The sequence below is a fragment of the Bos mutus genome, chromosome 27 (genome assembly GCF_027580195.1).
Source record: "Bos mutus isolate GX-2022 chromosome 27, NWIPB_WYAK_1.1, whole genome shotgun sequence".
NCBI lineage: Eukaryota > Metazoa > Chordata > Mammalia > Artiodactyla > Bovidae > Bos > Bos mutus.
In genome coordinates, this window is record NC_091643.1 from 19,339,882 (window position 1) to 19,484,060 (window position 144,179).

Consider the following 144,179-nt stretch of genomic DNA (forward strand, 5'->3'; position numbering starts at 1 on the left):
GTAAAAGGAGAATGACAGTTATCATCTCAAAGCCTTTTGGAGAATAAACAAGATAATTTATGTACTTATTATAGTGCCTCACAGATAGTAAGCACTTGGTGAGTATTAGTTGCCTTTATCTCTCTCCCTCTTCTTTATCTTCTCTTTGGGCAGATAGGGATAAGGACAGAAAACTAGGACATTCCATTAAAGAGTTCATCCCTTGGTGCCGCAGAACCATCAGCTCCAACTCTTAATTTTCACACCACGTGACTCTTGTTTATTTCTGTCTTACACATTATCCCAACTTCGCAGAGAACTCACGTAACCAAGGCTCGAATTCCTGACCCACAGAAAAATAGATGTGTGTTGTTTCAAGCTGCTGAGTTTATTGAACTTCACAAAATTGTTCACTGCTGTACCCCCAGTACCTATAATAGAGAGGCTTTTCTTAGTTGAGAGGCTTTGATTATTCATTCTGTCTCCTTACTTGTTATGGGTTTGTTTAGACTTTGTTTCTTCATGATTCAGTCTTGGTAGGCTGTATGTTTCTACACGGATTCCTTTTCAGTACAGGAATAATAAATAGAATATGCCCATTTCCTCTAGATTGTCCAATTTATTGGTGTGTAATTGCTCATGTGGTCTCTCCTGATTCTTTGTATTTCTTCAATATCTGTTGCAGTTCCTCCTCTTACATTTGTATTTCATTTTTTCTTGCTTAGTTCTGCTAAAGGTTTGTCAATTTGTTTATTCTTCAAAGAACGAACTCTTAGTTTTATTTTTCTTATTTATTTCTGTTCTGATCTTTATTATGTAATTTCTTATGCTACCTTTGGGCTTAGTCTATTCTTCTTTTTCTGGTTCCTTGAGATGCACGTTAGGCTGTTTATGTGGATCTTTCTTACTCTATGCATTTATAGCTATTAACTTTCCTCTTAGAATTGCTTTTGCTGCATCTCATAAGTTTTAGTATGTTGTATTTCCATTTTCATTTATCTCATTCAGCTCAGCCTGTGGGTACTGGAGAGGTTGGTTGGTAGCACCTGTTGGCAGGTGGGCTTGCTGTCAGGACCTTTAGTTGGGCGAGGTCACTGCCTGAGCTCTGCGGTTTAGTGAGGAGTGTGCTGCTGGCTGGGCTCCATGGCTGGTAGCACTTTGGCTGAGCTTCTTGTTCAAGCAGAGACCCTGAGGTGGGCTCCCTAGTTGGGTGGGGCTGCTATCTGTTTTGCATTCAGGTGGGGCCACTGCTGGGCTCTGCAGTCACTTTTGATCAGGTAGGGTGGGAGTCTCTATGCAATATCAGGGTGGTGCCGCTAGCTGGACTCCGCAGAAGGGCAGGGCCCTGGGCTGTGCTCCACCACTGCTCCTGGACCGGTGGGGTCTAGAGGGTCTGGCTTCATGTGGGGTCACAGGCTGTATCCAGAAGTTGGGCAGGGCCCCTACTGGGCTTTGCACTCGGGTCGCTGTCCCTCAGGTGGATGGGGCAGGAGAGTGTGCTTCAGGGGTGGGCGTGGTCTCTGTTCAGAGCTCCCTGGTTGGGTGGGGCTGCAGACTCTGCTGCATCATTGCACAGGGTCACTGGCTGGGCTCCCTGCCCGCACCAGACCACAAGGCTGTTGTTCAGCAGGAGGGCAGGGCTGTAGACTCAGCTCCGCTGGCGTGGGCTGTAGGCTCTGAGGCTGCTCAGTCTCCCTGGTTGTGCGGGGCCTTAGCCAGTGTTCACCACTTGTGCCGGGCTGCTTGCATGACTCTCTGCCTGGATGGATTGTAAGCTGTGCTCCATGCCTTCTAGGCATCAGTAGCCAGGCTTCCTGGAGGGGTGAGATTGGGGGCTGTGCTTAGCAGTTGGGCAGAGCAGGGCCATAGAATGGGGTCCACACTGGTACTGCCCATTGTCTTGATATCCAAACTGGGCAGAGCTGATGACCAAGCTTCCTGGCCAGGTGGGGCTATTGGCTCAGCTCCGCAGAGAGGCAGACCTCTGGCAGGTATGTCTATTGGGGGCTGCTGCGAGGAAGATCTTAGTCCACTACTGTCTGGATGCTGCTTGCTGTAAGCCTCACCCCCTTTTCCATCTGTGGTCAAACTCTGCACATTCCCCTAGTGAGCCCCGTGACGTGAGACCCGAGTGGGCCTTCTGGGAAGGCCTGCAATGTGAGGGTGCTGGGTGACCACCTTGGGCTCTCTTTTTCTCTGGAGGAACCGTAGGCCCATGGGGGCCCTCTCAGTGGGGCTCTGTGCTGGCCTTGGGGAAGGTTCCATGCGTTCCAAGTGAAGGCACTCCTCCTCCCCTTCTAGTGAGATCCTTCTTGGTCTCTGTGCCTCTCCACCAGGCTCTGGGATTTTCCTAGTGGAGTCTTGTCTCTGGAGAGCTGTAAGTTGGTCTTCTGGCGATGGAGACCAAAGTAGGAAATGACCTATGTCACCATCTTGATTCAGGAAGATGAAATGTCTACAGAAAGGAGACTGGTTTACCTTGTTTAACCCAGAGTTTCTCAAGCACATCTTACCAGGAAACTCTCTTTTCACAGAAGCCCTTTTAATATCCATACAATCCACTCTGAGAAATGTTGCTAAGATGATTCCCTGATGTAAGACAGAGCTAGAACCCCATAAAGCCCACTCACTTATGTTTTCCCTATAAAAATTTAATGAATAGTTATAAATGATTCATAGAAAATTTATATTAAAAGGAATAGAGCCTTTATAGAAATATTGTAATAATTTCTCATTACGTTAAGACTATTTATTTTCATTACCTTAATTTTGTATTATGTCTTTTAATAATGCATTTGAAATTGTATTTCCCTCTAAGGAGAAGTGTTTAACTGTCACTCACTTATTCAAGGTGTGAAAAGGCCCTGAGCCTTATTCACAGCTTCTGCCATCTTTTTTTTCTTTAAGCTCCTGCCTTATTCTTGCAATTACCTTCTGCTGCTGGAGTTAAATCTCTTTGCTGCAAATTCTAATGGCAAGAGCAAAAGGTTCTAATCTTATGCTCTGATAATCTTAGGTTGCCAAAGTTTCTGAATACATTTCGGATGTCTGAGCCTGAGTTTTCTGTTCACACAGCTGCTGTCTGCTTCTTTTAACTTGGCATTCTTTTGCGAGACAGAGATTATTGAGTGCACAGTGTTTAAACTGGCAGTGGGCTGGTTCCCTCATGATGGGCTCTTTCAGATAGATGATGCTTGGGCACCTGATCCCTTGTCATACCTGCAGCGATGTTACTCCTTAATTTAATTTAATACTCACATCACACAATGGGATACTTCCAGTCCACCTGTTCTCTAGTGCTAATGTCAGCTTTAGTCTTTGGTTTTTAATCTGACCAATGCTTTGTGCAAACTGCTCTTTTTTTTCTTTCAATCTTTAGACAGATTATAGACAGATCGGGGGGAAGAAAAGAATGTAGTGGTTATTTGTTTGTTTTGAATAAATTCCCAGGAATATGACACTGTGGGCATTGGTCAGTTCTCCATGGGATCTGACCTGCTTCCTGCAGATGCCTCTGGCCCGTTACTCCCATCTCTAGTCGCACCCCGGGGATCCTCTGTTGTTGTTGCAGCAGGCGGTGCCGTGCAAACCCACTGGGCGTCCACACATTAACAACTTGGAAACGTTGGGGCATTAATACTGATGGGGTGAACTTTGATCATGGACATTGGGAACATGATCAAATTGGGAACATTGGGACATTAGATAATATTTCTTCTCTCTACTCACAGTTCTAAAACATTTACAAAATGTTGTTTATTTATTCGGCTGAGTTGGGTCTTAGTTGTGGCACAGGGGATCTCCGTTGTGTCATGAGAACCTTTCGTTGCATGCACGTACTCTTTCTAGTTGTAGCACATGGGCTCCGTGGTTGCTGCGTGCATGCTTAGTTGCTCCATGGAGTGTGGGAATCTCAGTTCCCCATCCAAGAATAGAACCTGCGTCCCCTGCATTACAAGGAAGATTCTTAACCACTGGACCACCAGGGAATTGCTTCTGAAACATTTTTCATATGGTGTATCAGACCATCCTGTAGGACCGAGAAGCCAGTTGTCAATAGTGGAGACCAACTTGAGAATGAATATTTATAGTGGCTCCTCCTTCTGGCTTGCTTTGCTCACACTGTCGTTCATACCTTTTCCTTGGAATCCTGTATCTCAGTAAAGGACCCACAGGAGTCTTTCTTCCAAACTCTGCTTTCCGGGGCAATCCATGTTAAGACAAGTGACTAAGTTATAACTCTATCTGCTGTATTTCATGAAAATATGGGTTAAAAGAATCATCCTTTTATGATTCTGAATTTATTTCTAAAATGTTTAAAGAAGTATAAACGTAGGATCAAATTTAATTATACGTTTAAAGAAGTGGAACAGCCTTAAAACTGTATCCATCAATTCTTCCTTCCTTGTCTCCTTTTTATGACCATTCTGAGGAAATGTTTTTAAGACATTTGGTAAGACACACATTCAGAGAGTGACTGCAGCCTGTGGATCCTGGCATTAGAATCGTTGATACCATCACAGACATTCTGTCCCGGAACTCTTCTTTTCCTGCCCCACAGCCTATGGTGATGCCATTTACTAACCTGCATAAATTATAGACAGATATCAACTTGTGGGTTTCCCAGGTGGCTCAATGGTAAAGAATCCACCTGCCAATGCAGGAAACACGGGTTTCATCTCTGGGTCAGGAAGATTCCCTGGAGAAGGAAATGGTGATCCACTCCAGTATTCTTGCCTGGAGCATCCCATGGACAGAGGAGCGTGGAGAGCTACAGTCCATGGGGTTGCAAAGAGTCAGACACAACTGAGTGACTAAACAACAACATATAATGTGTGTCTGGGAATTTACTTTTTATATCCTACAGCAATAAGAACATAAAAAAAAATAAACAAAAAAATAAGGGTGAAGGAAAAAATGAGGGAAAAAATAATAATGCCACAGAGCTTATGTAATAACCACAAAGGCACGTCAGTTGTATGTGTGCATTATAACTGTATGTGTGCTTCCTAGTTGCCAAAGAAAAAAGATATATATGTGTATATGTGTATATATATATATATATATATATATGGAATGAGCAATGATAGTTATTATGCCTATAAAATAAAAATTTACCTTCTTTCCAGGAGATGCAGAACCTGTATTGTATCAAGATCTAAGGAAAATTTCTCTAGTGTCTCCACAGAAGAGGTGAGTTTTATACGGCTGATTAATATGTTCCATGACATCCCTGCCACACAGGTAAGAAGGACTTCATAGGACTATTTCTTTTAGCCTCCTTTGGTGTTGTCTAGGCGGCACTCTGACAGCCTCATTGACTGAGCAGGCCAAGAGCAACTCATCCCTGGGACCAGCTTCAATAAATAGGATTTCTCCCACGTGAACGTTTGATGAGAACTGAGTCAGCCTGGAGTTTGCTGGGAGTACAGTTGAAGTCTTATTGGATGCCACATCATTTAAATATGCATACCCTCATATGATAAGCACTTAAACTCTCTAGTACTGCTTCAGGTGTTTGGGTGAAAAATGGGTGATTTGGTCACTGGTGAAAGGGGACCACGTTGTCTGGACAGCAGAGAGTGCTTTGACATCTCTCACATTCCCTTTTGGGAATCTCCCCTCTACTAACATGCTGTTTAACTGGTATTTGAATTTTGTTCCATATTACGCATCTCAGTCTTTGTGATGCATCTGTGGGGGTCTGATGTCAAGCAGGTTCACCGCTTGAAGTATTTTCTGCCTTTTTTCAGGGGTATGAGCTGATTCATTGGTAGGTTCCCCCAGTGATGTGGACGTGGTCAGAGGAGGGGAGCTGTCTGCTGCAAGTCTGTGTTCTGCCAGACTTGAAGTGCAGCCTCCAGGAATGGGCGTCATACGGAGAGTATGGACACATATTTTGCACACCTGCTTTGGAAATTATTTCCATTCCATCAGGAGTGCATTTTTCACAATATCTCTTTGAAGGGAGGTGATGTCAGCACCACTTTACAGACAAGGATCTGACAGATACTCATATTGGAGAAGAATTCTGAAGTTAAAACTTCTCATTGAGTAACATACATTAAAAAAATTTTTTTTTTTCCAAGATAGTCTTTTTCTTGACTTGTGTCTGTGGTTGGAAACCTTTTAAAACTAACTCAAATCTCAAATTTTCTGTAGTTTTTCTTCACCTCTGTTTTTAAAGAATTTATTTTTTTGGCCATACTGGGTCTACGTTGCTGCTCAGGCTACTCTCTGGTTGCAGTGCTAGGACTTCTCATTGCACTGGCTTCTCTTATTTCGAAGTTCAGGTTCTAGGGTGTGTGGGCTTCAGTGCTTGCGGCTCCCGGGCTCTGGAGCACAGGCTCAGTAGTTGTGGTGCGTGGGCTTAGTTGCTCTGCAGCCTGTGGGATCTCCTGGATCAAGGATCGAACCCGTGTCTCTTGCACTGGCAGGTGGATTCTTTACCACTGAGCCACCAGGGAAGCCCTCCTGACCTCTTTTGGCTGAGTAAAAATTTTTATTCCTTCTGGCTTCAGTGGAGCTCTATATGAACATTTGTTTTGGCATGTTTTATTTTATAGTTAATTGCTGTTGTGATTCTTAAGGTTGGGGTCAGTCCTTTATCATCTCTGTAAGCCTGTTGCATTGCATGATATTTGAACAGAGACCCTAGAGAGTTCTTTACTATGACCTGCCTCTACTGATCAGTTTCTGGTGAGATATCATTATATGCACAAGATCCCATTGTAGAAACCAAGAATTATTTTTATGATAGGCAGTGGAAACCATTTTGACCTTCTTAACCTTCTAGGAAAGTAAGAAATTTCACTGCTCACATGAGAATGCTAATGAAGTCATATGTTTGCAATGGGGAAGATAGGCAATTCCATATTGCCGTTCCCTCTCCTGACTGATACCTTAAAAGCAGATGCTAATAAAATGCAAACACGGTTTTAAATAGAATTGCATTATTGTGTCGTGACCCACTTGCCTGTGTGTTGACAGAGGGAACGCATAAGGAGCTATAGTGTCTGCAAAGTAGCCCCTGCGCAGACAAGCAGTATTCCAGCTATCAGCTTGCCTTTGTCAAATGGTAAAGGTGACTTCTATTGAAGACTAAAGCCATTTATCCCATCTTTGAGGAGCTGGTCCGTCTCCTGTCTCCCCTACCTACTGAGTAGGATAATATAGGACTCTCAGTACCTGAGAGTTAATGGTAGGCTTAGTAGAGAAAAGTGGTTGTGATCTTTCAGGTTGAGAAATTTGGGTGGATTAAGTGGCTAGTCATTGTTAGAAAAGGTAAGATTGAAGGGAGAAAAGCAGTTTCAGTAAAGGAAGATGGAAAAAGGCCACTGAACCTTGACTGAACCAACTCTTAGCCTGTTAGCTTGAGGGCTGAAAACTGCTGGAAAAAATCTAAGAGATTCTCAAAAACAGGGGCATGTGTTACTCCCCTTTGTATCCCTGAGATTAAACAGAGATTATCAAGCAGATGGTAGGCACTGTGAAATGTGTAGGAAATGGCACAGTGGAAGGTCATGGGCTTTGGGATCAAACAGATTCATGTGCAGATTTTGATTCTACCACTTTTCATCTGCATGTCCTTGGGAAAGCTACTTAACCTATCTGATCTTCAGTTACTTTGTATATAGAAATGGAGATAGTACATGTTGCATAGATTTTTGTGAAGATTAAGTGAGGTCTTGTCAGAAAGTGCCAACATAGAGAAGTTGCCCAAGAAATGACAGTGTATTTGATGAGTAAATTTTTGATGACTAGAGATCAATGTCTCTTTTTCCTTATATGAAATATGTTCTTTTATAATTTTTTTGTGAAGGATAAAATGATTATAAAAATTTCTACACAGGACCTAGGATAGCTGAAGCAAAACTAAAAAAAATACTGTGGGAGGAAACACTCTATCTGATTTTAACACATATTAAATATCTATTGTAGAATCTGGAGTTAGACTCATACGAATATGCCCAACTAATTTTTAATTGTTTTTTGAATTTTTTAATTGTGGTAAAAAACACATAACATAAAATTTATCATCTTAACCATTTTTAAGTGTACAGTTCAGTAATGTTAAGTATATTCATATTGTGCAAAGATCTTCAAAACTTTTCCTCCCCAACTGATTTTTGACAAAAGTACAAAAACAATTCAATAGAGGAAAGTTAATTTCTTCAGTGAATTATATTGGAGCAGTTGGACATTCATAGGCAGAAAACTGAACTCAACCTCACACTTTATACAAATACTAATTAGCAATGGATCATAGGCTTAAATGTAAAATGTTAAATTATTAAAGTTTCAGTTAAAAAAAAAAGTAACTTTTGGGGATCTAAGACTGGGTAAGGATTTCATAGATTTGGCTCCAAAAGCATGATCCATAAAAGAAAAAATGGATAAATTGACCTCATAAGAATTAAAGACTTTGCGAAGGACCTCATGATGAGGACAAGGAGTTGCAGGCTGGGAGAAAATATCTGCAAATCACATATGTCACGTAAGACTAGTGTTGAAGATATGTAAAGACTCTTAAAGGTCAATAGTAGAAAACACAATCCAATAGAAATGGGCAAAAGACATGAACAGACATCTCACTGAAGAGTCTATACACACAGCAAATAAACATGAGGAATATGTTTGGCATCATCAGCCATTCAGTTCAGTTCAGTTCAGTTGCTCAGTCGTGTCCGACTCTTTGCAACCCCATGACTCACGGCACGCCAGGCCTCCCTGTCCATCACCAACTCCCAGAGTTCACTCAAACTCATGTCCATCGAGTCAGTGATGGCATCCAGCCATCTCATCCTCTGTCGTCCCCTTCTCCTCCTGCCCCCAACCCTTCCCAGCATCAGAGTCTTTTCCGATGAGTCAGCTCTTCACATGAGGTGGTCAAAGGACTGGAGTTTCAGCTTTAGCATCAGTCCTTCCAATGAACACCCAGGACTGATCTCCTTTAGAATGGACTGGTTGGATCTCCTTGCAGTCCAAGGGACTCTCAAGAGTCTTCTCCAACACCACAGTTCAAAAGCATCAATTCTTCGGCACTCAGCTTTCTTCACATTCCAACTCTCACATCCATACATGACCACTGGAAAAACCATAGCCTTGACTAGATGGACCTTTATTGGCAAAGTAATGTCTCTGCTTTTGAATATGCTATCTAGGTTGGTCATAACTTTCCTTCCAAGGAGTAAGCGTCTTTTAATTTCATGGCTGCAGTCACCATCTGCAGTGATTTTGGAGCCCCCAAAATAAAGTCTGACACTATTTCCACTGTTTCCCTATCTATTTGCCATGAAGTGATGGGACCAGATGCCATGATCTTAGTTTTCTGAATGTTGAGCTTTAAGCCAACTTTTTCACTCTCCTCTTTCACTTTCATCAAGAGGCTTTTTGGTTCCTCTTCACTTTCTGCCACAAGGGTGGTGTCATCTGCATATCTGAGGTTATTGATATTTCTCCCGGCAATCTTGATTCCAGCTTGTGCTTCTTCCAACCCAGCATTTCTCATGATGTACTCTGCATAGAAGTTAAATAAGCAGGGTGACAATATACAGCCTTGACGTACTGCTTTTCCTATTTGGAACTAGTCTGTTGTTCCATGTCCAGTTCTAACTGTTGCTTCCTGACTTGCATATAGGTTTCTCAAGAGGCAGGTCAGGTGGTCTGGTATTCCCATCTCTTTCAGAATTTTCCACAGTTTCTTGTGATCCACACAGTCAAAGGCTTTGGCATAGTCAACAAAGCAGAAATAGATGTTTTTCTGGAACTCTCTTGCTTTTTTGATGATCCAGCGGATGTTGGCAGTTTGATCTCTGGTTCCTCTGCCTTTTCTAAAATCAGCTTGAACATCTGGAAGTTCACGGTTCACGTATTGCTGAAGCCTGGCTTGGAGAATTTTGAGCATTACTTTACTAGCGTGTGAGATGAGTGCAATTGTGCAGTAGTTTGAGCATTCTTTGTCATTGCCTTTCTTTGGGATTGGAATGAAAACTGACCTTTTCCAGTCCTGTGGCCACTGCTGAAGGAAATGCAAATTAAAGCCACAAAGAGATATTTCTACACACTTATCAGGATGGCAAAATAAAGCAACTTAGCATGCACACATTTTGGCAGGGGCTTAAAAATAAAAAAGCAAATGGGTTTCAGAGATGCAGTGTTTAAGAAGACTAAGGAATTTGCAGTCTAGTTGGGAAGAAATCTACAGCTTCCTGGTGGGCTGCTGTCTGTGGGGTCGCAGAGAGTCGGACACGACTGAAGTGACTCAGCAGCAGCAGCAGCAGCTACAGCTTCCAGGGCAGCATTGGCCAATAGTTTTCCTTGAAGCTGAATATGTCTGTATCTGTGCTGTCCAGCCTCCTGGTCACAGTTCACCTACAGGTAGTGAACACTTGATATGCAGATCATGTGACTGAATTTTACATTTTATCTAATTTTGAGGAATTAAAAAAATGTATAAAATTTTTTTTAAATTAAAGAAGAAAAAAAAAAAAAAGAAAACAAAACAAAAAAAATCATTTGGCTGCACCCCACAGCATGTGGGATCTTAGTTTCCCAACTCAGGATCCAATTCACACCCCCTTCACTGGAAGCATGGAGTCTTAACCACTGGACCACCAGGGAAGCCGCTGAGTAATTAGAATTTAATTTACATAGTGCATGTGGCTAGTGCTGCTGTACTGGACAGTGTGGAGAAGCGGTGCGTTCAGGAAGCAGGAGGAAGCGTTTCGAGCATAGGCAGCTCAAGGAGGTTGACCCAAACCATGTTTTCTCACTGAAACATGGCAAGTTTAGATCAGATCAAACAAGTTTTTGGTTGGAATCTTGGAAGTCACTGACTTAGATGGCTTCAAAGAAAAACTTGGAATTGCTGTGGAGAGGTGGACTCAAAAGACATTACTTTCCCCACTACTTAGGGCAATGACTTTACACTGGGGTTATGCATAATGGTGACCCATGGAGGAGAAATGAAAGAGATAATATGAATATAAAATTATATGTAGCAGTATTGACCAGAATGGAATATGATGTAACTTTGCATCCCCCAGTTGGTACATCACACACACCTTGAGATCCTTTAGTCCTACAGGGGTACACAGTAGGTGCATGGAAGGATTTCTGCTCTGCTGGTAACCTGAATCTGAATGTCAAGTGGCTCTTGCCCTAACCATGGGATGCTGAACCCTTTCTGGGTCTTGATAAGAGGGTCGGACTAGTGATTTTAAGACTCTTTCTACTTCTCAGGTTTTACTTATTTTTTATTTTTATTTATTTAGCAAGCACACTTTAATCCATCAAATGTGAGAACAGTCTATGTTTTTTAGGTGCAAAGACTCTCCTCCCCAGCCCTCGTGTGTGTGCTAAGTTGCTTCAGTCGTGTCTGACTCTTTGCAACCCCATGGACTGTAGCCTTCTGTCCATGAGATTCTCCAGGCAAGAATTCTGGAGTGGGTTGCCATGCCCTCCTCCAGGGGATCTTCCCCAGCTAGGGATCGAACCTGTGTCTCTTACATCTCCTGCATTGGCAGGTGGGTTCTTTACTGCCGCCTGGGAAGCCCCCTCCCCAGCATACCCCATCTCAAAATGGTGAAAGTAGAGTGCTGAACTGTTATGCAGAAAGTCATAAGGGAAATCCCATTTTGGGTCTTATCTGAATCGTGATACCATGAATGCAATATTTGAATCTTTTTTTGGGGGGGAGGCATGAAGTATATCTTGCATGATCTCAGTTCCCTGACCCAGGGATTGAACCCAGCCCATGGCAGTGAAAGTGCTGAATCTTAACCACTAGACCACTAGGGAGCTCCCAATATTTGATATTTAAAAGAATAAGAAAAACCAGACTTTATCCAAGAATGATCTATTGCAGAAGATGAATTTTTCCTCGAGTGCCTTTGAGGGTCATGGCTTCACCAAGATGTGTTAAGCTTAATAAATAGTTTGTGTCTATGGGGGCACTTTCAGGTTTCTTCGGGTAAGAAACTCTGCTCCTGCTGGTAACCTGAATCTGAATGTCAAGTGACTCTAGCCCTAACCATGGGATGCCTTCACAGTAGCTCCAAAAGTGCCCTCAGTGTCCCTATGACTCAAAAGAACCAGGAGACATAATTTCTGCTGGCTTCTGGGGTGACACTTCAGGGATTGGGTTTGCAAAGAATACTTTCAAAAGAGATCGTGTACGTTAGGCCTCTTTTTCCCAGGGACCCAGCACTTAATTGTCTATTTCCTGTGAAGGGCACATGGGGGAACTGAGGCTTGTCTTCTCACGATGCACGGAGATCCCTAACTCTCAGACTGACTGGTGCAACCTCCCTCTGTTCTCTCTGCTAATTAGACTTCCTTCCTTGAGTTAGAGGTCTGGGCATTTAACGGATGAAATGGTGAGCAGCTGGAGAAGGCTGCACTCTTTGATGGAATTAAGTCCCAGAGATCCCCAAGGAGAGGTTTGGTGAGGGAGCCCTTGGTTGTTAGTCAGGAGGTAGGTAGGCTGCAGCTGGAAATTTTCACGGCTAAAAATCTTTACTCAATGGGAGGCTGTAAGCACAACCCGTCCTAGATAAACACAGACCAGGGAGCAGGCTGATCTCCCCTGCACCGCTTGGTCTGTGTGTTTACCTTGAGCTGGCTGGGTGAGTTTGGCTCATCCAAGAGCTGAGTGCACGGACAATTGAGGGTTTCGGAGCAGTTGACTTTGTGTGCATTTAATATCATGTATAATTTCATTTAGAATTTGGGGTTTTATTTTAGATTCTCAAGACAGTTCATAGAGTCAATATAACATGGTAGATCAAACATTTTACCCAGCTTAAATGTTCCCCTCACGAAAATGGGTACTTTCAGTAAAGGGAGTTGACTACAAAGATTGGCAAAGGACACTTGGGACTTGATTTTATGTTTCTAGCTGTTTTTTTTTTTTTTTTTTTTCTTTTTCTCTGAGTCAAAGGGAACCTAAACTGATGTCCTAGTCAGCTGAGACAGCTGCTGCTTTGTCATTTTCTGTCTTGGACTTTGACGTTCTCTTTCTTTTGGCTCTAAGTGTGTGTGTGTGTGTGTGTGAATGTTTTTGTGGGAGACAGAACCTGAGAGGAAGTCTCTCTGAGTTCTTCTCCCTTTGAGTTCACCGGTTTGTATTTTTGATCTAGTAATTTCTTCGGGCTAGTTTCTTTCTTGGCCAGTGTACTGCCCCTGTTCAGTACTTAATCATTACACCATGGAGGGACTAAAGCAATGTGATGAAGGGGTCCAGCTGATTTAATGGTGTAGAAGCCTTTTTCAGATTTGACTTGCTTCCTTGGTGGCTCAGACGATAAAGAATCTGCCTGTAGTGCAGGAGACTTGAGTTTGATCCCTGGGTCAGGAATATCCCCTGGAGAAGGGAATGGCAACCCACTCCAGTATTCTTGCCTGGAGAATCCCATGGACAGAGGAGACTGGTGGCTACAGTCCATGGGGTGGCAAAGAGTTGGACACGACTGAACAACCAAAACTTTCATGAAGCCACTTTAGAGCTTATGAACAAAGTGTAGATTATTGCTTTGAGATACCCTCTACTTGTGTCCTAACAATGAATTTTTATGCTAAAAACATCAGCAGTAAGGAACCATTATGAATTGTGGGTCTATACACGTTTTCCACTGATTATTTTTTTATGTTACCACCATGCATTCTTCATTGTGTGATTGAAATAAATCTTTGTGAATGTAGGGACCCCTTATCCAGCTCAAGTCATTAATTCTTTTGACTGTGGACCTTCTTCATTAATTACCTATTTAGGAAGTGAATTTTCTCATGTCCATTTATAATCTTACAGAGAACTGTAGAAGTTTTAGGAAAATTTGTTCAGTTGTTTGGGAGCTTTCCAAATGCAAAAGCAAAAAAGTATTTGTCAGCCATTCAAAAAATTATTCAAATCATCTGCTGTACTCAGAAACCTTGAAAATAGATCAATTTACATATGACATTTATTATAGCTATTTATAGTTTGATTTACAAAATATGCTCAGCATGCAAACTTGCTAGATGCATACTAAAAGAATGAATGCTTGAAGGAATTTTTAGCAAAAGTTTAACTGAACTCCTGCTCAGCCAGGCTTGGTGGAAATGTGTGTTCTTGACTTGCATATGTTTTGTCTCAAAAAAAGATAAATGAATATGCCTTTACTAAAAGAAAGTATTATATATTGTAGGATTTAAATGGGGGTTTTTACCTTGCATTCTATTACTTCTCTCATTAAATTCTAGAGTAAGTAATGCCATGTACTGCAGAAAATACAAAGGAAATGTAAGACATGACCTCTTCTTTTGGAATCCTGCAGTTCAGTTAGGGAGATACGGCTAGCGTGTATGAAACTATCATCACGATCAGCAAGACAGTGTATAATCAGATGGAACATTGTGAGGTATGGATTGAAATTACCAGAGAACTTCAGAGAAGGGGGGAAGAATGTGGGTTGAAATGATCAGAGAAAAAGAATTAGTGTATCAGTTGGGCCAACTTGGACAACTTAACATTCAAGCTTCCTAGATTCATCGGTCTTCAAAAAATAAAATCCATTCCATTTTCTCTTGGTTGAATGAATCCCTTCCTGGAACTCTTTCAAGGTGTGTGTTAGTCCTTCTTTATTGAATCCTCTCTTAACCTTGCCTAGTATTTTCATCTCTTTCTGTCTCTTTGAGATTTGTGTTGAGCAATTTCCTCAGATCGATCTTGGCACTAGTCCTCTTTTCCTGTGTTGACTCTGCTCTTTAATGCATTTCGTGAATTTTATAATTTCAGTCTCTCTTTCTATGTATGTACATATAAGTATATATATATATATAAAGTTCCTAGAAATATTACTTTCTTATTTTGATGCCTTCTCTCTGAGCTTTTTCTTTGCTGACTTTACTTTTTGAACAATATTCTGTTCTTACACTTTTCCCGTGCCTTCTTTTAGGTTCTTAATCATTTGAAACATAGTTATTTTTTAGCTTATTCAGATTATCTGTATTTATAGATCGAGGATCTAATCCTGCAGTTTATTGCGGTAGTGCATAGATTCGTAGTGGATTTATGAAATATTGCTCATGTGTTTATAATTATTGAGCTCCAAGTTCATCTTCACTGGTACTTTATCTGTGGGCCATGTGGCCAGGATTAGGAACATAGCCTTTCAGAGTTGGTTTGCATTAGCGTTCCAGGGGCTTAACAACCTGAGACAAAATTTTATGTTGATATCTTGGATTGAGGGTTAGCACGTCATGTACTAGTATAAACTCAAACCAAAAAATCTGGGTGTTGCCCGGACTCAGATATATGCATTCTTAGGAGAGAATATTTTTTCAAACCGAAGATTAGGCTTGAAATAGACAACTTTTTTTTTTTTTTAATCTCCATACCTCTGGTTAGTTTGTTTTTTCTTTAATCCACTTTTCATGAAAGTGAGTCTTTAAAAGGTCCCAGCTTAAATCAGAAGCCTGAATTCTAATTCCAACACAGACAAAAAAAATTAACACCCTTAGAGTACCCCCCAAACAATAATGTCCCCTTCCTTCCTCTGTACCTTGCCCTGTGATACCAATTGGAAGGTTTACCTCTCTGGTTTTTAGCTGCTTCTTATTTATGGCATTTGAGAATTTTATTTTCTTGCAAATTCACCTATACTTTTAAAGAGTGGTTGCTGTATTTTATCCAGCATCTTTAGATTTACTATAGAAGATTTAGATTTACTATAGAAGAAGAATTTTCAGGACTCTTTTCCCCGCTTTTGTCAGAACCGGAGGTCCTTTTAGTCGCTCAGTCGTGTCCAGCTCTTTGAGACCCCGTGGACTGCTGTTCGCTGGGCTTCTCTGTCTATGGACTTCTCCAGGCAAGAATAGTGGAGAGGGTAGCCATTTCCTTCTCCAGGGTATCTTCCTGACCCAGGGATCGAACCTGAGTCTCCTGCATTGCAAGCAGATTCTTTACCATCTGAGTCACATATTCCAAACCTTCTTATCCTCATGAGCTTCGTGACTGGAATTACCCTTTTGCTTGCCAAAGTTATCAATCAATCTCTCTTTTGGGGGCAGCTTCTTGTCTGCCTAAAATAAGCATAGATTTCCATTTTGAAAAGGTTTCCACTTGATGGATATTTCTGTCTTTCTATAAATCTTCTTGAGCTTTGTTCTAAGATGCAGGTAAAATACTCAGAAACAGTTTGATCCTTTCCAATATTGCTTTATTCCTCATGCCGTGGGCTTCCCTGATGGCTCAGATGGTAAAGAATCTCCCTGCAATGCAGGAGACCTGGGTTTGATCCCTGGGTTGGGAAGAGCCTCTGGAGAAGGGAAAGGCTACCCACTTTAGGATTTTTACCTGGAGAATCCCATGGACAGAGGAGCCTGGAGGGCTACAGTCCATGGGGTTGCGAAGAGTCAGAGACAACTGAGCACCTAACACTGTGACTTTTCACTTCCCGTTGTCGTACAGTATATCCTGGATTTGTAGAGTATTCATATAGATTGTAAAGTGCTGGGTCCAAAATCTCAAATCTGAGACAAAATGGTGAAAAAAAAGGACACGGCTTTGAGAATTTAATGACTCTGAAAGTCTAAATGTACTTTTTCTTAAGTTCTGAATGTTCAGAATCTCTGAGCATTTGGATAGAATTGCATTGCCTCCCTCATTGGAATGAAGTCTCTTTATTATCTGAGTTCCTATCCTGTTTATTCAGACTGATTTTCTATGAGGGAGACATGGCCACACATGTTTTTGTTATGGCTAATGTCATTGCTTCCTTAGGACAGCGGCCAGAGAAATGAAGTAACTGAGTTGACTGAGCTGGAGCAATGACATATCCATTCAACCCATGTTCTTCTGTTCATTCTGCCTGTCATTGACTCAACAAAGAGCTAATGAACCCCTGCCATGGGCCAGGAATTGTATTAGCAGTGAGAACATAAAGATTAATAAGATATGAACCATGGGACACCTGAACGGTAGGTGGGACTCTGCATACTGGAGTTCCAGAACGGGGCCACTGGCCAACCCAGCACTCAGACTCTGTTGAAGAGCGCTGCCCTGTGCTGGAATTTGGGTCAGAGAGAATCTTCACGAAGTAGACTAAGGTTCTCAGGGAAACTGTGGCAGCCAGAAGCAATTGCAGGATGTCCCTGGCGGTCCAGTAACTATGACTGTGCTTCCAGTACAAGAAGCCTGGGTTCAGTGCCTACTTGGGGAACTAGGCATGTGGGAACTAGGATCCCATATGTCACATGGTTTTGGTTTTAATCAGGGCAATATGATGCATGGATCTGCTTTGAAACTCAGAAAATGAGTGCAAGTCCTGAGTTTTTATTTAGAAACTTCATGGCCTCAGGGAAGTTACTGAACCTTTATCCCTTCATCCACAAAATGGAAGTACTAATACATGGGTAAGGATTACTATAAGAATTAAATGAGTGTTCTAATAAAGTATCTAGCATGGTGTATAATATATAGTGTAAATTCAATAGATGTTTGGTCCATTTCTCTCTACACATCCAAAAACAAAACAAAACCAAAAAAACAAGCATTGACGCATGAAAAGCAGCCATGAATCCTCCATATCATCTCACAGTATCCACACAAGTAATTATATGGATGAAATCAACTCTTCACTTGGCTAGGATTGCTGCCCAGTCAAGTGGCTATTAGCAGAAATAAGTTACCTGCCATCGTTTCCACTGTAAAAGACATCTTGATTATGGTGCCCTGTGAGTTTTCTGATTAAATAAATCCAAATTATCATGTTCGCTAAAATGCTCCTCTATTATCATGGGTAGAAGATGTAGAAAAGTAGATTTGAATCAAATATAACATAGCAGATGGAGAAGGCGATGGCACCCCACTCCAGTACTCTTGCCTGGAAAATCCCACGGACAGAGGAGCCTGGTGGGCTGCGGTCCATGGAGTCGCTAGGAGTCGGACACGACTGAGCGACTTCACTTTCACTTTTCGCTTTCATGCATTGGAGAAGGAAATGGCAACCCACTCCAGTGTCCTTGCCTGGAGAGTCCCGGGGATGGCGGAGCCGGGTGGGCTGCTGTTTCTGGGGTCGCACAGAGTCGGACACAACTGAAGTGACTTAGCAGCAACATAGCAGAGGTTTTCTAATTATGACTGTTTTCTGAAAGTACGACACAATTAACTAAGTTCAGAGTCCTGGTTGTGTTCAAGAAGTTGGGATCCCATTTGTCCAAAATGGAACAGAGAGTTCATCCAAATTATGTTCCAACTGTGATGTTTCTTAGATGGATGATTTGGCATTTATTATATCCAAAGGCGGGAAGTCTAGCTATCTTCTGAAAAGGTTTTTCTGTTAAGTGAAAAGTATTCCAGGGAGCCAATTTTCAGCCAATGGGTAATGCTTTTGGAATGCTTATGAAGACTCTAGGCTGTCGTCTTGGACATGTGTGAACTTGGTGAGAAAAAACATTTCTTCAAGTGTTTTATAAAATTTCTGATGTTTCAATAACTTAACCATGGCTAAACGTTTTTTATTTTGCCCCTGATTTATTTCACTTTTGGGTTCGCCCAGAAGGCAGGAAATGAGATGCTTTGGTTCCCCAGAAAATATCTACAGTATAAAGAATCAGGAGAGAATCGTGGAAAGAGAATTGTACTTGGAATTGGGAGCTTTAAAATTATGTCCTGGCTCAATCTTTGGCAAGTCACTTAATATGATACCTCACCTGTAAGTATCATGTTGCTGTTTAGTTGATAAGTTGTGTCTGACTCTTTTGTGATCCCATGGACTGTAGCCCACCAGGCTCCTCTGTCCATGGGATTCTCCAGACAAGAATAGTGGAGTGGGTTATCATTTCCTTCTCCAGGGATCTTCCCAACCCAGGGGTCAAAACCGAGTCTCCTGCATTGGCAGGTGGGTTCTTTACCCACTGAGCCACCAGGGAAGCCCCTATATTACCTATTTGGAAATAACTATGAAAATTGCCCTTCTATCTTACCCAACAGGATCATTGTGGGATCAGGGTTCTGAGAATCAGGGTTTCCTGCCTTCCCCCAGCAGCATTAGTATGTCCAGAAGAGTCTGGAAAATGGGTGAGACCTTGTGCTTGTACCACTGCAGCCACAGATATTCACGATGAGACATTGGCACCCCCAAGGGGACTCACTCACGTTTCCTGTCCTGCTTCCAGTATTTCTCAAGAGTAGCTGGTAAAGCCTCATGAGAAAGAACTTGTGAGGGGGCAGATTCTGCTTGTGCATGGGGTTCCCAGGGATTCCACACTGCTTCATTAACCCTCATTTGACCTTTACGAATTTGTTAAAATTTTAGCCATTTTCTTTTTATCCACTTTTAGCTGCCACTTCCTTTCAGACTCTGCCAAGAGGGAAGTAGTTCGTATCTTCCATCCCTCCTCAGAGGGGTTCAGTACTCATGAGAATTTAGTTCACGTGAATGCTTTATGCTCTCAGCTCTCTGATGGGCTCAAGAGTAGTTATAATTCTGTAGATTACTTTGCATTTTCTCATTGTTAGGGTGGCTCAGTAGTCCCTTGTAGCTTTCTATATCCTAAGTGGACATGGAAGAGTTTAGTAAACTTTAGTGAAGGAACTGTTTATGGGAATGCATATAGCATCCAGGCATACCTCAGAGATATTGTGGGTTTGGTTCCAGACCACCGCAATAAAACAAGTATCCCAATAAAATGAGTTGTGTGAATGTTTTGGTTTCCCAGTGCATATAAAAGTTACTTTTGTATTATATTGTGGTCTACTCAGTGGGCAATAGTAGCATTACATCTAAAAAAGTGTACATACCTTGATTTAAAAATACAAAACAAGGTTAACAAAAAGGATTTATTGTATAGCAGGGAAATGTATTGAGTATCTTGTAATAACAAACAATGGAAAAGAATCTAAAAAAACTATTAACTGAATCACTATGCTGTACACCTAAAATTAAACCAGTGTTGTAAATCAACTCTGTGTCCATGCTAAGTCACTTCAGTTGTGTCTGAGTCTTTGCAACCCCATGGACTGTAGCCCACCAGGCTCCTCTGTCCATGGGGTTCTCCAGGCAAAAATACTGGAGGGGGTTGCCATGACCTCCTCCAGAGGATCTTCCTGACCCAGGGATTGAACTTGAATTTCCTGTGTCTCCTGCATTACAGGTGGATTCTTTACCACTGAGCCACCAGGGAAGCCCATACTTCAATAAAAAACAAAACTATGATATTAAAAAGATCACCAACCACAGATCACCATAACAAATTTAATAATAAAGTAAATAAAGTTTGAAATATTGTGAGAATTACCAAAATGTGACAGAGACAGAATGTGAGCAAACACTGCTGGAAAATAGCAGCAGTGGACTTCTCAAGGCAGGGTTGCCACAGACTTTCAGTCTATAAAATCCACTCAGTAAAGGGAAATGCAGTACAATGAGGTCTGCCTGTACATGAAAGAAAAGTGATAATTCAGCACCTATACACGTACACACAAGTGATGATACAGCACCTATACACGAACACACAAATGGTAATACAGCACCTACACACGAACACACAAGTGATAATTCAGCACCTATACACGAACACACAAGTGATAATTCAGCACCTGTACACGAACACACAAATGATAATACAGCACCTGTACATGAAACACAAGTGATAATTCAGCACCTATACACGAAACACAAGTGATAATTCAGCACCTATACACGAACACACAAGTGATAATTCAGCACCTATACACGAACACACAAGTGATAATACAGCACCTGTACACGAACACACAAGTGATAATTCAGCACCTGTACACGAACACACAAGTGATAATTCAGCACCTGTACACGAACACACAAGTGATAATACAGCACCTGTACACAAACACACAAGTGATAATACAGCACCTGTACACAAACACACAAGTGATAATACAGCACCTGTACACGAACACACAAGTGATAATTCAGCACCTGTACACGAACACACAACTGATAATTCAGCACCTGTACACGAACACACAACTGATAATTCAGCACCTGTACACGAACACACAAGTGATAATACAGCACCTGTACACGAACACACAAGTGATAATTCAGCACCTGTACACGAACACACAAGTGATAATTCAGCACCTGTACACGAACACACAAGTGATAATTCAGCACCTGTACACGAACACACAAGTGATAATTCAGCACCTGTACACGAACACACAAGTGATAATACAGCATCTGTTCACGAACACACAAGTGATAATTCAGCACCTGTACACGAACACACAAGTGATAATTCAGCACCTGTACACGAACACACAAGTGATAATTCAGCACCTGTTCACGAACACACAAGTGATAATACAGCACCTATACATGAAAACGCAAGTGATAATTCAGCACCTGTACACGAACACACAAGTGATAATTCAGCACCTGTACACGAACACACAAGTGATAATTCAGCACCTGTTCACGAACACACAAGTGATAATATAGCACCTGTACACGAACACACAAGTGGTAATACAGCACCTGTACACGAACACACAAGTGATAATACAGCACCTATACATGAAAACGCAAGTGATAATTCAGCACCTGTACACGAACACACAAGTGATAATTCAGCACCTGTACACGAACACACAAGTGATAATTCAGCACCTGTTCACGAACACACAAGTGATAATACAGCACCTGTACACGAACACACAAGTGATAATTCAGCACCTGTACACGAACACACAAGTGATAATACAGCACCTGTACACGAACACACAAGTGATAATTCAGCACCTATACACGAACACACAAGTGATAATTCAGCACCTGTACAAGAATACACAAGTGATAATACAGCACCTGTACACGAACACACAAGTGATAATACAGCACCTATACATGAAAACACTAGTGATAATTCAGCACCTATACACGAACACACAAGTGATAATACCAGCCCCGGGGCTGGTAATTGCCAAGCACTGTTACCACCTTGTATGGGTTGAATTGTATCCCTCAAAAAGATCTGTTGAAGTTTTAATCCTCGATTCCTAGGGATGTGGTCGTATTTGGAAAGAGAATCTGTGAGTGTAAGCAAGTCAAGATGAGGTTACAAAGGCAGAACATCCTCCAATATGACTGGCATTCTTATAAGAAAGGAGAAGAAACACAGAAACACTTGGAGAACACCACGTGGTGGCAGACGGAGAGAACACAGCAATAGCTCTACAAACCGAGGCACACCAAGGGCGTCCAGTAAACCCCAGAAGCCAGGCAGGGGCCAGGAAAGGCCATTCCTTGGGCACTGAGATCATGGGCCTGCCAACACCTTCATTTCAAATGTACAGTCCCTGGACAAATGTCTGTTATTTTATACCACTCAATGTATGGTAATGATTTTAATGTTTATTTGTATTTATTTATTTTTATCTTGGCTCCACTGGGTCTTAGTTGCGGCATGCGGGATCTGTTAATAGTTCCCCGACCAGGGATTGAACCCAGGCCCCCTGCATTGGGAGCGCGGAGTCTTAGCTACGGGACCCTCAGGGAAGTCCCAGTATGGTAATTTGTTATGGCAGCCTTAGGAAATGAAAACAGACCTTCAGGCATGAAGGGGCAGGGGAATGGAGGCAGAAAGAGCCAGGGCGAGCTGTAATCTCAGAGCAGCGCCCACACAGAGGAGGGTGGACGTCTTCTGTTCCGTCCTTCTCCCCCTGGGAAGTTTTTTGCCTAAACTCAGCTGGAAGTTGAGGGCAAGGTTGCTGGTTGAGGGAGTTGGTGCCTGTTAACCTCTTGGGGCAGAGAGCAGACTGACTCCAAAACGTGGGGAGGATGAGCAGCCTGGCCAGTCCAGCCAGGCTTTGTATCACAATGTAACTTTATAAATCTGTTTCTCCTAGGTGGAAGTGGGTCACCAAAAAGACCACAGAGTTAGTAAATCTGCGGTTTTGTCCCAGCCATGTGCTGACTCACCGTGACCTCTAACACTTCGCTTAACCTTTCTGACCTGCTTCTTTCCTCATCTGTAGTCAGTGGTGAGACTGGATGACCTCCATGGTTTCTTCCTGGCCTCATGTTGTGTGTACAGGGATGAGTAATCTTACATCAGGCAAAAGAGGTCTAAAATAATTTTTCTGAGGTCTGTAACTTGAAGCTTTTATGATTTTGAGCCAGGTTCAGAGAAGACAACTATCAGTGTTGATGATCATTGTACCTTTTCTGGACTTGTCTTTTACAAGTTAAAAAATGTATTTTCATGTCTACCATCTCTCTCTATATTTCTTTCTTTCTTTTTTTACTGTTTTTATTTGATGTGCATCATTTTTAAAGTCTTAATTGAATTTTTTACAAAGTTGCTTCTGTTCTGTGATTTTTGGCTGCAAGCCACGTGGGGTCTTAGTTCCCTGACCAGGGATTGAACCAGCACCGCCTGCATCAGAAGGCGAAGTCTTATCCACTGGACTTGCCAGAGAAGTCCCTACAATCTCTTTTTAATGTAGCAGTTCTGTGAAAATTTTGTCACTTAGGGGTTAAAATTGTTTGTGTGTGTGTGTGTTTTCTTACAGTCCAAGTGGTCCATCTAAGAGAAAATTTGAGTTTCTGATTAATGCCATTTGCTTTTGTCAAGGAACTCGCCACTTTATCACTTTTTAGATCATCTTTTCAGTTACTCTTTCAGCATAGCGTGGACAAGAAAGAAAGAGTATGGGTGTTAAGGAGCCAAAGGTTATCTTATTGATTTTTTTTTTTTTGAGGAGGGTTCCTCTAAGTCAATGGTGAATATACTGTAAACTCTTTGTTCTTCCACATGGGCTGTAGAATTCTTAATGTGGTGATGCCCTTGGGGGCTCTGTTATTGTTGATCCAGATGCTAGAGTTGGCTTTGAGCAAAGGCAAAGGCTAATGATCCAGTAATGTTACACATCACAGACAAAGCCAGTGGAATCAGTTATATTTCCTGGTGTCTGCAAGGTGAGCTTTTCCCCTTTCTGTGATGCCTCACTCAATTCATAGCTCATTCCCCAAATTTTCTCATCACATGAATCCACCATTACCATTTTTCTTCTGCTTTCAAAATACTCTTGGGTAACAGTTCTTCAGAAATGACCTTCTGACGTCAACCTATTTCTCACAGCAGAAATCAGGAGGACTTACAATATGGTGACATGGGGAAGGATATACCTATTTAGGGACCAGAAAACTCAACCAAAGTTAGGATAGACGCATACTCACGAGAATATATGACTGTGTTCCTTTTCTTTTTTTTTTTTCATGTATATAACAGGACAGTAATATGTGGATGTAAATCAGGGGTCCACAACCCCCTGTTAGAAACAGGGGCGCACAGCAGGAGGTGAACAGTGGGTGAGAGAGTGAAGCTCCAGCTGTATTTACAGCCACTCCCCATCACTCAAATCCCCCTGGTCCATAGAAAAATTGGCTTCCATGAAACTGTTCCCGGTGCCAAAAAGGTTGGGGACCACTGAATAGACCTGGCAGTGGCTCATCTGATATGGAAGAGCCAATTGCAGACTAGCTAAGTGTGAGTCCGTGACTGCACAGGAGGCATTGAGGCAGAGGGAAGCTCGAGATGTAGAGACCCCAGCTGGCAGCAGGAGGGAGAGTCAGCCCATTGGACAGACTTGTGTGTCTGCCTCCATGAAGTGTGTTTGCAAAGTCAGGAGAAGGAAGGAATCCTAAGTAACCCCAGGGGTCTTCGGGTAGAACTGCATTCTCATGTATTATACTTGTTTCTTTTGTAATACTGTGTGTTTTAAGAACACTGTTCTGCCAAAGGGGGTTCCCTGGTAGCACAGATGGTGAAGAATCCGCCTGCAATGTGGGAAACCTGGGTTCGATCCCTGGGTTGGGAAGATCCCCTGGAGGAGGGCATGGCAACCCACTCCAGTATTCTCACCTGGAGAATCCCTATGGACCAAGGAGCCTGGCGGCTACAGACCAGGGGGTTGCAAAGAGTCGGATGTGACTGAGTGACTAAGCACACATTCTGCCAAAGAGGTAGAAAAGAGTTCTTGGATTAGGAAAATAAGTTAATCAAGAGATACCCAGGTGACTGATGTCAGTACATTTACCAGGTTCCCTGCCAGTAGGTAAACTGAGGCCCTAGTCAGTAAGCTGCACATGATTCAAGGTCATCATTTAGGCAAAATGAAGAGCTTGTAAGGGTTGAAATGGCCTTGGCACACTCAATATGTGGTATGTATGCAACATCAATTTTTTGTTACATGAACTAAGCATGGTTTCCTGGTAAGAGAAACTGTTCCACCTGGTGAAGTTTGATACTGACTTCCTTTCTTATACCAAAATAAATTCCAGAAGGATCGAATGTTTAAACATTAAAATATGGATCTATAAAAACACTAGACTAAAACTTTTATGAATTTTAAAAATGATCTTGGCATGGGTATGGCTCTTTTAATCATGATATAAAGCTTAGAACCATAAAGCAAAGGATAAACAGATTTGCCTATATAAAAATAAAAAAATTCTACTTGAAAAACATAGTGTAAAGAAAGTCCAAAGACAGACTGGGAAACAAAATAACAGCTAAACTTGTAACAAAAGGACTCAGGTTCCACAATATCTTAAGAACTAAAAATAGAACAGACTAAGACCAAAAACTCAGAGACAAATGAGCATAAGACATAAAGAGGGAGGTTGTATAAAAAGAATGAGAAGAGATGCATGCTCAATGATAACGGAATACAAAATAAATTGGCAGATGAGTGTTTTGCCCCCACCGAATTGGCAAAGATTAAAAAGTTTGATAATCTCCTCAGTTGGCTAAAGTATATGCCAACAGATATTCTTGTATACTGTTGTTTGTAGAAGAACAAATTGGTGCAAGTGTTTGAAGATAAATTTGGCAATATCTATGAAAACCTAAAATGCTCAATTCCTTTGACTCACCGTCTCTACTTTTATGAATTTATTTCATATATGAACTCACATAAATTTGCAAAATTATGTATACAGGATGTTCTTGGCTGCTTTCTAATAATGACATAAACAAACACATAGGCACTAAGAAATAGCCTAAGTAGCTCAGTGGCCATGGACATTCATTATGGTCCACACACACCATGGTTCATAGCTACTAAAATCAGGTAGATATGTATGTGTTAATAGGAAGCGCTCACATGTATTAAATCAAAAAAAGAAAACAAGTTGCAGAATAACATGTATAGAATGATCCTATTTGTATCTAAAAGCATTCAGAATATTCACAACACATGGAGCTCTTGGCACTGGTTACCCCAGTAGTATACAATATACAACGGTAGGTTAGGATGGAGAGTTGGGGGACTTCCCTGGTGGTCCAGTGGCTAAGACTCTGAGCTGCCAATGTGGAGGGCTCAGGTTCGATCCCTGGTCAGGAAACTAGATCCCACGTGCCACAGCTAAAAGATTCCACATGCTGCACCTAAGACCCAGTGCAGCCAAATAAATAAATATTAGAAAAAAAGATGGAGAGTGGGAGAAAGGTGAGGGATGACTGGAGAATTGCAGAATCTCCCCACCCACTCTCACATGGAGCCTTCTCTACTGTTTGATTTTTAATATTAAAGCTATATTTTGTAAAAACATTCAAAAAAGTTTTACTGGAAAGTGATTACTTACAAAATAAACACATGAGTACCTCCCTCATATATCAGATATCCCCACTCGTGTGATGCTGAGAGCTGGAGAGACACTTATTAAAGCAAGGTTCGTGGCTTTGGGTAGTGGCCCTAGACCCACCTCTCCTCTTGCATTTTTTGGAGAAAGAGTAGTGTTCCAAGACATCAGGCTCTTGACATCACTGAGGTTTTGCTTGAATCTCAGCTCTTGTGTTTATTAGCTGTGTCACCTGGAGAAGTCACTTTACCTTTCAGGCAGAAAAACAGTGGGGGCTACCTGCCTGATGCATGCAGAACAGCAAAGTAAATCTGCAGTGCTTGGGTTAATTCAGTGGAAAACTGTAAAGAATTTGTTGTATGTTTTATAATTTTCCAGGCAACTTTAGTAGCATTATCCTGTTTGATTTGCAAGCAATCAAATAGGTGAAGAAAGTATTTATCCTTCTTATTTTATAGGATAAACTATCGGTTTGGCTAAAGGTTTGTTTGGGCCATTACCAGTGTCTCCTCAGACAAATGAGCACCTTGCACAGGAAACAGGTAGACATTTTGCATCTTGTCTGGGTTTGCCACTCTGTGACTTTCTTGGATGGAGGTTCTTTCCTTCTCGAGTCAGGGTGTTTGACTTGACTGTCTGTGTTGAGTGAAAGCTGCCATGCCGGGAGCTGGCATATTGCATATTGAGTGCAGCAGTTTCCACGGCATCATCTTTCAGGATCTGGAATAGCTCAACTAGAATTCTATCACTGCTGGGAGCCAGCGTGAGGAGCTCCACCCATGACAAAGGTCATGAGGAAGGAGGCTCGGCATATGCAAAGGCGGGATCGAGCCTCAGGAGTCCCCCTGGAAATTCTCGAGCATCTACCCCCAAAACCAGACTCTGCCTACTTTCTGCTTTGTGCTTTCACCTACACCTCTGACTTTACGGGGGGCTGTCCCCCACTACCTCTCTGAAAAAAGAGTTAGCTTACAGCTCCAGTTAATAATTCCTGGGTGTGACAGTGTTTAACCTACAAACTCCTTTGGAAGTCCTCTAGCCTGCCTGAATAGGTTTTTTCCGGCCACATGTGATTGCTCAGAGCCTCCCAACTGTGAGAGGCATGAAATGTTCTAAACTGTCTAAGTACAGATTCCTTTGAGCAGTTAAAAGATTGATTAGAAATTGTATTGGTGAAGGGATTTTCACTTGTTGGGCCAATGTTTGCTGCTAAGTCTCCATATCCCTTACCTGCTGTGTCCCTGGCAGTGTATTGATTAATATAATTGGTGTAAATAGTAGCTTTAATGTTTGTAACCTGGGACCCTTGAGTTAATTCTTTTTCTTGTTATAGCCCACCACACCTTTGCTCTGTAGGAATGCAACTTTATCTAATGCTTTTGGAGGGTGGCTCCTGACCAATCACCTTTAGAGAAAAATAAGTTTTCTGAAGAAAGGGTCTTAAAATGTTAACAGGCTTCCGCGCCAGAAGATGATGCAAGTCACCTAAGCTTTTGATATGTTAAGTTTGCAGGAAGAAAGCCTGGCTTGCTGCATGACTCTACCCCTTCCCCCATTATCCTCTATGCATAACTTAAGGTATAAAAACTACTTTGGAAAATAAAGTGCGGGCCTTGTTCACCGAAACTTGGTCTCCCCATGTCGTTCTTTCTCTTACCTTCTGGCTGAATTATTCAGCCTCTTTTCTTCACTGAATTTTCATACTGAGCTATCCTTATTTCAGCCTCTTTTCTCCACTGAATTTCCTCACTGAGCTATCCTCATCCTACTACTCTTTATATCTTTGATAAAATATTTAAATAAATAGGTCGCCGACGCCATCCCCACTTCGAATACCCTGGATCAGCTGGGGCTGGTCCCCGGCACTGCCATGTTCCCCCAGCGCTAATATCTGCTCTAGACTCAGAAGCATGTTTCTCTCTGGTTTAGGCCTATAGAGCAGCTTGGGAATAAGGGCAGCACTATAGGCTACATGTTTGTGTTCCCTTTACAGTCACATGTTGAAAGCTTACTCCCAGTGCGATGGTATTAGGAGGATCCACCTTTAGGAGTGGATTCCCAGGTGGCATTAGTGGTAAAGAACCTGCCTACCAGGGCAAGAGACCTAAGCGATATGGGTTCGATCCCTGGGTTGGGAAGATCCCCTGGAGAAGAGAATGGTAACCCACTCCGGTATTCATGCCTGGAGAATCCCATGGACAGAGGAGCCTGGTGGGCTATGGTCCATAGGGTTGCAAAGAGTCGGACATGACTGAAGTGACTTAGCATGCACGCATGAGGGTGGAACCTCATGAATGGATTAGTGTCCTTATAAAACAGACCTCAGAGAGTTCCCTTGCCACTTCCACCATGTGGGGTTGTAGTTAGAAGATGACCATCTGTGAACCGGGAATCAAGTCCTCACCAGACGCTAAATCTGTTGGGCTCTTGGTCTTGGACTTCCCAAAGGTCAGAACTGTGAAAAATAAGTGTATTTTTGAAAAATAAGTTTATAGTTAAGTTTATACTTAACTATAAGATCTTTGTAAACAACTCAGTCTTTGATATCATTGTTAGAGCTGCCAGAACTAAGACAGAAAGCATAAGAAAACTTCAGAATTAATTCTCTGGAGGTAGAATTGTAGCCAAAGCAAAATGTGTTGACGTGGGAAAATATCAGTGGCTTTTATGGTGGTGGTCATATTTGCGTTACCTAGGGAAAAAAAAAAGAGTAAGAATTTGGGGGTGTATCATGCTTTAATTGGAGCCTTTGAGACAGGCCTACCTGAATTTTCCTAAGCAGAGAGAAAAAAAAAACACCCTCTGTTTTCAGAGTGAACGGAAAGGAGAAAAGGCTGAATTAGCATCTCATTCCATCTAACATCCTTTAAGTGTTTTTTTGTCGAGCATCTGCAAGTTGACATAACGTTGATCTGTTCAATCTGGTTCTAAATTGTTCTGTTAAATGCTAGACAACTTTTGTCGCAGAAGCTGTCCCCCCTCCTTCAGAGTGATTGTCTATAATTAAGGAGGAAACTGGGAAATAATGATAGGGTTCTCTTTGCCTTTCTAATGGCTTTCTTATTAAGTATGTCTGAAAAAGCTACGGAGATGTTGATTCCCCACGTAACTAGAAGAAGTCAGCCATTATATAATTACCTCTTTTTAAAGACTACAAAAAGAAATGTATGAGAAATGCTTTCAATGGGCTAAAGACACCATGGAGCACAAAGGAAAAGCATTTCTCTCCAACAATGAAAAGCAGTGAATCAATTCGTCATTAAGAAAATGTCTTTCCCAGCAACTTCGGGGTGTCAATGGCATGGCCGTGGGAGGTATGATTGGGGATGGAAGATGAGGTCAGCAAGGAGAGGGTGTGGAAGAGGGCAGTGAGGCTGGGAGTGGTGTAATAGTACTTGTGCCTTTTAATTAAGTCCTAACTTACAAAAAGAGTCCTTATGTGTCTTTTCTCTTGGAGAACACCAAGATGTTCACAGGCTGAAACTTGCTTCAGATCCCTGGTGATGTCACTGTTGTTAGTCACATGTATTGGGAAGGGGTGAGGTCCATGTTCTAAATGCACGAATTTTCAGCTACCAACTGATTACTATTCTGGGTGCCTGAAGGACTGAGATAAATACGTGGGAGGTTGGGCTTCCTTCTGCCTTCATTGCCTTTTTTCCTTTTCTCCTTCCTTCCTCCCCAGGAGAATGAAAAGAGAGACTTTGTTAGTATAATCATCCACTGAAGTTACTCAGTGCAAGACCAAAATTTGCTTGCCTCGTTGATGTTTCATTCTGCAAAATCTGAGGGGTGGAAATGCCTCCATAAACCAGAGGTTACTTGGGGCCAAGGCCACAGGCTATGAATGGCTGGAGATTGATTTCCGAATGCTGCTATTATTTCCTCTCTGGTGATCTGGGTCCCTCCTCTTCAGATCTCCTTTCCCTTGGACCCCATTATGGTCCTTTCAGGTTGGGGGTGAGTTCCTGCTGAGAAAAGGAGAGCTGACCCAGGAGAACTTTTGGGCTATTCCAGGAAAACTTTACTCCCCTCTTTGGCAGCCCCAGTTTGTTCTTAGAGTCCATCTTATGCTTTAGTTATCTAAGAGTTGCTTTTCCTTGAAGGTGGGTTGATAAGCAGGGTGCATAAAGACTTGAAGTGACCTGAAGAAGTGATGTGTGTGGCCAGTAATTGCCTCGAAACATCCCATCAGCATCTCAGATCATGCTGCAGGTCTGGAAAGAGCCTGGACTGGAAGACCTGGATGGTAGTACTGGGATGAGCCATTTAACCTCCTCAAATCTCAGTTTCTTTGTCCATAAAATTTCTTGTAGTTAAAAGTAGTTTGCATGAAAAAAGTAGCTTGCATGAATTAACTGTATTAGTCTCACAATAATGAGATACTAGAATCAAAAGCCACTATCAATTTGAACGTTCCTGGGATCAGAAGTATACTTCCTCACAAGTGAGACACTTTAGTTTTCTTTTTCTTTTTTCACAACTCCAACTGATGGCAAAATGTGCATCCTTGTAACATCTACTTGGTCTAATCCTGTTGTGATGGTTAATTTTATGTGTCAACTCAACTGGGTCACAGTACCTTGATGTTTGATCCAGCACCAGTCTAGATGTTGCTGTCAAGGCATCTTTTAGATGAAATTAACATTTAAACTGGTAGACTTCGAGTAATGTAGATTACCCTCCATCTGGGTGGGCCTCATCCAATCAGTTGAAGGCCTAAAGAAAATACAGACTGAGATCCCTGGAGGAAGAGGGAATTCTGCCTTCAGACTATCTCAAGACTGAAGTTGCAGCACTAACTCTTCCCTATGTCTCCAACCTGCTGGTCTACCCTGCAGATTCTGGACTCACCAGCCTTTACAATTGCATAAGCCAGTTCCTTAATCTCTTTCTCTCTCTCAAGTCAGGCCTTCAAATATCTGAAGAGTCTTTACATCACCCTGTGTTATTTTGGATCCCAAGAATGGGTTGATGGTTGGAGAGTTCTTTCGGGGGCAGAGACAAAACGGGATGAGATGGAAGCAAAAATAAAGAATGCCACGTACTGAAGGGCTAGCCCAGAGCTGTGCACCTACCAGATCCTGCTTAAATAAGAGTTGTTCGGATGAATAAAGAGACACCAGACCAGGAAAGACACTCATCCCCACCAGTGTCCTCCACCATTTGTAGAACTTGTTGGGCTATCACAATATTTGCTTTCACGCTTGGGAGATAATTGGCAGTTAGCTCTTGCAGCAGCAGCAGTAGGGGAATAAAAAGCCAGGAGGAAGAGGGTAGGTCTGGTTCATCTGCGAGATCCGGCGCATGCTTATGTGAATGACAAACAACAGCTCCGGGATGGCTCAGTGCCTGGACATCTGTTGTCACCCTGTCTGCTAGCTGTGCTTTCTTCCTTAAGCATGAATGAGGTGACTGAGGGGGAACTGGGAAATCTTCGCAGTGTGGGAGCCAAGGACAGCACTCCTGAAATCTGCCTGCGGTCTCATTCTTTGTCTGGGAGCTTACTGTGAATGCTTCTACCAGGGATGGGAAATGTGGCTAATTTTTGCTTGAGCTTCCCTGGTGGGCTCCCCCTGCCCCCACTGTGTGTGTGGTACCAACACTTTGAGAATATCACAGAAAAGCAATTAAATAAAAAGTCTAACGAGTCCATAGCCCAGGCACAAATGCTTTTGGTTTTTTAAGTTTTTAATCCACCTGCAGATATACTTTAGTGTAATTATAATCAGTGAATGAATAGAATTTGTATTGTATATTTTTTTCATGTAACACTTTATGATAAACATGTTCTTCTATTGTTTCTGTTCATCAGTGCTGTTTTATAGCTGTGGTATTATGGTATTTCAGAGCTGATGTGCCATGGTTAAGTTAACCATCCTTCATTGTTAAACATGTCTAATACTTGTTACAAAAACACCCTGCAGTAAATATCTTTTTGTGTATAGCTTTTTCCTTCTGAAGGAAGTTTTTAATAACTTCCTTCAGCATTTCCAGAGAAGGAATCTTAAGAGATGTGAGTATTTTTGTTTTGCTACATATTGCTGTATTATGTTGCATTAAGGTAAGGTAAGGTAAGTCACTTCAGTCGTGTCCAACTCTGTGCGACCCCATAGACGGCAGCCCACCAGGCTCCCCCGTCCCTGGGATTCTCCAGGCAAGAACACTGAAGTGGGTTGCCATTTCCTTCTCCAATGCATGAAAGTGAAAAGTGAAAGTGAAGTCGCTCAGTCGTGTCCGACTCTGTGCAACCCCATAGACGGCAGCCCACCAGGCTCCTCCGTCCATGGGATTTTCCAGGCAAGAGTACTGGAGTGGGGTGCCATTGCCTTCTCCATATGTTGCATTATACCAAGACAAATTGTATATATATTGTTTGTATTGGTATAAATAACAAAAACAATGAGCAAATGTGTGTCATATTTGCCAGAGTGTTGCCAGATAGGATGTTAATTATAATGAATATAAAGTGACATCATAGTGTTTTCATTTTATTAACAAAAGTAACCATTTTCCGTACATTACTTACCAATTACATTTCTTCTGTGTGTATTGCCTGCTTGTGTCCATGGAGGTATTGATTTTTACAAATTCACTTACAATTCATATAATCTAATTTAAATGAGCTCTTTACATATTAGTCATATTAATAGAAGTATCCCTCTAGTGTTTTCTCCTTATCTTTATTATTTCTTTTTGCATAATGATTGAAATTTTTCTTATTCTTAATAGGCTTTCCAATTCTTTATTGTCTTATGAGAAAAACCCTTTAATCAATCCGGTGTTGCCTTGTTCTTATTTTTTGTTCTCGTCTGTCATTTGAACTTGGTGAAATATTATCTAACTTGTGAGAATATTTTAATATTCAAGCTTAGTTCTGATTCAAAATGGTTCTGGTTACCCTCAACTCAATCAACCAACAGAGTTCAAAAATAAACTTTGGCTCATTTTATTATTCAGAATGTGTGATTAATAGTTCAGTTTCTGGACTCTTATTATAAAAGTATGATTCACTCTCATTTTTTTTTGTTACACAGAGTGCTTGAAGCTTTTGAATGATTTTAGTACCTTTCATGTATGCTCCACCTGTATCTTCTACCGGGATGGGGGAAGTAGCTTTTGAAGGCAGGGTCTATGCGCTCCATTTACATGATGTTAAGTCCTCCCCACCCAGCCTGGGTAATTTCCAGCTATATCACCTGGACTGCCCTTTGCTCTAGATACTGTCTGGGTCACTGTCTCTCACTAGCCACTGAGCAACTGTGCTTTAGGGTTGGTGTGTGGCCTCCCTCCCACATGGCAGCTGTGAGTTCGGACAGGAACTCAGCCCCAGTTTGGTAGGCTTATATTTGGCCCTCCTCTGCTCTCCTTGGTTAAGGCCAAGGCTCTGCTGTTCACAGCAAAGACTGTGGTTCATATGCAACCTGGGCTCCAGAATGGAAGGTTGGAAAGCATTGCCGTATAGAGTGCTTGGCTCACAGTGGCTTTTTAGTAAGTGAGGTTCACTCATTTGTCAACAATCTGGAGAGTCTTTCTTGTCTCAGCCCGCAGACCTTCTTAGAACCCAGTGCCGAGGGGACAGAGTAAGACAGCAGCTGCTGCTACGGCTGCTAAGTCACTTCAGTCGTGTCCGACTCTGTGCGACCCCAGAGACGACAGCCCACCAGGCTCCCCCGTCCCTGGGATTCTCCAGGCAAGAACACTGGAGTGGGTTGCCATTTCCTTCTCCAAGACAGCAGAGGTGGCCTCAACTGAAAGCAGGGGTTCTGTAGTTCAAGTTAAAATGTGCAGAGATGGTAGTAAGCAGTGTACAGCTGGGGCTTGAGTTAGTGCCTAACATCTGGGGGGTGAAGACAGAGCCTCAGGATTCTCGGGGGTAAAATGAGTCATGGATGGTATGTTTCTGAGTCACTGACTGAGTGGGAAACGGAAAAGAGGAAGATCTAGAAGAAGCAGGATTCTAGGCACTGCGGGGAAGAGGGCTCTACCAGCAGGCGTGGGGCTGTAAACTGGTACCCATATAAACAGTCTGTGTTCAAAAATCATCTGACCTCCAGCAGGGAGGGGTCAGGAAATTGGGAGGAGCCCAGGAACTGACAGAAGTAGAGTCAGTTGAGCTGGAAGACCCTGGAGAGGGTAGGAGAGCAAACTGGTGCTCCTGGCAGCTCCCCCAGGAATTCTGGAGAGTTGGGCCAGAATCACCTGCGTGGGGTCTTGCCTTGCTTTCTGCCAGGCTGTCTTGCTGATCTGTTCCATTGGATTTGGGGGCAAAGACTCAGATGCAGACTCCTGGGGGAGTGTTTCAGCTCTGGGCTTTATAGAGGAAACTTCAAAACCCACCCTTCTTCCCAGACCGGGTTATATGTCCCTTCCGTGTACTCTGTGTAGATTTCTAACATGGCTTTTACATTTTTAAATCATCATCATGATTCGGTTCTCAAAACAATGTTTATCTGTGTACTAATTCTAACCCCAAAAAGAAAACCCCAGAAAAGTGATACAGCAGATACCCGTGTATTTGCCTGCCGTCCAGATTTAGTAAATGTTAACATTCTTCTTACTAAGTTTTTTTTTTTATTGTTGAAGTGTAATTGCTTCACAATGTTGTACTAGTTTCTGATGTATACTTGTCAAGTCTTATAAAGAGAGAAAATTTTAGAGATGTAGCAAAAGTCCCACCTCTCTATCACATCCCCTTTCCGTGTTCTTAGGACAGAGGTAAGCACATACAGATTCACCATTTTTAGGACATGTGTCTCTGGAGTATGTGTTCTTGGAGGGTAGCACCATATCTCATTCATCTTGAATCTTTAACTTATAGACGTGCCTGACAGGTGACACAAGCTAGAGATAACTAAATATTGAAGGAATGAATGAATGGCAGAAATTGTTCATTATTATTATTAATCCTTCACCATACCTAATGTGTGTGTGCTCAAGTTGTGTCCAACTCTTTGTGACCCCACGGAATGTAGCCTGCCAGGCTGCTCTGTCCATGGGATTTCCCAGGCAAGAATACTGGAGTAGGGAACACGTGTACACCCATGGCAGATTCATGTTGATGTATGGCAAAACCAATAAATATTGTAAAGTAATTAACCTCCAGTTAAAATAAATAAATTTATATTTAAAAAATAAAACAAAAACAAAAAAAAAGAATACTGGAGTGGGTTGCCATTTCCTTCTCTAGGGGATCTTCCCGACCCAAGGATCAAACCTGTGTCTCCTGCATTGGCAGGTGACTTCTTCACTGCTGAACCATTAGATCAGATCAGATCACATCAGTCGCTCAGTCGTGTCTGACTCTTTGCGACCCCATGAATCGAAGCACACCAGGCCTCCCTGTCCAACACCAACTCCCGGAGTTGACTCAGACTCACGTCCATCGAGTCAGTGATGCCATCCAGCCATCTCATCCTCTGTCGTCCACTTCTCCTCCTGCCCCCAATCCCTCCCAGCATCAGTCTTTTCCAGTGAGTCAACTCTTCGCATGAGGTGGCCAAAGTACTGGAGTTTCAGCTTTAGCATCATTCCTTCCAAAGAAATCCCAGGGCTGATCTCCTTCAGAATGGACTGGTTGGATCTCCTTGCAGTCCAAGGGACTCTCAAGAGTCTTCTCCAACACCACAGTTCAAAAGCATCAATTCTTCTGCGCTCAGCCTTCTTCACGGTCCAACTCTCACATCCATACATGACCATAGGAAAAACCATAGCCTTGACTAGACGGACCTTTGTTGGCAAAGTAATGTCTCTGCTTTTGAATATGCTATCTAGGTTGGTCATAACTTTTCTTCCAAGGAGTAAGCGTCTTTTAATTTCATGGCTGCAGTCACCATCTGCAGTGATTTTGGAGCCCAGAAAAATAAAGTCTGACACTGTTTACACTGTTTCCCCATCTATTTCCCATGAAGTGATGGGACCAGATGCCATGATCTTCGTTTTCTGAATGTTGAGCTTTAAGCCAACTTTTTCACTCTTCACTTTCACTTTCATCAAGAGGCTTTTGAGTTCCTCTTCACTTTCTGCTATAAGAGTGGTTTCATCTGCATATCTGAGGTTATTGATATTTCTCCTGGCAATCTTGATTCCAGCTTGTGTTTCTTCCAGTCCAGCATTTCTCATGATGTACTCTGCGTATAAGTTAAATAAACAGGGTGACAATATACAGCCTTGACGTACTCCTTTTCCTATTTGGAACCAGTCTGTTGTTCCATGTCCAGTTCTAACTGTTGCTTCCTGACCTGCATACAGGTTTCTCAAGAGGCAGGTCAGGTGGTCTGGTATTCCCATCTCTTGAAGAATTTTCCACAGTTTCTTGTGATCCACACAGTCAAAGGCTTTGGCATAGTCAATAAAGCAGAAATAGATGTTTTTCTGGAACTGAACCATTGGGGCTCTGTAAATGTGTGATGAGTTGGGGAATTAAAAAAATCTTGATCTCTTACTGAGAATAGTTTTCTCAGTTTTGTTATGTTCCTTTCTCCTTTGTGTTGGCTCATGGAGCATATTTGCCTCTAACTCTTACAAAAAGATAATGTTTGGGCATCTTTAGGGTTTGTAAATAGGTGACCAGAAGCATGAGCTGCCTTGAGGAACTTAAAGTGTATATAAAGACCAACTTGATTTCCTCAGAATTAATTTCAGATGCAGAAGAGAAAAGAGGGAAAAGGAGAGTATGTGTGAAAGCATTGATGCATCAAGGAAGAAATCAACTAAATTAATGTCATTAGAAATTGCATTTAATTTGAGTGGAAAATATTCTAGGCCATCATATAATCTCTTGTCTGGAAACGCTAGTCCTGATAAATTGATACATACGGATGTGGAAACACACACACACACACTCTCTCTCTCTCTCTCTCTGTTTACTTGTGTGTTTCCTTTAGTCTGTGGCTCCATGAATTCTCCTGGGGACTTTTAATGTCCGGGATATATATAGTGTAGACAAACTAGAATTCTAGCTTTTTTTTTTTTTAAATAGGAAGTTTCTCATGGTAAGTTAATTCAACTAACCATGCAACAACACACATTTTTCTGTGGGACACTGGCAGTCTCTCCCATGCTCCCATGTCTTAACCACCTGTTTTCCTGGTTGAAGGATATTGATGTTTCCATACAGATTTGGAGCAAAAAGGCTTGGTTTTATTCATTTTCCCCTCTGAAAGAGTGATGCTTTTCAAAATGAACACACTGAAGAGCAAATTATCATCCCATTAAATGTGTAAAATTGTAGACAGCTGAGCCAAACCTGTCACGGTCCCCTTTCCTTGGATACAGTCTAACAAGCCAGTTACAAATTCCACATGATCAATTTGCTTAGCTCTGATGGTAATTTACAAAATGCAGTGTTTTGCTTCAAAGCCATTGAGAAGCAGTCTTGAACGATTGGCTATGCTTTAGGCACTCTTAGGTATGAAGCCTTCTGCTCAGGCTCTTGTGCTTTTCATGGCTTTGGTGTCCATCCCTGGCAGTTTTTGGTATCAAAAAGAAGTCCTCCACGGTTGGCTCCATTACCAATACTGTGTTCACACTTAATATTCATACAACCTCTCTCCTTGTGAAATGCAACTCTTGTCTGGTATCTTTTTGCACAATACAAGTGACTGTGAGCAGTGGGGGTGCACAGTAGTATCCATTAACTCATTTATTAATTAACTCATCCAACATTTACTGGGCACCATTCTAGGAATTCTGTGGAATTCTCGTTCCAGAGAACTAGAATGGTTCACTCTTCTAGGAACTGTGCCAAGTACTAAGGGTTAAAAGATGAATAAGAAACAACTACTGCTCTCAAGGAACTCACAGTCTAGTAGAATAGGGAGATGCAAATATATAATAAAAAAGGAAAAAGAAAGTGGTGCGTGGCCTGTAACAGAAACAGAGACCAGGTGTCACCAGTAGGTCTACAGTGATCAAATAACTTCTGAAGAACATAAGAAGCCCTTCCAATAAGCTTGTTTCCTCTATCCTCACAGTCAATAGGGTTGTGTATTTATTCTGTAAAGGTTAAATGAATGTCCATTCATGATGAAAAGAATGTCCAGGAATTCCAGGTTCCCAGTATGCCTTCCATGCTACTGTTACTGAGTCCAAGCTTGTACTGCTCACTGCACAGCAGGCCAGTAAATCAAGAGATGAGGTCATAGGGCAAGGAATAGTAACTTTATTCACAAAGTCAGTAGACTGAGAAGATAGTGGACTAGCGTCCCAAAGAACCATCTTACCCAAGTTAGCATTCAGATTTCTTTTATACTAAAAGGCGTGTCTGGGTGTTGCAAACTTCTTGGTGCAGGCACTCTTTGTTCTTGCAGCTGTCCAGGTAGGTGTGATCACAGTGTTCCTATAAACCTTTAACAAGACAATTGTTATTTTCTGTTCTGCAACTTTTTTTCTGTGTATCAGTGGAAAAGTGTTATACTTTACAGGTCAGAGCCTTGAGAGTGGACTATCATGTATATTTCGGGGCTACTGGCAACATCCTTTATATAAGGTGTGGAGCCAGCATGACTCAGCACAGGCAACAGAGCATGAAGGTTAGAGCTAAAGGAATAGATCCAATATATGAAGTCAGGCTTGTTCTTTTTTGTTACGTTACCCCGGGCATAATAACACTCCAGTAAACTGGACTTCCTCATTATTTCCAAGTACACATTACTTCTGCTCATGCACTTTCCTCTTCTTGGAATTCCTCCTCCCTGTTGCTTTGTTTAGAAATCTTACAGGTACATCAAGGCTGGCCCACTTTGTGCTAAGCTCCTGGAGCATTTGATACTATTCTTAAGAGTATGGAGCATATGACCTTTGCTTGAGTGTTTTAGGTCCATCTAAGTCTGTATAGCAGACTGTGAGCTTCCCAGGGGCTCACAGTCCCTTGAAGAGCATGAAGTGCCCTATGCAATTTTCAATAACTTCTTGGTTACTGTAGTTAGTCAAAGCCGTGGTTTTTCCAGTAGTCATGTACAGATTTGAGAGTTGGAACATAAAGAAGACTGAATGCCAAAGAACTGATGCTTTTGAGCTGTGGTGCTGGAGAAGACTCTTGAGAGTCCTTTTGACAGCAAGGGAATCTAACCAGTCAATCCTAAAGGAAATCAACCCTGAATATCATAGGAAGGACTGATACTGAAGCTGAAGCACCAATACTTTGGCCACCTGGTGTGAAGAGCCAACTCGTTGGAAAAGACCCTGATGCTGGGAAAGACTGAGGGCAGGAGGACAAGGGGTGACAAAGGATGAGATGGTTGGATGGCATCACCGACTCAATGGACACGAGTTTGAGCAAGCTCCAGGAGATAGTAAAGGACAGGGAAGCCTGATGTGCTGCAGTTCATGGGGTTGGAGTTGGACAAAGAGTTGGACATGACTTGGTGACTGAACAACAGCAACAACTTGGTTACTGCCTAGGAACATTTTGATACCAAGGAGAGAAAATTCAGTTTAGATTTTCTTGGCTGAGCTATTATCAGGAAATCCCCCAGACTCCGTTTGAATCTCATCACCCTTAAAGTGAGGAATATTTACAAACCTTATAACAAAATTTCGCTGTCTGGAGACACGACCTGAAGGGAAATCAAAAAGCTTGCTATCTCTGTGTGTGCGTTTTAGTACAGAAATATTCCAGTTAATTTTATACCAAGCCAGAAATAAAAAGCCTCTTCTGAGAAAAGGGGCCCCAGCCTCCAACCAAAGGTGTTGACTCATAGATCTGAAGTCACATGCATTGCCTTGGAATTTGCTTGTCATTAGCTTAGGTTGTGCGGCTGTGGCAGGAGGGTCATTCATCAGCCAAGGAGGGATTCTGTTCCTGCAACTTGGCCTGAGAAACTGGTTGATGGAGGCAGGATCCTTCATCATATAGATCCTGGATGTGGTCTTGATTGTGATCTTGTTGGGGGTCACAAGATCCAGGTCCCTGATACCACACAATGATTTGGTAACCTTCCTCTAAGTTGGTATTTTCATAGTTAGTGTAGTAGCGATGTTTGATAAATCAAAACAAGGAGTCAGTTGTGGAACTGAAAGGGAACACCCATCATAAACATCATTTTAGTTTCAGACTCTTACAATTTAACGAAAGACAAGGAAAGTGCATATTGCAAAGGCATGAAAATGAAGAATAGACATTCATAATTCTATATGGTGTTGATGCCTTGCACTTTGCTCCTGACTCAGCCAGAGGGTCACTTAAGTCAGTGAGGGCTGGGTGCTTGTGACATCAGCCAGGGACCATCTGCATCTGATCCTAGAATGATGTTAGAATACGTAGATAGTCCCAGATCCGAGGAAACCAAAGGAATCACAGCACAGAAATGGGTTCAAGGGCTTGCAGAAATCCTTGATTGACTTTATGGGCATTTCTAGGGCATATCTGAGAGTTGGGGTAGGTGTAGGTGAGACCAATATCTGGGTGTCAGCAGCTATAATAGGTGGTAATACTGACCATGTCAGGTTTGAATTATCTGATAATCAGATTGTAGGATGATGATCCTGGTCCTAGTTGGAGACATCTGTAGGGTTAGATCAAAAGTCCATTGACGTAAGGGCCGAAGCATGGGGTCCAGGATTCCAGGCAAGGAGGTTAAGAGATAGAGTCTAGGTCGACACCTAGAAAGAGCCTTCCAAGGTTTCACTGAAGTGGTGAAGTTTAGCATAGTTTTGAAAGAGAGAAGGAATATATCCAAGAGGGTGGGTGCATGTGAAGGAAAATGGCAGATGATTCCTACCTTCTGAGTGAGAGGACTAGCCCAGCATGTGTCCGGTGCTTCTGCAGTAAACATCTTTGGCACAACCAGTTTCCTGGCACAACTGATTTTGCCATAAAGGATAAAATAACTGGTGGACATTTACGTTACATTACAGTAGAAAACGATAGCATATCAGTTTGCAAAGCTTTCTGTGAGGTAATTTAAGTCAGGCTCTGTTAAATTTTTTTTTTTTTTTTTACCATTTTCAAAAAACTTAGGAATCATGCAATTATTTTCTCTTGGGGGGATAGGAGGAGCTTAATACTTCTTTTGCCTCCAACTTCCAATATTTTGTGAGAAATTGGGTGAAGATGGCACGAGACAACCAGCTGTCATATCTAAATTAGCTAAAGAATCAGTCATTAATGCTCTCCAAGATTGTTGTGAATTGGTAGCTGCCAATTTTTTTATCTGCGATAACTTGGTCAATTTTTAGTTTTGACGATTGGAAGAGATGACTTGTGTTCCCCAGAGGATTTGCAAAAATTGGTATGTTACTTTCTGGCACAATGTGACTATCAACTAGTTATTTTATATTTTATGGCAAGAAGGCCATATGGCCAACTAGTTGTGTGGTGAAACTGCTTGAGGCAAAGATATTTATTCAAAAATACCTAGAATTGGTCCAGGATGCTGGTCTCTCTTTCCAGGAGATCGGAGCATTAGCCCCTGACTACCTGGAAGCCAGTAGATGAGAGTGGCATTGTCATACTGATAACTGGGCATTCGTTTCCCATTTCAGGACCACTGCTGGAACTCTTTATTTGTCTTCCTTGGCAGTCAGCAAGAGTTGGCAACCCCCTTGGCAAGGTTATAAGGGAGTCTTGGAAATCTGTTGCCTTTTAAAAATTGTATTTTAAATTTTGGGATATTTTAATCAGTTTAGAACTAATCTACCTCAGAAAAAGAGGATACAAATTTGAAAACTATGCCATCATGGCTCTTTAATAGCTGATGATGCTGTAGGCAAGGAAATGGCTAGGCAGTAACTGTTAGAATGAATAATGACATTAAATGAAATTCAAAACAAATCCGAACCAGTTTTATTGAATTGGAAGGAAGAGACAGACACAGGCTGAAAATTTACCCGAATCTGATTAGGGAAATAAACCCTCAGACAGAGAAATGATGGATGATGGTGTGAGCTGATTAACTTGAGCCCCATTGGGAGGTAAATGGGAGAGAATGCCACAGAGTTTCAGAGCAGGAGAGAGTGCAGATCTTTAATCCAGGTAGACCGAGCCTGACAGGCTATAGTCCACGGGGTCACAAAGAGTTGGACACGACCGAGTGACTTTCCCTTTACTTCACTTCGTTTCAGACTCGTCTTGACAGATGAGAAAACCGAGGCTTAAAGAAATAAACAACTTGACAAAAGTCTGGCCGGTTAATAAGGGACAGAGTTTGAACTTGAATCCACACCTTCCGACTGTTGAAAAGTTTGAGACAGTTTGACTAATCATCGTACTTAGTCCATTGACCAGCCTGCATCAGTACGCATCTTCAGGCTATTTGATGTTTGAGTCCGTTTTCCTTGCCACCTAAGTTGCTTGGTCACCTTGTCATGCGCTTGGGTTACAGGTAGGAGAGTAACAGGGCTCTGCAATACGGGTGTGCCATCCTGTGCTCTGTGCTCTGAGTGCGGCAGGACCCCGAGCTGGGTCTTGGTTCCCTAGGTTCTCAGATAAGCTCTCAGCTCTGGGTTGACTCAGGTGACTCGCTTCCCTGTGTATCTGCCCCGCAGAGACCTCAGTGCCTGAACAGCTGCCAGCAGCGCATCTTCCTCCTCCCTCTCGCCTGGGCCCAGGTTGCTTCTCCGGTGGGCAGAGCCGTCACTTTCCTGCAGCCTCAAGCCAGGACCCTGGCTTGAGGGAGCCTCCAGCCCTGTCTGCCTCTTATCTGTCCTTTATATTGTATGTGGAATCAGTGTTAAACTCAGTCTTCTTAGACTAGGCAATCTCACTGCCCTTTCTTTTATTTCTTAGGCCACTGCCTTAGATCAGGAACTCACTGTTTTCTAATTAGCCTCTGTCACCCCTGACCAAAGAATTTTCTCTGCCATAGATCTGGCTATTGCATCTTTTCCATTAGGCCTGAAATTGGGTTTCTACTCCTTTTTGGATCAAGTCAAAGATTTTATCACATCCCTTCTCTTGTCACCTTTTATATTGAATTCTAATACTTTTTGGTCTTAGAAATATGAATCTATGAAAACACTTGGGACCTGCAGGAAGTAAAATGTGGGCAATTTAATATAAGAGCAGGCTCAACCCACAGTGGTTGGTGAATTTCTCTTCTAGTCCAGGAGTGTGAAATATAATCATGGGTTTTTGGGTTTTTTTAGACATTTCTTAAAAGGGACCCCTAGAAGGTAGAGAAGCAGTTAGCTTTCTATTTATGGTACTCTGTCATCTTTGTTTTGATAAAAAATGTCTTATTTTAAAAAGATTTGAAGTAGTGCTTTTCCTAATCTAAGCAGTCTGTTTTTTGTGTAGCTGAAGATACTTTTAGATTTCTGGGAGCTTTTTAGTCTCCAGACATGTATATTGGAACGTGAAGTGGCTATATTTTCCCCACGATGATGCTTTTTAAATCATAATGGTTAAAACAAAAATTCTGGGATTTGGCTTCTGGTTGAGGTTTAAATATTGCGGAAATTATCCCAACTGTTAGAATTTGGCCACATAGCAGCAGGTGGGCAGTGACCGGGGGTGAGGAAGCCCAGAACACAGGGTATTCTCAGGGAGAATATGTGATGCTCTGCAGTCCTGGCCCCAATCTTGTTTTTCCTTTCTGTATCTCCCAATGCTATCTCATGACTTCTGGCAATATTTATTAAGGATTAACTTAATTCTGTATTAGGTGCCACGGATTCAAAATCAAATAATATCCTAGTTTACACTGTGCACACAGATCAATTCCAGATGGATTGCTGATGTAATTGTGAAAGATAATATAGCTTTTAGAAAATAGGTAACTATTTCGTGACCTTGGAGGAGGTAAAGATTAAAAAAAAAAAAAAAGATCCAAAAGAAAAATAACTAGATAAAGGGAAAAAGTGGATTAGATTAAGATTGAGAATTTCTGTTCACCAAAAAACACCAAGAAGTACATTATTAAGATGAGTGAATATAGCATAGGGAACTATAGGCAATATCTTGTGTAATAAGCTATAATGGAAAATAACCTCAAAAATAATATATGTCTGTATGTATAATTGAATCACCTTGCTGTAAACCTGAAACATTGTAAATCAACTATACTTCAATTATATATAAAGAAAAGAAGAGGTGAGTGAAAAGAGTGGTAAAAGATATTTTTTACATATATATTCCACTCAGAACTCATCTACAGAATAAAAAACTCTTCTAAACCAATAAGGAAAAAGACAAATAAGAACTTTACAAATAAGGATATCTAAAAGGCCAGTAAGTGTGTGAAAATTTGTTCAGGGTCATTAGTCATCAGGGAAATGCCAATTAAAATCGTAATGAAATGCTAATACACATATACCGAAGTGGTTAAAATGAGAGACAAGAAAACATCAAAATTGGTGAGGGTATAGACAGACTGGTACTCCTATGCTGTTCTTGGGGGAATACATTGGTACTTTGGAAACCACTTTGGGCAGCAATTAAAGCTGAAAAAGTGCTGAATTCTGACCTAGAAATTTCAATCCTGGGTAGATACATACATCTAATATATACATCTAACAAATGATCCATCTTAATGTTTGCATAAGGAGTAATAAGGACAAAAGGAAATGCAGACTTTTTTGAAGGGATTGGCTGTTCTGGCTCAGATGGTAAAGAATCTGCCTACAATTCAGGAGACCCTGGGTCCAGAAGATCCCCTGAAGAACGCAATGGCAATTGCCAATACTCTTGTCTGGAGAATTCCATGGACAGAGGAGCCTGGCGGGCTACAGTCCATGGGGTCGCAAAGAGTTAGACACAACTGAGTGACTGACACTTTTCACTTTAGCTGTTCATGTGGGAGAGGTGGGAAAGTGAGAGGGGGAAATTGGTTGATGGAGGGTTTTGTTAGAAAAATACGATCAAAACATAGTGCTTAAAGTATGGGAAAGATTAAATAACTTTATAAGTTTACCTATTACAAGAGGTTTTAAGTTAACAAAACACACCCCCGCCCCTAGATTTAGGAAGCAAGATGAGAATTAATGTAGATGTAAAAGGCAATGGCACCCCACTCCAGTGCTCTTGCCTGGAGAATCCCATGGATGGAGGAGCCTGGAAGGCTGCAGTCCATGGAGTCCCTGAGGGTCAGACACCACTGAGCGACTTCACTTTCACTTTTCAGTTTGCATTGGAGAAGGAAATGGCAACCCACTCCAGTGTTCTTGCCTGGAGAATCCCAGGGACGGGGCAGCCTGGTGGGCTGCCGTCTATGGGGTCGCACAGAGTCGGACACGACTGAAGTGACTTAGTAGTAGTAGTAGGTAAGTTATATGTGGGTAGGTGTGTGTCAAAGGGGTTTTCTATGAATAGCTTCTATTTTCTTGGTGAAATAAAATACTGGTTAATTTGCAAAATCAGATAGATAAGGGTTAAGTTAGGGACTGTAAAAAGTGGTGAGGTTTTGAATAGCTGCTACAGGGGAATGGGAGACAGAGGTGATCAGGGAAGGTAATACTAGTAAGAGTCGTTCAGGACTCAGTTGCTGTCGGAGGGCTTAAGCTTGCAGTGGCATCATCTGACACTCCACACGCCTTCCTGCAGGATTCCTCAGCTGCGAGTGTCGGTCATGAAGGAGTTCAAGTGAGCTGAGCCTTTTGGCAAAAGGAATTGAAGAGGTCCTTTATGGAAACTAGGTTGGATAAGAAAGGATGAGAAATAATAAGACAGGTGATGGACGGGTGGATAAGAGAAGAGCTGAGAACTGAAGGTCATCGTAGGATATAGTAACAAGAAGGAAGACGGACCTGAGGGAATAAGGTGGCTGGAAGGAATGGTGGTCTGGGGCACACGTGGGCACGTTGGTCTTTGTTTTCCCATGCTAAGAAGACCCAAGGTGTGGCTGTGATAGCGGGTGGGAATCTCACTGTGAGATTCGATGGCGGGCGAATCTCACTGAGTTCAAGAGATGGAGTAGCTTTGCAGCCAGGCTGTTAGCTGGGGTCATTCTCTCATACACTGGGACTGTAGGATGATGACAGGACGAGAACAGGAGAGAGAGGCCAGGAGAAAGATTCTAAAGTTCTCAGGTGAATCCGGGATGGTGACCAGGTGGTCTGTGAAGAGGGTGCAAGAAAGGGTCAAAGGTGATAGAAGTGGGAAGCATGGCTTTCAGAGCGGGGAGTATTTTTATATGTGAGTAAAGGAGGGGAGTGTTGAAGAGGTCGGTGAAGGGAAAGGGATGGTTCAGAACCTACTGCTTGATCATGTGGAATGAAAATTTTCAGCAAAGAGACAAGGCTGAGCTTGAGAGATTCTCTGTCTCTGAGACTTTTCCAAGGTAATGCCATGATTGTGCCAATATTTAGCATTAGAGGAAACCAATTTGAGGGTGCAGTTTACAGAGCTGCTGCTGCTGCTGCTGCTGCTAAGTCGCTTCAGTCGTGTCTGACTCTGTGTGACCTCATAGACGGCAGCCCACCAGGCTCCCCCGTCCCTGGGATTCTCCAGGCAAGAACACTGGAGTGGGTTGCCATTGCCTTCTCCAGTTCACAGAGCAGTAGGTAAGAAAAACAATGAAGAAATGTTACACTAGATTGGAAGCTCCTTGCAGGCAGGGACTGTGCTCTGTCCTGCTGGGCTTAGCCTCCATATTTACACAGTACACCTGCAAGCGTGTATGTGTGTGTGTGTGTGTGTGTGTGTTAGTTACTCAGTAGTGTCTGACTGTTTGCGACCCCATGAACTGTAGCCCACCAGGTTCCTCTGTCCATGGAATTCTCCAGGCATGAATCCTGGAGTGGGTTGCCGTGCCCTTCTCCACTATGATCTCCTTTGAATTTCTAAACCCACATAAATAGTCTAAGTATTGTACCTCCTTGAGAGGTGTGGAAACTGAAGCTTAACTAGGTTGAGTGTCTTGTATGAGATTGGAAGTAGGACCAGGTTTCAAGCTTAGATCTTCTGACTTCTAGGGTAAAAATGCTGAGAAATGTTGAATGCATATATTCAGAAGAAATAGATTGCTTTAGTGAGTTATATTTTATATGGAATTAGAACATTGATTTTTTGATAGCATATATCAATAATTATATATATATATGATTCCATATATGCAATATATTTTAAAGCAGTCTTGAAATGAAAAAAAGAAAACCCTTAAACAAAAAACAAAACCCATCAGTCCACATTTTTTTCTCTCTTGATATCTTTGTGTGTATTTGCACTTGAGTGGGAGGAAGTGAAAGAAATCAGTTTCCCCCTGACCTTCCATAAATGTGCTGACCTGAGGATGCTATAAAGGGATATGGACACTTAAACCATTCTATGATCATTACCAATTAATAGGGCCACTTGGCCTTTTTCCGACATTCAAAAATGGTTCCATCTGAATTAATCACAGAGATATTGATAAAAGGAAAGGCTCTGCAAGGCGCCCCCTTTTGAACACACCCTGTATAACTAGTTTTAAAGGAGATGAAATCTTTTACTATGAAAACCTGGAATGCATTGTCCTTGTGTTCTGATTATTTTGTGAAATGATTTCCCTGCTGATAGAGCAGAGGTGCCTGCAGCCACGTTCACTCGCATTCCAATTCAATCCCCTTCCTGGGTCTACCGGAGTTTTTATGGCCACTTAGCAACCCTGACATTCTGCAAATTGTATGGTGAAACCTTAATGATTTCTGAAACAAGAATGAGGTAATCTTCACAGCAATTTTAAATATTCCAGAGGTCAAGGGGGCATTTATGGTTTCCTTTATCACAGACTGAATTGACTTTTTCAGTTAATCATTTAAGCCACAAATTACGTATATTATGGATATTATCACAGACGAATCTGGTTTTTGTGTTCCTTCTCCTAGGTGCTTTGGGTATTTGTCCGTAAGGCAGGAAAGTCAGACCAGATGGCCTGTATTATTATTGGAAGCAGATCATCGATTCAAGAGTGCCTTTCTTCTCTCTCCCTTCCTCCACTCTGTCTTCAGTGCTAGCAGCGAAAACAGTAATTGGCTCCCTGGAAAAAAGGGGAGATTTACTCCCTAGGAATGGCTGCCTGAGTACATGAAAAGGTGCCCCTCCTTTAGCCGACCGTGTGTGCTTTGTTCTCAGCTCAGATTGAAGATATTAGCTTTGTACCTAGTATGATGCAGGTGCTGATAACAAGAAGGATGTTGGAATGTACTCTTGTGGCTTAGAATTTTGGTATAAGCCTCTGAGAGTGGCTTACAAAGATGTTTTCCTGCCTACACCCACCCCCCCAAAAAAAAAATCTTTATGGAAAGGAAGTGTGAATTAGGTCATTTGGTTTTTGTCAGGGTTTTGAAGGCAGAGGTCAGGTACCCTGTCTGGGTGACACCTGGCTCAGTGCTCTGCACAATGATATGCTTGTGTAGAATAGTAACAATGGTGTGAGTGACAGCAGGAGTGGGTTGCACTTTCTGAGACTGATGCGATTGCGAGAAGGGCGTGGGTTTTTCAGATTATTGTTAAAACAGGGAAAGGACGTGGGGGAGGGCTCCACTTTCACTGCGCCAGTTTGTGGCTGAATTTGCAGCTCAAGGAGTTGCTTTCAGATCCCCATTTCCAAACACTTACAAAACTTGTAGCTACTGGTCACAGGGAAGGTCTGTAGAAAGCCCCACAGAATCCGGAGTTGCGGGGGGGGTGTCGGTGCTTGCGTGGGGATATCAAGGTCACTGCCTTGGGTCCTGTTTGCCGAGGTTTCTTGGTTAGGGCCAGGAAGGAGGGAGTGCGGTGGGAGGGCTTCTAAGCTATGCTCAGCATTTCCTAACTACTTCCCCTGGTTTAACCTCAACAGGCAAATGAAATGGAAAATTCTAGGGAAAACATACAGGGAAATCAAATCCCCAATTCCCTGGGGTCTGCATATAATTTGGGTAATTGAGGAAACAGGCTTGAGGTGGGGTGAGGGTGGAGGACAATAGTGGAGAAATTTTTGCACCAAAGCAATTGCCCCCCACCCCCCACCCCCCTCTCTGGTTATCCACTTTGCTTTCTTCAGAGAAAGCTGACTTGTGGGAGCCTCTTTCAGTGTCTCTCCTATGCTGATCCTCCTCTCCTGCCCTCAGATCAGTGTTCTTTCTGAACTGTGAGCCGTCTGTGTGTGTATAGGAACCATGGTGTCATCTTCAGATGGTGGTGACAAACCAAGCGTCCTCACCCTTCCATCAGAAGACACTTCGTAGCTGAACAGCTCTGCAGGGTCATATGTCATTGTTTTCCTGCCTGGTTGGTATCATTTGCTGTAAAGAAGGCGTGAAGGCAACAATTATTATGCGTTATGGCTTCTGCCTGTGGCCACTCTCAGTAGGGTCCACACACTCGAATGTTAGAATGAGTTTATCTCCCTGGGGAATCTGCCTGGGCTGGGGCAGCCATATGTGGGGTTTTGTGTGTGTGTTTGTTTGTTTTGTTTTGCATTGTCAGGGCTGTAGTCACCCATTCACATGTGTCTGATCCGAAAGCTGGCCTCTCCGAGTAGGTGGTGGCTGTGGAGGCGATATTTGCATTTCTGACCTGCGACATGCCTTTGCTGAATGAAATTGATATAATTACTATACACCATGACTGCCTCTAGAGTTGTATCCGTTCTGGTTGGCTTTTTTTTTTCTTCTACTTCATCAGCATCCAATTAATTAACAGTTGCCATGGCGACCGTTGCCATGACAGCATAAAATTCTCCCAAAGGGCTCCTCATTCATATTCTAATGAAATACATGTGCAGAGCTGGATGGCTGGAAAATGTGGTGAGGAGAATTCAGGAAGAATGGAAGTAGAACTAGGAAAGAGCTGCTTTATCTCAAAGTTCTGCTCTCTCTAGCTTCTGTACCAGATCACCTTACTTTTAAAAGAATATTTTTATTTTTATATATTATTTTTCCCAGTTTCCATTTTTCCCCCTAATATTTTTCTATTTCTATAGCCTGGCTGTTCCTGGGGTTAGGAATAATATATATATATTATTGGACAAAATGAGCTTTTCCCATTCTGTTCTCATTCCTTTTTCTAGTTCATACAGTGAGGGACACATCCATTTGATGGGATTTCTAATGAATTATTCGTTGGTCAGATAAAGACAGTGAAGTTTTGTTGCTTACAGCCATTGGTGGCTTCCATCCCTCAAAAGAAGATAATATCTTGTCACTCGCCCACATCTAACTTCCCGGGAAGCAGTGTCTCTGACAGATCTTAACAGCCTCTGCAGATCTATCTGTGGATTGTACATCCCTGTTCGATGTCTATCTGTACTCATTTGCTCTTTCAGTTTCTTCTGAAAGGCCTAAAAGTCTCCCCTTAGCTGACCACCCTTTCTTTATAGGGGTGCCTTGTATTTTGGCCCAAGGCCCTCAGTGCCTATAGTTCTGTTTTAGTCCTCTGGCCTTGCTTGCTTTCCTGTCTCCAGGCCTGTCCAGGACATTGTCCACACAGCTGTCTATTTCTAAGTCACAGTTTTTACTGTAACCTTCAGCTGCAACCTTTAGTCTTCGAAGGGTCCCGCTGTCTGTACCAGTGGTCCTCAGACTTTAGTTTGCCCAACTTGTGAAATGTGCAGATCCCCAGGCATCTCTCCCAGAAACTATGACTTGTTAAATTTGGAGTGGAGCTCAGGGACCTGCTTTTCTTGTAAACATTCTAGGTTATTCTAATGTAGACCATCTGTGGGCTCCATCTTGAGAAACACTGGCCCAAAGGCGAAGCCTGAACTCTTAGCATGGCTTCCAAAGCCCAGGACAATTTGATGCCTACCTGTTTCTGCCTTTTTAACTTCTTTTCTGGTAATGATTCATCCTTGGATCTTCCACTCACATGCCTGGGGTTCTAACCATATCAAAATTGTCATTATCCCCCACACATGCTGCACACAGTTCAAGTTCCAACCCTTTGCTTAAACTCTTCCTTTGTCTGAAATGACCTTGCTCTTGGGGGGATCAGAATATGCCACCCTACCAATAAGGGTTTCCCGGGTGGTGCTAGTGGTAAAGAACCCGTCTGCCAATGCAGCATAAGAGACACAGGTTCGATCCCTGGGTTGGGAAGATCCCCTGGAGAAGGCCATGACAACCCACTCCAGTATTCTTGCCTGGAGAATCCCATGGACAGAGGAGCCTGGTGGGCTGTAGTCCATGGGATTGCACAGAATTGAACATGACTGAAGCAACTTAGCATATATATATATATAATGTATATATTTAATATATTTATATATAATATATGTATATATTTACAGACCCAATAAGCCACTTTGGAATAAAGATTATTTTGAGCTGAAGGCATTTAAGAAACAGAAGACATAGAAGAAATTCTATGCTTTTCTTTCTGTCCCAAAGCAGGGCATATATTTCCCTTTCTGAAAGTGTGCCCCTCCTGTCTCCTGTACCAGGAAGAAAAGATTGACTCAATCACCAGAGATGATTAGACTCTTGATACTAAAGATAAGTGATATGTAAATTTCATTTGTAATATTTAAGATTTTAGTAAGATTTAGTAAGATATAATAAAATATATTCTACAGACTTGTGTCTTATAAACCTTACTAAATAATCCTTATCTTCCATCAGTTTCCGTTATATATTTACCTTCTCACAATTTACTGTCTCTAAGAAGATTAGACTCCTTTCTCTTGTCATTTCTCCACAATTTATTGCTCTTTGTTAAAAGGGTATATAAGCTCATAGGCCAAACCGCTTCTTGGAGTTTCCAGGTCTCCCACATTGTAGGCGGATTCTTTACCAGCTGAGCCACCAGGGAAGCCCAAGAATATTGGAGTGGGTAGCCTATCCCTTCTCCAGGGGATCTTCCCAACTCAGGCATCAAACTGGGGTCTCCTGCATTGCAGGTGGATTCTTTACCAGCTGAGCTACCAGGGAAGCCCAAAGTGAAAGTCACTCAGTTGTGTCCCACTCTTTGTGGCCCCATGGACTGTAGCTTGCCAGGCTCCTCTGTCCATGGAATTCTCCAGGCCAGAATACTGGAGTGGGTAGCCATTCCCTTCTCCAGGGGATCTTCCAATCCAGGGATCAAACCCAGGTCTCCCGCGTTGCAGGTGGATTCTTTACCATCTGAGACACCAGGGAAGCCTCAATATTTAAGATTTTAGTAAGATTTAGTAAAGTTTGTTCTACAGACTTGTTTCTTACTTATAAACCTTACTAAATAACCCTTATCTCCCATCAGTTTCCCTTATATATTTACCTTCCCACAATTTACTGTCCCTAGGAATGATGCTGAGGCTGAAACTCCAGTACTTTCGCCACCTCATGCAAAGAGTTGACTCATTGGAAAAGACTCTGATGCTGGGAGGGATTGGGGGCAGGAGGAAAAGGGGACGACAGAGGATGAGATGGCTGGATGGCATCACTGACTCGATGGACGTGAGTCTGAGTGAACTCCGGGAGTTGGTGATGGACAGGGAGGCCTGGCATGCTGCGATTCATGGGGTCGCAGAGTCGGACATGACTGAGCGACTGAACTGAACTGAACTGAAGATCAAACTCCTTTCTCTTGTCGTTTCTCCACAGTGTATTGCCCTTTGTTAAAAGGGTCTATAAGCTCATAGGCCAAACTGCTTTTGGAGTTTTATGCCTTTTCTGTGAGCCCCCCTCCATGTGTATATGAAATAAATCTTTCCTCTTGTTAAGCTGTCTTTTGTTACTTTAATTCACTGGCCCCAGTCACTAAACATAAGAGGGTAGAGGAAAAGTTTTTCCTCTCCTACCTACACTCTCTGTGATCCTAATCAGACTTTCTCAATCTAGTGTCACCTCTTTCTTGAAGTCTTTTACTTTTTTCCGGATAGAATCAGCCTTTCTTTGTGTCCCAAAGCACTTTATTTCCCCTATGCTTGTACTTATCACGTTTCATTTTAATTCTCTCTCAAAGAGTTGTAGTCTTTGCTTCTTGAAGGTTCTTGCCGATGGAGGAAAATAATTACTTAGCATCTGCTAAGTACTGTTTATGGTGCCAGTTAAGTATTCTCCTTACCATAAGCTGCTTTCTTATTAAAAGCAACAATAAAAAAATAACCACCTGAGTTGAGTCCTCGATTCCAGGCAGTGTGCATATTATCATTTGATACTCGTAGCAACTTTATGATACTGCTTTTATGAATGCTTTTTTTTAAACCAGTAAGGAAATGGCAGTAACTTACTCAAACTTGATAACTAGTAATGGAGCAGTTGGAATTTATACAGGCTAGTTTGACTCTGGAGCCTGCCTGGGTTACTAATTTAAGGTGGGGAAACCTCCCCGAGAGTACCCAGCTAGAGGCAGAAGAGCCAGGCCAGTGGGCCAGTCTTCGTGCTTTGAACCCTCAGCTCCTCCTGTAGTTCTTGACACGTGGTTCATTGAAAGGAAGGAGGCCTTTTGGGTGTCAACATGATTATTATTTTACGACTTAGAGAAGCGACTCATCCAGGGTATATAGTTAGAAAGAGGCTGAGCAGAAACTTAACACACTAAAGTGAGTTCAGCAAGTCACAAATAGCTCCTCAATACTGTGGGAGACCTGGATGAATATGGGATTCTGATCATCATTTACGACATTGTTTCAAGTTCCTGGGTTGGTTTTTGAGACTGATGTGAACAGTCGGAACCTGAGCTGAGTGGGGACTGTGAGGAAGGCATGCATCTCATGGAGCTGCCGTAGTGCTGTGCCTGCCACCAGTGGCATTCGAATCCATATCTTGGTATCTGCCAAGTAGCTTTGGTCTTTGGAATTAGGAGATTTCAGTCAAACATTTGGTATTTAGTCCACAAAAGGACATTTGGAAGAGGACTCAACAGCACTTGGCAGCTGATGAAGGAAGGAGATGTTTTCTCACCTAATTTTCACAAGTGGTTTCTGCAACCTCACCTTCAAACCACTTGCCAAACACAGCTCTGCCTGCGGAGGGACTGAAAAAGAAAATGCAGTTAACCCCATATGTTCTGTTTAGAAGAGCATCTGAGTGGCAGCTTAGAGTCAGAGTCTCATATCCTGGGACTTTCTGATGAGGGGGTCTGATGATTTCCTTTTCCTAGGAATTTAATAAGCCATCTATCTAGCAAGAGTCTGCAGTCAGCAGGAACTCAGATTATTGGTGCCGGTTTTGCCCGATGGCGGTGCTACTAAATCCATCTTAGGAGAGCTTGTTAGCCTGTGGCTGGAGCTTCGTTCTGCCTGAGCTTCTTGGGAGTGGGCCGTTGTTGGCTCTTCCCCAGGGTGCAGCCCGCCTTGGGATTTCACTGGATGCTGAGGACAGAGAGGGTCCCTGTGCAGGTGATGGGGCTTCACCGATTGTCACCTTGCCCAGCTGTATCCCTCCGATGCACCTGCCGCTGGCTGCCAGCATGATAATATACCCTGCTCAGGCGTGAGGGGAGGATGCTTTGAACAGTTCATCTCCTGCATGATTCATCAGGCCCCTGCTTCCTGATCCACTCCCACGCTCTCCTGCCCCCCGTCCCCCACAGTGTGATCAGCAGGACTAGCAAGGCATTTGCTTTGAAAGAGGTAGAGATCAGAGGGCGAAATTATTAACCTCCCCGTCAGTTGTAATTAATGCAGCAAGCCACCTGGATATTTAGTAACTGGAAATGAAATCAATTTGCGTTTTAAAATTTAATTTATATACAGCTGGTACGATAAATCAGTGACCATTGCTAGGTAACTCACTGCTCTGTAGTTTGGAGAAGAATTTCTGTTCTCATTGTTGTCTGGGTATTTTGCAGCTTCAGAAATGAATCCAGAGCTGTTGGCCTGTCAGGAAAGGGTAGGCTGGTATAATGGCTTTGAAAAATCTTGAGTCTCACTACAGCTTGGATAGGAAGAGGCAACGTGATTTCTGTATTTTGTTTATAGCTGTTTTCATTTAATTCACGATTCCCTCCCTCCCCACCCCACAGTGGAAAAAAAATAACTAAATGTCTAATTTGGTTTGAGTGAATGTCTGATTTGAGCATTTAAACAGAGCCTTCAAGGAACGCTCAGCCTTTCTAGGAAAAAATGCTTTGAATCTCAGATTGCCTGCATCTTCCTCCTGCTTCTCTTCCCCCCAAAAATGGCATCTGGTGTAAGGGGAGGCATTCAGTGTCTGGACGAGGGGCCGTGGCTCCTAGGACCTCCTGGGTGAGGGGAGGAGCCGGGTCCTTGGTTATCGGGGCTGTGTTCTTAGGTTGCTGACTGTTTGGGCTTCCCTGCTTCCAGTGTCACACCTTGAATGTGGCTGGTATAACCTGGGCCTGGCCAGGGGCTGGTTCCCTGGCTGACCTTTGACCCTCAGTGGCTATGGTCATCACACGCAGGCCCTTGACAGGCCCTGTCAGTCAACGTACCCTCAGGCCCTGCTGGAAGGGAAGCTGGCTTGAGAGAAACAGGAGGGCCCTCCTTGCTCCCTCCTTGCTGTGTGGCCACACTGATGTGGCCTGGCCCTAGGTTGGTGCAGGCAGCTTGAGACTGTTTTTTTTTTTTTTTTTGAAGAAATCCATGTAGGGAGCCAGGGCCATGCCTCCTACTGTGCTTGGTTTGCTTATTCTGTGCCAAAGCTCAGAGAAGGAAGTGAGACCTACATCAAACAGCTCTGCCTTCCTGCCCTCCCCTTCTCCCACCTTCCAGGCTGGAAAGGGATGGATCCTTGGTCCACTCTGCTCTGCTGTACGACAGTCTCCTCTGCTGTAGGGTAGAACGCATTGGCTTTCCTGCCTGGGTGAAAGTAAGGTGTTAGTCGCTCAGTCATGTCTGACTCTCTGCGGCCCCGTGGACTGTAGCCCTCCAGGCTCCTCTGTCCATGGAATTCTCCAGGCAAGAATACTGGAGTGGGTTGCCATTCCCTTCTCCAGGGGATCTTCCCGACCCAGGGATGGATCCCGGGTCTCCCGCATTGCAGGCAGATTCTTTACCTGGGTAGATCCCAGGGAGCCCTGGGTAGAGGGGAATAGAATCCAAGTGACAGAGGGGCTTTTATGCATTAGTGACATCCAGCCTTGGTTCTTGATGATTAAAGTGAGAGCACGGAGGGGTTAAGGGGATGGGGTAGAAAGGGGAAAATCTACTTTCAAGACAAAAGCCTGGCCTCAAGCCTACTGGTTTGCTGTGTAACCTGGTTTCTGAAAGCCATGAAATGAAAATTATTCTTGCCATTCTGTTTTTATTCTTTTGATAAAGATTCTGCCTTTTGTGTAGCTGGGAGCCTCCCAGGGCCTTGGGCAATTCTAGGGTGATGACAGCGTCTTCAGAAATCTAGAAGAAAACACATGAATGATTTTCAACAAAATTTACCTTCATTAAAACAGTAATGTGTGAGATTTGGTTACATGTCTCATCTGACTATAGTTCATAGAATGTGGATTCTCAGCAGCATTTAAGAAGCGCCAGTAGTAACTTGCGTATGTGTGTGTGTGTGTGTTAGAGAGAGAGAGAGAGAGAGGACAAGAGGCATTTATGGACTGAATAGCATGGGACAGAATATCACAGATACAGAAAATTTGGGGTTAAACTTGCAGATAGAACGCAAAAAATTAAGATGTTTAAAAGGCGACACATAAGTGAATGAGATTAATATCGTCCCAACTTAATACAGGAGTTCTGAGGGAACACGGAACAAAGAAGTGATGGGAGTTAGACATATTTAACCAGATACAGACTTCTTAAGTGATTTGGGGATGAGACTTGAAGGTAAGCTTATTCATCCGTCTACAAATAAAAAAAAGACTGAGGCATAAGGGTCAGGTGATGGGAGCTAAAGATTTTGGTGAAGGAAACTCAACCTAACTTTCTGAAGACTCACATAAAGGGGGACCTGTAACCTCCCTAGAGCAGTGGTTCTCAAACTTAGTAGCACAGTGGATTTACCTGGAGATCTTTAAAGAACACTGATGCCTGGGTCCCATTCCCAGGGACTGGGATTGTTCTAACTGGATTATAAAAACGTCCTTCAGTATGTACTGGGTTGAATTGTGTCCCCTCCCAAATTCGTGCTCTTCCCGGAACCTCAGAATGTGACAGTGTTTGTAAATAGCGTCAACTGCAGATGTCATTAGTTAAGATGAGAGTATACTGGCGTGAGGGTGAGCCCTTAAACCAGTATGACCGATGTGCTCATAAGAAGAGAAGGGGCACAAAGACACAGAGACAAAGTGATGTGATGAGTCACAGGAGCAGTGCCACATACGTAACCAAGGAAGTAGAGTTGAAGTCATGCGTCTGTAGGTGCCAAGGAATGCCATGGATTACCTCCAGCCGCCAGGAGCTAGGGGAAGGGCGTGGAACAGACTCTCATTCACAGCCCTCCAGAAAAACATTTTTTAAATAATTTTATTTATTTATTTTTGGCTGTGCTGGATCTTTGTTGCTGCATGGGCTTTTCTCTAGTTGCAGCGAGTGGGGGCTACTCCCTAGCTGCGGAGCTCAGGCTCTAGGGCATGTGGACGTCAGTAGTTGGGGCCCCTGGGCTGTAGAGCACAGGCTTGGTCATTGAGGTGCACGGGCTTAATTGCTGCGCAGCATGTGGAATCTTCCCAGACGAGGGATCGAACCTGTCTCCTGCCTTGATAGTCAGATTCTTATCCACTGTGTCACCAGAGAAGTCCCAGGTGACTTCTAGCCTCCAGAACTTGAATGATTGCCCCTACCACATTTAATGCAGCAGAGAGAAAGGAAGACAGATTGGAAGTTTGAGGGTCAGTGTACGCGGAGGGCAGAATCTTAGTCCCCGAGGACTAAGCTTTTTCTAGCCTCCAGAACTGTGAGAGAATGCATTTTCGTTTATAGCTGTCCAGTGTCATTCTTTGTTACAGCAGACCTAGGAAGCTAATACAGGGCATTACAATGTGCAGCCAACGTTGTCAACCATGGCCCTAGACTGTAGAGCACAGTAAGTGCTCCGTTGGTGTCAGCTGTTGTCATCACCCCGAAGCACATCGCCCTAGCCATATTCAGGAATCTGCTGAACCCCAGAAAAGCATCTCAGATAGTGTTTGGCGCTCTTTGAGAGGAGTCTTATGCAGCCTCTTTCTCAGAGGATAGGCTACCATAGTAAATCAAGGGGAGGCAGTAGACTGTGGTTGCCAATGGGGGAAGGAGGGAAGGAAGGCATAGTCAGGGAGTTTGGGATGGACATGTACGCACTGCTGTATTTAAATTGGAAAACCAACAAGGTCCTGCTGTAGAGCACAAGGAACTCTGCTCAATGTCGTGTGGCAGCCTGGATGGAAGGGGAGTTTGGGGGAGAATGGATACATGTCTGTGTATGGCTGAGTCCCTTTGCTGTTCATCTGAAACTATCACAACATTGTTAGTCAGTTATAGCCCAATATAAAATGTTAAAAAAAAGAGAAGAAACAGTAGATTTGACCATAGCGTGTCTGTCTTGAATAGCACACGCTCAACAGTCTGGAGAGCATGGGCTCCATGTCAGTGGGGTTGGCTCTGGAGGAGGGGTGTGGCATCTACTCTTTTCCTGCTCATGTAGATGAACAGTATCTGGGGCTTTGAGGCCATACAGCGTGTGACCTATCGCCTAAAATCTTGGCCTCCAGTTCTTAGGGTTAAAGAGCCTTCCCGAGCCAGGATGACCAACTGTCCTGGTTTGTCTGGAACTGAAGGACTTCCTAGGACGTGGGGTTTTCAGCACTAAAATTGTGACAGTTCTAGGCAAATTGGGTGGATGTGTCACCATAGAGAATCCTTTGATTGTTTTCCTCAGGGACTAAGATTCTGCCCTCTGCATAGACTGTATAGACCCCCCCCCCCCAAACTTTTCCAGTCTGTCTTGCTTCTCTGCTGCATTAAATGTGGTAGGGATAATCATTCAAGAATCGCGTGCTTGTTAAAAATCAGCACTTTGTCCCCTGGATTGATCTGACCCCACTCTCCTGATGACGGTAGGATTCACCATTTACAAGGAATCTCATGCTTCTGGAATCTCTCTGGTGAGATCCTTGGAAGCCTTTTCTTTCTCACTGCTCATTATCATCAGCTTGCTATCAGCATCTCATCTGTTTTTATTCAAATAATTATTAATTTCTACATCTGCTTATACTCATGCCTTCCAGTTATCCACCGAAAATAGGAAGAAGACAGATTTCTCTATCAGTGGATTAGTTGTCAGTACTAATGGCAGCAGTGGGGAGCTCACGAATTGTGCATGTGTGTGCATGTATGCATGTGTGTGTGAGCGTTTGCGCACTTGGATGGTGGGCAAGTGGGTGTAGGCAAGAGAGGAAGGAAGGAGGGAATGCAGTAGAGAAGACCATCTGTTCCTTGTAGCCAATTTTAACTCTTTCTCCTGTTCCTCCAGTTATTTCGTCCTTCCCTGGTTATCATTGTCTGAACACAGACATTCAGGGTTGGATGTTTCTGATGTACCGAACTGTCAAAAACAAAAACAAAAATGACTCCTGTTTCCATTTTTCCACTCTTTAAGATACCTAACCAATAGTTGGGATGGTAGACATCCTAAAAGCTGAAGGAAGTCCGTATCCTGTTTCATATTCACTCTAATTTCCCATACTTTCTTCCTATTTATTTGATCTGTAGCTTTGAGAAAATCAGTTACCTCTCTGGTTATCAATTGCTTTGTAGTAAAATGTTAGTCAAAGCACAGAGCCCCAGACATACTGAAATATTTGCAAAATGTGCTTCTGATGATGCAGGTTACAGAATCTTTTTTATATCATTCTTCTGCTCAAAGACCTAAAACAGGAGCTGAGAAAGCCCCATAGCCTATAAAATAAAATTTAAATTACTTAATATGTTATTCTCTAGCCTATAAAATCTGGATTCTGAAAGCCTGAGCTATTTATTATCATTTGCTTCTTTTGGACCTCCAACATATACTGAATTGATTTTAGTTACTTTTACTGAGTATCTGTCTTTTACATTTATTTTAAAATTCCTTGACAGATGGACTTTTACCATTAAAAGAATTCCCAACACCTGGCAGCTGTATTGCACCTAGTAAGTATTCAATAAATGTTAAGTTACATTGAAACTTTTTCTGGATATAGAAATACTTGAAAAAGTATAAATAGCTCATGAATTTTAAAATTTATCCCAAACTTATTTCCAGTCTTTAGAGAAGCATTTACTATTTCACCAGCAAGTATGATGTTAGCTGTGGGCTTTTCATAGATGCCTTTTAACAGAAAAAGAAAATTCCTTCTATTTCTAGTTTGCTAAGAGTTTTTGTTAGGAATGAATGTTCGATTTGTTAAATGCTTTTTCCGGACCAGTTGCGATGATCATATGATTTTCTCCTTTATTTTGTCAGTGTGGTGAGAAATTGATTTTTGATCATTGAATCAGTCTTGCATTTCTGCACTAAATAGTCAATTTCTACTCTTCTTCTGATGTATATCTCACAAATAGTATTGGTTTATAATCTTCTTTTCTTGTCATGTCCATTTCAGGTTTTAGGACCAGGCTTATGCTGGCTTCATAAAATGAAAAGGAGAGTTTTAGGTTAATAGAAGAGTTGCAAGGATATAACAGGTAATACCTGTATACCACCCAGTTTCTTCTGTTGCTAATAACTTACACCTCTAGGCTATGTTTGTCATAGCTAATGAACCAGTATATGTACATTATTATTAACTAATGTCCATTATTTATTCACATTTCCTTAGTTTTCACCTAATATCCATTTTCTGTTTCAGGATCCAATCCAGAATACCACTAACATTTAGTTGTCATATCTTTTTAGGCTTTTCTAGAGTCTGACAGTTTCTCAGAGGCTCTTTTTTTTATAGTTCATTTTTTGTTGTATTGACTTTTGCTCTTAATTTCCTTCTTTTTAATTTTCTTAAGTTTATTTTTAATCTTTTAAATTTTTAAAGTGAAAATAGTTGATTTTTAAACTTTTGTTTTCTAAAATAAACATTTAAAACTATAGTTTCCCTCTAAACCTTGTCTCAGTTCCATCCTACAAATTGATTTATTTTTTTATTACCACTGAGTTATAAATATTTTCTGATGTCATTTGTGATTTCTTTTTTGACCCATGGATTTTTTAGGAGTGTTCTACTTAATTTATAAGTGAAGTGGGAAGATTTTCAAGCTATGTTTCTGTCATTTTTTAACTTACAATGTGTTTAAAGCATATATTCTGTGTATTTTAAGTAGTCCAAATTGTTTTATGGTCTATCTTGATGACTGTTTTGTGTGCATTTGAAAGGATTGTGTATTCTGGATTTGTTTGGTATAATATTCTATAAATATCAGTAAGACCAAGTTGGTTTGGTATAATTGTTCCAGTCTTCTAAATCCTTGTTGAGTGTCTTTATGTCTATCAATTTACTGAGACAGGGGATGTTAAAAATTCCAGTCATTATTGTGGATTTGTTATTTCTCCATTTAATTCTGCCAATTTTATTCTTATTTTGAGTCTCTGTCATTAGGAGCATATGATTTATAGTTGTTTTGTCTTTTTGATGAAATGACTCCTTGTCACTTAGAAGTAATCAGCTTTATCTCTAATAATATTTCATGTCTTGACATCTGCTTTGCTATTAATATAACCACATCTGTTTTCACCCTTTTCCCTTCACTTCTTTGTTTCTATTACAGTGTTTCTGATTTCTAGCATTTCCTTACAACTCTTTCTCAGATCATCCACTTCTGTGCTTATATTACCCATCCATTCTTGCACTCATCCACTTTTTTCCACTGAAGCTTTTATTAGCACATTCATCATAATTGTTTTAAATTCACAATCTGCTATTTCCAAGATCCCTGTCATGTTCGCATCTGGTTCTGATGCTTGCTCTGTGTCTTCAAACTGTGTTTTGTTTTGTTTTGTTTTTTACCTCTGAGTATGTCTTATAATTTTCTTTAGGTATCTGGACATGATATACAGGGTTAAAAGAACTGAGATAAGTAGTACTTTAGTGTGAGCTTTTATGATGAGCTAGCTGGGGGTTCAGTCATGTTTATTGTTTACTGTAGTTGTGGGTGTTGGAGGATCAGATTTCCTCTGGTGTCTTTGTTTTTGTTTCCCTCATTGCTTTTTCCTCAGACTTCTTAAATAAGCTCTAAGATGTGTGGTTCTTTCAGTTGCATGGCCCCGTTGACAGCAGGAATCCTCTTGACATGGTATAAGGTGTTGGGGGGTGAGAGCATTCTACACTAGTGAGCATGTGCTCCTGGGCTGCCACCTTTACCAGTGCTTTGTAGCTTGTTCCTACCTCCAACACGTACGTAGGTGAGCAGGAAAGTTAGAGGCGGGAGGATGGAGTTGGGTATTTCCTTTCTACCAGGTGAAAGGTCAGAGGCTGTAACTGGGTGTTTCCTTTCCCATGGATGGTTAGGCTCTGGGAGAATCTCAGTTGGTTAGATTCTGAAAAGACAGTCTGTTGAAAGCCGATCTTATTATGAAGAACAGAATGCTCTAGGTGTATTTCAATGTGACTACTTTTCCCCCTTCCCTGCCAGGAGCAGGAGGGAACGTTCTTCTGATCTCCCTTGGGAGGACCTGATAGATCTCCAGGAGGTAAAACTTAAAAAAGTGTGGTGACTCCCCTAGGATGGCCCTCCCTTCCCTGGAGTTTTTCTCTCTCTGACTTGTCTACACTGAGCCTCCAGCAATTTGTCAATTACATTTCAGGATTTCCTCCCTGAATACTGGTTCCCATGGAGGTTTCTGCTCCTGGAATTCTCCAGTAAATTCCAATTCTCTGTATCCACTTGTCTATTTCTCCAATTCTGAGGGACTTGTGTTCCCTGTAACCTCAATTCTCTAATGGATGGATGAAGAGCTACTGATTTTCAGTTTGTTCAGCTTTTTTCTTGTTATGAGAGTTCCTTACCTACTAGACCAAAAGCTGGAAGTTAAAACCAGTTTTTTTTCCAATTGTATAGAATTTCTTATTATTTTCAGTAGAATTGTTAGTTGAATACAAGCTAGCACATCATTACTAGTAATCAGTAACCTCAAGTATTGTTTTTTAGTGATAAAAAATTTTTTATCATATTTCTATTCCATTGTTAATTTTAACCAGTGTCCTATTATTGGATAATCTGTTTGGCTCATTTTTTACATCATAAATACAGCTTAATGTCTTTATACCTAATGTTTAATTTTTAAAAATCATATCCTAGGATAAATGCCTTGACGTGAGATTGCTGGGGCAAAAATAAGCATATTTTAAGATTTTTGTTATGTTGCAAGTATTCTTAAAAAACTTCTACCAATCTGTGTTCTCAAAAGCAGTATATAAAAATGTCTGCTTTTCTGTATTTTACCCAGTAGTGGATATTATTATTTTTATACTTAGTAATTTAAAAAGCCATAGTATCATATATGCATTCTTTGATTACTATTGAGGATAAATGCTTTTCCACCTGTAGTTTTTCATTTTCTTTCTTTTTGGGACATTTGTTGAAATGCAGTTTTGGTTATCTCTTCATAACATATTGCTCAATTAGAATTTCTGTTGTAACGATAGGTTCAGAACATAGTTCAGTTGCTCAGTTGTGTCCGACTCTTTGCAACCTTATGGACTACAGCACGCCAGGCTTCCCTGTCTATCACCAACTCCCAGAAATTGCTCAAACACAAGTCCATCGAGTCGATGATGCCATCCAACCATCAGACCAGTCAAGTCCAATTAGTTGGGTTTTTTCTGAAGACTGCTCGTGTAGGGTAGGGAAGGAAAGGTGCATAAAAGTACAGCCTTGATGTCAACCTGGAGAGAGCCTAGCCTGACTGGTAATGAATTAATCCCATGCAGTTTGCCTTTTGAAACTCATGCCTTGAGAAAAGTAGAGATAAGAAATAGAAAATGTTGGCTGAAGTGATGATTCTCCTGAGCCAAATAATCAGTTTAAAAAGTTCCTGCAGAGGGAGGAACCAAGATGGTGGAGGAGTAGGACGGGGAGAACACTTTCTCCCCCACAAATTCATCAAAAGAGCATTTAAACGTCGAGTAATTCCACAAAACAACTTCTGAATGCCGGCAGAGGACATCAGGCACCCAGAAAAGCAATCCAACTCTTGAAAGGAGGTAGGAAAAATATAAAATACAAAAAAAAAGACAAAAAGAGGAGGGACAGAGTTCCGTCCCGGGAAGGGAGTCTTAAAAAGAGAGAAGTTTCCAAACACCAGGAAACCTTCTCACTGCCGAATCTGTGCCGAGCTTTGGAAGCACAGAGGGCAACATAACAGGAAGAAAAAATAAATAAACAATTAAAACTCAAGATTGCGAGTCCTACGGTAACTCCCCAGCGGAGAAGCAGCGCAGACACCTGCACGCGCGCCATTAGCAGCGGGGGCTGGGCAGGGAGGCGCAGCGCGGGCTGCATCGCTTAGAGTAAGAATCTGGCCTGAATACCCTGAGCACTATCTGAGCGAAATAATTTGGGCTAGCAAACCAGACTGTGGGATATCTACCACGCGAAAAGCCAGCCCCAACCTAAGACGCCGCCAGGCCCGTGCACGGAACAAAGAATTGAACAGAGATAGCCGGCTGCAGACCTTCCCCCTCCGGTGACAGGCAGCCAGAGCCGGAAGGGGGCAATTGCAGCCCCAGAGAGACATTATCTATAAAACTGTAAGCAGGCTTCTTTGCTAACTAAAACTTTTTGGGGGTCTGGACGGTTAACATCTGCCTGAGAAGGTGTGCCGGTTTTACACCCAGATAACCGAGTGGCGGGGAGGCGATAAGTCGCAGCATTGGCGCTCGGCAAACACCTCATCACTTGAGCTGCTCGGACCTGGGAAGAGCACAAAACTCAGGCCCAACTGAGTCTGCGCCTCTGAGGACTACCCGAGTGCCTGAACCTGAGCGGCTTGGACCTGGGAGGTACATGCAACCCAGGGCCAGCCTCGGATTGTTCCCGGTGGAACAACCTAGAGCCCGAGCAGTGTGGGCAGGGAGGCTACACGCGCCGTGAGCGGGGGCAGACCCAGTGTGGCTGAGGCACTGCGAGCGCATGCCAGTGTTATTTGTTTGCAGCATCCCTCCCTCCCTCCCCCACAGCGACTGAACACAAAGAGAAGAAATACAGCTCCACCCATCAGAACACCGACACAAGCTTCCCTAACCAGGAAACCTTGACAAGCCACCTGTACAAACCCACACACAGCGAGGAAAAGCCACAATAAAGAGAACTCCACAAACTGCCAGAATACAGAAAGGACTCCCCAAACTCAGCAATTTAAACAAGGTGAAGAGACAGAGGAATAGCCAGCAGATAAAGGAACAGGATAAATGCCCACCAAACCAAACAAAAGAGGAAGAGATAGGGAATCTACCTGATAAAGAATTCCGAATAATGATAGTGAAATTGATCCAAAATCTTGAAATTAAAATGGAGTCACAGATAAATAGCTTGGAGACAAGGATTGAGAAGATGCAAGAAAGGTTTAACAAGGACCTAGAAGAAATAAAAAAGAGTCAATATATAATGAATAATGCAATAAATGAAATTAAAAACACTCTGGAGGCAACAAATAGTAGAATAACAGAGGCAGAAGATAGGATTAGTAAATTAGAAGATAAAATGGTAGAAATAAATGAATCAGAGAGAATAAAAGAAAAACGAATTAAAAGAAATGAGGACAATCTCAGAGACCTCCAGGACAATATTAAACGGTACAACATTCGAATCATAGGGGTTCCAGAAGAAGAAGACAAAAAGAAAGACCATGAGAAAATACTTGAGGAGATAATAGTTGAAAACTTCCCTAAACTGGGGAAGGAAATAATCACCCAAGTCCAAGAAACCCAGAGAATCCCAAACAGGATAAACCCAAACAAAAACACCCCAAGACACATATTAATCAAATTAACAAAGATCAAACACAAAGAACAAATATTAAAAGCAGCAAGAGAAAAACAACAAATAACACACAAGGGAATTCCCATAAGGATAACAGCTGATCTTTCAATAGAAACTCTTCAAGCCAGGAGGGAATGGCAAGACATACTTAAAATGATGAAAGAAAATAACCTACAGCCCAGATTATTGTACCCAGCAAGGATTTCATTCAAGTATGAAGGAGAAATCAAAAGCTTCTCAGACAAGCAAAAGCTGAGAGAATTCTGCACCACCAAACCAGCTCTCCAACAAATACTAAAGGATATTCTCTAGACAGGAAACACAAAAATGGTGTATAAATTCGAACCCCAAACAATAAAGTAAATGGCAACGGGATCATACTTATCAGTAATTACCTTAAACGTAAATGGGTTGAATGCCCCAAACAAAAAGACAAAGACTGGCTGAATGGATACAAAAACAAGACCCTACATATGTTGTCTACAGGAGACCCACCTCAAAACAGGGGACACATACAGACTGAAAGTGAAGGGCTGGAAAAAGATTCTCCATGCAAATAGGGACCAAAAGAAAGCAGGAGTAGCAATACTCATATCAGATAAAATAGACTTTAAAACAAAGGCTGTGAAAAGAGACAAAGAAGATCACTACATAATGATCAAAGGATCAATCCAAGAAGAAGATGTAACAATTATAAATATATATGCACCCAACACGGGAGCACCGCAGTATGTAAGACAAATGCTAACAAGTATGAAAGGAGAAATTAACAATAACACAATAATAGTGGGAGACTTTAATACCCCACTCACACCCATGGATAGATCAACTAAACAGAAAATTAACAAGGAAACACAAACTTTAATTGATATCTATAGGACATTTCATCCCAAAACAATGAACTTCACCTTTTTCTCAAGTGCACATGGAACCTTCTCCAGGATAGATCACATCCTGGGCCATAAAGCTAGCCTTGGTAAATTCAAAAAAATAGAAATCATTCCAAGCATCTTTTCTGACCACAATGCAGTAGATTAGATCTCAATTACAGGAGAAAAACTATTAAAAATTCCAACATATGGAGGATGAACAACACCCTGCTGAATAACCAACAAATCACAGAAGAAATCAAAAAAGAAATCAAAATTTGCATAGAAACGAATGAAAATGAAAACACAACAACCCAAAACCTGTGGGACACAGTAAAAGCAGTCCTAAGGGGAAAGTTCATAGCAATACAGGCACACCTCAAGAAACAAGAAAAAAGTCAAATAAATAACCTAACTCTACACCTAAAGCAACTAGAAAAGGAAGAAATGAAGAACCCCAGGGTTAGTAGAAGGAAAGAAATCTTAAAAATTAGAGCAGAAATAAATGCAAAAGAAACAAAAGAGACCATAGCAAAAAAAATCAACAAAGCCAAAAGCTGGTTCTTTGAAAGGATAAATAAAATTGATAAACCATTAGCCAGACTCATCAAGAAACAAAGGGAGAAAAATCAAATCAATAAAATTAGAAACGAAAATGGAGAGATCACAACAGACAACACAGAAATACAAAGGATCATAAGAGACTATTATCAACAATTATATGCCAATAAAATGGACAACGAGGAAGAAATGGACAAATTCTTAGAAAAGTACAACTTTCCAAAACTCGACCAGGAAGAAATAGAAAACCTTAACAGACCCATCACAAGCACGGAAATTGAAACTGTAATCAAAAATCTTCCAGCTTAACAAAAGCCCAGGTCCAGACGGCTTCACAGCTGAATTCTACCAAAAATTTAGAGAAGAGCTAACACCTATCCTACTCAAACTCTTCCAGAAAATTGCAGAGGAAGGTAAACTTCCAAACTCATTCTGTGAGGCCACCATCACCCTAATACCAAAACCTGACAAAGATCCCAAAAAAAGAAAACTACAGGCCAATATCACTGATGAACATAGATGCAAAAATCCTAAACAAAATTCTAGCAATCAGAATCCAACAACACATTAAAAAGATCATACACCATGACCAAGTGGGCTTTATCCCAGGGATGCAAGGATTCTTCAATATCCACAAATCAATCAATGTAATACACCACATTAACAAATTGAAAAACAAAAACCATATGATTATCTCAATAGATGCAGAGAAAGCCTTTGACAAAATTCAACACCCATTTATGATAAAAACTCTCCAGAAAGCAGGAATAGAAGGAACATACCTCAACATAATAAAAGCTATATATGACAAACCCACAGCAAACATTATCCTCAATGGTGAAAAATTGAAAGCATTTCCTCTAAAGTCAGGAACAAGACAAGGGTGCCCACTTTCACCATTACTATTCAACATAGTTTTGGAAGGTTTGGCCACAGCAATCACAGCAGAAAAAGAAATAAAAGGAATCCAAATTAAAAAGAAGAAGTAAAACTCTCACTATTTGCAGATGACATGATCCTCTACATAGAAAACCCTAAAGACTCCACCAGGAAATTACTAGAACTAATCAATGATTATAGTAAAGTTGCAGGATATAAAATCAACACACAGAAATCCCTTGCATTCCTATACACTAATAATGAGAAAACAGAAAGAGAAATTAAGGAAACAATTCCATTCACCATTGTAACGAAAAGAATAAAATACTTAGGAATATATCTACCTAAAGAAACTAAAGACCTATATATAGAAAACTATAAAACACTGGTGAAAGAAATCAAAGAGGACACTAATAGATGGAGAAATATACCATGTTCATGGATTGGAAGAATCAATATAGTGAAAATGAGTATACTACCCAAAGCAATTTATAGATTCAACGCAATCCCTATCAAGCTACCAACAGTATTCTTCACAGAGCTAGAACAAATAATTTCACAATTTGTATGGAAATACAAAAAAACCTCGAATAGCCAAAGCGATCTTGAGAAAGAAAAATGGAACTGGAGGAATCAACCTACCTGACTTCAGGCTCTACTACAAAGCCACAGTTATCAAGACAGTATGGTACTGGCACAAAGACAGAAATATAGATCAATGGAACAAAATAGAAAGCCCAGAGATAAATCCACGCACATATGGACACTTTATCTTTGACAAAGGAGGCAAGAATATACAATGGATTAAAGACAATCTCTTTAACAAGTGGTGCTGGGAAATCTGGTCAACCACTTGTAAAAGAATGAAACTAGAACACTTTCTAACACCATATACAAAAATAAACTCAAAATGGATTAAAGATCTAAACTTAAGACCAGAAACTATAAAACTCCTAGAGGAGAACATAGGCAAAATACTCTCTGACATACATCACAGCAGGATCCTCTATGACCCACCTCCCAGAATATTGGAAATAAAAGCAAAAATAAACAAATGGGACCTAATTAAACTTAAAAGCTTCTGCACATCAAAGGAAACTATTAGCAAGGTGAAAAGACAGCCTTCAGAATGAGAGAAAATAATAGCAAATGAAGCAACCAACAAACAACTAATCTCAAAAATATACAAGCAACTCCTACAGCTCAACTCTAGAAAAATAAATGACCCAATCAAAAAATGGGCCAAAGATCTAAATAGACATTTCTCCAAAGAAGACATACAGATGGCTAACAAACACATGAAAAGATGCTCAACATCACTCATTATCAGAGAAATGCAAATCAAAACCACTATGAGATACCATTTCACACCAGTCAGAATGGCTGCGATCCAAAAGTCTACAAATAATAAATGCTGGAGAGGGTGTGGAGAAAAGGGAACCCTCTTACACTGTTGGTGGGAATGCAAACTAGTACAGCCACTATGGAGAACAGTGTGAGATTCCTTAAAAACTGGAAATAGAACTGCCTTATGATCCAGCAATCCCACTGCTGGGCATACATACTGAGGAAACCAGAAGGGAAAGAGACACGTGTACCCCAATGTTCATCGCAGCACTGTTTATAATAGCCAGGACATGGAAACAACCTAGATGTCCATCAGCAGATGAATGGATAAGAAAGCTGTGGTACATATACACAATGGAGTATTACTCAGCCATTAAAAAGAATACATTTGAATCAGTTCTAATGAGGTGGATGAAACTGGAGCCTATTATACAGAGTGAAGTAAGCCAGAAGGACAAACACCAATACAGTATACTAACGCATATATATGGAATTTAGAAAGATGGTAACGATAACCCTGTATACGAGACAGCAAAAGAGACACTGATGTATAGAACAGGCTTATGGACTCTGTGGGAGAGGGAGAGGGTGGGAAGATTTGGGAGAATGGCATTGAAACATGTGAAATGTCATGTATGAAACGAGATGCCAGTCCAGGTTCAATGCACGATGCTGGATGCTTGGGGCTGGTGCACTGGGACGACCCAGAGGGATGGTATGGGGAGGGAGGAGGGAGGAGGGTTCAGGATGGGGAACACATGTATAATTTTTTTTTAATTAAAAAAAAAAAAGTTTAGGTCAGGGGTCAATAGAGAAAGAAAAAAAAAATAAGGAAAAAAAAAAAAAAGTTCCTGCAGACCTGTTGCTAAGAAAGAATCTGGAATATTCACTTCCTAACAGCCACTTTAGTGTGGCAGCCCCAGACCCCTTACATGTCCCCCACCCCTTTTTTTTTTAATGTGAACCATTTTTAAAGTCTTTACTGAATTTGTTACAATATCACTTGTGTTTTATGCTTTTGGTTTCTTGTCTGTGAAGCATGTGGGATCTTAGCTCCCCGACCAGGGATTGAACCCATACTCTGGTTCAGTTGGAAGGTCAAGTCTTTTTTTAACCACTGGACTACCAGAGAAGTCCCTGCCTGCCCTTTTAAAATTGAGAAAATAAAGCATTTACATCTTTTAAAGTATTTAGGAACTTTCAAGAGCCAGGGCCCTTAACTTCATAATACTATGGTGAGAACAGTTTTGGGGAAGGAGACCTGGCGGATTAAGGACTGTGAGCCCTCAGATTTATTTCTGTTTTCAACGGGGAATCAGGTCACCTGGCTCAGTCAGTCTTAGATGTCAACACTGATACATGACAAGGAGAAAGGTCTCATCCTCTAAGATGAGTTTAATAGATGCTTCTTCTGGAAAATGCATGGAAGGTTGCAGCCTTGTTTGAATGATTGTGAATGAGGAAGGACTCATTACTCCCTAGAGAGCAGATGAATGGATAGTTCTGGGAAGCAAGTAAACAGGAAGAAGTCAGGGATTAAAGATTTCATGGCAGGGAAAGCTGAAAAACAGAAATTATGAATGACCCTGGCAGATGGATGTGAGAGTCAATCACTCCTCTTTTTTTAAACTGAAGTGTCGTTGATTTACAATGTTGTGTTAGTTTCAGGTGTACAGCAAAGTTATATATATATATATATATATGTTTATGTATATATATATACACACATATATGTATACACACATACATGTATGTTCTTTTTCAGATTCTTTTATAAGTTATGAGAAAATAATAACTATAGTTCCCTGTGCTATACAGTGCAACCTTGTTTATTTATTTTATATACAGTTATGACCAACCTAGATAGCATATTGAAAAGCAGAGACATAACTTGGCCAACAAAGGTTCGTCTAGTCAAGGCTATGGTTTTTCCTGTGGTCATGTATGGATGTGAGAGTTGGACTGTGAAGAAGGCTGAGCGCTGAAGAATTGATGCTTTTGAACTGTGGTGTTGGAGAAGACTCTTGAGAGTCCCTTGGACTGCAAGGAGATCCAACCAGTCCATTCTAAAAGGAGATCAGCCCTGGGATTTCTTTGGAAGGACTGATGCTAAAGCTGAAACTCCAGTACTTTGGCCACCTCATGTGAAGAGTTGACTCATTGGAAAAGACTCTGTTGCTGGGAGGGATTGGGGGCAGGAGGAGAAGGGGACAACAGAGGATGAGATGGCTGGATGGCATCACTGACTCGATGGACGTGAGTCTGAGTGAGCTCTGGGAGTTTGTGATGGATAGGGAGGCCTGGCGTGCTGCGATTCATGGGGTCGCAAAGAGTCGGACACGACTGAGCGACTGATCTGATCTGATCTGAACTTATCCCTCCCCTTCCCATTCCTCTTTGGTAATCATAAGTTTGTTGTTTATGTCTGTGAGTCTGTAAATAAGTTCATTTGTATTATTTTTTTAGGTTCCACAAATTAGTAATATCATATTTGTTTTTCTCTGTCTGACTTCACTTAATATGATAATCTCTAGTTCCATCCATGTTGCTATAAATGGCATTATTCCATTCTTTTTATGACTGGGTAATATTCCATTAGGGTTTCCCTGGTGGCTCAAATGGTAAAGAATCTGCCTGCAACACGGCAGACCTGGGTTTGATCCCTGGGTCAGGAAGATCCCCTGGAGAAGAAAATGGCAACCCACTTCAGTATTCTTGCCAGGAGAATTCCATGGACAGAGGAGCTTGGTGGGCCCCAATCCGTGAGGTTGCAAAGAGTTGGACATGACTGCAACTAACACACACGTGCTTAGAATATGTTTCTCCAGATAGGATTTGGAAATAATCTCTAGTTCCATCCACATTGCTACAAATGGCATTATTTCATTCTTTTTATGACTGGGTAATATTGCATTGCATATATGTACCATATCTTAATTTCTTTATCTGTGGTTGGACGCTTAGGTTGCTTCCATGTCTTGGCTGTTGCAAATAGTGCTGCTGTAAACATTGGGGTGCGTGTATTTTTTGGAATTAGAGCTTTTCTCTGGGACATATGGTAATCCTATTTTTAGTTTTTTAAGGACCCTCCAGGGCTTCCCAGGTGGCGCTAGTGGTAAAGAATTCTCCTGTCAATGCAGGAGATGCAAGAGGTGTGGGTTCCATCCCTGGGTCTGGAAGATCCCCTGGAGTAGGAAATGGCAACTTAACTCCAGTAGTCTTGCCTGGAAAATTCCATGAACAGAGGAGCCTGGCAGGCACAGTCCATGGGGTCGCAAAGAGTTGGACGCGACTGAGCACAGCAGATCACACAAGGAACCCCCATACTGTTCTCCATAGTGGCTGCACCAATTTATATTTCCACCAACAGCGTAGGAAGGTTCCCTTTTCTCCACACCGTCCAGCATTTATTATTTGCAGAGTTTTTGGTGGTACCTCACTGTAGTTTCAGTTTGCTTTTCTGTAATAATTAACTACATTGAGCATCTTCTCATCAATTTCCCTTCTATTTGAACTCCCCAGCTGGATGTAGCTCTCTGTCCAAGGAGCTATGATAAGTCTAGGCAGCGTTTGTACAACTGGATGCTCTTTAAGTCAATCTCCTCCCCTCCTCTGTCCTTATCCCCCAGTGATGCTGTGGTTCCCAAGGGCCTTTCTGTGGACGATCCCTGGCCAGGCCTCTATGTCAGGGAGAAGCTGAGTCTCAGACCACCTCCCAGCCCAGCAGGTTGCTGAGTATTCTTAGGATCCCACTCCCTTCTCCAGTTAATAAATGTAATCCCAGACTATGAGGAGGGCAAAGGCAGGCAGTCGAAGTGGATGGAATTAACTACCTTCTAAGGTGAACATAAATCATTTTGGCATCATGATTCATATGACATTTTAAGGCTGGATCAATTCTCTTTGGCTTTGCCCTGAAGCTACTGTGATGGAGAGGAAGGCTGCCACTTGATTACTCACTTACCTGTAATGGTGGTTCAGACGTGTGGGGCCTCTGTGATCCCCCTTTTTGAGTAGTTTGTAAAATACTGAATGATTAGGCCCCAAATAAATAATTGTTGCAAAAATAAAACCCCCAACAGTACTAGCTGACATTAATTGCATCCTTACTGTGAATCAGTCATTCTATTTACATGTCTTTTCATTTTATTATGGAGGATGCTGTGATAATTAATTATGTGCTCTCTTGACTGGGCTAAGGAATGCCCAAATAACTGGTAAGACATTTTTCTGAGTGTATCTGGGAGGGTGTTGACTCACTGGCTCCCCTGGTTTCCAGGCTTTTGGACCCACACTGAATCATTCCATAAAATTTCCTGCCTCTCCGCCTTGCGGAGAGCAGATTTTGGGACATCTTGGCTTCCATCGCTTTGTGAGTTAATTCCCATGATAAATCTCTTCTTTTAAAAAAAATTGAAGTATAATTGACCTGTAACATTATATTAATTTCAGGTATATATCAGTGGTTCAATATTTGTGTATATTGCAAAATGATCACCAACCATAAGTCTGTGTGGTAACACTTGTCATTGTACATAGTTAAAATCTTTTTCTTGTGATGGGAAATATTAAGATCTATTCTCTTAGCAAATTTCAGGTATTCAGTACAACATTATTAACGATAGTCGCCATGCTGTACGTTACATCCCCATGGCTTGTTTATTTTATAACTGGAAGTTTATGCTTCTTGACTCCCTTTACCCATTTTTCCTGCCTCCACCTCTTGTCTCTGGCAACCACCAGTCTGCTCTCAGCATCTATGAGGTTCGTCTGTTTATTTTTAGATTCTGTGTATAAGGGAAGTCATATGGTATTTGTCTTTCTCTGTCTGGCTTCTTTCACTTAGTGTAATACTTTGTAGGTCCACTTCAGGTTGTCACAAATGGCAGGATTTCATTCTTTTTTATGGATAAGTATATTCCATACGGACTTCCTTGGTGGCTCAAACGGAAAAGTGTCTGCCTGCAATGCAGGAGACCCAGGTTCAATCCCTGGGTCAGAAAGATCCCCTGGAGAAGGAAATGGCAACCCACTCCACTATTCTTGCCTGGAAGATCCCATGGATGGAGGAGCCTAGTAGGCTACAGTCCATGGGGTCACAAAGAGCTGGACACGACTGAATGACTTCGCTTTTTCATATCCCATGTATTTCATATCTGTAGACATTTTCTTTATTCATTCATCCACTGGCAGACCCTTAGATTGTCTCCATATCTTGGCTATTGTAAATAACACTACAATGAACATGGGGATGCATAGATCTTTTCCAGTTAGTATTTTCATTTTCTGTGGATAGATACCCAGAAGTGGAATTGCTAGATCAGATGGTCATTCTGGTTTTAATATTTTGAAGAACCTCTGTACTGTTTTCCATAGCGGCTACACCAGTTAGTATCCCCACTAACAGTGCACAAATGTTCCCTTTTCTCTACATCCTTGCCACTATTTGTTATTTCTTGTCTTTTTGATAATAGCCAATCTAACAGGTGTGAAGTGATATCTCATGTAGCTTTGATTTGCATTTCTCTAATAATGAGTGATGTTGAGCACCGTTTCATATGCCTATTGGTACATCTGTGTGTCTTCTTTGAAAACATGTCTATTCAGATCTCCTGCCTGTTTTTAGTTGGATTGTTCTTTTCCAGTGAGTTGGCAGTTCCCATTAGGTGGCCAAAGTATTGGGGGCTTAAAACAGTGGAAATGCATTCTCTCGCAGGCCAGAAGTCTGACCTTCGGAGGCTTTGGGGCACTCTCTCTCCTGCTTCTTCCAGCTGCAGGTGGCTGTGGCTGTTCCTTAACTTGTGGCCATGTCACTCAGGTCTCCGCCTCCTTTGTCACATGGCCCTCCCTTCTTCCTAGGTAATCTCCCTCTATCTCACTCTTATAAGAACATCGTCATGGGAATTGGGGCCCCTCAGAAAATCCGGGATAATCTCCCCTAAGACCCTTAATCTTAATTATATCTGCAAAGACCCTTTCTCCCACAAAGTGGACATTCACAGGTCCTAGGATATGGACAGATCTTTTGTGGGGGCCACCATTGAGCTCACTACAGGTCTCTTTTGCTACCATCAACTTATGTCCTTTCAACTCTTTAAGTCTCAACATTCTCACCTGTGAAATGGGTACAGAACCACTGACTTTATCTCATGGCCTTGCTGAGACCCACACCTTCCCCTAAGTGAACGACCAGGGGATGGAATGATAGGGTGGGCTTGGTGAAGGGATGGTCGCCTACCATTGGTGATGGGGGTTATGGGGGCTGGGGAAGTAGGAGGGATTGGAGGACAGGAGGAATGTGGTGTGAGCTCATCATCTGGGGAGAGGGAAGGAAAGGTTCAGAAGAGGGAATTGGAGCAGGGACTGTGGGCTGGGTGAGACAGCCACACGTGGACACACCTGGACGTGTCAGTTCCCTCCTCTTCCTCGGCTGAGAGCACCAACAACAGCTTTGAAGGAGGACAGTCAAGAGAAACGGATGAGCGGGAGGAGGATGAGAAAGGGAAAACAGAAGAAAGTACTGGTGTTTCTCTGGTTACCTGTAAGGATGCATGGGCTACCTCTGTTCTTATTTTTTGTCTGGAGGTTCTTAGTCAATCCCTGACTTGGGATGGAACCCACACCCCCTGCAGCAGAAGTGCAGAGTCTTAAGCACTGCACCTCCAGGGAAGCTCAGAAACCTGTGTTCTTCTGATTTTTTTTTTTTGTTGTTAACCACAGCAGGAGAAAGGAGAAGCAACAGTTTGAGGGCTGTGTGGTTTCTCTGAGAGGAAACTGTCCTGGGATACTTGGTGACCGTGGAGCAAGAAACATGCAAAGGGAGGTTTCTTCAAATAATGCTGCCTGCAGGTAGACATATATGCAGAGATTTCACCTATACCAAAACCCAGGAGGAGCCTGGATTCTAAGAAGAAGCCAGAGTCCATTGGAATGCCAAGAAAGCGGGGAAAATGATGCTTATTGATTATTTACTCTGGGGCAGGGTGAGGGGTGTCTGCTCATATCGCCTTGCTTCATGACAGTCTCAGAAAAGAATTTTTCACATAGATGAGGGAACTAAGGCTCAGAGCAATTCCCGAGGCGTGCCTGAGGTCGCACGACCAACCCCGCTCCGCCAGGTTCGCGCTCTGGTCCATGCGGCTTTGGGGTTCACGGTCTGTCCACTCTCCCTGGCTGCCCTTGAGGTTGTGAAGGACGGCCCCAGCACCCGGTGCGCGCATGTGGCGTTCCTTTACCTCTTGTCTCAGCTTCTGTTTGCTCTCATATTTAGCAATGTAAATTTCAATCATCAGTGTGCAGTAAAACTCTGTTATTTAACTCTAATCCTTTATTTCACGGCAGAGGACGTCTGGCAGACCCAGTATGTTCAGATTCATCTTACGATAACCCTACGGGGCTCCCCAGATTGCATGGGGTGTCACCACCTTGATGGAAAAGTGCATCTTGAAGATTCAACTGCAAATGTTCTAGCCAGGGTAACTCTGGCCCAGGTTTCTGTCTCTTCACAGTCTTGTTATTGAGGGCCAGGCCAAAAACATGACCTACAATTCTGTATCAAGGATCAACAGTAGCGCTGTAGAAACACTGCCACCAAATAAAGACTTCAGAAAGGTTCCACTCAAAAACAACTTTTCCACACTGATGACATGTTTCAAGGAAGTGAATTATCTACCTGAGTGGAGGACAAAAAAAAAGCATTCTTTTTTAAGGCCTAGGAAGTTGAGTTGGCTGAGTCACACAGACAGTCTGTCAACGTGCTGGTTCTTAAGTGATGTCGCATTTTAATCTTCTCATTGGAATTGCAAAGGTTGAGAAGGAGGTGTCTCTGTTCCTATCAGAACCTCCGGTGTGTTGCAGCCCCCTCACTCTTGAACCCACTGGCAGCCCCCTTACTCCTGAAGCTTGTATCTGACCAAAGGGAAGAGTCCTGCTCTTAGAGGGAAAGTCATAGATCAGAAATTTGAGTTGATGGATCTGGCCATGCAGACATGGTCATAATGCCAACCTCCACGAGGTTTGAAATGAGAACATAGTAAGCCTATGAGGACAGATCCCCTGGGGTCATTCTGGATCTGCCATATCAGCATATACAGAACTGAACCAGAAAACGATAATAACCACAGTGGCAGCAATGGCAGCCACGTTCCCGCTTTGTTTCTGTTCTGGGCTGTGGGGTAATGCCTCGGTCCTTTCTTCCAGCACAGCTTCCAGTCATGTGGGGTCTGAGGGGGCTAAGAGTAGAGATAGGAGGCATTATTGGAATCCAGCTCAGAAGAAGGGAGATAATAACAGTAGCAAGGGTTCTGAGGATGAAATGTTGGTATATGTGAACCACTTACTCTTAGGAAGGTGTCTGTCACTTTTAAGTCCCATACCAGTGTTGGTACTTATGAATCTTCTGTGCACAAATGAAGACATTAAGGGTCAGAGGGGTTACCTACGTACATAACCCAGGCCCGTCTACAAAGCCCTTTCTCTCTGCACCAGACTCCTCTCCTTTTCTTTTTGTCCAGGTTTCTAGAATGGGGTGTACAGTCAAAGACACCATACATACCCAACAGAAACAACTCTGCCCAGCAGAACTTACTGTTCCTGGGGCTGGCGGGGCTTTAATGAATTTCCCAGGGTGAGAGTGGGCAGGGTCCATCCCCCAGGGCCCTGACCCTCTACCCTCAGCTGAGTGGGTTTCGCCTGCCACCAGAGATTCTTAATTTTGAAGATCTGACCAGAGAAGAGGGTTTCTGAGAAAGTGATTTGGTTTGTTATTGAATGGGTCTTGGAGAAGGACGTTTCTTTTGGTTACTGAATATGATCTGATTCTGAGCTAATCTCTCCCAGGTCCTCAGGCTTTCCTGACCTGTCTGACCCCAGTGATTGTCCACCAGGCATTAGGCTGCTGCCCACCCGAGCTCAGACCCTTGCTCTGGCTCCCAGAGGCTGCATGTTCTTGACTAATTGACTGATTCTCCCTGAGTCTCTTCAGTCCCATTATAATGTCAAACTAGGTGGCCCTCAATTGCCGTCATTCTGGAATGAATTGGTATCTAGTTTGACTTCGGGAACTTGTGTCAGTCACCGGTTTTTCTCTGGGACTCTGCTGATCCCAGTGGGGAACTTTTCCGAGGTCCCTGCCTCATCGGTTGAGCACAGGTGAAGCCCACGGCTGGGGAAGGTCTCGGGAACTCCAAGTTCTGAAGAGTCCAGAGTGAAGGGTTCAGTCTTGAGTGGATGCTGTCAACAGCCACTGATGAACTGTAGCCTCACTTTCAAAAGTGCAGAGAAAGTATTACAAATAGAGAAGGAAGAGCGTGTGCATAGATGACAAAGAACCCTGTCCACTCGATTCATGAATAATTCAGGGGGTGGTGGACAATCAGTCCATTTTATATTTTAAGCCTGAATTAATTTACACTTGTGATCATTATTGAGAATTTGGGAGCAAAAAAAAAAAAAAAAGCCACAGCACTTTACAGCTGGATTATGAACTCAGATATACTGCAAACGAGTGTGGTCTTGTGTAAGAGGCCCAGAATTTGGGATTGTGTTCTGTGCAAAGGATTAGAACAGATGAACTAGTCCTGAATGTTTTTGTAGTGATGACAATAACCCAGAGGCAGATGTAGGTGTGGTCACAGACTCCGTGACAAAAGAAAACTCTAGAAGAAATGTCATCGAGACCTTTCCCTGCCCCTTGAAGGGCATAACTGTCACAATACAGGGTTAATGATAGGCCTGTTGCTTTACTGGAAGTGACTTCCAAATTCTGTGCCTGATTTCTTGATACATTTGATAGGACAAAATTTTGTTGTTGGTTATGTATAGCCAACCCTTTCCTCCTAAAAGGGCAGATCTTGGAACTGGAAACTTTGTTTTTAATTTTTTTATGTATTTACTTATTTATTTTTATTGAAGTGTAGTTGATTTACAATGAATGTCGTGTTAGTTTTGAGTGTAGAGCAAAGTGATTTAGTTATATATATCTGTACCCGCATATATGTAATACATGTATTTATATATGCTTTTTCAGATTCTTTTCCACTATAGGTTATTACAAGATATGGAATATAGTTCCCTGTGCTATATACTAGGTCCCTGTTACATACCTATTTTATATATAGTAGTGTGTATCTGTTAATCCCTAATTCCTAATTTATCCCTAACCCCCTTCCCTTTTGGTAACAATAAGTTTATTTTCTATGTCTCCGAGTCTCTTTCTGGAGCTGAGAGTTTTGGTTTGCTGATTTCTGGGCAAGGAGATTATGTGAGTTGGCAGGCAGCAGCTGAAAGCAAGGGATGAGATAGGGGATTCGGAGGAACATTTTGGAGCTAAGAGATTGGACTCCTAGGAATGAGAGCTTCAAGGGAAGAGAGAGTGAGCCCCACTGACCACAGGCTGGGGAGAAATGGACTAGTAGATAGAGATTTGAAGAGTGTGGTGTGCAGTATGTGACACAGTATCCTTCTTGAATTTCTCTACAAAATCTTCAGGAAACTCTTAAGTCACACTGCTGTTGAGATGTGAGTAGATTCTTTCTGGAAAGTGGAAAATTTGAGCCCTGTGCTAAGACAATAGAGAAAGCCAGTGTGGGGACTAGAGGTGGATTATTGTGCATCACAACTGTACCTCAAGCCAGATGATCTTGCTTAATGCACACACACACACACACACACACTCACACCCAGAGCTGTAGAGACCCTCACAATGTGTGAATGTGTGTGGGTGTGCATGTGTGTGTGTGTGTTTGTGTCTTTGGTGTGCTAACCATATCTACTTAATGCAAGCACACAACCGCATAGATCCCTACAGGCACAGGCTGGTATATTCGTTTTATTTCCTGGTTTCATCCAATAGTTTTTACCCTTTTCTTTGTTTCCTCACTTACTTGTTTAATCTCTACTTTCACCATGCAGTTTATACCCTGTTCCCCATCTCTGTGCTGGGAGCCTGTGTAACTAAGCGCCCACCATCCAGTTTCCACCATATTCTGCTCGTGCGACAAAGAGGGCCATCGTGGATGGGCCATTCCCCATTGGCGTTGTTACCCACACTGCTGAAATCACTTCCTTTCAGCTTTTTTGTATTTGGAAAAAGAGTATGATTGAAAATACACGTTGACAGAATGATGGTGACAACTACTGACTCCTGCCGTCCTGAGGCCTGGTGGACGTCCTTCTGCCGGGAGGACCGTCCCTCCCTGACGATGCTGGCTGTGGTCCCCAGAACCCCGAGCCTGGGCCTCCTGAACTGCCGTCAAGTGGAACTTGGGCACCTTGATCAGATAAGAGCTATTTTTGCTCTGGCTCCACTAAGCTAGATTCCATCTCAGATTCCATTAAAAGAACTGCCTTCTTTCTTTTTCCTTTGTTGCTAAGGAATAGCTTTCCCCCTCAGATTGATTTTTTTCCCCTTGAAGAAGCCCCAACCCACACAACACTTGGTAGTAATTTAAAATGAGCCAAAGCGCTGTGGCTCCTATTAGAAGCACAAAGCCACCTGCCAAGTGTCATCAGGGGTCAGCAGGGCCTGTCTTTTTAACCAAACACCCAAGTGCTGCGTTAGAACAAAGGCGACTTCTTCCCTTTGGCAAACGCTGAGCTCCTGCTCTGTTTTGTCCAATTATGGGTTGAGCTCACCCCTGCCCACGAGCCAGCTAATCAGACTTTTATGAGCCTTGCTCCCTCACGCCCAGGGCCCAGAGCTGAATGCAGGTTTCTGCAGAGAGAGGAGGACGTGCTTTTTGCCGGAAGACTGCTTCCCACTCTGACCTGTGAGTCAGGGATTGAGTGGGCCGCTCACCTGCTGGGGAACAAAATTCGTTAAGTGCCTACCCCTCCAGATCTGGTGTGTGTGTGTGTGTGTGTGTGTGTGTGTGTGTGTGTGTGTGTGTGATGGGCAGGTCAGCAGTAGGGAACCAGGCTGCAGAGCCAGCTGGGGGCAGCCCACCAGGGTGTGAACGTCACCCTCACTCACGCAGGCTCCCTGTGGGTTATTCCTGCCTGGCCTTTCCCGGCAACGCTGGACTCCACACCCAGGGTCATCGTCAGCCGTGCCCCTGGAGATCAGAGTGAATCTGCAAAATTCTGTTGTTGCTGAAGGAGCTTGTTATGGAGATGGAGGGCTGGGGAACCTGGCATGGGGGTAGAAATCCACCCTTTGTGGAATGGCAGACACTGCTTAGTTTTTATTCCGTGTGTGTGCTTAGTTGCCCAGTCATGTCCGACTCTTTGCAACCCCATGGAGCCCGCCAGGCTCTTCTGTCCATGGAATTCTCCAGGCAAGAGTACTGGAGTGGGTTACCGTTCCCTTCTCTGGGGGATTTTCCTGACCCAGGGACCGAACCCGGGTTTCCTGCATTGCAGGCAGATTCTTTACCGTCTGAGCCACCAGGGAAGCCACCTTTTATTTGATGCTCAGGCATTAAGGAAAGTTTGAGGATCTTTCAGACTAGGCTGACTGTCCTGCCTGTTCTTGTAGCGAACTCTGCCTACCTGATACAAAGCACCACACCCCCATCGCCCCTCTGCTGGGCTGCGTGCTCTATGGTAGCAGAGCTGGGAGCTGGTCAATGCCATGTCCTCTGGCATGCGGGAAGCAATAACTCAAGCTTTGTTTGATGAAGACGGGAGACAACCAGGATGTTCATGCCCCTGACTCAAATGTCAACGCTAATTCTCTAAGTGATTTTTGGCAACATTTTTTCAAATGTGTATGTATTCTCTGGAATTTTCTGTCTCCCATACAGATCCTAGTTCTTTCTTCTCTGCTTCTAAGCCTCTCTCTTCTTCTCCCTCTTGACCCAGAATCCTGGGAGCCCTGGAACCTCAAATCCTAGCTCTCTGAGGAGAGTCCAGCTTCTTCCATCAACATGGACCTCAGGACCCTAGTGGGAGAAAGGGCCTGGAAGATAAGCCTAGACATCTCCAACTGGAACTCGGGATGAATTCTCCCATAGACCTACCTGTGAATGGTGCCTGGCATGGTCAAGGCTGAGACAACTAAATGTGTGTTTTGTATACACCCTCTATGAATCTGTGCTGGATTGCCAAAATATGGAAACATAAGTAGAAACACCTAGAGAGTGCCTGACCTTGTGAAAAAGACCTATAATTCCAATTAATATTTTTTAAAGCCTAAGTTTGACTCCCCAAAACCTTTTCTCTACAGTATCTTGAACCATACAGCATTCGTTCTATTGACTAAATTCAGCTGTCGCAAAGCAAGAACGGAAGAAAGCAGTGGTGATGGGGTGACTCATCGGCCTTCAGTGGAGGCAATTATGTCGGGCACACAGAGTCTGTGGGAGCTGCCCTTCCACCGAGGGAGAGACAAAGTGCAGGGCGTCTCAGCACCGAGGGTCTGTGTCTGTCCACGCAGCCAGCGGCCCCGTGTAGGATGGGAGTCACGAAGCTCGGCCGGTAGAGACGTGGGTCCTTTGAAGTTTCTTTTTTACAAGTGATTTCAATTAGAGAGCAGTTTCTATTTTAATAGTGTCCTGGGTGAAATCAGGCTTTAAGATTTTGAAGTCTTGGTGGGTAGAAAGGAGGAAAAAGGTTTAAAAGCGGCTCGCCGTTTTGGTGAAAGCATCCGTTTCCTTTAGACCGAGCCCTGGTTGTTTTCTGGAAGCCCCTCAGTGGCCTTTGGGTGACACCTGTGTCAAAGCGGGTGGCCAGTGTTTGAAGGGAGCGTGGGGAGGCAATCTCGGTGCAGACGTCTTCCACCAAGACATGATAGTCTGCTTGGGGTGTGGTTGAGGTGGATCTGAGCCTCTGTAAGTGGAAGGTTTTTGGTAAGAGACAAAGGGAGTGGAAAGGTGGGATCTGCTTCTCAAAGATGAGGGGCTACAGCCAGAAGGGACCCCAAATAAGCCTGTTCTGACCCCTCTGATGGCAGATGTATTCCAACTATCGCGTTTCTCATCGGTGAGCCTCAAAACCTTCAGTGTGGTCTTGTCCACAGTTTCCATCTGGTGTCCTCCATTGCTGTGGGGGAGGGGTCCAGGGAGGGGTCTCTGTCCATTCATGGGAGACAGTGGCTTGAGGAGAGGGGAGCAGAGGTGACTCGCAGCTGGAGGCTGGCGTTTCAGGCCAGAGGGGAGGTTGCTGTATGGGGCTGAGTAGCTAGTCTTGGGGGCAAGCCTCACTGAGGTTGATTTGCAGAAGGTTTGAGCATTCTTGGTGCTGGTAGAGGAGGTCTCAGAAATTATCTGGGAAGAGAAACTGGATGAAACATTGGACTGGATGCCGTGAGATGAGATGGATCTTCAGAGCTGGTGAGGTCTGGGGTGTGTACAGGCTGAGGGGGTCTGGGACTTCTCAACTGACCTTGACTCTCCCCAAGTTTCTGATGGCCAGACCTCCTTACCTAAGATAATCAGGGCCACCCCATTCTTTCCCCGGTTTTTGAACTTGTCCTGAGCTTAAGAGCCACAGGCTTTGCCTTAGTGTTTGGTCCTGTCTGTTTTGGTGTGTTGAAGCATCCCGGTTTCAATAGATAATGGATGCAATAGAGTCTGACCACCACACAGCACAACAAGGAATGAATCTGGTGACAGATGGTGTATTCCAGGCTTCCTACCCTGAGCATCTCCACACAGACTTAGCCCAGGGAGATGGACGTTACTACTCATTCTGGGCTTGTCTACCACACACCACAGCTGTTGTTATATTATTACTGTTCTCTGTAGAAATATGCTTTAGCTTCTGTATTGTTGTTGTTCAGTCACTAAGTCATGTCCAACTCTTTGTGATCCCATGGACTGCAGCATGCCAGGCTTCTCTGTCCTTCGCTTTCTCCTGGAGTTTGCTCAAACTCATGTCCATTGAGTCAGTGATGCCATCCAACCATCTCATCCTCTGTCATCCCCTTCTCCTCCTGCCTTCAGTCTTTGCCAGCATCAGGATCTTCTCCGATGAATTGGCTCTTCCCATCAGGTGGCCAAAGTGTTGAAGCTTCAGCATCAGTCCTTCCAATGAATATTCAGGGTTGATTTCCTTTAGGATTGACTGGTTTGATCTCCTTGCAGTCCAAGGGACTCTCAAGAGTCTTCTTTTGTTCCCCTTAAATTTCTAACTCCAAGTTTTTCCATATTGGAAAGGATTGTCCACTCAGGGTAATTTGGTCCCTGAGTCAACCTGGAAAGCAAATTTTCTGACGTGGAGATGCATTTCCAGTTACTGCCTCTAGAAGAATCACCATCTTAGAGCAGGAAAGGACGATTGTTACAGATACTGCATGAACACCTAATGTAAAATCATATGTGTCAAAATAGCTCTTGTATACCAAACTCCTGCTCTATGCTGGGCATTGTGCTAAGTGACTTAAAAACAAAGCAAAACAAAACATCGTCTCACTTCATCTCCATCAAACCCCTATTTGTTTTTTTAACTTTTTATTTTGTATTGGGGTATAACTGATTAATAATGCGGTGATAGTTTCAGGAGGACAGCAAAGGGACTCAGCCATACATATACATGTATCCATTCTCCCTGAAACTTCCCTCCCATTTAGGCATCCACGTAACATTGAGCAGAGTTCCCTGTGCTATACCAGACCCCTCTTTGGTTGAGGGAATCTTATCATTTTTCAATGTTATCATTGAAATATAGTGAGATGAAGGAGCCTTGGGTGCTCTGCCTGAGATTATACAGGTGATAGTTGGCCAAGGAGGGGTACTCGGGCCTGGGACTGCTGAATGCCAGGCTTGAGAATTCTAGGGGGGCCATGTGTTTCTCCAGTACTGAATTATTTGGGGGTGGGGGTTGGGGGAGAAGGCATTGGCCCTACATCTAGGAAGTCAGCAGAGGGTGTTCAAAATCCTACGGCAGCCTTAGGGGACGGAGAGTCAGGTGATGGTGGCTGGACCACTAGAAAGGCTGCAAAGTAAGAGAAACAGAACTTACTAAAATACAGGACTGAGTCAGCCACTGTATTTGTGTCACATAAGACAAAATTACAGTCTGATCCGCACCTTGGAGGCACAGGATGTGACAAAGTAGGAAGCAGAACTCAAGCTTACCAGAGTCACTATTTTGGGCTGGTTTCTTCCTATCAACTAATCTCTCACCTTCTTTCAGTCCAACAGTCCAGGCCCCCACTCGCTGTCTTGATTCGAGGTTGTTTCTTTTCCACTCTACCTTGGCCTCTGCCTTCTTCCCCAGTAAAAGTTAACTACTTGAACCCCATCTCAAAACAAGACACACACTCAAGGGAGTCGGTGAGAGATTCAGAAATTCAAGATCACTGTCCAGTTCCTTAGAGTGAGAGGGTGTGAGGAGCTTACCAGACTAGCCATATCCTTTCCCTCTAAAGGCCGGGGTCCCCTTAGGTGCCGGCAAGTTCAGGGACCTGAGGCTGAAGTTGTCTCATGTCATTATTTATTTTCATTTTCCCAGAAGAGAGTGGAAGATGAATACTACATATTTACTACCTGAGAAGACAAAAATGACTCTGGGACAGGTTGTTAAAAAATATCAATGCTTAGCCCTGAAATACTCTCTGCAGAAGCCCCAGGGAGCAAAGTCATAGAGAAATGCTACCTGCATGTAAGCAGCGACTACATTAGCACCTGGGCATCCTGTTGGTTTATGTAATACTAGGCTTTTTAGGGTTATAGGGGCCTGGAAAAACTAACTATGGAAAAAAGACTGGAATGGAAATTATTCCTGTTGATTACACGCACACACACACACACTTACTCACTCACACACACACATCTCAGATTAACTTATGGAAAGCATACTGGTGATAAATGATACCTGTAACTGTAGCTGCAGGCTGAATACGTTTTATTGCTGTCATGGATCTTGCTGGATCCTTCTTTGGCCTCAGTAACCAGGTGGTCTCTTAAAGCCACAGTAACTGGAGATTTGAAAATTTGGTGCCTTTAGGGGCCAGGGAGATCACCAAAAAAAAAAAAAATCTGTGGTTTCAGGGACGTCCAGTTTGGTTCATTTTTACGTGATGGGGCATTGGTGACCTCTGCTACGTGAGGACTGAGTCTGCCCAGATGCAGAGAGTCCAGGAGAAACCCACCCAAGTTTGTTATTTAAAAAACAACTTACTGATACAAAGAATAAACATCAACTGAGAGCTGCTGTATCAGTGGGAAGACTCACCGTATCAGTTGGAAAATTCATATTATCAGGACACACAGACATCAAAGAGTGGTCTGATTAGATGGATCAGGTGTGAATTCTTGTTTCCTCATCAGCTCCACTGGTTTATCCTTGGCTATTACCAGCTGTATCTTGCTCTCAGCCTGTGCCTGGCCTCTGTGACTGACAGTTTTTTTTTTTTTTTTTCCTTAGCACATCCACGCTTATTTATGTATTTTTTGGTTGTGCTGTGCAACATGTAGGATCTTAGTTCTCTAACCAAGGATCTAAGCATAGAGTCTTAACCTCTGGGCCACCCGGAAAGTCCCCACATCCAATCTTAACTCAAGAAAATTGCGTTGCAAAGCTGGCCTTACCCCTCCCTCCCAAGGGAAGACTCCTTGGTCCTCCAGGCAGTCTGTCTTCCTCTTTCAGTGCTGTTGCTGGGTGTGCCCTATGGGGTGTGCTAACTGTTCAGCTGTGATTGCCTCTGCTCCCCACTTCCCCCGTGGGCGTCTCAAGGGAGGACAAGTTTTACCGTTGTATCTCTGGCACCTGGCACTCCACCCGGAACACAAGGCCCTCTGGACACGTTTGTTCGATGAATAATGAGAAATAACGAATGAACTTTCCACTTCTGTCTCTGTCAAAATTATACAACACAATGGGCTCTCCCCCCTTTTTTTTGGCTGCACCTTAAAGCCCGTGGGCTCTTAGTTCCCCAAACCCATGCCCCTTGCCTTGGGAGTGCAGAATCTTAGCCACTGGACCACCAGCGAAGTTCTTCCACATTTTTTTTCTCTAATTGGCTTTTTTGAAAGGTGTATTTCTTTTACCCTGTACCTGCTATACTCTTTATCAGTCTAAAGATGCCAAAAACATTCAGCAGATGTGTTCTGCTAGGGGGTCATTTCCAGAATTGGTGTTACGCTCTGTCCACTTAAAGTGGGTGTGACCTTCATAGTAGACAGAACAAATGGGTTTATGTCAACTGGACTGGGAGGAGGAGGAGGAAAACGAATCCACAAGTGTAAGCTAAGTCATACAAATAAAAGGTGGATTCAAACCCAGTCTTGGGGTTCCTTAGAGGACAATTCAGAGCACATTCAAGCTGCTTTCAGCATTGTCTTAAGAGGCACTTGAATCAACCTTCCCGAACTTGAGTTATCACTCCATCTATCCTCTGTCAGCCTCCACTGGAATGTCTTTTGGTTATAAATCCCTTTTTAGACTTCGGCTTAACAAACCACCTGCAACTGGTCTGACACACCTCTAGGGACCAAATTTTAGCCCCTTATACTTTATTTGGTGGAAAACAAAATCCACAATAGGTAGAGCTAAATTCTTGAGTATTTTCAGTGAGAGAACTTACAACTGGCAGAGATTACAAAAACTTCTAATCTCGTTTTTCAAATCAGACTCAGATGAAGAGTTCAGGAAATCAGTCCGACTCAGATGAAGAGTTCAGGAATAACACCTGCTTCACACGTTGCTTTTCTTAGGGTCACAGAGGAGGGACAGGAGACACAGAGGCACAGGTTTTTGTTTGCAGCTCAGGTCCTGTCTGCCCAAATCCTTCCTGAGAGGTCAGAGAGACTCGAAATGACACGTTCAGTCCCTGAGTGGGGTGTTTGCAGATCTAACTTCTTCAGGTGGGCAGAGCTGGAATTAGTGAGCAGCCCTGAAGCTTGGAGCTCTGGGATGAGCTCTGGGGACCTGCCCTAACCTCCTGTGAGAGTAGGGCTCTGATTTCTGGTGTCTCAGTCTTTTTCTTTTAATATGTAATTGTCACATAATGTTGTGTAAGTTTAAAGTGTACAAAGTGTTGATTTGATGCCTCTATCTACTGCAATATACAACACCCTGGTGGCTCAGTCGGTAAAAAATCTGCGTGCAATGCAGGAGACTCAGGTTCAATCCCTGGGTTGGGAAGATCCCCTGGAGAAGGAAGTGGCAACCCACTCCAGTCTTCTTGCCTGGAGAATTCCATGGACAAAGGAGCCTGGTGGGCCACAGTCCATGGGGTCGCAAAGAGTCAAACGCAACTTATTAGATTAGGGCTCTGGTTCCTGGTGTCTCAGTCTTTTCCGTTTTTTTTTTTTTTAAATATATAATTGGCACAGAATATTGTGTGAGTTTAAGGTGTACAAGGTGTTGATTTGATACATTTATCTATTGCAGTATGATTACCTCCATAGTGTCAGCTAACACCTTTGTCATGTCACATAATTAACATTTCTTCTTTGTGGTGAGAACATTTAAGATCTAGTCTCTGAGCAGTTTTAAAGTTTACGATATGGTATTGATGCCTGTCATTCCTGGGCTGTGCTTTAGATCTCCAGAACTTAGTCATCTTCTGATTGCAAGTTTGTCCCCTTTAACAATATCTCCCCAGTTCCCCCAACTTCCAGCTCCTGTAGCCACTATTCTACGCTTGTATGAGTTCAGATCTTCCAAGTTCCGCCTGTAAGTGATATCACGCAGTATATGTGCTTCTCTCTCTGACTTATTTCACTTAGTGAAATGCTCTCAAGATCAGGATCAAGCTCTTGGTGCGATACTTCAGAATTGTTTTTAAAGTTTATATTTGAGTGTAATCAACCATGTTGTGTTAGTTTCAGGTGTACACCAAAATGATTCAGTTATACATGTACATATATCTATTCTTTTCCAAATTCTTTTCCCATTGAGGTTGTTACATAATATTGAATGAGTTCCCTGTGCTATACAGTAGGTACTTGTTGGTTATATGTTTTATTTTTTTATTTTTGCTACTCTGGGTCTTCATTTCGGTGCACAGGTTTCTCTGGTTGTGTCATATGAGCTTGATTCCACCACCCCCAATCCCAGCATGTGGGATCTTAGTTCCCCAACCAGGTATCGAACCCACGTATGTCCTTTGCATTGGAAAGTGGATTCACCACTGGACTCCTGGGCAAGTCCCTGGTTATCCATTTTAAATACAGCAGTGTGTGCATGTCAGTCCCAAACTCCCTCACTGTCCCTTCCCCCGACCCTTCCCGCCCCCTCTCTGTAACCATACGTTCCTTCTCTAAGTCTGTGAGTCTTTTCTGTTTTATAGATAAGTTCACCTATACCATTTCTTTTTAGATTCCACATCTACGCTGTATCCTACCCTTCCCTTCTACCCCAGCCCCCATCATTTTCCTCCTGACCATGGAGAACTTGATTTTTTTTTTTTTTTTTCAGTTAACCATTTTGCTAGTTGTTGCAAAGAGGGACAAAGGAATCTGCTGTTCTGCTGCAAGTCTGCCTGGAAAATGAAATCAAAGCCAAGTTGACTGGTGTTTTCTTGGTAAATTTTTGATTCTTATGCTTTTGTCACTGCTCCAAACGAAGTTTCCGTCTGAAATAAAGGAGGGCTAGAGGATCAGGATGGGGGAGGGAAATGGGGAGAGGATATCAAGCATGTTGCCAGTACCGGACTTAATTTGCCTGGCAGGAGTGCGTTGGCTCTGGGTGACGTGGGCAGGAGGATTTTTAAAAGAAAGCTAACAAGGGGAGACACAATTTGGGAGATTGAATTTGGTTTTGTTTGTTTTGTGTGCAAAATGAGATTGTGTGGGAAACAGAGACATTATCCATGAAGAATGGTAAGGTAATTTATGTTGCTTCCTTCCATCAATTACATTCTGGGAGCTCTGAGTGGAATTGCGTTCCATTGAGTTATAGGCTTTGCACTGCCAGTCTCTATAGAAATGACTCTCCCGAGTAATTTCATAACCTGTACCGACAAAGATATAATTCATACTGCACTGCCTTTTGTGGGGGCTTTAGAAAAAAAAAAAAACACGTACCATTTCACAGTTATTATATTTTTGAAAGTTGACCAAGGAAAAAGAAAAAAACGTTTCTCATTCCCACTAAATTATAAAACCAAGAGACTTCAGGGGGAAAGGCAGAAATCAGGCTTCCTAGCCCTGCAGGAAAAAACTTGAACCCCACAGCCCGTGGCTTTCTCAAATGAAAAATGACAGTCATTTCCAAGTTCAATTTCCACTTCCAAATGTCTCAGAGTCTCTAGTTCTGGGTTTTATTTCTTTGTCCCAGAAGTGTGACTGCTGAATGGACAAGGAAAGTTCCTCCAGAGGCTTTCCTTTCGACGGTCATGCTCTGGGGCAGATGTCTGTTGTCGGGCGCAGGCGGACTGGCTTCCTCTGCGTGTCTGGGAGAGACGAGGTGGGAGATCGGAAGGAAGAGAGGTGTTTAAAGAAGCTTCGGACTTAGCAGAGGATCCCCGGGGTGCCGTGGAGGGGAGAAGATGAAGAGTAAGAGAAGAGCCCTCATGTCAGGGAGGCTGAGGACCAATGGGAGGGCACCCCAAAAGAAGATGGGGGTGACAGGAACCAGGAGCTGCCAGGAGGGAGGCCAAGGTGCCGGCAGCCTGGGGTTGACCTTGGTAAGGGCAGCTGGGTGCTGGTCTGACTCCATCCACCTGTGGCGGTGTGACCCATCTAACAGCCAACCGGCACAGGGTCTGCCCTGTGGGATGGCAGGAGAGTATTACTAAAGAGCTGACTGTGGGGGTGGGAGGAGGTGGGAGGTGGGAGGGAGGTACAAGAGGAAGGGGCATATGTACACCTATGGCTGATTCATGTTGATGAATGGCAGAAGTCAAACCAACACTGTAAAGCAATTATCCTTCAATTAAAAAGAAATAAATTAAAAAACAAAACAAACAAAATAATAATAATTATAAAAAAAGGCTGACTGTGGGGTGGCGGGGAAAGTGGATCCAGTCTCGGGGCCCACTGGTTCCATTCAAGGGCAGAACCACGACCTAGTGGTGTTTCTTCCTCTCTGACCCTCACGCCTCTCTGTCACCAAACAAACCTTGCACATCGCCTTCTCCATTGGGGTATTTACAGTCTCTACGGGCCCCAGGCACCCTAACTTTTGGGTTCTGTCAAACATAATAATTCATAATTCGCTTATATAATTGGCTACCCATTTAACTGACATTTGGCCACAATTTCTCAGTCATCAGCTGGCAGACTTGGGGATTCTTGTGCAGTGCAAAAATCTAATGTAACATGCAAATTGTTTTCAGAGGGCATAAAATTCTTTGGCTTATAAATTTAACAACGAAGGAAGTTGACATAGTGTCGTTTTGCTGAGTATTTACCAATTAGGGTTTTTGTTTTTTAAACAATGTTCTGGGCTTTGGCTCAGCTGGTAAAGAACCCGCCTGCAATGTGGGAGACCTGGGTTCAATCCCTGGGTTGTGAAGATTCCCTAGAGAAAAGAATGGCTACCTACTCCAGTATTCTGGCCTGGAGATTTCCATGGACTATATAGTCCATGGGATCTCAAACAGTCAGACCCAACTGAGCAACTTTCACTCTCACTTTACAGTGTTCTGGCACCAAATGTTCTTTAGCACATGGAGCTTGTCAATGCCCTTTAATCAAGGTCACCTGGAACACACTTGGATTGAACAAGTTAGGGTTCCTTATATGCTTCCCAGGTGGCACTAGTAGTGAAGACTCTGCCTGCCAATGCGGGAGACGCAAGAGACTTGGGTTTGAATCCTGGGTCAAGAAGATCCCCTGGAGTAGGAAGGAGCAACCCACTCCGGTATTCTTGCCTGGAAAATTCCATAGACAGAGAAGCTTGGTGGGGCACAGTCCATGGGGCTCACAAAGAGTCGGACGTGACTAAGCACACATACGTACACACAGGGTTCATTATTCATTGTAGTGATGGAGAATATACACCACGAGGAACCATCAGACATCTTCATAGTGGGTGATGGAAAGGATGGGATCTGGGCTGGTGCTCTGGGAGAGAGTTCAGGGAGGTGGGGCTTGGCTCTGGATTGTCAGGAAGTAGGGTAATTCTGATTGGGTATCTTCATAAATCTTCTCTGGAGGTGGAAGGGGATACTAATGGAGCCTTAAGTTGTGACTGGTGGAACAGCTAAGGTCACTAATTTTAGCTGGGATGGGGGGATGTTTGGTGTGTTTTGGCTTAAACAGTGTTCAGGTTTTGTCTGTGTTTTGACATGATCACGGGCTGGTCTTGTTTTGTCTTGATCCATCCTGCTTACACAATAGCCTCGTCTGATGCTGCTGCTCTGGGCAATAGTTTCTGTTCGATAGGAGAATGCCAAGGCCTAGCTGATAGCACCAGGCCAGCTCCTGGATGTCAGGGCTGCTTTTCTCTTTCTCAAACTAAATATTTTTTTAACTTGAAAAATCTCAAGCATTTTGTGGGCCTCTGATAAGCTTCTAGGCTGTAGGCACAATGCAGTGTAACTACAGTATCAAATGGGTTCGTTTCCATCACAGGGTCTTATAAGTCCCTTCCTATGAGGGCTGTGCTACCCACCCCTCCTGTGACCTCTCCACGAGGCAGGAGGATTTAGGGCGCTGCAGGGAGAACAGATGGGAGCCCGAGGGATGCCCTGCAGTGCATTCACGTGGGGGCGGAAAGAATGAGAGGTGGTTTTCTGTGTGCCAGGAATTGGTGTGGCCTTGGCTGCATCCTGGTACACCTGGTGGGAGTAGAAGGTGCTCTAATAGAAGCTAGGATACAGTTAAGCTCTTTATGACACCAGGACAAGCTTTTCCTGAGTTAGTGTCTTTTGTTTTGAAAGGGAGCAAAAGTCCCAACATGTTTCTCCATGTCATAAAGCAAGTCAGGAACATCCCTAAAAGCATGCTCCTTTGGTTTTGGGTTTTCATTAATTTTTCTTTTCCCCCATTTAGAGCTCCTAGAAATTTTATTGTTCATACCACTTTCTGTCTCGTGTCACCTCCTCTGCTTTCTAAGCCTTCAGAATACCTGAAGGAATGAATCCAGGGTACTCTTCATGGGGATTCACCAATCAGTAACATTTTGCTACATTTCATTTTTCTCTCCAAATCATTTGAAAGTAAGATTTAGACATTATGACTTTTCACCTCTGACTACTTCAGCACGTATCATCTATGAACAGAGTCCTATTTTCCTACATATGACAATGCTCCTACATATGTAGGGGTGTGTGTGTGTGTGTGTGTGTGTGTATAAAGTGTAAAGATCTTTCCTCGGAGTCATTTGAGAATAAGTTACCAGCATCATGTCCCATCACCCCTAAATGTTTCAGGGTACATTTCCCATAAACAAAACTATTCTCTATGAAACCACAGCACAGTCACCAACATCAGAAAATTAACACTGATACATTGGTACAATCTAATTCTCAGATCTTCTTCAGAGTTCTCTAGTTGTCCCCATTATGTGCTTTGAGTAAACGGATGTAGCCCAGAGTTGCTGTTCCAGGTCATTGTCAGGCCTTTTCACCTTCAGTCTGTGGCAGCTCCTCATCACCTAGACTTTCATGACCCTGACAGCCTCAGAGATTTCAGGCAGCTGATTTTACAGGACGTCTCTCCATGGGATTGTCTCTCATTTAGTGCCAGATGGCATTTAGACATCAACATCTAATGCTGTGTGTGCTAAATGCACTTGATGAGTCACTGCTTCCAGGTCTTTTCAGTGGACGGAGCTAGGGAATAAAAGAATGTGTATACAATACATATGAATATATGTAGTATTATGAATGTGTATATATACACATATGTACACATATGCACATATTTACATTTATTTCTATATATTTGTGTATGTACAGATTTTAACAAAAGCACACATTTGTACTGTTCTCTGTGCTTCGTGTTTATCCAACCAAGTGATGTGAAGTCTCAAGATTCCCCTTGGTGTCTCTAGAAACCCATCCAGAGCGACCTCTGCATTGGTGGCAGGACTCGTGAGCGGAAATGCCTTCCGTAGGGCCCTTGTTTCAACCGAATGTGAGGAGAAGAGGTGAAGTCACTCAGGGAAAGGAAGGAGTGAGGTTTCTGAATCGAGGGGGCGGTGATATCATGCGTGCTTCTCTCATGTTTCCTTGCCTCGAGCCGAATCATCCCACGGACCCGTTTCATCTCTCCAGGAAGGCTTGAGCTGATCAGAATTGCAGTGAGGTGGGCGGTTCAGAAATCTCACAGCATGCCTCAGAACGCTTTGCCGGAAGGAAGTCTCCCAGTGCCCCTGGGGAGCAGAGTGGCCCAGCTCCTCTCTGTCCTGACTCACTGGGACTGACTGGGTGGAGGGTAAGCATCTCTAATTAGGCTGGCAGCTATGGGTGCAGCTCTGCAGCGTCTTATCTACAAGAAGATCATCCCATTTGGAAATAATTTTTTTGACAATCTCTCACCAGTTCTTTTCATGTTCCTCGTCAATCAAGAATGTAAAACGTAGAATCTTATCAGTAGTATTCACAGCAAATTTAGATTGTAATTGCTCTTTGCTGTCTTCCAGTACAACCCAGTTTGGATCATTTCCTTTGGATAAAGCAAGTCTCTTATTGAGTTGAAAGCTAAACCCTTCTTTTACCTTCCTCCTCCCTCCACCTTTTTCTCTTCCCTCCTATTTGTTTCTCACCTCTCCCTATCTGAAAGGATTTATTAAGTGCTATGCCAGTCGGAGACGACTGAGCGACTTCACTTTCACTTTTCACTTTCATGCATTGGAGAAGGAAATGGAAACCCACTCCAGTGTTCTTGCCTGGAGAATCCCAGGGATGGGGGAGCCTGGTGGGCTGCCGTCTTTGGGGTCGCACAGAGTCGGACATGACTGAAGTGACTTAGCAGCAGCAGCAGCATGCCAGTCCCTGCGGGTATACTTCCAAGCTGATCTTCACTCTTGAGATGATTATCATCTCAGGTGGGGGCTGCTGCTGCTGCTAAGTCGCCTCAGTCGTGTCTGACTCTGCGACCCCATAGACGGCAGCCCACCAGGCTCCCCCGTCCCTGGGATTCTCCAGGCAAGAACACTGGAGTGGGTTGCCAGTTCCTTCTCCAATGCATGAAAATGAAAAGTGAAAGTGAAGTCGCTCAGTCGAGTCTGACTCTTAGCGACCCCGTGGACTGCAGCCCACCAGGCTCCTCCATCCATGAGATTTTCCAGGCAAGAGTACTGGAGTGGATTGCCATCGCCTTCTCAGGTCGGGGAGACAGACATAAAAACAAACCTTCATACATCCCTCTTTTTTGGATTTCTGCATACATATCGCTAATTCACTTCACTGTACAGCAGAAACTAACACAACATGGTAAATCAACTATACCTCAATGAAAAAAGACGCGAACCTCCCCAGAAAACCAAAGCTTCATATTGCATATGGTAAAAACTGTGACTCATACTGACCAGTTCTGGGGAAATCGAGGCAGGAACTTCAAGAAAGATCACTTTGTGCAGATTCTTAAGATATGAGTTGGAAATTTCTTACCTTCAGGGCTTGGAAGTACGGAGAGTGTCTCAGGGCCTAGGCTGATTAATTCCAAGGCAGTTTTTGCCCTGGGGTCGTGCTATGCGGGCTCTTCTCTAGCATCCAAGACTTACCTGGTCAAGCCAATATTTTTGTTTTCTTTTCCATATTTTCAGGTCCCAACCCCTATTTTTCCATTGCTTAACCAGCACTTGGGTTGACATCTTTGCCCTCTGAAGTGCTTTTCTGGTGTGCGGCAGCCTGTCTCCGTGGGCGTGCTGACCTTGGCCTCGTCCAGCCTTCCATCTTTTACTCCAGGCGGCTCAGGGCCATGAGTGATCCTTCAGTGAATTGCTGTGCCCCCTCGAAGAGATGCAGCCTGAGCCAGCTCACCGCCTGAGCTTCAGGTGAATATTGAGCCGTGATTCACCATTACTCAGAAACTTGTCAGCTCATAAATTTAAAGCAACTCCATTTCCTTTGCTTTTGAACAAACAAAACTGGATGGTGCATGCCGATGAGAGCCATCGAGGGGGATATTAAGCTTATCCCTGTGCAGGTTTGTTTCCTATGAGGCCACTGGGGGACAGCGGATGCTTTTGTGTACGTTTGTAAAGTAGTCATGCTGACGTCCTTTGGGAGTGGTAGGAGCGTGAACGTGTGGCTGTGCTGCCAATAATATGAGGGGAGGATGAAAATAGCAGTGGAAGTTGTGATTATGGCCAACAGAAATCGGAAACTGCTGCGAGGTCATTGGCCTGGTACCCAGCACTGGCCTATTAGCTGTCATTAGCCCTTATCCAGGAAACAATTCACATTCTTGAAATCCTTAGGAAATTGGATTTCTGCCCACAGATTCATCACCCTGCTGTTTCTCGTGGATTAAAGTGCCAGGGGCCTATGAGCGACTGCTCTGTGTGAGCAGAAAGTGCGATCCTCTGGCCTAGAAGTGGGCTGGGTTGCTCTCCTAGAAACTGTGTGGCCCGGGCTCATCTTATGACCGGATGGAAGAGACTTTATGAGGGTATCTTGTCTCATCTCCTGCCCAGCAGATTTCATTCTCCCTCAAAGCTGGGAGATTGTAAAGTTTCCACTGGAATTTGACAACGTCCCAGAGAAGTAAGTCCTTCCCAAAAGTCCTCATAATCTTCAAATGTAGGCATTCTTGATGTGTTTCCTTTGATTCTTCCAAATCTTGATGGTTCCTTAGGTGGACGGAACTGGGGATGATGGGTCCAACTTGAGGATAAGCCTTTTATCCCAGGGGACGAGCCATCTGAGGCAGTCACCATGCTGAGTGACCCTTTTCTTAAGTTTCTCTGGCTTCCTTCTGCTTCCCATCCCCTACAGTCAGTCTACATTCTCTTCCTCTGCATATAGGATTCTGAATTAATCCTCCTCAGGATCAGAATCTTTTTTTTTTTTTTTTCTGGCCATGTTATGCAGCTTGTGGGATCTTAGTTCCCCAACCAGGGATATCTACTTTTTATGCCATAAGGCAGGATTTCCACCTGTGTGTGTCTCTATGGAGAATCCTATAATTAGGCTATGTATCTGCCTACCAATGCAATGTAAGAGATGTAGCTTCAATCCCTGGGTTGGGAGGAGCCCCTAGAGAAGGGCATGGCTACCCACTCCAGTATTCCTTGCCTAGAGAACCCCATGGACAGAGCAGCCTGGCAGGCTACAGTCCATAGCGTTGCAGAGTTAGATACAACTGAAGTGTCTTAGCATAAATCATGAATTCTGTATACAAAATTGCAAATTGCCCCATCATGAAATTATGTAACCATCACAGGCTCAGTTTAGTTCAGTTCAGTTCAGATGCTTAGTAGTGTCTGACTTTTTGCGACCCCATGAATTGCAGCACACCAGGCCTCCCTGTCCATCACCAACTCCCAGAGTTCACTCAAACTCACGTTCATCGAGTTGGTGATGCCATCCAGCCATCTCATCCTCTGTCATCTCCTTTTTCTCCTGCCCCCAATCCCTCCCAGCATCAGAGTCTTTTCCAGTGAGTCAACTCTTCACATCAGGTGGCCAAAGTATTGGAGCTTCAGCTTTAGCATCATTCCTTCCAAAGAACACCCAGGGCTGATCTCCTTCAGAATGGACTGGTTGGATCTCCTTGCAGTCCAAGGGACTCTCAGGAGTCTAATCCAACACCACAGGCTACATGCTTTTAAAGTTAAAACCATTTTGAGGTGGCCAAACCAGCTGGTCAGACAAAAAGGCAGGGTGGTCTCTGGGAGGAGCCGTGGCATCGGATCCTCAGCCTGGGGACTCAGGTGAGGACACTGAACTTCTCTGTGTCTCTCTGTGTCTGCATTTCCCGTTCCTGGGGTCTCCAGTGTGGGGCCTTCTCCCGGTTGTTGCCTTGAGAAAGCTTCTTGGACCTGTGGAGCAACTAAAAACTAGAGGGGCTTGCATCTGGTACAACCTGGGCTTTGTTTTGACCAAAGAAAAAAGCTCCAAGACCTGGAAGGAACCTGATAATTCACCAATTCAAATTCTTCCTCCATTTTTTTATTCAAGCTTAGTGAAGGAACATTTTCAAGTTCACAAAGTTAAGGAAACCAAAGATTGCTGACCCCCAAGGTCATTTTCTCAGTGCTCCTAAATGCAAATAAGGACTTGTCCATGGCTTTCATAATTACCTAAGACAGGTAATTAGGGTTTATTTTTACTTTTTTTTTTGCCACACTTACTTGCTTTTTGCAGGATCTTGGTTCCCCTACTGGTGATTGAACCTGGGCCATGGCCGAGAAAGCCTGGAATCCTAACCACTAGGCCACCAGGAAACTCTTGTAGGATTTATTTTTAAAAGAAGCAAACAAATGGTCATCTGTATTGAAATGGAAACGGAAGGGTAGTATTCACTTATACCCATAAGGCGAATACTTCCCGTAAAGGATTGTGATCTCATCACTGACTGGCTCGATATAAACCTTATAGCTTTGAAGCTGAGTTGCACTGGGCTAGGGTCCTGAACAAAAGTGTACAATTCAGTGGCATTAAGTGAACACACAGTGTTGTGCAACCGTCACCAAGATCTCCTTCCAAAACTTCTTCATCATCCCAAATAGAAGAACTCTGTCCTCATTAGATAAAAACACCCCCCATTTCTTCCTCTTTCCAGCCCCTGGTGAAATGTAATCTACTTCCTGTCTCTGAGTTTGTTTATTCTAGATATTTCATGTAAGTGGGATCATATAACATTTGTCCTTTTGGCAGGTTTTATTTCACTTAGCATACTTTAAAAATATATATATTTATTCATTTTTGGCTGTGCTGGGTCTTCATTGCTGAGCAACAGGCTTTTCTCTAGTTGCGCTGAGCGGGGGCTACTCTCCAGTCGTGGCGTTTGGGCTTCTCAGTGTGGCCGTTTCCCCTGTTGCGGAGGATGGGCTTTCGGGTGTGTGGGCTTCAGTGGTTGCGGCACGTGGGCTCAGAAGTGCTTGTGGCTCCTGGCCTCCAGAGCACGGGCTCAATAGTTGTAGTGCACAGGGCTCTGTTGCTCTGTGGCATAATGTTTGATTATTTTTTTAATTTAAATTTATTTTTAATTGGAGGATAAGTGCTTTACAGTATTGCTGATTCACATTGATATATGGCAGAAAGTCAACGCAGAGCATAATGTTTTAAAGGTTCATACATAGCATGTATCAGAACTGCTTTCCTTTTCCTGAGCAGACTATTCCCTTTTTATGTGTGTATATATTACATTCTCTTTGTCCATTCATCTATTGGACGTCTGAATTGTTTCCACTTTTTGGCTATTCTGGATAATGTGCTGCAGTGATCAGTGTATACGGGGGTCTGAGTCTCTGGTTTCAGTCCTTTGGGGTATATATCTAGAAGCAGGCCTGGATCATATGGCAATTCTTTGTTTAGCTTTCTGAGGAACTGCCAAGTAGTTGCCCACAGTGGTGGCACCATTTTCCATTCCTCTCAGCAATGCATGAGGGTATGATGGGTTATTTTTATTATATATATATGTATCAGACAGGATTTGGTTAGAAAAACAGAAGCCACTTTATCTGCAGATAAAGAGGTTAGAATAGATTTTGGAAATAGATTTTGATCTTGCATGTAAGTTGGAAGATTTAGGGGAGCGGAGTTCGCTTTCACTTTTCACTTTCATGCATTGGAGAAGGAGATGGCAACCCACTCCAGTGTTCTTGCCTGGAAAATCTCAGGGATGGGGGAGCCTGGTGGGCTGCCGTCTATGGGGTCACACAGAGTCGGACACGACTGAAGCAACTTAGCAGCAGCAGCAGCAGCAGTTCAGAGAAGTTGGTGCCGCAGGTTTGGGGGACCTGTCCCAGAAGGTTAAAGTAGTTGACACTGAGGATGTCAGCCCATGGCGCCAAGCTGGCTCTCAAAGGCTTGCCTGTGATTCTTGAGACTCTCCAAGTAGCTCCACGAAGGGTCTCAGTCAGCAGGAACCCATGGGGAAATCTCTCATCTCTCCACGCATCTGGCTGTAACTCTTTCTGCAGACGGTTGCCCCCATCCCAAATCTCACGAGAGTTCCTCTCGATGGAAAACAAACCCAGGACTATCCAGAGAAGGGAGATCTGGGGGATTATCATTGCCACTCTCAGAAGGGAGAGGTGGCAGTCCTGGCTGACGACAGAACAGCTCAATTGAGTCTTCTTAATGCAGAAAGGAGTACAGATAGTTTATCAAGATGTGTGAAATTTGACCAATTGGCCACCTTCACATTTGAGCAAATGAAGACAAAAAGGCAGGCGGAAGGAGTGAAAATGGAGCCAGAAACAGGGCTAAGTGTGTCTGCTTCAGTCACCTCACACTCGCGTGGGTGAGCCTCACCCTGAGCGGTCCACCACAGAAGTTACACTCCCCACAGCTGCTCTGGGGACTGAAAAATGTCCTTATGTGTTAAGCTCAGACAAGAGCCCCTCTCAAGGGTCGAGAAGTCTTATCCTGAGAAGATGAAGTGGAGGCCACGGGGTGGCTTTAGGCTAGTAGCAACGGGCGGAACCTAGACGTGCTTGACGGGAATTGTGAGATGCTGCCAATGTGCTCCTCTTATGGGCTGAATTGTGTCCCCCTGCCCCCCAAATACGTGTGTTCAAGTCCTAACATCCAGCGTCTCAGAATGTGGGGGTTTCTGGAGACAGGATCTTTACAGAGGTAATTAAGTCAAAATGAGGTCATTAGGATGGGCCCAAATCCAAGATGACTGCTGTCCTTATAAGAAGGGGAGGGGGCTTCTCTGGTGTCCATGCTTCCAATGAAGGGGACGCAGGTTTGATCCCTGGTTGGGGAATAAAGATTCCCACGTGCTGCGTGGTGTGGCCAAAAAACAAAAACAAAAACAGAAGGGGGAATTGTGACATCGATAAATCCAAAGGAGGACCCTGTGAAGACACAGAGAAGATGGCTGTCCAGGTCAGGCCAAGGCAGCAGGCTAGCACAGGCCTTTGGGGTCCGTGTTTCCTACCCACTCCCAGCCCCTGGCTCCTGGCTGGTCCTCAGAGTCTTATCCCTGAGTCTCACCCCTCCAGGCACTGGCACCAACTCTTCCTCTGATCAGGCACCTCTCAAGAACAGACACACTTTAGAAACTAGAGAGTAGGAGGTGGCTGAAGATACGGCTGGGGTGGGTTTGGGTTGGCTGTAGTCCCTTTGGAAAAAAAAGCAAAGACAAGTTGCCCTGTATCCAGAAGCCTCTCGGTGTGCTGGTCCTCGATACATACCCTGTTGGATGAAGGAAGCCATCTGAAACATTCCAACAGAGCATCCTGAGCGCCAGGAAGGGCAGAGCTAAGGGGTGACGGACGCAGCAAGAACATAGGGTGATTTCTCACTCTCATCGCCGTTGTCCCAGAGAAGGGAGGTCAGGCTATCGTCCCACCTCCACTCCGGATGCCTGGCAGCAGGGCACATGGCTGTATCAGAGAGTGGACCTGAGACCTTCCGACAGGAAGAGCCTCTGAGTCTCCTCCCAGCCCCAGGGGATCTGAGTCTGTGAATTACACTCACTTTTCTTTTGGGCAGCCGACTCCTGGTTCACTCTGACTGGGCTCCTGAGAGATGACAGGGGTTATCCAAAACCATAAAGGCACTGTCCTTCTCTTAGGAGGAAGGGAAGGGGGTCTGAGGGTGTGTCAAGTGAGAGAGGAGAGGGGAGAGAGAGGGGAGGGGAGAAGGAGAAGGAAAGAGAGAGGAAGAAAACACGACCAGTGTCCCTGCCAGGGTATGTCTGGGTTGGGTAGTTTGATTAATGAAGCCCTGGGCTGATCAACGTGAGATGCTTTGTTCAGTCTCTGTTGGTTGATGATTTTCTCTGATCTGAGAAACTATTTGCAGATCTGAGAAGCTATTTGCAGATAGGCATATGGATCCCAGGGAGATCCCACAGACACACCCAAGGAGAGAGCTCAGATGGCTCTGTACAAGTTCATCCCCAGCACCACAGAAGCAACTCCTGGTACCTCCCTGCACAGTCCTGAGACTGTCTCGGTAGGAGTGAGCGTTTCTACTTATTGAACAGTCATGATGAGCAAGACCCTGTGTTCAGCTCTTTCACAGGCATTACCTCATTTAATCCTCACAACAACCTTATAAGACAGATACAATTATGACCCCCCTTTTAGACCTGCCTTGGGCAAGTCAACTTACCTGAAGTCCCTAAGCTAGTACCTAGTGACACCTGGATCCAGAGCCCACACTAGTATCTCCCCTACACAGCGGGCTCCCTAAACAAGAGTCATTGTCTGCCCAGGGCCACGCCCAAGTCAGACACAGCCTAAGTGCTTACTGAATGAATGAATGATGGAAGGACAGTGAAGTCAGTGACTATAGGGCTGATAAGAAAATTTATATCCTGTCCCAAGAATCAAATTTCCCTAATAGATTTCCAAGGCAAGCTCTTAAAAAGAGAGAGGGTCTGTTTTCAGCAAGACCTATGAATCAATGCAATTTTTAATTTTTATTTTTGTAACCACAGAGGGCTCTGGTTGACGAAAGGTTCCCTGGTGACTGAGCTCAGCATCCTGAAGTTTCTGTGAGGAACGAACCCTGAACCTCCCTGGACCACTGAGGTCCTCTTCCCTTCCATCCCTGAGGTGTCCTCAGATCCACTCTAAGGAAACACATGTTGGGAGGAAGGATGTGATGGAGCCCAGGGCCCAATTCTGCACTTGGCGGGGCCCCATGGACACAATCCATAGTCAGAAATATCATTTCCAGCTGACTCCACGGGATCCTGGTTTCAAAAGAGTTGTCATTCTTGTCTGTGTACCATAGATCTCTTAAATAGCCTCTTCTTTTCTGAAATTTATTATATTTTCCCCAGCATTTTGTCTTTTGCTAATTGACTAAGAAGGATAGTTCTATAACATAAATCAACCATGAAAAACAAATTACCCCTGCCCACTTCCTCCCTTGCCTTTTTTTACCTCTAATGATATTTTCTGTATGATGACTAACCCAGCCTGACGTAATTTATCAATTGATCTCCACGATGTACATTAGAGAATGCATTCCACAGGCCCCCGTATGCAGCCTTCCGTGAGTGCCAGCTTGCTTTAGAAACCCGAAAACCTCTCAGTGCGACAGCAACATCTAAAGCGTGGCCTTTTTGCTGAGGATATTAGAACTGATGCTAATTACTGTATTAATCATCAGGTGAAACAGCAGTGCTTATGTCACGGCAGCTGTAAAATAAGTGCTTTTATGGCAAATGTAGTTAAAAAGAAATGACAGGTTGGATTTATGGTACTCAGCAGTTAAAAAAAAAAAAAAAAGAGATCATGCATACCAGCAATTTTCTTTCTTTAGTTAAATGTTCATTAAATGTGTATCGCTAAGAGCCGTTTGTAACTAATTCCCTGGTGGTCCATGTCCTAGGAGAACTTATTTTAAAATACAAATTAAAGCTTAAATTTGCCTTTATTAAAAAATATATATATAGTGAGTCAATATTTTATCTCCTGAGAGAAGAGAGAGAGATGCAAAGCTGCTGGTGGGAACCCAGAGATGATGTTTGTGTGGGGAATTCCAGTGAGCCCGTTGTCACTGGCCCTTGGCGAAGGCAGCTGGGTTGGGAGGCTGTGGTCCAGCCCGAACCCCTGGCGCAGTCAATGTCTGAAGGCAGGGAAACCACAATAACCAAGGTTGTCATCTAAGGAGATGTTTGCCCATCCATTGTTAAAGTGAGTCTTTGACTTTTTTTAAAAAATTAATGTTTATTTTTAAAAAATACTTATTTATTTTTGGCTGTGCTGGGTCTTTGTTGCTGCGAGGGCTTTTCTCTAGTTGCGGTGATCATGGGGTACTGTTCATTGCCGTGTGCGGGCGTCTCAGCTGCTCCACAGCAGGTGGGATCCTCCCAGATCAGGGATAGAACCTGTGTCTCATGCATTAGCAGGTGGATTCTTTACCACTGAGCTTCCAGAGAAGTCTTTGACTTTTATGTTTGCTGTTTTGTTTCCTTAAAGTCACTTTTTTTCTATGAGGAAATAAAAATAATCTTGAGTTCCCACAAGTATGTTTGGCTTTCACATACCTAGCCGTTGGGGAAAAAAAAGAATTAGGGTTAGTTGACATTTCACTTTCTATTTCTGATTAAAGCTTTGTGTGTGTGTGTGTGTGTGTGTGTGTGATGGAAGGAAGTAAACATTTATCAGGTGCTGACTACATTCAATACACTTTATAAAATCTCTCTCCCAGTCTCCTAATTCTCAGAACAGCTCTGGATTTTAGGATAGCATCACCCTGTGTTTGCATGACAAAACCTAGGCTCTCTTTGAATGTATTCCCTCTCTGAGAGTAACACTGTGAGTGGTGGTTCTGGAATTCTGATGCAGAACTGCCAGATTCCAAAATCCACACTCTTTGCCTTATGCCAGGGTGTTTGCAATTGAAATACAAAACAAAATGATTGAGTACAGAGCGCCAGATGATTTCACAGGCAGAGCAGTGAGGTGTGTACAATTATTCCCATTTTACAAGCTAAGTTAGCCCAAGGTCACACAGCTAGTGTCTTTCTCTATTATGTTGGCTTTTTATTTGCAGTTTAATATTGCACTCCCTTGGCCATAGGCGTACTTGCTTGCAAGGTCAGTATACACTCTCCCGAGTGCCTGGCAACCCTGTTACTTGGCAGTGTGGTCTCCCAGCTTCCAGGATCCCCTTCTGTTGGCCCCTACAGTTTCATGGGAACCAATCTCCTCTTCCTTTCAGGCCCAAAGACCCAGCTCACTGAGGACTGGTGTCCTCAGAGGGACTGCAGCCTCCACTCGGGGAAGTGTTTGGTGCCTGGATCCGAGGTAGGCAAGAGGCTCACACCTGCCAGGCTGTCCACTGCCAGAATGGGGACAGATGCCACCATGCTCTGCCTTAAGACACAGCCCAGAGCCTCCTAGCACTTCTGCTGTGCCCACTCACCCCCACCTGGGAGCAGAGAGAGATGACACTGCTGTCCCCAACCTAAGTGACTTGGTTGCCAGCCTAGACAAAGGATGGTGGAGGAGGGGAGAGAGGGCAAGGAGGGGCAGAATTAGGGCACCAGGAGCTGGCGACAGCTGAGACCCAGCCCGGGGAGCAGGGGAGCCAGTCTGTGAGGCTCCAAGGCGCCCAGGTATGCTCTGCTTTCCCATCGGACTTCAATTACGAAACAAATTAAAAATGGAATTAAGAATTTAGAGACAGGGACCTTAGGGCCTTAAGCCCTGGGCCCAGGGCCCTGGACAGCTGCGCTGGTCACCCCTCATGAAGCCAGCCCTGACCTGAGACGTGGCCTCAGGCGCCCCAGCCTGGGTTTGGGAAGGTGATAGAGCAGGAAGCACAGACAACTCATAGCAGTTTGCATTTTTAATTCCGCATTTCCGGTTCTGTGTGCCGTTTGTAAGTGTTCCATGGCCTTTTAAGAATTCGGTGTGTCATCCTTGTCTAAGTTTTCTTTCTCGATTAATATTGGTTTGTCCCTAGTTACCTGGCTCTGGACAGATATTAATATCTCTGGTTCTTAGTTCCCACTTCTCTTCAGAGTTTTTTAAAACCTCCTATTGGATATCGAGACAAAGACATCACTTTGGGTAGTCCTCCCCTTCTGTCGGCTGGTCTGTCCTTCTATGTTTAAACAAAAGCAACTGCCAGTCTTGTCAAGTCCTTCACTCACCACCTGGGAAACTGCTTTTTAGATGATGTTTGGGGCAAGTGAGGCCCCTGTGCCCACTTATTGATTAATAAGGGAGGAAAATGGTGGCCCCAACCCACCTCTTGATTGGAGTCAGCATATCTTTCTGTGAGCATCAGGACACTTCAGTGGGCTGTGAGATAGTCAACACTCTGGGCACAAAGAACCCAGGTCTGAGGGATACGGAAGGGGGGTGTGTTCAGGGAGATGCATCTGCCAAATCTGCCACCCCCTGGCTGTGTGGCCACAGGCCAGTCTCTTTCCCTCTCTGGGCCCCAGTTTCCTCATCTTTAAAATTAAAAAAAAAAAAAAAAAAGATTGGAGTAGGTCGTTTCCAGGGCTCCTGCTGCCTTGAAAATGTAAGATTTTGTGTCTGTGAATCTTCCACCTCCTCTGTGGTCTCCAGTTAAGTCATTCGGGGGATCACAGGCTCCCAAAATGTGCTGAGCACCTTTCCTCAAATCAGCCAAGAGCACTTCTCCCAGCTGGTTAGAAAGAGGATCAGAACTGAGGCACACTCCAGGCTCTGCACGTCTTTCCTCTGCTGTAAGGTCTGGGCACGTGGAGAACCCAAGGGCTGTGCGCTCAGCATCTCTGCCTAAACTGACAACTGCCTGCGGCAAGAAATCATCTGTTAGGTCACATCATCGTAAAGGCGGGTGAGTGAGAAACGTCCCTGGTGACTCAGAGCCTCGCGAGGACCCCCACTGCCAGCAGCCTTCTCCGGAGACTGGCACCGCTTCTTGCCCCTGCGGGTGAGGTTGTTCTGCAGATTGTGGCTGAGTTCATTACAGGAACAATACAAAGAAGCCAGCAGTTAATTATATACTAAAGGAGCTCCTTCACATCAGCCTCTCCTCAGCTCTCTTTTTCATGCCCTCTGAAAAGACGTAATCATCCATTACAGTCATCACCAGCTTTGTTACTTTTTGTGCTTCTAATTGGCACTTTTCTTTTAGACAATGAAGTATAGTGGAAAACATGTCCGTCGAGGCGCCAGCCGCCTGATGTTCTGGGTCTATTAATACTTCCGTGTGTAAACCTGAATGAGTCCCTTTATCTCGTTGAGTCTCAGTTGTCCAGTGAAGCAAGGGAGTCCGATCAAACACAGTTAAGCCCTATTCCTGTTGGATTTCCGGTGTGGTCGCTCTCCCGTGGTGGGACCAGCAGTGTGCTGGTTGTCACGGGAGATCTGGGAAAGTAAGCGTGTGCTTTAGTCTCAGCTCTGAGAAGGCTCTCGGAGTTGGGGAGCTTGATGGAAACAGAGGTGTGCCTCATTGTTGGCACTTCCAGGCAGGCAGACAGGGGCAGGAGTAATGATGGTTGGTTGGTGGGCTGGGGCAAGGCCATCCTAATGAGACCAGAGCATCTCACACTGGGTGCAGAAGGCTGAAAGGAAGGGAGAAGTCAGACTAACAAGAATCTCAAATAAAGGCAAGGGAGTCTGGACTTCTTTAGCTATCAGGGACCAGTGGTTCCACTGGTTAGTGGAATTACTGCACAAGAGACACTCCTTTGCAGATTTAGTAGTCAGAATGCATTCGGCTACACTAACCATAGTGGTCTCAACACATCAGTGGGTTTTTTTTCTGTTTAACAAGACAGCAAGGAGGTGGCAGGTGCTGGTGTTGGTTTAGTCATTAGGTGATATCAGAGTTATTTCTGTCATTTTCTTGGCTTTTCCCTCATGGTTGCAAAATAGCTGCTTCAGATATGATGAAAAGTAAATGTATGAAGGGTTGTAGCAGTTGAGTCTTTCCCTTTATATGACAGAATATGTTTCCATATGATTCAGAGCCCACCCCTCTCCCTCAAATTAAAACTAGACCATTAAGGAGGTATTATTTGATCACAAGACTCACCAGGCTGCAAGGAGCCTTTCCAACCTCTACGGAAGCCATTCTCAGCTACACTTTCCCTTGCAACCTCCTACTATACATTCAACCTGCACTGATGTTTTGGGGAGATATTTTTTGGTAATTAACTATGAGCAACTTGAGAAACTTTTCACCATTGTATATTAAGTATTTGGCACAGTGCTGGGTTCACGGTGTTGCTTCCTTCATCACCGTGGACTGAGCTAGGATGGCTGTTCAGGTGAGCTCCCTGCCTCCATGAGCTTTCTCAACCAACCAGATGTCTGGTGATACATTGGCCAAGGTATATTATTTTGGCCCTATTCCAGGATATTTCATGGAAGTCTTTAAAAGATATATTCTTCGGTCTGTACTTATAAAACTTTATTGTCTTAATCCATTTCTTATCACCCATCTGAAGCGTAAGCCCTGAAGTGCATTCTCAGCTGCATTGCTGCGTCTGCCTGTTGTGGGCAAGCCCTGAGTGACAGATTCAATTACTCTCCCAGCCCTGCATGGCCTTGGTCACTGGTGGAGGGTGTAGTGGGTCTCGCTTTTTCCTGAACGGCTATAACAAACATCTTGGTTTGGTTGAATAACTTATTTTACTTCATCCATAAATCTGTGTTATCTTGGCCAAGCTTTATGTTATTAAAGAGCAGGAAACTCTGGATTTCTGCTTCTGGACACGTTTATTTATGAGCCTCCTCCACCCCTGCTGCGTTGTCCCCCTTTATCTTTACAAGCTTCTCTGGTATAAATCTGGTCATTGTTACTGACCATTCCTGCAGGCTGAATTCTTTCCTGTAAACCCAGAATCTTGTGACCTGAGGGCAAAATACATTGCTGATGTATTTCTTTTTTCCTTCTAGGTCTCTAAGAATAGTCTTTCTTGTGACAGAATTATGATGAGCTCTTATAGTCAACAATTTATTATTGCAGATGCTTTTTCTAGGATTTTAATGGACCACTTACAGCCTTGATGTTTTGCCTGTTTCTCAATGAATGTAATATTTTCTTCATATGTAAATTCAATCTTTACCTCTGATTTTTCCCATTGATCTAGTACTAAAATATACATTTTCTTACACCTAGAGTCTTATGGATGGTTATTACAGTATGCAGAGGTAATTCACACATTCTAATATGCATATTAATCTCACCGTGATACAGAGCTGGTCCCTGCAGAGTTGTGCCTCATTAAAGAACATTTTAACTTCATATGCTTTCTAAATTGATGGCTCAAACATGCCTACTGCCCAGCCATGGCTACTGTCTTCATGCTGGAAATGTCACCAAATATTGTACATTGTGGATTTCTGAGTGGAGGGCATGTAAACAAATAAAACCGACCCTTTGAGATTGGGCTGTTTACAGAACAGGTTTCACGGCCCAAGCCTCTGGATGCCCTGGCAGGGAGGCTGTCATGGAAGCCTCCTGTGTCACTGACTGTGCTGATTAGAGATGGCAGGCGAGGCAGGAAGAGGTCCTAGGAGAAACACACCTCCCCACGCATTTATGTATATTCTCTCTCACTGGAGGCTGGGTATATTTCTGCCTAGCAACCAAACTGTTCTGACATACAACCCCAGCACAGGATTCCAAGTTCCTTTGTGCTTAGGAATGACAATTTGGGTTAGCTGGAGTTTATCCACTGTTGCACAGTGGCAATCACAACTCTGAATCTCTCAATGAATGGAGGGAACACTTATAGTTTCATGAATGGGATTCAGTTTGCCTGATGTGCAGAGCTGCATCGTCAGGCAATGTGTGCACATGTGTGTGTGTGTGCGTGCATGTGTGTGTGTGTGTGTGTGTGTGTGTGTGTGTGTGTGTAATGTGGAAAGGCAGGCTAGAGAATCTCGGTGCCTGGCCATCTTTCATGCTTTCCTGGTGTTTGCATTCTACAGGGGCTGGACAGCGACCCCTCCCTTTCTCATCCTGCTCACCGACCACACAAGCAGAGATACACCCCTTGGTGGCTGGCCCTCCAGATGGAACCATCTTAATTTCAAAATGTCCTTATGGAAAGAACCCAGAGCCTGCATGTTTGAATCCCCAAGTGGCCGTTTTGTTTTGACAGTTGGAGCCGGATGTTCACATCTGTAAAAATAGTATCTGTTGGACTTAAGGGAATATGCCTGAAATCATTAAGATAGGTTGTAAAGGCAGATTTTGATGGCTGCCATCTAGAAGTGTTATTCTTTAACATTTTTTTAAGGGGTAGAATGAAGAGCCATGCATCTAAAACAATTCTTTGTTGGGAAATTTGTTAAGTGGGTGACTCTGGGTACAAGTATGTGTCATTTAGGGTGCACACGTCTTATTTCTCAAAGATGGTAACACTTCAGTCTCCCTGGTTGGCCCTCTGCCACACCAGCAAGGGATTCCCAGGTGATGCAGTGGTAAAGAATCCGCCTGCCAATGCAGGAGACACAGGAGATGTGGGTTTGGTCCCTGGGTTGGGAAGATCCCCTGGAGGAGGAAATGGCAACCCACTCCAGTATTCTTGCCTGGAAAATTCCAAGGATAGAGGAACCTGATGGGTTATAGTCCATGGGATTGCCGAGAGTCAGACACGACTGAGGGACTGAGTGCACTCACGCACCAGCTAAGGTGAATAGTACTTAGCTAGTTTTCCCTATTCTTTGGGTCTTTTTCTTGTTCCCAGGGCTGCAGGAGTGTGGATAACAATGCAACGAGTTCAGGGGGGAAAAGGAGGTAATGAGGACAGAACTAATGTTTAGTGAATGCCTGTGATGTGCTAGATTTCACAAATATCATTTAATCTGCCCACAGTTAAGATGCAGTGATATCATCAATACTCCAGAGCTAAAGGCACCACAGTCCAGACAGATCTTGCCATGGTCCCTATTAGAGACACAAACCCTACACACTGTGGTGGCTTTCCAGTGACTCAATCAGTAAAGAGTCTGCCTGCAATGCGGGATATATGGGTTTGATCCCTGGGTTGGGAAAATCTCCCCTGGAGAAGGGAATGGCAACCCACTCCAGTATTCTTGCCGGGAGAATTCCATGGACAGAGGAGCCTGGTGGGCTACAGTCCATGGGGTCACAAAGAGTTGGACTCGACTGAGTGACTAACTTTCACACACTGTACACAACCCTTTGTTGCCTGGAAAAGATAAAGCATTTAATTCAGGGACTTAGTTCATTTGTATATATCAACTTATATATGTCTATTGGTATATCTTAGATAGGGGCTTCCCAACTGGCTCCATGGTAAAGAATCCACCTGCCAAGATAGGAGATACAGGAGACTCAAGTTCGATCCCTGGGTGGGGAAGATCCCCTGGAGGAGAAAATGGCACTCCAGTATTCTTGCCTGGAGAATCCCATGGACAGAGGACCCTGACGGGCTACAGTCCATGGGGTCTCAAAGAGTTGGATGTGACTGAGCACACACACCTCAGATAATGGCATTTTATTGGGATTGTTTCTAAACTGCATCCCACAAATACTAAAAAATAATCTAAATACTCAGACTTTGTCAGTTTGTATTCAGAGTCCTTAGATGCTAAGACCTTCCTGAGACCTCTGTGCTGTGCTGTGCTAAGTCGCTCAGTCGTGTCCAACACTTTGTGACCCCGTTGACTGTAGCCCGCCAGGCTTCTCTACCCATGGGGTTCCACAGGCAAGAATACTGGAGTGCGCTGCCATTTCCTACTCCAGGGGATGTCTCAACTCAGGGATTGAACCCAGGTCTTCCGTGTTGTGGGCGGATTCTTTATCGACTGAGGCACTAGGGAAGCCTGGACCTCTAGCTCGACTCATTTTTAACATAATGGGGAGCTTCCACAGGTGGGTAGACATGAAGATGCCATGGGTCCTGTTGGTTTCAGGCCGCACAACCTGTACCTGCTTCCTCAGACAACTATGCTTAAGAACAAAAAAAACTCCCTGGATTTATCCAATGGTAGCACTCAGGTACACAAGTAGGGGTGGGAGTAAGATCCCCAGACTCTTCTTAGGGACAAAGCTAAGGTGTTAGAGTGGGAGGACTAGGCAGCGCTTTGTTCACCTCTGGGTTCCCTCCCTAGGCTTTGCTCTCTCCCCTCTCTCTCCATCTGGGGCAGGTGTGCATCCCCGTGGCTTGCCTCTGCCACCCTGCAGCAGGTAGGAGAGTACGTGCGGTGCTTAGTCACTCAGTCGTGTCCGATTCTTTGTGACCCCATGGCTTCTCTGTCCATGGGATTCTTCAGGCAAGAATACTGGAGTGGGTTGCCTTGCCCTCCTTCAGGGGATCATCCCGACCCAGGGCTCGAACCAGGGTCTCCCGCATTGCGGGCGGATTCTTTACCACTGAGCCACCAGGGAAGCCCATAGGAGAGTATATCTAGATCAAATTGCATCACTGGTGCGGCCGCAATCGGTTGATGCCATCATCGATTAATTAGGCATCAACAGTCTGGTTAATGATCACATGAGGTCATGTTTAGGACAGACCTCGCTCCCGTACTATTTTAGTCCACAATTATCTGTTTGGGCCCATATTTAGAGAGGCCGACCCCAGACTTTGAGCTGGAACAAACCCATGGCCCGTCGCGGGCTGTGCGCACGCGCAGTCTCGCTGGCGCGCCCTCGAAGGCCCAGGCCGAAGGATGGATGGAGCGCTTGTTGGGCTGTCAGAGTGTGGGGTAGATGTGATTAGCGTGAGCCTGATGCTGCTCGATGGAGCCGAGCGAGCGGTGCCATATGGCAAGGCTGCCGTCATTCATAACAGCAGCTGTGTGAGGAATAAAAAGGTATCTCTCTGTGCAGTGATGTGGGGGAGGGGAAGCTGAACTACGTCATTTTCCCAAAGGGGGAAAAGAACGTCAGAAAAGGAGTTGCAGCGCGGCTTAACCCTTTCTTTCTCACACTTGGCCCCGCTGAGGACGGAAGTGGACTCTTCCTTGCGGTCATAATATGGCTGGCCTTCCCTCTTCTTTGTGACTGTGGCCACTCTGTTTTTTTGGGGGAAAAAAACTGTGGTCCAAAAAGATGTGGTCCCCATGTATTTGGGCTTCTGGTGGCTCAGCCGTAAAGAGTCCGCCTGCAGTACAGGAAACACGGTTCGATCCCTGGATTGGGAACATTCCCTGCGGAAGGAAATGGCAACCCACTCCTGTAATCTAGCCTGGAGAATCCCAGGGACAGAGGAGCCTGGTGGACGACAGTCCACGTGATCGCAAAGAGTCTCACAGGACTGAAGCGACTTAGCACACAAGTCCCAGGCTTTTGCACTGATTTCAGTGGGTAACAGATCGGAACTACCCCTGTCGGGTCCGTGTTTGGAGGAAGAGCAGCGAAGATCTGAAGATGTGACTCATTGGGGGCAGGGAAGCATAAGAGAGGCTGAGTCTCTATGTCCGGGAGGTAGCATCTTGATCTTGAAGTTTCTGTGGATCTGGGCTTGAGGTGGTTTCATCCCAGGGGGAGGTCAGGGCTCAGGATAGGTCCTGCAGTGGGCTCTTCCACATTCCTCTGAGTATTTCCACGTGGCTGGAATCTAAGATGAGTCCGTTATACAGGAAAAGGAGTAGCTGAAGAAGTGCTGTGGTAAAAACCCAGGCAAAGCCCGGAAAGTGTGTGGAGGGAAGAGGTGGGGGTTTTCTTGCCTGGGAGCCAGCTCCAAACCCACCTGTATTGCCTTGGCAACGGGGATGGGGCTAGAATTGATAGGCTCATTCTTATGTGAGTACCTTAGGTCTTTTAAAATACCTCCCTGCCCCTCTACCCACCCACCATTTGCCTGAATCACTGTGCAGGGCTCTGGAGATGCGACCCCTGCCCCAGTCTGAGCCCTGGCACAGGCTTGGGGAATGCGAAGTTGGGGGCAGGGGCTGGAGAGTGGCTTTTTCAAGGTTTTGCTTTAGTCCCTGGAATGTCACATTAAAGGTCTAATGGAAAAGAAACACTTTGAAATGTTGCTGTTCGAATCAATCCTCTTTAGTATTACCCTAAAGTTCGGCCATCTGAAGGGGTTTTCTAAATAGCTGGGTTGTGTGTATATATAATTATGACTGATTTGGATTTTTTTATGGCAGAAATCAACACAAGATTGTAAAGCAATCATCATCCAATTAAAAAATAAAAATCAAATTAAAAAAATAGCTCAGGGGGGAATCAGGAAGTCAAACTGGCAGCTGTCCACTCTGCCCTGCTCATGGTGCCCCTCTGAGTGAGTTTCCTGTCCATGGTCAACTCCTCTCTGCATGCAGGCACCAGGCTACCTGTCCACCGAGGGCCCTTCCAGCTCCAGCATTTTGTGGACCTGTCAGGCTTCTCCTTGCCTAACCACAGTCAGTTTAAAAGCACAGCACCTGTCCTGCCTTCCACTGCCAAGAACTTGCGGAACCAAGCTAAGCAAGCTGCCTTGTCAGCGCCAGCCAGGACTCAAACCAAACCCGGGTGCCAAAACCTAGAATAAACTGAACCCAGGGCTCAGCTCCCAAATTACATTAAAAAAAAAAAAAAAGATCTGAACTTAGAAACCAAGAACCAAATGTGTATTTTTAAAAATAAAGCAAGCCACTTTTTGAAAGACTAGTTAAAACCAGGCTGGTTTTTTATATTTTTGAAAAGTATTTAATTTGAACACCAAAATATCCTCTGAAGTGAATCAAACAGATATTTCCATCAGTTTTGGTCTCTGGTTAAAAACAGACAAGCGAGCAAGCAAGCGTATAGATTGAAAAAAGCTCTCTGACATTTAGAATGAGATTGTGCTTGGAAAAAAGTCACAAAAGGGAGGTTTTAGTACATTTTCATCGAACCAACCTGCTATAACCAATTGGGAAAATATTGGCCACCTTCCCTATCCAAATTTCCATGGACCTACCCTGAATCACCTCTCAGTTACTGGACCGCAATTTCCAGTTGCTTCTGTCGCTCTTCCTTCTTTGCCCGGACGTTAGTTTTGGAGAATTCAGATGATTCAGTGTCAATTACATAATGAATGCACTCCTGGGGAATGACCAAGGTTTTCTGAGGAACTTGGTTTTTCCAAAGCTCAGATGACCTTTGCTTGGGATGCTGACCCCTGAGACTGGCAGGGCAATAGGGGGGCCATAGTGCAGGTGGTCTGGATGCTCATATCCGATGCAACTGGGGTATTTTATCAACAAGATGGATTTACGCATTGACCTTTTCCTAGATGATGACGCGAGGGCCGTGCTACTGGAAATGAGCAAATCCCTGGAGAAATAAACCACGTCAGTTCAATGCCGAATGGGCTGATTTGTTTGTATGGGGCTTCTGAATGTCAGGGACCCTTTAATGTCCAGAGGTTCCTTGTTTACATGTTTCCTCTGTCTGTGATTTTCTTGGACTTTCTTCTCATCTCCAGTCTGTGCCTGGTAAGGGCATTTGATCTTGGAACTTGGTGACTTCTTTAACTGGAGTCAGGGGGCATCCTTTGAGGGTGAATATCACTTTCTATTTTATATCTTGTCACAGTGACTGCCTAAGAGGTGGGTAGGTAGCCTCGATGAAGAGAAAAGTGGATATAATTGCTGGACTGTCTCCAAAGTGACCCCTTTTTCCTGGGAAGCCTCCTTGACCAACCCCAAATCTGAATAGGGACCTTCCTGTATTACAGTTGGTCCTTTCCCCAACATAGCACCAAAGGCAGGTGACTCTTGGCTTCTCCATCTTTTCTGATAGCCTGAACCCTGAGAAGAAAAAAAACACCTGGGAATTCCCCTGGCTCAGATCTTAAAGAATCTGCCTGCAGTGCAAAAGACCTGGGTTTGACCCCTGGGTTGGGAAGATCCGCTGGAGAAGGGAAGGCAACCCACTCCAGTATTCTTGCCTGGAGAATCCCATGGACAAGGAGCATGTCAAGCTAGCGACTAACACACACACACACGGATTTGTTGGCTGCTGTGTTTTCAGGGCCTCCTGTGGTGCGCAGCAGAGAGAAAGTTCTGTCAGGGGATTTGGGCTCTTTTGAGAGCTTTCTTGTGAGGTTGTCACAGTCAAAGTCATGGAGTCTCTTGTTATTGGTTCCACTTTAAAGCTGTTTAACACTCCCATGGTTAGGAGGAATAGTTCACATGTATTGAGCTCCTAAAGAACTCAGCACATTGAGCTCTAAATTGTGTATACTGCCATGATATGTGAATGATTTTTAAAAGTTAATTTTTTTTTCCGTCAGAGTAATACACATAGTTTGATAGGTCAAATTATCTTCCAAGGTTTGTTGGGAAAAATATCCATCCCCACTCTTCTCAAATATTCCATTCTCCAGAGGTAGCCATTTTCAGCTCCCTTAGTGGGTGTTTTTGAGTATTAGGATCCATATATTATCTCAGTGTTTATCTCATAGATCTTATGTGCTCATCCGGCTACATAATTTATCAGGACTTTTTATTCTGCAAATTGATTTACCCTCAAGACACACAAACACAAGACCCACACTTTCCCAGACCTCCATACTTTCAATATGGTTATATTGTAATTTTGACTGGTATAACAGTTGTCTTCATTTTATGAATATGTAAATGCTCTGTGCAGCTGAGCCATGGGGTAAACTATGATTACTTTCCTTTGACGCACAATTTTCTACTTTCTCGGAGTTAGTAATCAGCTTGGGTGCTCATGTGCGTGCACGTGTGCGTCTGCACTTGACATTCTGTGACTTATTGCCCAGTCAACCTGACTCCCCTCCAGCTGCACGCTCTCAGGACTTTCAAACACGTGACATATTCCATTGATTTCACCTTAAAAAAAATTAAATCTCTTTCCTCGGTCTTCTTTTGTCAGGTGAGGGATAAGAATTTTAGTGTTTTTCTCTGAGAGTTCCACGAGCCCAAACCAGTTGGTAGGGCTCCCAGAGGTATATTTCTAAATGGAATTGGTCTAAATTCAGATATTACTCTTTCAGTGCTGAAATACATGTTTTGGAGGGTTCGCCAGCCTCTAACAGCTGTGAGAACTTTTCGGTGCAAGACGTATCTGAATAAAACAGAAAACTAAGTCTTACAAGTATAAAAGCAGATGCATCCTGCCTGCCAGCCTCCTCTCAGCCCACGCATACCTCATCTTTTCATTCTAAAGAAGTCAGAGCTAAACCGAGAATTAAACTCCTTTGATATACATGTCCTATTTGAGGTACCTGCTGCTGTTGTCCAGGACTGACATCCCATGGCTTGTGCCTGTGTGCTGTTTTGCTGTTTTGAAAATGTATAAGATCACTCCGGGAACCATGGTGTTCAGTACCTTTCCCACAGTCCTCTCCGAAGTGAGGATTACATGGACTTCAGCTTAGAATTTCAAAAGGCCAAGTGGCATCCCTGGTGAGCCTTAACCCAAAGGGATCCTAAAGGCTAGGACAGAAGACCTGGGTAAGGAAGACCTGTCTTTGATACCCACGTCTTTATCTTTATTCCCAAACCACCGATGCCAATAAGGAACCAGACGCATCCTTCTTGCTTCTGAATTAGCCAGATCATTGTCTCAGTAAGAAAAGCAATTTAGATTTCGAGATGACGTCTGGCCTCTCTTCCATCCTACCCTTATTTTTCCACCTGTTTCTCCCTCCTCGCATTTACTTATTTATGTATGGCTGCTCGCAGCATGGCATGCAGGATCTTAGTTCCCTGACCAGGGATTGAAGTCACGCCTCCTGCAGTGGAAGCTCGGGAATCTTAATTGCTGGACCATCAGGGAGGTCCCCCTCCTTCCTCTCCTTCCCCTTCCTCTCTCCCTCTGCCCTCTTTTCCCTCATCATCTTTGTCTCTCTGTCTCTCTCTTCCTTTCACCTAGGAGGGGATGACTATGAAGTTGAAATAATTTAGGTTCACACCCCTACCTGGCTGACTATAGGACCTGGAGAAATGTACACAGGTTCTTTAACCATTTCTTCTAGGAGGGGATGACTATGAAGTTGAAATAATTTAGGTTCACACCCCTACCTGGCTGACTGTAGGACCTGGAGAAATGTACACAGGTTCTTTAACCGTTTCTTCTAGGAGGGGATGACTATGAAGTTGAAATAATTTAGGTTCATACCCCTACCTGGCTGACGTAGGACCTGGAGAAATGGACACAGGTTCTTTAACCATTTCTTCTTCTATCATATGGAGAAGACTACCTAGCTGGTTATGAGAGTTAAACAAAACTGTGCATGAGAAATACTTAGTGCAGGGCTTGGGATGTACTCATCACAGAATAAATACATTCAGAACAATGACAATAATGTCTTAACATTTTCACATACCCCCACCTCCCCAGTTCAATCAATGCTGCTGAAAAGTGGCTCTGCCACTCTAGGAAATATTGGCAATATTTATGCTATGGCTCCATCTTTCAGGTCTTTGGAATATTTGAACAGAATAAGCTAGTAGTTTGGTTCAGAGAATATTTTCATCCAGTTTTTTTTTAACAAGCATATTTTAAATAATTTTTAAAATTTATATATTGGTTTTAATGTTGGCTGTGCTGGCTCTTCATTGCTGCGTGGGTTTTTCTCTACTTTCAGCGAGCAGGAGCTAGTCTGTAGTTGCGGTGTGCAGGCTTCTGATTGCGGTCGCGTCTCTTCCTGCAGGGCGCCGGCTGTGGGACACGTGGGCTCAGTAGTTGCAGAGTACAGGCTCTAGGGCACACGTTCAGTAGTTGTGGCACACGGGCTTAGTTGCTCCACGGCGTGCGGGATCTTCTCGGAGCAGGGATCAAACCCGTGTCTCCTGCATTGGCAGGCAGATTCTTTACCATCGAGCCACCAGGGAAACCCTTCATCTGGTTTTATTCTGGTTTAATTATTGTAGCAAGTATACAGGCTTTACTTGGGTTCATCTTGTGGACTTCTAAGAAGTGTAAGGTTGGGGTTTGGTTTGGATGTTTTAGTTGTAATCTTGGATTCAGAGCTCGGGGTGTACACGTGGCCCTGATGGGAGTCTTCTCCTTCTGTCTTGGGCCAGAACAGAATATCCAAGACCTGTGATAGAACCACTGTCTGCCTCATTCAACAAGATGCTGCCCAGGTACAGTGGCACAGAGAGGATTTGATGAGTCTGTCACCCAGTCACACAATGTCTTCATTAACTGGGGAAAAAAAACCCACACGGTCCTTGGGCCCAGTGGAAGAGAGCCTGTTAGTGTGCTTTCTGTTTGTGGGGTTGCCTCTCCTGCTCACTGGCCGGTGTGAGGGGCTGCAGGAACTGGAACACAGGGAGATGGGAAGGGTTTCATGGGCTTTTATTCCGGAGTGGCCCAGTTCAGGTTAACCTCTGTGTGTTGTCTGAGGTCATGAATCCCGGAGCTGTAGAGGCTTTTATCTCAAAGAAGCATTGGAGGCTGTTCAGGGTGCTTAATTAGAGAGAGGTGAATGTTGTCAAGGCAACCTCCTTTTGATTCATTCATGGAATGGAAGTTGAAGAATACAAGAAAGAACCATAAATAATGGTTGAATGAACTACCCACATCTAGCTAGTTCAGAAGATCTGAGCTCTTAAAAGAAAGGAAACCAGGATGAAAATATAGATAATCAGGCATAACTGGTGTCTGCATTTTCTCCTCCGGGCTTGATCTCAAGAAATAGTCTGACTAAGAGAATGTTTTAATATTCCCACTTCACTCAAAAATGTTACAAATTGCCACTGTTGCTATGACAGTTTGCAGAAAACACTCCATCTAAATCTCTTCTATGTAAAATCCTGAACATGTGATAGGTGACTTTTCCCAGAAGATTTTCATGACCTCTCTGGACACAGAACCCAGTGTGGTCTGTGCATGCAGAGTTGCTCAGTTGTCTCTGATTCTTTGCAACTCTGTGGTCTGTAGTCCACCAGGCTCCTCTGTCCATGGGATTCTCCAGGCCAGAATACTGGAGTGGGTTTCCATGCCCTCCTCCAGGGGATCTTCCCCACCAAGTGATCGAACCCTAGTCTCTTGTATCTCCTGCATTGGCAGGTGGGTTCTTTACCATTAGTGCCACCTGGGAACCCCCAGTGTGGTCTTTACCTACATTTAAAAAAATCGAAGTATAACTGACATACCATATTATAGTAGTTTTACAATATAGTGACATTTATAGACATTTTAAGATGATCACCGTGATAAGTCTAATTACCATCTGTCACCATTCCATTTAAAGTCATTGCTAGCTGTGCCTACATTTTGTTGACTTATTCATTTATTTATTCAGCCATTTATTCAGCAGATATTCACCGAGCATTTACTGTGTGCTAGGCTCTGTGTCCACGTGAAGCTTCTGTTTTACAGATAACATGTTGTTGAATGAAGTTTCAGCATCGTGTGCTCCAAGCACAAGCAGGAAGGATGAATGTGTACCTGGGGAGCCCCAAAGAGCATGTGTGAGGGGGACAGCCTCCCACGAGAGAAGCTTCTGAGGTATCTCTAACTCTTCCCCGCACAGCCCACTGGAGACCAAACCCAGGAAAATGCTTCTCACACAACCCCATCTCTGGAGCCTGGGCTCCTGCGTTGGGCAGGTCTTTTATCAGAGTATGATCAAATTGTTGAAAGAGACTCCTAATGTGTCTTCCTGGCTCGCAGGCTAACCCACCTAACCCATCCTATGCGGTCCTGACCAACAAGTTATCCTTTGGCGCTGTTTCCCTGAGAACCTACAGGAGCTAAAATCTAGGCTCTCTGCTTGACTTTCAAAGTCCATTGTCCACCTGGCTCCAGTGAACACATCTGATTTTCTCTTCCTACTGCAGTTGCCACTCCCAACCACAGGTTCATTTCTTCCTTGTGTCCTGAATGCGCCCCCCAGGTGTGCCTGCTCAGGATGCTGTCTTTCCCCCCCTTTACCCACCTGCATTGCTGGCCCTGTGCCCCCAGCCCCACACCCACCCACTCCTCTCCCAAACCCCAGGGCAGCCTCCTGCTTTATGATGAAGACTGCTGGTTATTCCCCAACCTTCAGTCTCTCCTCCTCCACAGTCTTGGGAGTTTAGCTGGGGATGTGGCCACCCAGAACAAAGATCGCACGTCCCAGGCTCATTTGTAGCAGCGCTGGGTCAAAGAGCAAGATGATTTACGAGCAAGTGTGTGCAAGCAGTGGATCATCTTCTAAAAGGGAAGGGCATGCTGTCTGCTCGCCCTTCCTGTGACTGTGATGTGGAGAGTGTGTGAGCTGTCTGCACTGGATGGATGTACATCGAGAGGCCAGAACACAATGAGGGAGGGCGTCTGCATCCCCCACAGCATGGAGCCGTCATCCAGGCTCTGTGACCGGGCAGCCCTGGATGCTGGCACTTAGACCCTTGAGGGGGAAATAACTTCTGTCTGGTTTAAGCTTTTTAAAGTGGGGGTTTCTGTTATAGCCGCGGAACTCCTCCAAGAAGCCTTCCTGGCTCTTCTTAAACTCTCACAGTCACCACAAAGTCTGGTGCGTCTTTGTTTTCCCTGTTTCCTTGTTCACTTTCTCTTACCAGCCAGGCTGCTGGTTGGACATGGACCATGAATTAGACCTGCACACAGTTAGGCACAGGTGAGAGAACACTGAGCTAGAAGTTAGAAGACCAAGGTTCTGGCCTTTCGTGGTTAACAGTGTATATTTGGGTGCACTTCGTATTCGTTCTGAGCCATAGGGTTCTCAGCCGCTTAAAGGGAATAGAAACTGCATCTCTCATGAGACAGGAGATGTGAAGATATTTTGTCAGCCACAAAGTAATATACAATCCTAAGCTGATAGCACTGTTTTTCCCACACTGATGGCCATGCTGCACACACCAGGGTAATCAATGTGATGAAGGCATCTGGGGTCAGTTCCACCAATGATGTCCATATTCAGCTGTCTGCTAATCCCCAGTGGTTAATGGTACAAATGACCTATTGATAAATTACTAATTATTCAAGTAATGGTGAAATACATCATAATAGGAGTACAGTTTAAGCAATTCACGGGGAACCTTGGCAATAACAGAACAGGTTATCTCAGCACCTGCTGTATGGATTCAGGGTCAAATTAGAGAGCCATCGTTTACTGTGTAGATTCCTTTTGGCGAGTCCTGTACACGGACGCATGGATATTTTGGGGGTGTGATTTACAGAGAACATGTGTACATGTCTACTTACCGTTTCCTTAGTTCTTCAAACACTTTCTCTCCATGGAAAAGCAAAGGCCCCCCTATGCTGCAGTTACCCAAGGGTTAAGAGGAGGTTTATTCTCTCAAGCCCCTGTACAGCAGTTATCCCTAGTGAACTAGGGTTTGTTAATGGCCTTTCACAATAATTAGAAACTTAATTAACCTCTCTGCTTTGATCAGAGCCACGTTTGTCATTACCTTTCCCTAAGCCTGTTTCTGAGTCAAGAGCTATTTCTGGGTCTTCCCTTTCCAATTATAAAGCACTGTTTATGCTTAATTTAGCCCGGCACAGCTGTAAGGAAAGCAGCTCTCCCGCTCCACAGCCTCCAATGACTCCCCGCTGACCACTGAATTAAGCCCGAACTCCTTGGCCTGGCATCTGAGCTTTCCACAGCCTGGCCCCAGAACACACACCTAATCATATCTCTGCCCCTCCCGTACTTGAACTTTATGACTTGCTGTTTCTCACCCGGCCTCCATCATCCTGCCTTGGGTCTCTTGCTGCTTCTGCTCCTTCTGCCTGAACACTTGGCTCCGTGCGTCATATACCTGCCCCTTTCGAATCCTACTCATCTGGGAGGGCGTCAGTTCCCACCAGCTCCCTCCCCACCCCAATCACCAAGGGCCGTGACCTTTCCCCTTCTGGGTTTGCACAGGAATGTACACCTGTCTTATAACCTTATCTCATGTAATAGTTACTGTACATCTATCTTATTCTTTCTCTTTGGATTATATTTTTTATTTATTTAGTTTTAATTGCTGCATAGTTGATGTACAATATTATATAAGTTTCAGATGTACAACACAGTGATTCACAACTTTTATAGGTCATATTCCACTGACAGGTATTGTGAAATGTTGGCTATATTCCTATGTTGTACAGTATATCCTTGTAGCTTATTTATTTTATGCTTTGCGTTACAGATTTTAAAAGAAGGCAATATCTTACTCATCTTTGTACCCTTTAGCAATTAACCTAGCACCTTAGTAACAACAAAAACCGTTTCTGAGTTTCTAGTTTGTCCTAGACACCTTAAATGAACTCTAATTCTCAGATTCACCAGGTGAAATTAGGAAGTGAATCTCAGAGAAGTTAAGTGACCCCCCGCCCCCGACCCTGCCAGATCCACAGCCAGGAAGCTCATATTGGACTGTGCTCTGTAGGGGGCTAGAGACACTGAGATTGCCATTTGGAGGTGACCTACTTTTCCAACATATGTGCCCGCTTTATCATTGATAATCTCTTGCCACCTCTGTATCCACTCCCCCACCTCTCTTAGCCAGGGTGGAACCGTAATGTACCTTGGATGCTGCAAGTGACCCCAAGGAAGCCTTTGGTGTCTCTGTGTTTTTCCAAAGTATCCAGTGGCTGGTGAGTCACTCGATGCTGGTTGTGAGCCAGCCACTGAGCAGGCTGGACTGCAAGGTCAGAAACTCCCGCAGTGGCTAGTCGTGATCTTCTCAGGAATCATGTGGGGCTGATGAAAAACCAGTGAGAACCTCCCCTTTGGGGTCAACTCTAGATTTGGTTTAGCCCAGAGCCTTCCTGGAGGATAAGCTAGAAGGCGGTCCTCACAGAAGATCCTGTCCCCACCTGTCTCCACCCCCATCCGCACCGGCTAGTCTCTCCCTCCATTCTCTTAGGTCCTTTCTTCCTTTGTATCTTCTATTTCTTTTTCTCCTTGGCCTGACCTCCCATCTTTCTGTATGTTGCATTCTGCTGACCCCCAGTGCAGTTGCTCTGTTTCGTTCATTTCAGTCCCCTTCCGTGTTCCCCATGCAGTATGCCAGGCCTAGGCTGGATCTGTGCTGTGCTCAGCCACTCAGCCGTGTCCGACGCTTTGTGACCCCATGACTGTAGCCTGCCCAGGCTCTTCTGTCCATGGAATTTTCCAGGCAAGAATACTGGAGTGGGTTGCCTTTTTTTTTTTTTTTTTTTAATCCAGGTTGGATCTGTGGGAAACTAAAAGAGAAGCTATGGTCTCTGTCTTGAAGGGTCTCTGTCTTGAAGGAGCTATAAACTAGTAGAGGAAAAAAATAGTGCTGTATGAAACACGTGAAAACGGAAGCCAAGAGAGACTTTATTTCATCCTCTCTCCATCTCTCTTGCTTGGACCATCTTCCGATTCAAGTGTTTTCCTTCCCAAATATGGGCAAGAAAGGCTCTGGCATTCTGCAGCATCGTTTCCTTGAACTGTGGGTGGACTTTCTGTTACCAGAGAGGTTGGTCTCAAATTTGCATCTTATTTCCTTTTATGTTAAAAGAAATCTATTTGTAAAAGCAATATGTGATCATCCTAGAAAGTCTTAAAAATGCAGGAAAGTATATAAAAAAGTAAAAATCATTCAGAATCCCATGTCACAGAGATAACCACGGCTGAAATTTTCATATACTAATTTCCTTCTAGACTTTCCACTTGCATATGTATTCTTGTCTTTACATGATTGGTGTTATTCTAAGTATGTAGTTTTGTGTTTTGCCTTTTTCACTTAATATTATGTGTGAGCAATTTCTCATATCATTAAATAATATTTGCAAACGTTGTATACTAAACTATGAACCTGTTGTTTAATAGCTAAGTTGTGCCTGACTGTTTTGTGACCCCATAGACTATAGTCCCCCAGGCTCCTCTGTCCATGGGATTTCCTAGGGAAGAATACTGCAGTGGGTTGCCATCCCCTCCTCCAGGGGATCGTCATACTATGTAGGAATCATTAACCGTTCTTCCGTTAATAGACTGCTTAGGTTGCTTCTAAATTTGTGTCTACAAACAATGCTATAAGGAACTTTCTGGTATAAAATTCCTTGCCTTAAGCAGTAATTTCTTCTTTGGGAAAGATTCCTAGATAGGAAATTACTGAACCATAAATGTGAACTATAAAGATATTTGATTGCTTACCCCCAGAAATGAATCACTCAGTTTCCACATTCAGGGTATGAGGATACCTGTGCCAGCAAAAGAGAATTCTTACCAACAGGAATTTTATGCTTCTTCAAAACATTAGCTTATTTTAAAGGAGAAGGAGTAGTTTTCTGTAATATTGATTCCTAATCCTTTAATTACAAGTGAGGATCATCTATGTTTCTTTTTCTTAACCATGTAGATTTCTTCCTTCATTGAATATCATCTATATGTTTTTTTTTTTCGGAGGAGGCGATGGCATCCCACTCCAGTACTCTTGCCTGGAAAATCCTATGGACAAAGGAGCCTGGTAGGCTGCAGTCCAGGGGGTCGCTAAGAGTCGGACACGACTGAGCGACTTCCCTTTCACTTTTCACTTTCATGCATTGGAGAAGGAACTGGCAACCCACTCCAGTGTTCTTGCCTGGAGAATCCCAGGGATGGGGGAGCCTGGTGGGCTGCCGTCTATGGGGTCGCACAGAGTTGGACACGACTGAAGTGACTTAGCAGCAGCAGCATATGTTTTTATTTATATAATGAAAATTTAATATTTATTTTACTAAGTAATAAAATTGTGTATTTTTAGTTTTTGATTTTATTTATTTTTTATTGTTTGTTCATTTGTGAATAATTATAAAATGCCTACTAAGTGCCAGGCACTGCTCTAACTTGATTCTGGTAGCATTGTAGTACATCAGACAGAGTGGCAAGAGGAGGACATATGGCTGATAAGTGCCACGTAGAAAGTAAAGCAAGGAAGGGGCAAAGGAGGACTGGGGAACGCAGTTTAAGGTCAGAAATCAGATGGTCAGACAAGTCTGCACAGAGATGAACTTCTTACAGATCTGCGAGGAATTAGCAAATGAACCAGGCAGGAATGAAGAGAGTTCCAGGCAGGAGGAGCAGCAGGTACAAAGTCCTAAGGGAGAAACATGTCTGGGATATTAGAGGAGAAACAGAATCTGGCATATCTGGAGCAGAGTAAGAAAGGAGGTAAGTAGTTGAGGATGAGTCAGAGCGGTAAAATGATTTAGAATATAAGGATGTTTTTAAATCACTTGGATGACTTTGACATTTTACTCCGAGTGAGCTGGAAAGCCATTGGAAGTATATTGGTCAGCTATCACTGCTGCGTAACAAGCAATCCCAACTTTTCAATCGTTTATAAGAACAAACTTTATTTTTCACTCTTATATCTGTTGCTCTGTTGTGGAGGCTCTGCTTTAAGCTGCAGATTGGATCACTGACTGCTTCAGTTGCTTCTTGGTTTTGAGACAGTAGCTGCCAGAGCATGGGTCTTGTGACAGATAGCAGGAAGGCAAGAAAAAAAAAAAGCCAAACCAAGAAGCCTGCTTAAAGGAGCTCAGATCTGGTGCTCTGTGATAACCTAGAGGGATGGGTTGGGGTGGGAGGTGGGACGGAGGCCCCAGAGGGAGGGGACATACTATACCTATGGCTGATTCATATTAATCTATGGCAGAAACCAACACAATATTGTAAAGCAATTATACTCCAATTAAAAGAAATTTTTTTTTTTAAAGAAGCACACTTAAAACCTCTGCTCACCTCATATCTGCTTACATTCCACTGGCCACAGCAAGTCATTCAACCAAGCCCAGTATGAATGGGCAAGAAAGTAGTACAGCCGACTGCAGGTGGGTTTTGAGTAGAGGAGTCACCTGGTTTATATGTTAAACAGATCACTTCTAGAGCAGACGGGTCATCAGTAGTCTAAACTATGATTGCACAATAGCCTTTCTTTAGATGCAATGTGTTGCATTCTTTGTTCTTCAGTATTAAAGAATCCGTTTTTAATGGTGTAGAAATTGCATAATAAATCCTACCACAATTAATACCCTCTCCCACTAGTCTCTGTCTAAAGACAGAGTTAGAATAAAGTTAGAACTCCAGGGAAGAGGAAGATCATGAGTTTTGACTTAGGAGGAAGTGCTGTGTAGAGAGGGAATGCTTTTACACTTAAAATCATATTAAAAAATTAGAGGTCCCTGTATTCCAGTTGGACATTTGTCTGTGCAGTTATTCAGTAGGCGGCTGATCCATCTCTGGTGCCTAGCTCGGGGAGCAGAGCAGGTTACCAGTCATCATCGTGTTTGTCTGGAAGTAATAAAAACCTAACTCTCAGGGACTTAGGCAAATAAGGGATTTATTTGTTTCAGGCAAAACACTTTTGGAGATAGGCAGTCCAGGGTCCACATGACATCAGATGCCAGGGTCTTTCTCTCTTTTCACTGTGCTATCCCTGGGTTGTGGCTTTCATCCTCATAGTCACAAGATGGCTCCATTAGACATTATATCCCCATTCCAGGCATGCTGAATGGAAAAGGGGCAGTAGACTGAAGGAGCTATACGGACTCAATCTGTTGCCTGTGAAAGCATTCCCAGAATGCCCTCCCTATAGCTTTTTATTACAGCAAGTGGGAGGGGGTTGTGAGTGGCTCTTGGGTACAATCCACAGTGTCCACAACAAGAACAGGGAAGAAGTAAAGAGAGACCATAGGACAGAGGGGACCTGCATGGAACAGCCGACCACCCCATTGTTTGGCACAGCAGAAAGGACTGACTCTCCCAGGGATCAGTCGGTTGCCATAGGTGATAACCTCACTGGAAACTTCTTGCCTAACGAAGGGCCCAGGCTTGTTCCTGCTACCTTGACAGAATCAGGAGTTATTCAATTTCATATTTCTTTTTTAATTAAAAAATTTTAATAGACTTTATTTTTTGAGCAGTTTTAGAGTCACAGCAGAACAGAGTGGAAAGTACAGCTAGTTCCTGTACACTCTCTGTTCCCACACACACACACAAAACTCCCCACCGTCACCATCCCACAGCACGGCGGTACATTTGTTACAGCTGATGAATCCATGCTGACACGTCACCCTCACCCAAAGTCCATAATTTAGACTCACTCTTGGTGGACAAAGCTTTGACCTTGGCCACTGTCCTGTCCCTGCCAGACCTGTTCCATTCAGTCTTTGCAAGAATCTTGCTAAGTCAATTTAGCAAGAGTCCTCTACCCTTGATATCTGATTGCTCTTGGTATTGAATCAATTCCTCCTATCTGTCCAATCACCCTGGCCCACCCTCGTCAAGAGTCCTGTTAAGCCAGATCAACAAGAATCTCTAACCTTGATGTCTCCTCTTAGTAATTTTTCATCCACTGACCCTCTCCCTCCGTTCATTGACTCCAACTCCCCAGCTGTCTTTTCTGTATTTGGAGTTGAGTCTCATCTCTCTTCCCTCTTGTGATAGTCCTGACTCTTGTTGTAATAATCCTGAATAAAGTCTTACAACAAGTACTAGAATAATTTTTTCTTTAACAGTACTTTCTATGGGTTTTGACAAATGTATGACAGGTATCCACCATTACAGCATCATATGGAAGAGTTTCACTGCCCTAAAAATCCTCTGTGGTCTACCTGTCCATCCCTCTGTTCCCTGGCAACCCCCAAAGATTTCTGAAGATTTCTTTATAATTAGTCCCAAGTCTTCAGGCATGCCCTGATTCTGGATGTGCTGTGAGAGTTAAGGAGACCTGTGATCAAGAACGTTTGGCCTAAGAAGTGTGTGGGAAGGGGAGCAGTCCTCACCCGTGAGTGGAGCATAATGATACCCATGGCAGTGGTTATCTCAGGAAGATCACGTGCAACAGAGACAGTGGTGGGAGACCAGGATGAGAGGAGCAGAGTGGAAGAAAGCGAGATGACAATTCTTGAGCCGTGGTGACATAATTCTGGGGGACTCAAAACAGGGGAGATTTGAAGAAAGAAGCCTTAGAGCAAGTATGAAAACATAACCAATTGCATCAAAACCATTTGTTGAGCAATCCTTACCTTTCTCTACAGAGTTTTGATTTGTTGTTGTTGTTTAGTTGTGAAGTTGTGTCTGACTATTTGCGATCCCATGGACTGTAGGCCACCAGTCTCCTCCATCCATGGGATTTCCCAGGTAAGAATACTGGAGTGGGTTGCCGTTTCCTTCTCCGGGGGATCTTCCTGACACAGGGGTGGAACCTGTGTCTTCTGCATTGGCAGGTGGATTCTTTACCACCAAGCCACCAGGGAAAGCCACAGAGTGTTGATACCATCTTTTAAATAATTAAATTTTATAACTTTATATATCCAGCATGTCTATTCTCTTCAACTGGACTTGTCAGTTCTAGAGTCAGTACTATGCTGTTTCACATATTATAACTTTAAAATATATTTTAATGAGCAATAGGGCAAGTGTCTGCTCATTCCTTTTATTTTGTCAAAGTTTTCATCAGTATACTTATACGTTTATTTTTGCAGATGAACTTTAGAACTGCTTTGTTAAGTTCCAAAAGAGTTCCCCTTGGTATTTTAATTAGAATTGGGGAAGATTTGGTGTATTTAAAATGTTCAGTTTTCCTTTCTACAAACCACTGGGCCATCTAGTCAAGGCTATGGTTTTTCCAGTGGTCATGTATGGATGTGAAAGTTGGACTGTGAAGAAAGCTGAGCACCAAAGAATTGATGCTTTTGAACTGTGGTGTCAGAGAAGACTCTTGAGAGTCCCTTGGACTGCAAGGAGATCCAACCAGTCCATCCTAAAGGAGATCAGTCCTGGGTGTTCATTGGAAGGACTGATGCTGAAGATGAAACTCCAATACTTTGGCCACTTCATGCGAAGAGTTGACTCATTGGAAAAGACTCTGATGCTGGGAGGGATTGGGGGCAGGAGGAGAAGGGGACGACAGAGGATGAGATGGCTGGATGGCATCACCAACTCGATGGGCATGAGTAGGTGATGGACAGGGAGGCCTGGCGTGCTGCGATTCATGGGGTCGCAAAGAGTCGGACATGACTGAGCAACTAAACTGGGCCATGTTCATCAATTGAAGATGAGCTATCTGCTGGGAAGATTTTGAAACTAAGGTTCTAACTCTTGGGAGTCTATGTGATAGGAAGGGTAAGCAAATGGAAAAATTTAGGAAGAAACAATTTTCTCTCTCCTGTATTTTTCTTGTATAGCACTGAATCCTCAGATAGCATGCCCTCCTCTGCTTAATGCCTTCCCCACAGCCATCTTCTCTTCCCTCCCCACCAGATCCCTCGACAGACACCATGGGGAAATGAAAGGAAGCCTAAATAAAGATAGCTCTTGTTAATTACAAAGAAAAAAAAAAAAGGATCATTGAGTTCAATGAGGCACAGCAAGGCTATAACACTTAGTTCTTTATGGGTTGCAGCATTATGTCCCTCAGACTGATGCCTTTCTCTGAAAGCAGAAGCTTGTCATGAAGCTGTCCAGTCTCTTGGGTCTGTCATGGTCATGATCACAGATGGTGAGAATCATCATCTTGTAGCTGTGAGTCTGGAATGGAGCCCTGCCTTATATCTTCTATGGCTGTTGTTCTGCCATGGAGAATGGGAGCTGTGCGCCTGTGTTGGAGGATGAGAATTTATTGCTGGTACAACTGTTAGCATCTAGGCTTGGATCTCTTCCTTTCCTTTGGTTGGTGATAAATGGTATTCTACTAGATAGGGCTTCTCAGGTGGGGCAGTAGTAAAGAATCCGCCTGCCAGTGCAGGAGATACGAGAGACGTGTGTTCAGTTCCTGGGTCAGGAAGATCCCCTGGAGAAGGGCATGGCAACCCACTCTTGTATTCTTGCCTGGAGAATTCCATGGACAGAGGAGCCTGGCGGGCTATAGTCCATGGGATTGTGAAGAGTCGGATATGACTGAGCGACTAACACACATACATAGACACAATATACCCTTATATGTACACAGTATACCCCCAAAGCAATCTTTTCTTCTGTTTGCTCATTACTGTGACTCTTAGTTCTAGATTTGACTTTTTATTGTGTTCTCTGATAATAATACTGCTGCTACTGCTGCTAAGTCGCTTCAGTCGTGTCCGACTCTGTGTGACCCCATAGACGGCAGCCCACCAGGCTCCCCCATCCCTGGGATTCTCCAGGCAGGAACACTGGAGTGGGTTGCCATTTCCTTCTCCAATGCATGAAAGTGAAAAGTGAAAGTGAAGTCGCTCAGTCGTGTCCGACTCTTAGCAACCCCATGGACTGCAGCCTACTAGGCTCCTCCATCCATGGGATTTTCCAGGCAAGAGTACTGGAGTGGGGTGCCATTGCCTTCTCCATCTCTGATAATAATAGCTGACATCAATTAACACTTCAAAATCTTCACCGCAATCCAGTAAGTTAGGTTCTATAGTAGGATATTCTTTGTCCCTATAGAGAAAGAAATGTGCAGTGAGGTGAGTCAGTTTGATGTGGTCTCACAGAGTGGTAGACGGAGGATTTGAGACCAGACTCTTTGACCTCGAAGCTCTCTCTCTTAACCTCCCCAGTTCTACCTTTCCTAATCTGCCCTATTTGAACCTGTGCATTATTTTAGATCTCTCTTGGGAGCGAGGCGAAGAGAAATGGCCACTGTGGGAGTTCTTAGCGTTCACGTTCCTGCTGTTCTCCCTGAGCTGTCTACTGCCCCTCCCCAACTCCAAAAGCGTGTCCTTTAGCTGAACAGGCTGCAGATTCCAAGCCTTGAGTCAATGCGGTGCCGCCGTCCTCTGCTTTGTGGCTTGATGTGCAGGTCTGGGCTGTGGCTGCAGGCTGAGGTGACATCCTGTTCATCCGGGTACCTGAGGGTGCTGTGGCTTGAAATCTTGTTTGCCATCGTGAAAAGTATTTGAAAGGAAGAAAGAAGAAGGTTGACTGATTGCTGAGAACCTTAGATTGCTGAGTGTGAGCGTGGGCTGCAGGAGGCACAGGGACATTCAGGCGCTGGCTCTTTTCCAACAATTTCACCTTCTCCTGGGTTTTCAGACCCTGAAGTAAATAGAATATACCCACTATCTACAAAAAATGACTGAAGAACAATTCCCCATGATGTTCCATTGTTTTTGTGGTAAAATATACATAATGTGAAATTTACAGTTTTAGACATTTTTAAATGTACGATTTGGTGGTATTAATATCACCTTCACCAATATCCATCTCCAGAACTTTTCCTCATCCCAAACAAACTCTGCATCCAGAAACAGTAACTTCCCATTCCCTCCTCCCACCAGACACTGGTAATCTCTATTCTACTTTCTGTCTGTTTGAATTTGCCCGTCTTAGGCTCTCATATAAGTGGATTTACCTAATATTTGTCCTTTTGTATCTGACATTTAACTTAATGTCGTCAATGTTCACCCATGTGGTAGCATGTGTCAGAATGTCATTCCTTTTTAAGGCTGAGTAAATCCCATTGTGTATATGACATTTTGTTTATCCATTTATCTGTTGATGGACATTTGGGTGGTTTCCACCTTTTGGCTGCTATAAATAATGCTGCCTTCGGGATTAGTGTCTGTTTGAGCCCCTTTTTTCAATTCTTTTGGGTACATACCTGCAAGTGGAATTGCTGGATCACGTAGTAATTCTGTGTTTAATTTTTTGAATAACAACCAAAGCATTTTCCATAGTAGTTACACCATTTTATGCTCCTTTATGCACCATTTTATTTCAGTAAGTTACTTTGTTAAATCTGTTATTGATGTACAGTTGAATTACAGTGTTCATTTTGTTTTGTTTTTATAATAGCCATCCTGATGGGTGTGAAGTGGTATCTTATTGTGGTTTTGAATTGCATTTCCCTGGTTGGTGATGTTGAGCATCATTTACTGTACTTTTCATTGGCCATCTGTATACCTTTTTAAAGAAATGTCTAGTTAAGTCCTTTGTTCATTTTAAATTGGTTTTGTTTGTTTGTTTTTGAGCTGTAGGAATTCTTTATATATTTTGACTATTAATTCCTTACCTGATATACGATTTGCAATATTTTTCCTCATTCTGTGGATTTCCTTTTCACCCTCTTGATAGTGACACACACAAGTTTTTAATTTTGATGAAGTCAAATTCATCTGTTTTTTTCTTTTGCTGCCTGTGCTTCTAGTATCATATCCAATAAATCGCTGCCAAATGCAGTGTTATGAAAACTTTACCCCATGTTTTGCTTCTAAGAGTTTTGTTGTTTTCGTTCTTTGTTCCATTTCGAATTAATTTTTGTGTATAAGAACTCCAATTCATTCTTTACATGCGGATATCCAGTTCTCCTAGCACTACTTGTTGAAAAGGCTGACTTTCCCCATTGAATGGTCTTGACACTTTTGTGAAAAATCAACTGATCACATAGAAAAACCTTTCCATTCTATTTTTGAGCATCAGTTGGCTTGAAAGAATTAATCTCTGAGAGTGCTGAAAAATTATTACCTAGAGCAGCAAACATTTTCTTGAGTAAGTATTATTTTTCAGTCTATTTACTCTGAGTGAGAATATCTCTAATATACTTTTATCCACTTGTTATTGATATTTATTTGTTAATGGTGCATGGACGGAGGAGCCTGTTAGGCTGCAGTCCTTGGGGTCGCTAAGAGTCGGACATAACTGAGCGCCTTCACTTTCACTTTTCACTTTCATGCACTGGAGAAGGAAATGGCAACCCACTCCAGTGTTCTTGCCTGGAGAATCCCAGGGACGGGGGAGCCTGGTGGGCTGCTGTCTATGGGGTTGCACAGAGTTGGACACGACTGAAGCGACTTAGCAGCAGCAGCAGCAGCAGCAGCTGTCATTTTACATTTAAATCCTTTATCTCCCTGCAAGGTAAATTGTGACTTCTTCATGGAATAATCCTGAAATTTTCAGATGAGTACTTGGAAGGGTCTAGGATTTTTGTAAAACTGTGACCTTGGACTGTGGCAGAGAAGGAGGCATAGAGCAGCTAACGCCTTGTTCTGTTGGAAGTTGACACCAAATGGCTCTGCTGTAAATGTACTTTCTATGACACTGATGTCATGATGACTGCATATGCCTTTACTCCCTGGGGGTATATTTTGGGCATCTGAAAATCCATGTTTGTTGTACTTTGAAGTTTTTAGATTGTTTACACAAATGATGTCTTATATGGTTTTTATGACCACCCTATGAAGTAAGCCAATTAGGTCTGTCTATCTATAGCTTTATATGTGCGTATACATCTGCCTATCTATGTATCTGTCTGTGAGATCATACCCAGCTCTCTCAGCCAGTCAAGGGAGGACTTGGAACATGTGTTCTGTCGTCCGACCCTGAAGTTTTTCTTTCCATGCATGGCCAGAACACGGCACCTGCTCTTCTGAATGAAATCGTTTCTAGACATGAAATGTTGGCATTCTTCTCCTTCCTGACTATGGAAAGAGGAGTGTCAGGCAGAATGACAGAGAGGTACCCTAAGGGCAGTATTTCTCAGTACCTTCCCATTATAAATGGCAGGCCAAGAGCTACCCGAAAAAAAAAAAAAAAAAAAAAAACTTTAGCCATGGAGAAGGAAAGATCTCTGGCTCTGGCCTTCTCCCCACAAGATTTCTGGTTTTACAGGGAGATGGCAGGCAGTGGGATGTTTGCACTCATGAATCGTATCACATGCTGAAGGCAGAAGGTCCCCACAGAGAACAACCCTCTCATCTCCCAGGTGAATAAACCCGGGTCCAGGGAAGGGAAGGATTTCCTCCTGGTCAGGCTGCCAGCAAAGGGCAGAGCTGGACCGGCCCCGCCTCCTGGTCCTAATCGGAGCCCTTCCTGGCGTGCACTCTGCACTCCTGTTTCATACCTCCCTTCTCTGGCTCCTCATTTCTGCAAATGGGCTGTCATTATTTTTAGATACCAGGATGAATCCCCAGTCATCTTGAATAAGAAGTATGAACCTAGACTAGCTCACGAAATTGTCCTGAATCTTTTTTTTTTTTTCCCATAAAGGAGAACAATTTAAATCTTGGGCATAGTATCTTTATGCAAATAGAAGAAAAAACTGCCTCATTTGACAGGCTATCTACTGTGATTAATACAATCCTTATAAATAAGTAATTTCTTTTTGACCATGCCACATGGCTTGCCAGATCTTAGTTCCCTGACCAGGGATTGAACCTGGGCCATGGTAGTGAAAGTGCTGAGTCCTGAGACCACCAGAGAATTCCCTAAGCAGCTAATTAATAAAAGGATAGAATATCAAGCTCAGAAGGAATCCAAGAAGACATAATTTACTGACTAATCGCCTGATACATTTATTTTTATTTTTCCTTGTACACATTTTTGAGTATGTGCCAAGCATGGTGATTTGTACTGTGGATGCATAGTGATGGGCAAACCTTTGTCCACGTCCTTCCCTTCACCAAAAGCCCTTTGAAATGCAGATGTCCACAAGAGGCCAATGGAATGAGCTGCTGATTCATGAGTGAAGCCAGAACCAACACAAATATTGATCATACAGGTCAAGTTTCTTCGGGATTTTGAGACCTGAGGTTGACTTATCTATTGGTCAACTGGTTCTACTGGTCAGAGGCTTCCTCCTCCCTATGGTGGGAAGGACTGCTTTTCTGGAAGCTTTGGTTCGCTGTGTATCTGAAGGTGCCTTTAAGGATGCAGTTAGGGAGGGTGGGTGATACCAACACTTTGAATGAGACATCTGGGCCACGTGACCTCAGTTATCAGAGAGCAGTCAGTTCATCCTCTGGAAGAGACTCACCCACACTCGTTCACAGCATCCCAACTCTTGCTTCAGAGTCTCACCTTAGCGAGGATTGGGGTTGGTGGTGAAATGGGATGGTAGGGAGGACTGGATAGGAAAGAGTCAAGTCACAGCTGGCTAAAATGTGGGCCTCTTCAGGTAATTATAAAGGCAAAGGGACCCTCTGATAGATTGTGTCATCAGTCTAGGCCTGGAAGGGACACGGAGATTTCATCAAATCTATTCCAAGGCTTCTAAGCAGGATTGTATTACCAGCCATACACCCATCCCCAGGAGGAAGCGGTCTGCTCTTTCTAAAAATATCTTGAGATTTCATTAACACATTGTCCCTTTTAATATACACCACTGTCTTACTATCACCCTAGGGAAGGTTTTTTTTTTTTTTGTCTAATCTAATTCCTTACAGCTGCAGTTTCTTCTGTTTTTTTTTTTTTCTTATAGTTCAGCAGCTATAAAGAGACACTAGCCGGCCACCCGTGCAGCGTTCCTTTGTGGCAGACAATGGCACTTGGGAAATGCCACATGCATTAGAAGCAGACGTGGATTGTCTGAGGAGCCTGTGCAATGGAAACTCCAACTGAAATCGCACAGGATCACGAACATTCTACTTACTTCAAGGGGCTGGAAGAGAGAGGAGGAAGAAAAAGCCTGAGCGTCATTTTCCAACAGGCCTGGGCTGCTATAAATACGCGCAAGGCCGCAGCGACAGCACGGGTGGGTGGGAGCTGTATGGGTGCCTGGCGAGCTCTGCTTGGGCCAGCTCCCTGCCTTGTCTTTGGCAGAACTGAGTGCTGGAGGGTTGACTTTGTACGGGGGGAGTCTGAGGTCCCTATTTCCATTGTGCACCCCCGGTGTCTGGAAGGGATGGTGGTCTCTGCTAATTCAACAGCGGTGGGAGCTGTTCACGTGGAGGATGTGGGCTTCGTTGTGGACTTGGATCTGGTTGGTTGGGGAGATGGAGTGGGGCCTCCAGGACCGCATCCTGCTTTGCTTTGCAGAAGCCTCAGAGGGCTGGGAAAGAAGCTGTGAAATACACACAGTTTAACAGATGCTGCCACAGTTTAACAGATGAGGAAACAGAGGCAGCAAGAGAGAGTCACACAGAGAGATAAGGGTTATCAAGAATTATTTGGTTGTTTACAGGAGAAACCCACTGGGACAAGGCTGGAGTTATGACAAGGCTAAGGCTGTAGGGCAGGAAGTGCACAGGGCTTCAGAAGAGACTGGAACCAGGATCTTAAAACCTTTAGAAATGGAGATTTTTTTTCTCTTCTTCTTTTTCTTAGTATTTATTTGGCTTCACCAGATCTTAGCTGTGGCATGTGGAATCCAGTTCCTTGACCAGGAATTGAACCCTGGGCCCCCTGCATTGGGATCTTGGAGTTTTAGCCACCAGGCCACTAGGGAAGTCCCCAAACTGAGACTTCTTCTTCTCATTCTTCCTTTCTCTTGGGCCAGCCTGGGGCAGAGCCCTTTATCCTTCCACCAGTTGAGGTCTCTCACTTGCAAGAGTGGAAGAATAGAAATGGCAGAGCCAGAGAACACAGTTGGCAGGTGGTCTGCTGTGCAGTTTCCTGAGTGGAAGTGGCAGGGACCTAAACTATGATGTGTACAAAGTTGTGTAATGCACACCTGCACACTCATGCAAAATGGCCCTGGCAGTGGCCCACTTGGTACCAGAATTCTAAATGCAAAATGTTGCTAAGAATTCTCACTGCAGTCTAGGAAACCCAGGACCCCCACCATCCTGGCCAGTAAAGGTTACGAGCCGGGGATCTGGGTCAGAGAGTCTGGGTTTGATGAAACTCTGGGTTTGCCACTTCTCAGCAATGGGGCTTTGGACAAATAAAATACAGTAAGTGTTTAAGAAGTATAAGCTAGTTCATCACTGCTGCTCTTACTGCCATGGTAATCTCGTTCTCGTCTTTGACCCCACGTTTGTGGTTCTCGTTCTGCCTCCAGATGCAGTGGCACATTTCTGGCTCCAAGATGCGTCTCCTGACCTTACTCCCCTTTCCACCTCAGCTTGTCCTTAGTTATTTGATACAGGACATAGGAATTCCTTTTCATAAAACTCATCACCAACCTTCTCTTATAGTTGCTGTGCCTTTGTGGATGCTAAGTCGCTTCAGTTGCATCCTACTCTTTGTGACCCAGTGGGCAGTAGTCCACCAGGCTCCTCTGTCCATGGAATTTCCAAGGCAAGAATACTGGAGTGGCTTTCCATTTTCTCCTCCAGGGGATCTTCCCGACTCAGGGATCAAACCCACATCTCTTATGTCTCTGGCTTTGACAGGCAGGTTCTTTACCACTTAGAGTAGGAGAAGGCAATGGCACCCACGGAGAAGGCAATGGCACCCCACTCCAGTACTCTTGCCTGGAAAATCCCACGGACAGAGGAGCCTGGTAGGCTGCTGTCCATGGGGTCACTGAGTCGGACACGACTGAGTGACTTCACTTTCACTTTCACTTCTTTACCACTGGCACTACCTGGGAAGCCCCTATAGCTGCCTAATGTCTTTTTTTTTTTAAACTTTACAATATTGTATTAGCTCCACCAAACATTGAAATGAATCTGCCACAGGTACACCCGTGCCCCTAATGTCTTTTTATGAAAAAATATTTTAGCATTTTTGAGTGATAAATCCAAACAGGAACCAGCCATTGAGTATTCATGAAGAAATGGACCATATCTAAAACATCTCACAAGGAATCCACTCCTTGGTGCAATTGGCCAAGGTATCTGAGTGATGAAACTAAGCCAAGGTCCACCGGGAATTTTTTGCTTGTCTTTCGGTGAGTTTGGCAGACAGTCTACTCCAGATATTTCTGAGCCTATTGTTTGATGCTATTTTGAATTCCCTCACACGTGGAATTTATTCCTATTCTTAGCACTCGCACGAGCACCCGGGGGTATTTGCACATGTTTTCATGGAACCAACTGCAGTGTATTAACGGATCCTTGCATGTGCTTTCCAGAGCACTCAGATCCAGCTGACCCTCCGGCTCAGTCCCCATTCCCTGCATAATCTCCAGCCTGGGCTGTGCTGACCACACGTTTCTGGGAAACTTGGGCCAAGGAACAAATCCAGTTCAGGATCACCCGATCCCACTAGCAGCGGCAGGTCTCTATTAGTGGGTGAGCCACACAAATTAAATGTGGATGCCAGAAAGGGTTCTCAGAAAAGTTTTAATTGGAAGAATACAGCACAAACGTACATGATTAAAAGCATTGCCTAGAGTTCCTGAGCAATGTAGAATTTTTTTTTTTTTTTAAACCCAAAGCCTGGTCCTTCTGTGCTGATTAAAGGATACTCTTGTCAAGCTGCACAGTGGTGTGGTGTGACAGCCTAATGCTTGAGCATGAACAAAAAAATCCGAGGCTCAGAGCCCACTCACTCTGCTCTTCCAGTTGATGCAACAAAGCCTTCTGACATGATAGTATCCCAGGCCCAGGGAAGGAGAAACAATTGCCCACCCAGGTCACAGGGAGGTGGTGGGCAGTGTCTTGCAGCGATGCTCTCAGTGGTACAAGAAAGCCTCTAAAAACTCTCCCAAACCCTAGAAGATTCAGCCCAAATTAAGGACTCTGTTAGCAGCAGATTGCCAAAGCTTTTCCTCCTTTTATTTCTTCTGTCAACTTCCACAAGCTGCACAAAAGGAGCCTATTTCTCCTTCTGCCCACAGATTCCTGCCTCAGAAGCCTTTCCAAGAAATCATCCAATTCTTTCTCAAATGTAAGGGCTTTCATTCTCCGTCCTTTGTGCTGTTTATCTTGGTAATTTCCTTCTATTTTTAGGTTTTTTTGCCCCCTACCTACCCAAAGTTAAGCACATGGCTTACTTACAATGAGAGGAAGATTGTACCATCTCGATTCTGTGACCAAGACAAACGGGTTCCAGGCCTCCCTGTTTGTAAGCATGCACAGCAGAGGAAAAGGTATTCACTTAAGGTTAAGGACAAGTCGTCCATGGTCGGAATGATTAATCACCTCCCGCTTTATGAAAAATGATGGGGCTAGGAAGTAGAATTTGAAGGGAGCTGAAAGGTTGAATTATATGTTAGCAGGTGAGGTGGGAGCCTGCGAAAAATGAATATATTTCCATGGTGAGTCTGTGTGTGGAACATCTAAAGACACAGCTACTCTGTAAAAATATATCGGGAAAACATTACCCTATCTGCAGCCACAGTAACTTCCCTGTTATTAGTTTCTTTAACAAACAATCCAGGTAAACTCAGGTTTTCTTAGTTTCTTTTACACTGTTGTATACCCTTGAAATGTCACCCAAAGGTATTTTGCTAACAGATCATAGAAACAAATGGAAAATCTCTTAAACACAGCTCCAAAAAAGTCCCATGGTGCAACGTGTACAAAATAAAAGCTCTACCTGTGACCACTTCCCAACTGAAGGTGGTGGCTTGTTATACAAATAAAATTGATTTTGAATTAGTTCTGCTGAAAACCGCAAACAGGCCAGTAGTAAACACGGCACACCTTCAAGCTGGCTCATATACATCCTGTCAGAGTGGAGGATATCTTGGTACAGCTGATCACATAGAAGCCAGTGATCCTGAAGTGGAGAGAAGGAAAGTGGAGAGAGACTTCAGCTCTGTCTGTCCTGGTCTATGAGTGGAGCATCTGCTTATGAATTTGATCAAAGACAGATATCCTGGAGCTAATGGCCCTTTTTCCTGTTCCCTCCTAGGGAGTCATTCTGGACACTTCCACAAGTCTTCATCTCTACTTCTAATTGGCCAACAGAACCTGTAGAACCCACCTCTCAGTAACCCCCTCCTTCCCACCTCACCTGATGTGGCCTTAGACCTGGCCTGTGACATCTCTTCCTTAGCTCGAGCAGCCAGCTTGCGCCTCTTCTCTGCAGTCCCTGCTCTAGCTTCGCTGGCTTTACCTGTTCTCCAGCCAAGCAGAGCTTTCTAGAATACAAAGCTACATGCCATTGGACTGTTTAACAGCCTTCAATGGGTTCCGGTTCTTGCAAAGTTGGATTAAGTGCACACCACCTCCATGTCTCCCAGCAACTACAGTTAGAAGTCCCTGGAGAAAATGGATCAGGTAGCTCCTGGAGGAGATACAGAAGTAAAATGATAGCAAGCAGACTTGGGGGAAAATAAAGCAGACTCCAAGTATCACGAAACCGGGAGCAGATGCAGTCAAAAGAAGAGCATGACAGAACAGGGAGATGAAAGCTGGATTTCTAGCCAGTGGACCTGAAAGGGTGGTGCTTGGGAGCTGGGAAGTTCCAGGGAGGTCAAGGTAGCAGTCCTATAAAGTTGTGTACGAACCTCTGGCTCAACCCTGAGCTGCACATGCATGGATCTAACTCCAACTTCTGAACGTGTAAAATGAACAAGATTTGTGGGGCTGAAGACGTTTGAAAGACCTGCCATGAAAACTGCCCAGTAAGAAATTCTTAGAAAGACAAAAGATTGTTAAGGATATATCTAAAATTTAATTTGAAGCCATTTTGCTATTTTTAACAGGAGATCTTCAAAATAGGTTTTATCACTACCCCTTTCTCATCCACCATCCTTCTGTAAAAAGCTTTCCTCACTTGCCATCCTTGTGTGAGGGGGAAAACCAAGGGAAAGTAGTGATGTGTGTGTGTGTGTGTGGCTCAGATGGCAAACTGTCCAGTAAAGAGTCCTGCTCACCCTTCCATAGCACAGCGCTATTGCTGAGAATCAGTTGCTCCACCAAGAGTCCATTTCTCAGCCCCTCTTGATTCTAGGTAGGACAGTGTGGTTGGCTGATGGTCACCAAAGGAAGGTAAGCAAAAGCTGTTGTTGTCGTTCAGTCGTTCAGTCGTGTCCGACTCTTGGACCACAGCCAGGCTTCCCTGTCTTTCACCATCTCATGGAGTTTGCTCAAACTCATGTCCATTGAGTGAGCAAAAGTGATGCGTGTCAATTCCCAGAAAGCAGCTAGAAAGCAGTTGTTCCTTCTCTACTCCACTACCTGCCCCCCAACTGGATGTGGATGTCTCCTTGAACCTGGGAGAGGGAAGGAGTCCTTGCTTATCACAGAGAAAAACCACCTGCCAGCTGGAAACATTCACCTTTGACTATTACTTGAGCGAAAAATAAATCCTCATCTATAGACTTTGTTTCATGGTAGTTAGCATGACCCTGAGCATAACAATTATGCACTTGGGTGAGTCAGTGCCACTGCTGGCAAAGAAGAGCTTGAGGGTGGGGGAGAAGAAAGCATGTGAGACCAAGGGTTCCATTCAGGCCAGAAGGAGCCTTTAAGACAGAGAGCCTTGGAAACATGCAGAAGCTTTGATGTGGGCATAGGGCTGCCTACTAGACATGGCCTAGGGAGTTGCGGCTAATTTTATGTAAACCTCCATGGACAGGGTGACCTCAACTGATGGCTCGCTCTCCTCTGCTGCTTTTTGACAGCAAGAGGCAGTATTTTGCATTTCAAAGCTGTCTTAATACCTGGGGTACAGAAGGACTCTCTCAAAAGATGTTTAGTGTCAAAGATATTCTGCTGTAAATGCTTATGCAGAATAAAAGATCCTTTGAGACAGTGAATAAGCATTGCCTAATGTGTCCATTTCACTAAGCTTAGATTTTTATGTGCCACTCTTTAAAAAAGTGGGACTCACCAGAAATGGGCCAAAATCCCATTTTAAGGACAAATATAATTTAACCTTCTTTCTTCTCAATCTTCGGCCCCGAGAACTCAGGACATGGATGGATTGAGGGAGATATACGATCTTCTCCTTTGCAGCTTCCTCTCTGAAGGACTGTTCAAAGAATTCCTTCTCTTTGCCCTTGTTGACTGATTCACACTTAGGGGATTAATTTTGGGGTGGAAGCTGTGGACCAGCCCACGCTCCCATAGTCGCCTGAGAAGACACTGAATTCAGTTCCAGGGGTTCATAGAGGAAATGGGTGTCACATGGCCTGGAACTGGAGGACAGGCACTGACCTGGGAGCAGAGAAGGGGAGCAGGGCGAGCCTGAGATCTGATCATCACATGAGTGCGTGCTGAATCGCTTCAGTTGTGTCTGACTTTTTGCAACCCTATGGACCATAGCCTGCCAGGCCCTTCTGTCCATGGGATTCTCCAGGCCAGAATACTGGAGTGGGTTGCCATACCCTCCTCCAGGGGATCTTCCCAACCCAGGGATCGAACCCGTGTCTCTTATGTCTCCAACCATAATAGAATCTCCTTGACACAGCCTGGATGCACGCTGGCCACCCAGGAGTGGGACTGACCCAGCCTCATCTGCCGGATGCAGGGCTCCTGGTTCCCTCGGAGGCCTGTACTCGGATTGGGTGACTCAGGGTGGTAGGACATACCCAGGACTAATATAACCTCTGCAGGCTTCCGTCAGTTTCTGGGTGCATTCTGCATGTTACTGGAGCATTTCTGTTTCCCGTGGCTGGCCTCTAGCCAGCCCCAGACAGCATCACCTGAGTGATCGCTTCACATCTCTGTGCCCAAGAACTCGTGTCCCTGCATTTCTGAAGAGGCTCCTGGACATCAAAAGGCACATTTTTTTGCAATGTGGTAGAACAGGAAGTTCCTCTCTCCCTCCTCCCCGCCTCCTCCCCCTCCTCCCCCTCCTCCGCCTCTTCCCCTCCTCCCCCCTCCTCCTCTGTGAACCTTTATGTAAGCCTGTTTCTTCAGCCTCTCCCTTTCCTTTCCCCCTTGACTTCCCATCTAAAGCATCTCTGCCTGAGCCATCGAGCCCCCTCAGCCCTGGTGTCCTTGTTTATTCTGCTTCCTTGTCTACCTCATTCCAACTTGATGCTCCTAATTTTTAAAATGTTAAGTGGATGACCATCTCGTGGGGTCCACAAACCAAGATGTAAACCTTGATGTGCAGGGCTTACTATTGATAAATATCTATTTGTCATGATAGGAACTAATGAATTTTCAGAATTCTTTTTAATTTTTTAATATAATTTATGTGATAGGAACTAGTGAATTCTCAGAATTGTTTCTTATTGATTTTTTAATTTATTTCTTTGTGATTGCGCTGGGTCTCTGTTGCTGTTCACGGGCTTTCTGTGGTTGAGGTGCCCGGGCCTCTCACTGTGGCTTCTCTCGTTGCAGAGCACAGTAGTTGTGACACATGGGCTTAGTCGCTGTGTGACGTGTGGAATCTTCTGGAACCAGGGATCAAACTCATGTCCCCTGCATTGGCAGGCGTATTCTTAACCACTGGACCACAGCGAAGTCCTAGAATTGTTTTGTGTGCATATTAGCCTTTATTGTAAGTGGCTCAAAAACTGTGCTAAGTTTCCCTTTCCCAGCCAGCCATATGCTTGTGGTGTCAGATGGTTCTGGAAGGACATTGGGCTTCCTCCTCCCCAGTGGGAGGGAA